We start from the raw sequence: 142,295 nt of genomic DNA, 5'->3' as shown, positions 1-142,295 counted from the left end.
CTCATGAACTTGAACTGGTGAGATGGCCCGGCTGGTAAAAGTGCCTGCTACCAAGCCAGACGATGTACGTTCAACACCCAGGACTTGCGTGGTGGAAGGAGGGGACGGACCCTTCCAAGTTGTCCTCTGGTTCAATATGGCATGGATGAACACATGTGTGTTATAGATATGTTAAAACAAAAACACAAGATTTCTTTAAAATTTTTTTAATGTGTCTGAGTGTTTGCCTGGATGTGTATCTGTGTACATGTGCATGCAGGTGCATGCAGAGTCCAGAAGGCGGCGTTAGATCCCCAGAGACCAGAGTTACAGATGGTTGTGAGCCACAATGTGGATGCTGCGAATTGAACCTGGGTTCTCAGCTTAACTAGACCCTGGTTTTGTGGTTTTTTTTTAACTATGTAGCTGGACAGGCTTGGAACTCAGTAGGATCCTCCTGCCTCAGCCTCTGGAGTGTTGAGATTACACAACACCCAGGAACAGCCAGCTCTTTAGACATGGAAAATACCTAGCTCTGCCACTGTCTTGCTGTTAAACTGGAAACTGAGAAGGCATCTTTGCCTCTTTGCAAAAGCCTCAGGGCCTCCCTCACCTGTGGAGCACGAGTTCCAGCAGCTTGGACCTGAGGTAATTACTAACTGATGATATCACCAAGGATGTTGCATTCCTAAGACCTGAGACCTTTTTTTTCTAGACTGGGCTTTGCAGTAAACCTGCCACAGGGCCTTACAGTAACACCCTTCAGGGATGAGCGCCCTGAGGACTAGGCAGGTCAGAGGCCGCGACTCACAGACGGGTCTGGGTTCTGGCTAGTAGCTCTATCCTGTGCGTTGGGAGCAGAGTTCTCAAAGACAACCCACGTAGCCTGGGGCTGGAGCCCAGCACCCAAGCCACACAGCCTCTGCGCCCCTGGGTGGGCCCAGTGTGCCCGCCGGTGGCCACCAGGTGGCGCTGCGAGGCCAGTGACTCCCTGGTGCAGTCCACGCCTCTTGCGCGGACCCAAGTCTCCCCACCTGGAGGCCCCGGTAGCTTGAGGTGGACCAGGCAGAGGCTTGGCAAGCAGTGGGAGGCCTCTGTCCCATTCCCTGCCGACCTCCTCCCTTGGCCCAGGCCGGCGCAGACCTCAGCCGCAGCTCCAGCCGTGGCTCCGGCAGGCCTCGCGGACCCCTGGTGGGCTGCGCCCCTGCTGGACCTCCTTCCTCTTTCCTAGCCGCAGCCTCCACGTGAGTTCGCTCGTAACTCTGCGTGGAGTTGCACAACCCCACGAAAGAAGAAACTCTGCCACAAGGACCGTTCCTATTGGAAACTCAGCCGTCCGCGTTCAAATAGGATGTTAGTAACGAGCAGGCTGAGGATTAGCCCTAGTGCACTTACCGAGCATGCATGGAGCCCTGGGTTCCCGCCCCCGTACCCCCAAACAAACAAGCAAATAGGAGTAAAGCTGTGAGCCTGCTGTCTTGTCTCCCGAAGTCCTTTCTTTCCCCTCCTGGCGCTTGGTCCTTAGATGGGCCAGAGTGGCTACCCACAAACCTCTCCAGCAATTCTGTTTTCATCTTGCACAGACCAGTGAGCGCAAGCGCTTGGTGCCACTCGCCCTGCTTCCGGGCTGACCGCAGTTCTGAACTGCTGTAACGTTTTGTTCCTCTCGCGCCCCTGTGGAGGGGGAGGAGGACATGGACTGAATGGGGAGGAGACAAGCATCGGATTCGGTTTCTATTCAGCACCAGAGAGAGTGCGCCCCTGCAAAGGCAGCTGGCACGGAGTAGAGCCCAGCTTACAGTGGTGTGGACCGCTCACGGCTGCTGTGCAGGGTCCCACAGGGAAACAAGCCCACATGTAGTTGTCGGCATCTGGGATGTTCTGAGGATTTTTTTTTTGCCTCCTGCTTTTTCTCTTGTGTGTGTTTGGTGTGTGTGTGTGTGTGGGGGGGTGCCTGCGTGTGCTATGTGAACGCAGATGCACGTGGGTGTGTGGGTGTGCATGTAGGGATGTGTATGTGTGTGTGTATGGTTGTACACGTGTGTTCGTGGGTGTTATGTGAGTGCAGATGCACGTGGGTGTGTGGGTGTGCAGGTGTGCATGTGTGTGTGCATGTGGGGGTGTGCATGTGTGTGTGGAGGGGGGGGCTACATGACTGCAGATGCATGTGGGTGTGGATGTGTGTGGAGGCCAGAAATCAAACTCTGCTGTCATCCCTCAGATACCGTCCAAATTTTATTTTATTTTATTTTATTTTATTTTATTTTATTTTTAAGACAGGGTCTAGCTGGTTGACAGGGTCCCAGTAGTTTGTGCTGACTGGCTGGCCGGCTAGCTCTGGGACCCACCTATCTCCACTTCCACTGAACCAGGATCGGAATCTCACCACAGCACCAGCACCTTTTCCACCTTGAGATCAAGTTGTCCCTCAACAACCCTGTGGCTTGCACCGCCCTGTGCCCAGCTGGATGGCCTGCACCGCCCTGTGCCCAGTTGGATGGCCTGCACTGCCCTGTGCCCAGCAGGATGGCTTGCCATGTACAATCATACTGTATGTGTTGACAAGTCAGCTGACACACTGGCTTTCAGGCTTTATCAAGTTGAACCTCAATCAGTTCTTGCTGTGTTTTGTTTGGGAGGGGATTGCTGTTTTGTTTGTTTTGGTTTTTGAGACAAAGTTTCTCTGTTGGCTATCCTGGAACTCTCTTTGTAGACCAGGCTGGCCTCAAACTCACAGAGGTCCACCTGCCTCTGCCTCCAGAGTGCTGGGGTCAAAGGCATGCACCACCATGCCCAGCTCTCAATCAGTTAGTTCTTAAAGGAAGCTGTCATCTGTCCACTGGACTCCGTCAGAGGGCCGTGCTGCAGCTACTCTCTTAAAAAGCTAACCACATATGCAAATGAGTGTTGGAGGTGTGAGGCCACCTTAGGGTAGAAAGTACCTCTGGTTTGTCTAGTAATGCTGGGGATAGGGTGAGGGGCTGAAGCCTTCACTGAAGCCAGGACTTTTGACAAAGTGGGGGAGAGTGTGGTCTCAGGCCATAGCTCATCCTTTACTGGTTCAGGTCTTCACTTGAGTCATCCCAGAGTTCCCCTGACCGTCACTGGGAACATTCCAGAGTGTGACATCTTTCAGGAAACAAGCTCAGTTCCTGGAAGCGTCCACAGAGAGCAAGCCTCACCCCCATGTGTCTTTCTTAGAACCCTACCTGCCAGCAGCTGGGATGAATGGCAGAAGTCAAGGGGTAATCCACCAGGGGCTGGAGAAGCCTGCCTCCTGTCTGCCTTTCACAAAGGTCCCTAGATGTCTCTGCTCCCTGGGGACTCATAGTCAAATGAGAAAGGAGTTGAGCCCAGGGATGGGCAGAGAGGTCACAGGACTCCTGGCCTCTCGCTGGCTGAGCCCACTGATCTCCAGGTCTCTCTAGCCTTTCTGCTTCCCTCCAGGGACCTGGAGAGGGGCACTGAAGCCAGTGAGTACTCTGACTCATTTACTGTGAACTCATCAAGATGAGGTTTGGCAAGAGTCCGTGGGCGTCTTGGGAGAACTCTTGGCTGCCTTCATTTCTTCTTGTAGTGTTTTTCTCTTGAAATAGAAAGTCTGGTTTTACCAAAAAGAGATGGAAAGACCAGAGTACTATTGCATCAGAGCATAAGAAGAAATTAAGAATTTGTCTTTTGTTCCCTACCTTTGTGTATATGTGTAATCATCTGTGTGCATGTTTGTGTTCCTGAGTGTGTGCATGTGTGTATGGAGGCCAGAGGGGGATGTAAGGTGTCTTCCTCAGCCACTTGCTACCTTATGGTCATTATTCTTTTGAGACAAAATCTCTCGCTGAACTCTGAGCTCAGCTATTCTCCTAGACTAGCAGGCCAGCAAGCCCAGGGATCCTGCCTCTGTCTACTGAGTGCTAGCTTTATGGCACACCTGGTTTTTTTTTTTTTTTTTCTTTTTTTAAAGCCTGTAGTCTGTGGGATCAAACTCAAGTGTTCCTGCTTGCTCAGGAAGCACCTTTCCAACAGAGCCATCTCCTCAGCCCTATTCTCCGCCAGGATTTGAGGAGAGGGGATTAAACACAAAAGGTGAGAGGTGAGAAAGAAGAATGGGGAATTCACAGCTTGGTGGGGAGAGGTTGAAAACCAATTTTAAAACTACCTTTAGGCAGGGTGTGGTGGTATATGCCTAATCATGGCACTTAGGCAGAGGCAGGTGGACCTCTGTGAGCTTGAGGCCAGCTTGGTCTACACAGATGTTCCAGATCAGCCAAAATAAAATAGTAAGACCCTGGGCAAGAAAACAAACAACAACAAACCCTACCATTAAGTTTAATTCCTTTCTATATTTCATACTGAAAGACTCACATTTTATCTGGTCCCTGTTTGCATTCCACCACTATCAGCTGAAGTCATGTAAATTCTTTGTTTCTTTTTCAAGACAGGGTTTCTCTGTGTAGTCCTGGCTGTCCTGGAACTCACTTTGTAGACCAGGCTGGCCTCAAACTCACAGAGATCTGCCTGCCTCTGTCTCCCGAGTGCTGGGATTAAAGGCGTGCACCACTGCCCTGGTCATGTAAACTCTTAAGTGAGTACCTTGCATCACAGGGTAAACAGGAGTTTGTTTTGTTTATTGTCCGTCCCATCAGTGACTAACTGGGGAGTTCATGTCTGCCAACAATAAGCTATCTGTCCAAAAAGCCACAAGAAAACCATCTCACTTCCTTAATTTGCATTTAAACAACATCAGGCATTGCAGTATGGTTTCCATGGAGCAGAACAGTGGTTTACAAACAGAGCTCAGAGCCAAGGCTAGGGAAAGATGGACAAAGAGACAAGCAGGACAGGGCTTCCTCTGGGGGGAAAAAAGCATACATATTTATATTTTTGGTTCTGAAAGTACCCAGAAAAGTAAACATGAACTTGAAGGACAAGTTTATTTATTTACTCTCTGCCTATTCCAGAACCCTCTAAAGGTTTCATACAACATGCACAATGTAGCAAGGTTCTTTTTTTAAGACAAGAAAGTAGCTGGTGTCAGGAGGGTCCCCAGTTTGGAGCCAGCCTGAGCTATATGAGATGTTGTCACACACAAAGAAAGTCAAGTGGAAAATGGAAAGAATGCGTTATGATTAACCTCCTTTGTCAGCGTCCCTGGATTTGAAATCTAGTAGACTCCCCTCTGGCCGTGTCTAAGGGAGCGTTTCCAGCGAACTTGACCTGGGGAGGAAAGAGCCTCCCTGGTCAGGCATTCCGCTGTGATGAGAAAAGCAACTGATAACAGAATGTAAAACAGTGGCTGGGAAATCCAGATGTGCTTGGATAAGATTCACAAGAAAAATTGGACTGAGAGCAGAGGTTGCAACTGGCAGACAAAGTTCACAGAAGGTCAAGAGGACATGTTGTTTCTCTTAGAATGCAATGGCGTCCTGGGCAGGGCCCTGAGGTCTTTGCAGATGCACCACGAGTCTTCTGGGAGATTTACTTGGCTTGCAGCGAGCAGGTGAGCAACCATCTTGCCACCACCGCTGTCCTCCAGAGTCAGCAGGAGGAGTCTGTGCCCCATGTGGCCACCTTCAGTCTTTGGCCACACATCCCTCCCACGTGAGCAGACACACTCCAGACACCCCCCTTTCAGCCTTTCACAGTAATTTTGTCAGCTTGACTAGATTGAGGCTTGCCTAGGAGATCAGGAGAGCACAACTGGGTACCGGTGGTGAGTTTTCAGAGATCATGAAGACTCTGAGCTAATAAGGGATTAATCGCAGATGGGTTCAATATACAGGGACTTTATTGGAGGTGATATAGAGTAGGAGGTGGGGCCTTACTGAAATAAGGTCACTGGGGGGACGGGGTTTGTCTTAAGGGCTGTATCTCGCCCTGGCTCCTACTGGTAACATTTTCCTTTGCTTCTTGTCTTCCAGGATGTCTAGTTGTTTTTCTATTGTGTGATGAAACACCATGACCAAAGCGACTTATTTGGACTCACGGTTCCAGAGGGATGAGAGTCTGTACTGTCACGGCAGGGCAGCACCAGGCAGGGATGTGAGTCCTTACTGGACCGTCACGGCAGGGCAGCACCAGGCAGGGATGTGAGTCCTTACTGTACCGTCACGGCAGGGCAGGGCAGGGCAGCACCAGGCAGGGATGAGTCCTTACTGTACCATCACAACAGGGCAGGGCAGCACCAGGCAGGGATGTGAGTCCTTACTGGACCGTCATGGCAGGGCAGCACCAGGCAGGGATGTGAGTCCTTACTGTACCGTCACGGCAGGGCAGGGCAGCACCAGGCAGGGATGAGTCCTTACTGTACCATCACGGCAGGGCAGGGCAGCACCAGGCAGGGATGTGAGTCCTTACTGGACCGTCACGGTAGGGCAGGGCAGCACCAGGCAGAGATAGTGGCAGCACAGCCAGAGAGCTCCCATCTCAAACTGCAAACCGAAGAGAGTGAGCGGTGATGGCGGCAGACTTTGAGCTGTCACAGCCCACCTTCGGAGACACACTTCCCACAGCAAGGTCATACTTCCAAGCCCCTCCAAGTGGCATCACCAACTAGGGCTAAAGACTCGAAATGCTCCCTCGAAGCACATGAGCAGTGTGAACTTTTCACACATGGTGTGATCTTTTCTTTGCCTAAGCCCTCACTGCTGTGAAGTCCTGCCTAAGCACCTTGGGTCAAGCCACCATGAATCAAACCTTTCAAACCGAGTCGAATACATCTTTCTTCCTTTTAGCTTTCCTCTCAGGTATTTTGCTCACAGCAATTGCAAGAGTAATGTGTCCACCCCTATCAAAAAAGATCAATGTAACCTAGCGGTAGAATTCTTGATATCATTAGGGCCCTGAACACTGCAAAAGATTACATATGTGTATGTGTGTGTGTGTGTGTGTGTGTGGGGTGTGGATAGATAGATGATAGATAAATAGATAGATAGATAGATAGATAGATAGATAGATAGATAGATAGATAGATGAATGACAAATAACAAAATTTCACATTCAAGGATCTCTGCTCTCTAGAAAGGCTAATGCATACCATGTGAACTCTGTGCTGGGCACTGGTAAGGTCCATGCTCTGATGCCAGGAAGGAGGAGGGTCAGGGGAGGCTGGGGATTGAGGGGATTTCTGTAGACAGACGCTTTTCTCTGTCCTGCCCGATCCCGAGGCAGCTTATAAAATAATCACTGAGGCTTCATATTAATTACAAGCTGTTTAGTCTATGGCTCGGGCTTATTAATAGTTTTTACATCTTAAATTTAAACCCATTTCTAATAATCTATGTATCACCACATGGCCAGTGGCTTACCGGCACTTTCACATCTTGCTTCTTGGGCGACTCGCTGGCTTCTCCTTGACTCCGCCCTCTTCTCCCTATATCTCTGCTTGGATTTCCCGCCTGGCTATATCCTGCCTTGCTATAGGCCAAAGCAGCTTCTTTATTAACCAATGGTAACAAGACATATTCACAGCGTACAGAAAGACATCCCACAGCGGATTTCGAAGATAAGAAATACTTTATTTGCCAGCAGGGAGGCCATCAGACAGACAGCAGATGGCAGGGACCCAGATGCAAGCCAGCACATACAGGCCACCCAGGCAGGCACAAGCACACATACACACAGGCCCCGTGGAGGTAGGCACACAGCCCCGCAGGCTGCCTCAGGCAGAGGCTCCTGACCTCAAAGCCATATTTGCATAGAATCACATAAAAGTAGCATTTTGCTAAAAAGTAGTTATATTACAGATTACATCACTGTTTACTTTTGGGGTCCCCAGACAACTGGTGTCAGTCATTTGGTGCCGACTCATAGCCCCCCATATGTCCAGTTAGTTTTAGATGATTTATTCTGGGTATCTATTATCAGTGCCATGTTGTCTAAATATGCTGACCCTCACAAACATGTGTATTGTGCATGCATGTGTGTTGCATGTGTATGTGTGTAATACATATGTGCATGCATGTGTATGTGCACACGTGCATGTGTGGTGTGTGTGCAGATGTGTGTCTGTGTATGTGAGCATGCATTCACACACATGTATATTTGAGACTGGGTCTTCTGTATTTTTTTATTTGTGTGTGTGTGTGTGAGAGAGAGAGGGGGGAGGGGGGAGGGAGAGAGAGAGAGAGAGAGAGAGAGAGAGAGAGAGAGAAAGAGAGAGAGAAAGAAAGAGAGAGATTTTGAGACAGGGTTTCTCTGTGTAACAGTCCTTGCTGTCTTGGAATTCATTCCAGGCTGGCCTCAGACTCAAATCCACCTGCCTCTACCTCCCGAGTGCTGGGATTACAGGCATGTGCCACCACACCTGTTTATGCAGAGCTGGGGATTGAACCATGCACTTTGTGCATGCTAGGCAAGTTTTCTACCCACTGAGCCATCTCCTTTCCAGTTCTTTACACATAAACTCCTTTTACCACTGTGGTGCGTAAATAAGAATGGCCCCCATAGGCTCGCATATTTGAGTGTTCAGTCACCGGGGTGTGGCACTATTTGAGAAGGATTAGGAGGTGTGGCCTTGTTGGAGGAGGTGCATCATTGGGGATGGGCGTTGAAGTTTCAAAAGCCTGTGCCAGGCCCTTTGTCTCTCTCGGCCTGTTGGTCGGGATGTAGCTCAGTCAAGGCTCCATGTCATTTGCATCACCAGGTTCCCACCATAATCATGATGAACTGACCCTCTGAAACTGTGATCCAACCCCCAAATACTTTCTTTTATAAGAGTTGCCTTGGTCATGGTGTCTCTTCACAGCAATGGAACAGTGACTAAGACACCCATCACGACAACTGTATAAGGCTAATATTGAATTTTTTTTTATACTTTTTTGGAGATAGGATCTCTCTGTGTATCCCTGGCTGTCCTGGAACTCACAGAGATCCACCCAGCTGTGCCTCCCGAGGGCTGGCATTAAAGATCTGCACTACCATGCCTGGCTTAGTACTTGAATTTAACAGATCAAGACATGGAAGCATAGAGAAATTAAGCCACCTGTTCAAGGTGTATGGAGCTGAGATTTGAGTGCAGTTTGGTTCCGTGCTCCGTCTGCCCTCCCATGCAGCCTCCCAGTTGCCAACACATGACAGCTTCTGGCCAAGGCTGGGAACTTTCACTGTTCCCGAAGCCAAAGCCCCTGTGTTGTACAGGAATGTCCTTCCAGGCAGACCACCACCATCTTCAGGAGTTCTGCTAAGCCGCTTGAAAAAGATCGTCACAGCTCGGCTTCTTGACTGCCTTCCCTCATAGGAGGAGGGGTGGCAGGTCATGGGACCCTCACCTGAGTATTCAGCACCCCCCCCCCCCAGTCGAATGCAGTCCTGCCCTAACTGCAGTGGTCTTTCGGGACGGAGCAGAACTATAGGTGGGAAGAATGATGGAGGGGAGTTCCATTTGTACAGCGTGGGGATGGCCTCGGTCAGGTGCAGACTTTCCAGTGTGGCTGCTTTGAGTTCGTCTACATATCTGCCCATAACCCCTCACCACTGCTCTGTAAGGAAGCCTAATGTTCCACGGTGAACTTGGTGGAATCGCATCTCAAGTTATTGTCGGGACTTTAGGAGGAAGAAGGGATTTTAGGAACACTCACATCCATAGCCACATCCTGGTTTCTTCTACTGGGAGGCCTCCAGTGACCCTCTGTGCTCGGTCCAGCCACTCACACAAGGAAGATAAGGAAGATCCCAAAGAAAACTCACGTCAGAGAGTGTAGCCAGGAAGTGAAATCTGGATCTGGTTGGTATAAAGTTCAGCTATTCACAACGATGATCATCTGGAGACAGGCACTGTGGGGACTGTCTTATTTAACCCTGACTCTGCCTGAGCAAGGAAGCTCTTGTAGGCCTCACTGTGCCAGGAGGAAGCTGAGGCCCCCAGTGCCCAGCTACTAATTCACCTTCGCTTCCATCTGGCCTGGCCCGTTTGCACAGAAGTTTCTCAGCAAGCGGTCTCTGAGTCTTCCCTCAGCCAGGGATGTCTGTTTCCCAGCTAACTTCCTACCTCTCTCCTCCAATGACAAACTCTTCACACAGAAATCTTTGTAAGCTGGAGCCTAGGTACACATTCTGACTTCGCAGCTAGGAGTGCATTAGTGACTGGTCTCTGCACTGAAAAGGTAAAAATGAGGAACCAGTCAAAAAGAAAGTCCCTGTTGGTCCTGGTGAACTTCAGAGGTCAACTTGTCACAGCCTAGAATTATCAGAGGGAGTCTCAAGTGAGGGATTGCCCTGGTCAGCTTGGCCTGTGGCCCCCTCTGGAGGGTTGTCTGGATTGTAGAATGATGGGGAAGGGCCCAGCCTAAGCAGGTGGATGTGGGCTGAGACATCAGCAGAGCGTGAGCCTGGGAGTCAACCAGCCAGCAGTTCCTCCATGCATTCCACTTCAAGCTACTGCCTAGAGCCTCTGCCTTGACTGGAGCTCATCAACTGAACGAACCCTTTCCTCCTCCCTAAGTTGCTTTTAGAATGTTGAATCACAGCCACAGGGGAACCAAACACTCCCCACTCCTAACTTTCCAGACTACACTCGCACAAAGCAGGACCTACCCAGAGACCACAGAGAAAAGTCTCCCGGAGAGTCTAAAAGCAGGCCAAGCACCTCCTCGTGCAAACGGAGCAGTGCTGTGCCGCCGGCTGCCGGGGTCACTTGTATTCTCTCCGACCCAAATGCAGGCAGGAAAACCTCTTGTTCCAACCTCCCCCATGACCCAGAGGAAACCGAAAAGCTATTTACAGCTTTCAAAGCAGTCTCTTCCCTCCCCCACCACCTTGCCTGTGCCTGCTCCCTTTCCAGGTCCAGGAGCAGTGGCCAGAAGCAGGTACCAAATACCCTTGGCAGGGCTGAGAGACCAGCTGCTCAACCCTGTGCAGAAATCACGTCCATCCTGGGGTATGACCACGTGTGGCCTTGGAAGGCATGATTCTGGGCTTGGATTATGAATGGGGGGAATGTCATTAGTCTAGACAGTGAAGAACATGACAGCTTAGCGAGGAGGCCAAAGTCTACCTTTGGGCACTCTAGGAGGGACTGGTGTATGAGCAAATGGACTTGCTCCCTTTCCCAGATGTGTAGATGAGAACACATTGAAGGAGAGATAGAAGGACAGAAATGGTGTGCAAGTGATTCACTTATTCAGAAATTCAAACTGCCAGTGACTGAGGCCTGGGGAAATGGCTCAACAGTAAGAGCGTTTGCTGCTCCAGCGTGAGGACCTGAGTTCAGATCTCAGCACCCAGGGAAAACGTCAGCTGTGTTCAATCCCGAGACCTACATGATGAGAAGAGAGAACCAGCTCCTGCAAATTGTCCTCTGATTCCACTTGCACACTGTGGCACAAATGCATGCCCCTGCCAAGAAACAAACAAGCAAATGAATAAATGTAATAGAGATTTTTAAAAACAAGGTGTTGGACTAGACAGATGGCTCAGCGGTTAAGAGCACTTACCGCTCTTACAGAGGGCCTGGCTTTGGTTCCCAGCACCCATATTACGGGGCTCACAACCACCTGTAACTCCAGTTCCAAGGGATTGGACCTCTTCTAGCCTCTGCAGTCACCGGCACACATGTGTTATGCATACATGCAGGCACTCACACATAATAAATCTTAAGCGCATGTCGCTACACATGCCTGTGACCCCAGCACTATGGGGTATGGGGACGAGGATCACTAGGTCTTGCTGGCCATCAGCTTAGCTCCAGTTTCAATGAAAGATCTTGTCACAAGAGAGTGAGATAGTGACAGAGCAGGGCACACATCACCCTCCTCTGGCTTCCACACACACATGATCTGCACACACATGTTCACATAAGTTACAAAATACATTTTGTTTTATTTTTTGAGACAGGGTCTCACTATGTCTCCCACTGACTGGAATCTTTCTCGGTCAACTGAGGACTGTTCTTATGGGACCGTCAGGGATACAGTCTCATGAGACTCTTGTGGGCTTCGTGGGTCCTGAGTTAGGTGGGCATTTCTGAGTGGCAGGCTCCTTTTCTGGCCTCTGGGCTCAGAGCCTCCATCTGCTTACATCCACCCCTCTCGTCTCCTACAGTCTGCTTTCCTCTCTATTTTCCAGATAGGCAGTTGGAAGAGAAGTTAGAATCAAACCAGACCTGAGGAGCTTTGCTTGGCCAGGCAATTTGGCTTTTATGACTGTAGTCATGAAGGAGAAGAAAGATGAGGGGGCTGGAGAGATGGCTCAGTGGTTAAGAGCATTGGCTGCTCTGGCAGAGGACCCGGGTTCAGTTCCCAGCACCTGCTTGGCAGCTCACAAGTGTCTGTAACTTCACTTTCAGGAGATCTGATGCCATCTCTGACTTCCATGAAGACCATGGAATACTCACATGCATGCAGGCAAAACACTCATACACGTAAGTTAAAAAATACATTTTGTTTTGTTTTCTGAGACAGGGTCTCACTATGTAGCTCTTGCTGTCCTGGAACTCACTGTGTAGGCCAGGCTGACCTTGCCCTGGCTCCCAAGTGCTGGGATTAAAGGTGTGCGCCACCTCCCCTGCCTTTAAAAAGTCTTTAAACACTAGGAGGAGACACTTCACAGCTGGAGGAACCCCTTTCAAACCTGGACTTCAGACAAGCTCTGCAGTGTGCCTCTATCTCATCCCCAGGCTGCCCAGCTGTGGTTGGTGGTCCCTGAAAACTCTGCCTACAGGTCACTGGCTGAGAAAATATAGAAACCTGTGTTTTAAGAACTGAAACTGTCTAGGGACCGGAGAAAGTGACAATCTGGGCTTTTAAGCAGACGGTTCTGAAGGTGGATGGAGGGACAGTGAAGGGCAGAGAAGAAGGTATCCTGCATTAGACATGATGAAGGTCTAAATCAGGAGTTGTCAACGAGCATGTGCAGTCTAGAGATGCTAATAAACGGAGGGCTGTGGAGGAGCCAGCAACCGTGAGGAGCTGTTACCGTATGAAAGCCATAGGTCTGAAGGAGCAGAGGATGTGCCGAAGTCAGTGGGAGCCCATCCGTGCTCCAGGAAAAGCTCATGGTCCTAAAAGAACTAAGCTGCGGTCACACCAATGGCTTGGGACAGAAATGCAAGAACAAAAAATGCCCAGACTCCACCCTCCAGTCTCACACTGCTGCCTCCCACAAAGCCAGTCTTTAGAAGTGTGGGTAGAAAAGTGTGGAAAGTGGATCTGGGCAGTGGGGACCTCAGGCAAGTGAGATCAGCCAGTTCACATGCAGAGCATGGGTAACTCGAGTGGTGAAAACACCAAGTCAAAGGTCCTGGGTCCTAAGAGTGTGCGCGCTGACTGAGCTGGACCAGGGAGCCCGTGGTTCCTTCCCACAGAGGGTCCCATGGCTGTGAGGTACTGGAGCTCACCCTCACTAGGTCCATACTGGGCTCCACCCATGCAGCCAGGGGTGTGTGGAACAAGGTCAGTCTGAGGGGGTCCTGGAACTGGCCAGCATCTGGGAGTTAGCCCTGGTGCTTGCCTCTTCCAGTGAATCCAAAGGATGCGCAGAGTCAACCAGGGACTTTCTCAAACGTTGTTTTCGCCACCATGAGGTACATTCAAAAAGAAAGAAGAATGTATTCATCTCCAGAGTGCAGAGTCTTCGCAGAGCTATGTGGCTGCAACTCACTGCCCTGCCCCCCCCCCACTCAGTTCCTGATAACCAGAAATGAAACTTGAACAGCAAAAAGGAAGTCTCCAGGCTCCTACGGGGCATCAAATCCTGTTTCTAGATGGTTTCAGTTCTTAAAGACACAGGAATCCATACTTTCTCACCTAATGAGCTGGAGACAGTCTTCAGTGACCGCCAAGCACATCAGCGTGGCCCAGAGGTGAGGTGGAGATATGTTGCAGGGGCTTTTCTTTTTCTGCATCTCCTGCCTTTTCTTTCCTAATCCTCTACAGGGTTCTGATGACTCGGGGGAACCCAAATACTAGTTTTCATTGGAGACAGGAAGGCCCAAGCAAGCACTCTGAGGGTCCCTTGCAGGGTGACTTCAGAACGATGCCAGCCTCTTCACAGCACCGGCGGATCCTGAGAGAATGGCCAGAGGTCTTGCTACCTTCAAAGCATTTGATCACAAATACAGATTCTGTTTGGTTTCTGTGGTTGGGATAGGACAGAGCAAAATCAGAAGATGAAGCAAAAAATAAGTGGGGGGAGATGGGCTAGGAGAAGCAAGGGGCCAAGCTTGAAAGAGGGCTCATAGCACCTGTCACAAAGGCATGAAGACCAGAGCTGGGGTCCCCAGAAACTCATGTAAAGTGCCAAGTGGGCTTGAGGGCTCACCTGTCATTCCAGCCCTCAAGTTGGAAATGGATTTACAGAGCAAGCAGGACTACTGTGACTCTCCATAGCGGTGAGCTCTGGGTTCGACTGAGTGTAGCACAAATCTTAAGAGGTCGTATTAATAAAAACAAACCTGAAGCCAGGTATTGGGGTGAATGCTGGAAGATCAGAGAAACAGAACAAGCCACAGCTACCTCGCCTCACCAGTTCCTCAGCTGATCCTGTTTCCTCAGACTGGAAGTCTCTGAGTCCTTATCCAGAATGAATCTCAGCTGAACTGCTTCTCGAAAGCCTGAAAGCTTAACCACCTAAAAGCTTCTAGTTTCTGGTCTTCATGTCTTATATACCTTTCTGCTTTCTGCCATCACTCCCTGGGATTAAAGACTCACTTCTTGGGATTAAAGGCATGTGTCACCATGCCTGGCTGTTTCCAATGTGGCCTTGAACTCACAGAGATCCAGAGGGATCTCTGCCTCTGGAATGCTAGGATTAAAGGCATGAGTGCCACCATTTTCTAGCCTTTGTATCTAGTGGCTGTTCTTTTCTCTGACCCCAGATAAGTTTATTAGGGTGCACAATATTTTGGGGAACACAATACCACCACAACTGAGAGGCCCTGCCTCAGTGAATAAGGTGGAAGAGCAGTGGAGGATAGTTCCAGGCATCAACTTTGGGTCGCCACACGTATGTGCACAAACATGCAAAAGCGTGCACACGTGCACACACCAGTGTGCTCGAAGAACGGAAAAAGGTATTGGGGACACCGGAAGGAAAGAGAGGAAACATTTCTTCAAGTATTTCCTCGAGGCCCGAGAGGTTCTCTCTCCTTGGGGAGACCCTGGAAGAGGAACCTTGAGGACAGTGAGATCTTGTACGTCAGGATCCCGACACATGTGCATTTGTTTATCTAATGAGCAATGACAGGCTGTGCCTGACCCACGGAGTCAAGGGTTGGGGAGAACATCTGGTCAGGTCTGTCAGGAACACAGAAGGCTCTGGAGAAAGCAGTAGCTGAGGCTGCCACAAGGATGCCCCCGTGTGTCGGGGAAACACAAAGGAGGAAGGAAGACGAGGGCCTGGATTTGCGTGGTGCTTCCAGGACAGCAGAACAGGAGAGGCCACCAGGGCCTCTCTGCCTCTCAGGGCTGTCACTCAAGCATCCACACTCTGCCTGGCTTTCTGGGTACTGCTGAGTTTGGGGAACTAAATTATCTTTCAGAGACACTGAGATCATTAGATACTAAAACAGTAACAAGAATGTTAAGGGGCTGAGAGCTTGTCAGGTAAGCGGGAGGGCCTGGGCTGGGTCACCAGAAGCCATGTTGGTTTGGTTTGTTTTTAAAGGCAGGCTTGGGACACATACCTGCAATCCCAACTATACAGAGTTGCAGACAAGTGGACTCCTGGGAGTTCACTGACCAACTGGCCTAGCTCCAGGCCAACGAGAGTCCCTGTTACACAAAACAAGGGGAATGGCTTTTGAGGGTATCCAAGGTTGACCCCTGGCTTCCATACACACACACACACACACACACACACACACACAATAATAATAATAACAATACATTTCAGTCCGATGTACTCAGTTTGCAGAGTGCTTGCCTAGCATGCTTTAAGCCAAGGGTTTTGTCTCCTGCCCAGCAATTCCAGCATTTGGGAGGTGAAGGCATAAGTATCAGAAGTTCAAGGTCATTGTCTCTTTTTTTCTTTTTTTTTTTTTTTTTTTTTTTTTTTTTTTGGTTTTTTCGAGACAGGGTTTCTCTGTGTAGCTTTGCGCCTTTCCTGGATCTCGCTCTGTAGACCAGGCTGGCCTCGAACTCACAGAGATCCGCCTGCCTCTGCCTCCCGAGTGCTGGGATTAAAGGCGTGCGCCACCACCGCCCGGCTCTTTTTTTCTTTTTTAAAAGCAGTATTTTTTTCTTTTTTAATTAAAAATGATTTATTTAGGGGCTGGAGAGATGGCTTAGTGGTTAAGAACACTGGCTGCTCTTCCAGAAGACCTGAGTTCAATTCCCAGCACCCACATGGCAGCTCATACCTGTCTGTAACTCCAGTTCCAGGGCTTCTGATACCCTCACACAGACATACTTGCAGACAAAACACCAATGAACAGAAGATAAAAATAAATTATATATTTTTAAAAAGATTTATTTATTTATTTATTTATTTATTTATTTATTTATTTAGTTTTTTCGAGACAGGGTTTCTCCGTGTAGCTTTGCGCCTCTCCTGGAACTCACTTGGTAGCCCAGGCTGGCCTCGAACTCACAGAGATCCGCCTGGCTCTGCCTCCCGAGTGCTGGGATTAAAGGCGTGCGCCACCACCGCCCGGCTAAGATTTATTTTTATTTGATGCCTATGGGTGTTTTTCCTGCCCCTATGTCATGAACAATGTAGTACATTGACTAATATTTAAAGGACAAACAAATCTTGGCTTTTTATTCTGACATGAAATGGCCAAGTTCTACAATTTGTATTGACTAGAGACAATTATGCAGTGAGGGTGTTAAGAAATTGTGGCCAGTTCTAAAGAGACCACAGAGAGAAGCAGTCTGGCAGAACTACAGAGCACGTTCACAGATTCGCCATGTGGAGATGAATGTGCAAATGGGGAGAGACTGCTCTGGAGAGGAGAGAGGAGGGCAGGACAGAGTTTGCAAGAATTACTTTCCTTTGTCTATAAATCTGGTACAATTGACAGAGTTCTCACCTAGGTCAAAGACACTGAGTGACTACAGTTGCCTGAGAAGTGTCCTCTAGGCAATGCTGCTTCAATTTCCCTCAGATATCTTCCTTAGATTCCTTAGGTCAACCCCTCACATTCTAATGTTTTGTCCCTTGGAGAGCAGGAGGAGAGAATGAGGGAGAAAAAGAACACACCCAGGACCAAAAGCCAGGCAGCTGCCAGCCAGCCAGACATGAGAAGCAGTGAAAGTAAGATATACAGAAGGAAAGAAAAGTAAAAAGTCCTGAGGCAAAACATAGACGACGATGAGAAACAGGTTAAGTTTTAAGAGCTAGCAAGAAACAAGCCTAAGCTAAGGCCGAGCATTCATAACTAATAATAAGTCTCTGTATCATGATTTGGGAGCTGGTTGGTGGTCCAAAAGAAAGCCTGCTACGAAGAAGCTCTAACAATAAGGGCTGAGACAGTGATGCTGTAAAACAGAACAGCTGTAAGATGAACAAACCACCATGACTATTTACAGCGCTTGCACAGCACTGAAGAGATGTGTGTGCTGTGTGATTGACGGCCGCATTTCTGCTTCTATCATCTACCTGCCACTTTCATCCTTGTCATCACATGCCTGTTCTTAAGCAATTTCATGGCTGACTTATAGGAATTCCTAATTTGCAACAGGAACACTTACCCAGAATTACAGGGACTCCACAGATAACTTGGTGGGTAAGATCACTTGCTGGGTAACCATGATGATGGGGGTTTGGATCTCAACATCACCTAGCTGGGCCTTCTGCATATGCTGGTGCCCAGAACCTCAGCTCCAAGGAGGACAGAGACAGAGCAATGCAGGAGCTTGCTGGCTGCTAGCCTAGGGGAGAAAATTTGAGCCCTGGGATCAGTGAGAGACTGTAGGAGGCCTCGGGAGTCCAGCTCCTATCTTTCCCACCTTTTCTAGGGTTCTTAGAAGGAGGAGAGAGGGACAAGAAAATATTAGAGAGACCTAGTTGACAAGCAGAAAGAAACACAGGATAGCTCCAGGAGGGCCTGGATCACTACCCAACGGCTCCTTCCATTTATTCAAAAGGACTTTTTATAATGATGCTAAGGGGTGGGGCAAAAAAACCTCCCCTTTGCAGGGTCAAAGCACGCCGTACAGCCAAGTGTAGACCCTTCCAAACACCTGGTAACCATTCCGGTGACCAAATCATCTCCTTATGCAGCCCTGCTGGGTAAAGCAAGCTCAGAGTCTCTGACCCTGAGTAATTTGGGCCTCCACGAGAGACCCTGCCTGGAAGTCATAGGCAGAGAGTGGTGGCTAGACTACTTTATGCTTTTTTGCAGGCGTCCACCTAAAGCACCACATCACACCCACCCACACTCACACCCACACCCAAACCCACACACACACACACACAATCTTAATAAAGAATTCCAGGAACAACAGGCTGAGTAAATCATCATCAGGAAGGCATGAGACCCCCTCTGGAAAGACTGAGACAGGTGTGAAGGTTTGGGAAGATGAAGGTAAGAGGGACCCTGCAAGGTGTGTGTGTCCTTCTCTTCCTGGTCTTGTTCCTCCTTGGCATTTGAACAATAATTCATAAATTATTATTAATAATTTTATGTTAGTTTTGTTTGTTTGAACTGAGTCTCACTATATAATCCTAGTTGACCTGGAACTCCCTATATAGACCAGGCTAGCCTGGTAAGTCACCGTGATTCATCCACTTCTGCCTCCCAAGTGCAGGGTTCAAAGGCGTGTGCTACCACACCCAGATTATTTTTGTTTTTTAAAATAATTGATTTTCATGAGAAATGGATTAGTAGAATTAAAAAAAATGTTAACAAAGATTAGTACTAGCTAACAGGTCATTCATAAGTCACTGCAGCCATTAAAGAACCATCTAGAACAGCGGTTCTCAACCTGTGGGTGCAACTCCTTTGGGGTCACATATCAGATATTTATATCATGATTCACAACAGTAGCAGAATTACAGTTATGAAGTAGCAACGAAAATAATTTTATGATGGAGGGTCACCACGACATGGGGAACTGTATTGAAGGGCCACAGAGCTAGGGAGGATGAGGACCACTGCTCTAGAGAACATTCACTGGCTTTCTCATTTGTCTTAATATTGTTTGTTTTTGTTTGAGACCTAGTGTCTAGGATCCCAGGCTAACCTCAATCTGCACAGCTGAGGATAACTTTGAGCTAACTCTGAACGACTGATCCTCCTACCTTTACCTCTTCGAGCTAGGATTACAAATGCTTCTGTGCCTGGTTCACGTGATGCTGGGGATTGAACCCATAGCTATGTTCCTGTGACATGAGCAATCTGCTAAATGAGCTACGTATCCCTTCTTCGTCATAATTTCAGACAGGGTCTCACTTTGGAGCCTGGTACTTTTCGTAGCCCAAGCTGGCCTCAAATTTGTGGTGATCTTCCTGACTTGGCTTCCCAAGTGCTGGGGTTGCAAGTGTGCACCTCCACACCGGGCTCTGCTTCTGTCCTTTAAGGGCACTGGCCACCACTGATGCTTCTCACACTGCTTTCTCTCTCCATTTCAAGAGGTACCACCTGGGAAATGGAGCCTGTGGTGTGTTTGTGAGTTTGTGACATTCTGAAAGGGACTTTTGGGCCCTGCTGCTGGTCTAGAGGAAGGATTTGGAGTAAGCTCCATGAAGTCTGGAGATGTTCAGAAGGCAGCTCTGCTTTCTAGACCTCACTGCTTAAGCACCTGGAGGGTTGGGCACAGAGCAGAGCATGAAGGCCCTGGACCTGCTCCAGGAGTCTTGACTAACAGAGAGGTAGACAAGTAGCTGGTTGTTAAGGGGAATCAGGGACATCCCGAGCACATCTTTGGCCTTTCAGGATGCAAACACTGGACTCTCCCTCACACTTTCCCTCAGGGCTGTGGTCAGAATTCTGAGCCAGTAGTCTTCGGTCTGATCTGTGGTGACATTTCTGGTCTTCTTAAGAATGCTGGACTAGAAAATGTCACGCTAGAACACCCAAAAATGCAGGTGAGTGGTCTCAAGGGACTCAGGCTAGGAGCCCATCAAGGAAGTCCCACTAAACTCACGATCACTGGCTGCAGACAGGCTTTTGGTCGGGGTCACTAATGATGATGGTGAGGGCAACAGGAGGCTGGTAGCCACACTCATCTCCCTTGCCCCAACTGACAGGGGGAACAATTTTAATTTATTTTCTAGTAGCTGTGACCAAGTACCTGGCAAGAAGCAACTCAGGGGAGAAAGGTTGACTTTGGCTCAGTTGAGGAAGGGACAGGGGCCTGTTAGACGGCTTAATGGCAAAGGTGTCTGCTGCCAAGCCAATGACCTGACTTTAATCCCCGGGGCCACGTGGTAGGAGAGACCTCGCAAGTTGTCTTCTGACTTCTGTGTGTGCACGGTGGCATGTATGTACCCTCCTTCCACAAATAAACTAATAAATGCAAGTTTTACATTTTAAAAACAATAAAAGAAAGGCGGTGGGCCACCATGTCGGGGAAGGGATGAGGAGGCGGAGCATCTAGTCACATTTCGTCTGCGTCAGGAAGCAGAGATGATCGCTGGTGCTCAGCCTTCTTTCTCTGTTTTCTTCAGCCCATGGGATCCTGCGGCCACATTTAAGATGGGTCCTCCCACCTCAATTAACCCAATGTAGAAAGCCCCTCACTGACAGGGACAGAGGTTGGTCTCCCGGATGATTCTAGGTCCTGTCAAACTGTCAATGTTAGTGTCGTGGTGTGGTTTCTGGATGGGCAGTCCTAAGAAGTGACTGCCTCTCTGCACCAGTGCAGTATTGAGGGTCTGGCCTTGACTGCTCACACTTCAAGGTGTGCTGCATTTCTGAGGGTCCCAGGGGGGCCTCCCCAGGTCCAGAACACTTGAATCACCACAACCTCCCCCACTCCCCTTCTTCCCTCCCCTCCCTCTCTTAAATGCCTTCTTGGGAGGCGTTGATGACCCCACCAGGACCTCCTGAGTGTGGCGGGAAGGCAGGCACGTTGGTGAGTATTGGGGCTGCCCCTTTTCTCTTAGCTGTAGCTGGGGCAAAGCCTACGGCCTCCTGTCGGTAAATATGCCCAGGGCGTATTTGAGAAAGACCCCATCATTGCGAAAGAGAAGGGGGTTCAAGTCTTTCATTTTCCTATCCAGTAGAGTCACTGTTCTTAACGAGGTTCCAGGTCAAAACTGGGTCCTAATTCAGCTCTGAAAACGCCGAGCTGTTCAGGGCTAAGCTGATGCAAAATGCAGCAGGATTTCGGACAGGAAGTTGTGTGGCTGTGTGGGTGTGAGGGGCCAGCTTCCTCCCTCTCTGACACTTTCTATGCTTTGGGGACCGTGCTCAGCAACCTCCCCTCCCCCCAAGCCCAGCCGACCCTCCTGAGGCATCCATCATGCAGATGCCTCTGCTGCAGCAGTGAAGAGGCTGGGTGATTCCCATCTTCAGCCGCTAGTGCTCTGTCCTTCATCTCTCCTAGACGCGAGATCTTGACACCACGCAGGACTTTCACTTCTTCAGAGTGGAGGTAGCTTGGCGAGTGTTTGGTTTTCAGAACATCTGTCCTCTCCTGCTTTCTCAGAGCGGGTTCGATTCCCAGCACCTTGGGCTATCCTTGTCTGGGTTCCCTGCCTACCAAAGCACTGCTTAGGGAGCAGGTGGAGGCCACCTGGGCCTCCTCAAATTCAAGCCCAACCTCAGTGAGTACACTGCAGCTAGGAAGGAAGTCTCCAGAGTTCAGAAGTTAACTTGAATACAGTTATTGATGGCAGATAGAGCAATTTACACACTGGAACCAAGTGGGTGGATCTGCGATGTTTATCAAACAATCAACAGAATTCGTAGATTGCTTCTGGGGCTATAAGTCCACCCCTCATAGATGGGCTATCCTCAACCACAGTCCCTGCCAGCATTCTGCTGCCAGAAGAGCATGTCACATTCAGACTCCAGGAATAGGAGCCTGCCCTGACCAGCTGCTGGGCGGGAACCTCGGCCTGACTGTAAGCACCCAAGAGGGAGCACTCTTGAACTCTATGCACCCAACAGGGAGCACTCTTGAACTAGTGACTTCTCTTCTTGTGCCCAAGACCCTCATCTGTAAACTGAAGGGTAGACAAGATGACTTTAACATCTCTTGCACTTAAAAACACACCATTCTGTGGTTCTCCCAGCAGACATAAACCCTGTCTTCTAGCACTAGCTTTATTAGGCCTCATAAAGGAATTGTTCAACTTTAGACCTCGCACTGGTTAGAGACCAGTGGGGTGGGGAGTGGGGGGGTGCCTTCCAGGACAGGGGAGATTGCAGGAGCAGCCAATATCAAGCCCTTTGCCTAGGAAGGGCCACAATCAATCTATTCTCTTTCCTCTTATTGCTTTTCCTCTTTCTCTCCTACTTTTATTGTTTTAGTGTGTGTATGGTACCTGTGTACATGTGCTTTCATGCATGTAGGGGGCAGAGGGCAGGACGGGATGTCTCCCTCCACTGCTCACCACTCTTCCCCCAGTTTTCTTCTTTCACTTTCTTCCCTGCCCCCCACACAGTGTTTTCCACTAAACCCGGGACTCACTGATTGAGCCAGACTGCTAGCCTGCTAACCACTGAGCTCCAGAGACCCAGCTGCCTCTCCTCAGCAGTGCTGGGGTCACAGGTGTGCTCCACAGGTACCTGGCTTTTCCCATTCACACAGATGCTGAGGATTGGAACTCAGGTCCCCGAGCTCACATGGCAAGCCCTTCCCTGGCTGCGTGATCTCCCCAGCACAGCCTCTCTTCCCTTTTTCCTTCTTTGGCATCCACACTTACAACCAAGTCCTTTCCTTTCTTCCCCACTTCTTGTTCCCATCCTTGCTGGGCAGTGGTGGTGCCCGCCTTGAATCCCAGCACTGAGAGGCAGAGGCAGAGGCAGGTGGATCTCTGTGAGTTCGAGGCCAGCCTGGTCTACAGGGTAAGTTCCAGGACATCCAGGACTATACAGAGAAACTCTGTCTCAAAAACAAAACAAAGAAAAAAGGAGTCCACCTTCCACAACTTGAAGGTCCAAGGAAGATGTAAGGGTGCAGAGACTGCTCTCCTGGGACCTTTCTCACAGCTTTCCTTGGCACTGTTCTGGCATCTCTGCGAGAAGAATAGGCACTTGTGGGGAGGCCATCTATCCATTGACCCTGTTCTGACTTACAGAATGTGCAAGCTGTTGGGTGGTGGTGGCGCACGCCTTTAATCCCAGCACTCGGGAGGCAGAGGCAGGCAGATCTCTATGAGTTCAAGGCCAGCCTGGGCTACAGAGTGAGTTCCAGGAAAGGCGCCAAAGCTACACAGAGAAACCCTGTCTCGAGAAAACAAAAAACAAAACAAAAATGTGCAAGCTGAGCAGTTGGGAGGCCCAACCAGGAAAATTCTCAGGGTTGGAGAGATGGCTTGGCAGTTAAAAGCACTGGCTATTCTTGCAGAGGACCCGTTTGGTTCCCAGAACTCACATAGTGGCTCGCAACTGCCTGTTACTCCCGTTCCAGGGATCCAACATCTTGCTCTGACCTCTGAGGATTCCTGCTATTAACATGTCACAGTGTTGGTTTCTGGATGTGCACAGACATGCACTCAGACATATACATAAAATAAAAATCATTATTTTCTGAAAAGAAGGAAAGAAAAAAAAAAAAAAAACATGCCACCATTGTGGTGTAATCCCAGAGCTTAAAAGGTTACAGCAGGGGGATTTCTGTGAGTTCTGAGCCAGCCTGGCAACAGAGTAAGATCTTGTCTCAAAAAAATAAAAACAATAACAGGATTCTACTGCTGAAATGAGGTAAGCTGGGCCAGATAGAAGGCTGGGTAACACATGAGACAGGTGTGAGTCACAGCCAGCTCACCCACTGGGACTAAACTGGGTCAGAGACTTATTGGAAGCCTTATGCTCTGCCATAGCCAAGGGTGCTTCCCCATCTGCCATGCATGTGGCTGCAGGGGAGCTGAACAGGAGAGGACCTACCTGCAGCAAGATGACCTTCCCAGAGAAGCGACTCTTTGTGCTCTCCATCCCAAGAAGCTGAACAAAGGAAACGTGGTAACTATCTTTATTATCCAAATTCTAGATGAAAGGTCCTGCCTAAGGACAGGACCGGCTAGCTGCCAAAGTGGGGTGAGGAGTGACTCCAAAGGGCAGCCTCCCTGTGGGCGGCCTTCTGGATCCACTGCTCTAGGGCAGATGCCCTCAGAGCACATGCTGAGCCCAGGCTGGCCCCAGAGCTCCTAGGAGGGGCACAGCCACAGGTACTCCTCGACACAGGTGTGCAGGGAAACTCTTGGGTGTGCAAACCAAGGTTCTGAGCTGGACAAAAGGGGAGCAAGCCGCGATGTCATCGTGGCAGACAGCTGGCCACAGGGTCTGGCCGAAGCTGCACAAAGTTCATAGGGCACAGCAGCGGGCACATCTTCTCATGCTCCTTCAGAGCCTCGCTCAGGTGCAGCAGCTCCTCCTTCAGCTTTGAAATCTCCCTGCGCAGCACGGCATTCTCCTGCTCCAGGCACTCATGCTCCTGTTCAAGAGAGAGGACAGGTAGACGGGTGTGGAGGTGCATGACAGCGGTCCCAGCATTTGGGCAGCAGAGGTAGGAGGCTCAAGAATGCAAGGCCAGCCTGGGCTATAGGAGAGTCTTCCCATTTGTTTTGAGACAGGTCTCATTATGTATCCCAGGCTAGCCTGGTACTTACCATGTGTCTCAGGCTAGCTTCAAGCTTGTGGTCTTCCTGTCTAGCTCCCGTGTACTAGGGTTTCAGATGTGTAGCAAGGTGTTGGGTCACCCTCATGTTTACTGGATTTAGATCTCTGTCTCCCCACAAGAATAAAGTGGTCCTAATAGTACAGCTTTCCTTTTTCAATCAATACTACTGGAGTATAATTTACATGAAACGTGTCTATATTAAGTGTCTGTAATTCGGGGAGTAGTAACAGAACTATACATACACACACCTGTGCTAAGACACAGGCCATCTCCATCACTCCAAAGTGGTCCCTCCTACCCATTTCCATCAGCTCTCATCCCCAACACTGACCTTCTTTTTGAAGGTCTCTGGTGGGTTCATGGCCACCCAATACCAAGAATAGTAGCTGACACAGCATGCCTTTGGCTGCATTAATAAATGCATGAATGCATGCCTTTGACTGCACTAATAAGTGCATGAATGCATGCCTTTGGCTGCACTAATAAGTGCATGAATGCATGCCTTTGACTGCACTAATACGTGCACGGACACATGCTGCCCCTTCCAGCACTCATCTGCTGTTTCTACTGCATTAGGGTGTAGAGGCTCAGAACTGGAGGGGATCAAAGAGCTCCTCATCGTCTCCCCCAAACTGTGGAGGAACTTCTCATACGCAGGGCTAGCTCACACATCCATCTTGGGCTGGGCACCACTTCAAGGGACAGTCCCTGCCATTTCTGAGATACTCTATCCTCTTTGTAGTGATCGAAAACTCCTCCACATCCGCCCACTGAGCGGGCTCTACCTAATGGAGCCACACAGAATGAATTCAGTACCTTGCAACCTCAGTTCTTGAAATGATAGGCGACAGCTCATCCCTCCCCCTTAGATGTTCTCTGAGCCTAAATGTCTCAAGTCCTCGAGTTCCTCGGGCAGGACTACTAGCCCCTCTGCCCTCCTGGCCGCCATCCCTGGCACACACTCCAAGCTGCCGGACTCGCTGAGTTGTTACTCTTAAAATGCAGCGTGTGGCTTAGGAGCACGCAGGAGCTGATGCACGGATTGTCCTTCTCCATGCTGGACCTAAGCCACTGGAGACTTCCTGAGTGTGCAGAGAGCCATGCTCCAGGTGCACGAGGTGAGTGACTGTGAGGGACTGAGGACAGGGCTTCCCCCGGCCACTGAATCCCACTCTTCACTCTGAATCTCCACGGTGTCACTTCATGGATACGTACTGTCACACAGCCTGTGTCATCCAGGAACCTGGCTCGCACTTCTCCCCCTTAAGCCAGGCCATTGATAAAGTCTACAGCCCCAGGTACTCTGTAGCTCACCATCAGCGGTCCCCTCCGGGCTGAGATGTCTTTGAATCTTGCTGAGCCGTCATTTCCACTCACGCCTCGCTTGATTTGTTGGTCAGACTGCGACTCAAGTATGCCGGGCACTTGCTGTGCTGCGGACCCCACCCCATTCCCCACCACACCTTCTCAATTACTAATCATTTTTAATAAACATCAGTTAAGAAGTCTGCCTTAGAGCCCCTAAGACACACGCACATCCTTGGCTGGGCCTGTGCGGCTCCCCTCAACCCGACTGCTTTCCTTTTCTCTGTGAGTCTAGCATGGGCTCACCACCTCCAGGAAGGCTTCCCTGATCACAGCACTTATAGGTCTCACATTTCTCATTCTGAGTTCCATTCAGACGTACACATTGGATCTCACTTACATTAAGTAATGTCTCTCCCTAAAGATCAGAGATGCCGAGCCCCAGGAGCTCTGGACATCGTCCTCTTCTGAGCTAGCGTGTGTGGTCCAACCTGTGTGCTAGCAACCACTCAGCCATGCCATCTGTTTTCTCCTCATCTCTAGAAACCTTTCTCCCTTCCAGGTTACTAAGAGGGACTGCAGGAAGGCCTCTCCAGAATTCTCTCCCCTTCCTGTAGGCTGTCCTGGGACAGTATGATGGCCCTCCTTGAGGAGGCTACCTCTAGTTTCTGTGACCTCTAACCAGCTGTGACCTCTAACCAGCTGTGACCTCTAACCAGCTGGAGTCTCGGCATCCAGATCCAATGCCTTGCACCTGTGCACAAGGCAGAAGGCAGAAATGAATAGTTCCAGTGAGCTATTTCACTGGACTTTCAGTTTTCACTGGATTCCATACTCCAAACTGCCTTTCTATAGTCCCTGAGGCTGCAACAAGATGCCCAGAGCTTCTGAGCTTTGTCTCTGGACTCAGGAGGGAGTCTAAGCCTGACTCTACCCTGAGGTGCCACTGTTTCCCCAGACCACTGCTCTGAAAGTCGCCAGAGTCCATCTGGCAAAGGCCCTGCACCTGCCACCTCCAGGGGGTCTGGTCTCAGAAAGCACCCCATTGTGTAAAACGATGGATTTCATCATCATGTGTGCCGTGTACTTTGCTCAAATCTATGCTCCACCCCCATTCTCCTCTGTGCCCCAAGCCACTCCACTGGTCCCTTCCTGTTACCCACAGGGACTTTCTTTCCTGGGATTTAAATTTTATTCTTAAGTCAGCTGAGGGACTTTTACTGATCTGGTGGAATAGGAGGGAAAAATAAAAAGAGAAGCAGTAAAAACATCCAGGCGGGACTAATCTTATAAGTAAGAGGCCCTGGGAGGGGAGGGGGCGGCCACAGAACACCAAGTGAGAGCAAAAAGCAAAGAATGTAACCATCTCTCGGTGAGGAGAGAGGACTAGACCTAACCTAGACCAAAAAGTAGGCAAGAGGGACTATAGTGGACTCAGTGGTGGAGCATTTGACTGAAGATCAAGAGGTCACCGGTTCAAATCCAGACACCGTCTGACATGCTTTCTAGTTCAAAGTCAGTGTGGCTAAGGGAGCATCAGAGGGCACTGTGCTACCCCTAACCCCCCAATTATTTAAGCCACACTCTCAAAGCAGAGCCCCCCAAAACATGTGTGAAGGAATGACTACCAACACCAGGTAGGCCTCAAAACTCAAGTGGCTTGAGCTGGGGAGGTGGCTCAGTTGGTAGAGAGCTTTCCTAGCCTGCAAAAGCTCTTGGTTCAGTCCCCTGTAATCCTAACACTCAGGAGGTAGAGGCAGGAGGGTCAGAAGTTCAAGGTCAACCTCAGCTATGTACTGAGTCTGATTCCAGTCTGGGTTACACAAGTCCCCGTCCCAGAAGAACTTGGTGGGTACCAGGTGCAAGGTAGGAGAGAACTGACTCCTGACGCCACGGCACCTACTCGGCACACGCTCACTCAAATGCACATAACGAACATAAAGATGTAATCAAGCAGTAGTCCTCAGCCAGGACATCGGAGTGGTAGGTGGTCTTGCATCCAGTGGGCAAAGCCAGGGATCTTGCTCAACATCCTTCAGGGCCCAGCCCAACCCCCACCCAACACTACACAATGAGGCCCAATGCCAATTGTGCTGAGGTTGAGGTTGGGATCCTGGGTCTCAGGGTCAGGGTCATTTGAGGCAGAGGACATACATGAATGGAATAAGTGACATGAAGGATAGGAGAGGCATCAGGAGGACACGGCCACACAGACAGCTAAGCTCTGAAACGCCCAGAGACTTGAGATCCCATCAGTGTCAAGGTCAACTCCAACACTCATGTGTCATCCAGATTTCCCCACAGTAGTTACCAGAACTGAGATCTCAGGACTCTACAGTTGGTCTGTCCCAACCCTTAAACAAAGAGAGTTCCCATCTGAAAAGCAGTGCCATTAGCAAGAACTGTACAAATTAGTGTCATAATCAGTTTCTAAACTGTGTGCGAACTGTCACCAGTAGTGTCTACGACAACCGCATGACAACACTCACCACATCACATTGCCCAACTCATCTGTCAATTTGTGACATTTAAGGCTCCCGCGGCTGGCATGGCTCCCACCCTCGTCTGACTCAAAATTCTCTCTCAGTCTGACGTCTTTGGGTGCCTGGCCAAACCTGGCCCACTTCTAAGCCACCTTTCAGTGTGGCACAGCTACCCTGTGGCTTCATCAGGGAATGTAGACTCAGCCTAATGCTGTCCAGAGAGAAATACAGATCAAAGTCCCAGAAGTGTGAACCACTGAGGGTCAGGGACACTTCTTGCTGCAAATATCAGCAACCATGACCTTGAGGGAAATTCTAGGAGTCCCTCAGTTTGGCCCAGTCTATCTTGGGGGGTAGGCCACAGGCTTTGATAATGAACAACCAGGAAGAGAGGGAAGTAGCCAAGAAATTCACAAAAGTGGAAGGCCAAGGTATCTTGGGCCCAGGGACAAGTGAAGTGAATGAGAGCCACAGAAGAGAGAAGTGGCCATTTTGAAGTCTTGTTCCAAACTCTCCCTTTTGTGGCATTCATAGAAGAGAAGCACACAACCACAGCTGCTGTAACATTCAGGGTTCTGCTCTGCACTTCAGAACTGGGAGAGGGGAGGATAAGGAAGCGCCTGCCCGGGTCAGGGGGTCACTCCCCACACAGTATCAGGCAGTTTCAGCTGCCAGGTGGCTGTTTTCCCAAGCCCACAGCAGGCTTCTCAGCAGGTGTGAAGTTTCCATGATCTACAGCGATGTGCTAACTGCTCTGCGCTCCATTCACTGAGTCTCAGAGACAATACTCTACTCCACTGTTCACCAGCACCTCACCTCCAGGATACGGAGTTAATCAATGTCCCACTCAACATAAAACACAGATCCCCCATGGCTACGGCATCCACAGAAGGAGGCTGGGAGGTGCCCACGAAGGGATTCCCCACAGAGTGTCTTCCTGACCATAGCTGAAAACAATCTTTTATTTTCATTTTCCTAAGGCAGTATCTTGCTCACTCATATCCCATGTGACCAGTGACCCTTCGGTGTAACTAATGAGGAAAAGCCAGGGCCACAGCTTTGTGGTCTTTTTACACGTGCAGCCACTGTCCTGACCTACTTGACAGAGTTTCTCACCAACGCGGGCCCTGCAGAGGTGATGCACAGAGGTGGTTTTCTTCACCTGTGTGTCTAGTCCCGGCGAGGAAGAGAATGATGAATTCTCCCGAGGGGACTGGCTTCAGATCAATTTACCTTGTTCTGGGAAGGGCATAGTGACCAGGCCACACAGACGTTGGGCAGAAGACCATCTCAGGGCCCTGTGCAAGGGCACACCACCCCTGGCTTTACGAGGGACACAGCAGGCGTAAAGGCAGCACTAGTCCCGAGCTCCCGGTTCACCTGGTTATCAAGGTCAGCTATGAGGTACCGAGAGAGGATGAATTGCCCTTTGCATGCCCTTTCCTGGCACTCATGAGGTGGTAAGGGCATTAGTTACCTTCAGTAGCAGGAAAAGCACTGACCCCTAAAGATGCTTCTGTTCTATTCTTTGGGACTCGTGAACAGGAACCTTATTTAACAAAAGGGACTTTGCAGGTGAGAGTATGGAGCACGAAATGGAGGGGATCATCCCAGTGGGTCCAGTGGAGTCGGGGAGAGGAGATGGGGCAGTATTGCTTTGAAGACGGAAGACCACGAACCAAGGAACATGGAACTCCCTAGAAGTTGACAAAAGCTAGGAAAGGGATCCTTCCCAGAGCCTGCAGAGTGAACACAGCGGTCAGCATTGTCACTGTAGCAGAGTGGAATGCATTTTGAACGGCTCTCTGCCACAATAGAGGGAAATGAATCCTATGCTTCCCAGAGACACACACGAGGTCTCTTCTCTCTGTGGCTCCACAGCAATGCTTCACTCAAGGAAGGGCTTAGTAAGTGTTTTTGGATTTACTATGTTTTGGTGCATGAAAAGCCTTGTCTAAGACACTTGGTCACCTCTGTACACATGATCACTCAGCACTTACAAAAGACAATACACCTCTGGTCTGGACTGGAACCTCCTTGAGGGGAGGGACCTGGGTATGGATGGATGTGCACAGGAGCCCAAACTTTTGTCAGTTGCTATGACTAGTTTACCCCTCCGTTTATACTTCAGTTATTGCAGGACTAGATGAGGTCCTGAGTCACCTCCCTTCTCCCACTTCATTCAGAACATGTATTAAACGTTTCCTTCGGGCATGTTCCAGACCTAGGCACAAGAGGAGGCAGCAGGCACACATGGTCTGAATACAGGGCTGGACACTAACGGGGAGCCCCTGGTCCCCTGAGGAGGCGACTTGGCAACACACACCCTTAGGACCTTAGGAACAAGAGGGAAGGAAGGAGGCAAAGGTACTGTCATTCTTCTGTGGGAGTTTTACAGATCTCCTGAAGGCAGGAAGACCTTCCCTGAAGCCCGTCTGGAGACCCTGGCCTCCAGGCCTCCCCTTCCTGCCTCCAGCAAAGACTCGGACACTTACAATGTATGCCATGCTGTGGGTTTCTATCAGTGAGTCTCAGCCCTGGAGTGTGTGCAGTCTAAACGTGTTCCGATTGTGGTGAGAGTTCTCAGATAGTCTTTCCTCTCTCCTAACAACTGAATATCTGAGCTGTCAAAGCCCTGACCGGCTTTGGAGAAACGCACATGGCAAGGGAGCAGGCGGGCGCTGCACGGCGGAGGGAGCAGGTGGATACTGCATGGCAGAGGGAGCTACACTAAATCTTAACTCTGTACCCCAATGGTGCACAGCTAAGGTTAGAAACATCACTCACCCCTCACCAGTCCTGAGGGGGAGCAGCTCCAAGCCCTGGCTGTGGAATTGTGTAGCTTTACACACTCAGGTCAAGGAAAGCAGAATCCTGGGGATAAATGGTGCTATGGTTCAACGTGCCCCCCAACTGGCTGGCCTGAAAAACTTGGCCCCCAAACAGCAATATTGGGAGGAAGGACTTCGGAGAAACGAGTCACAGGTGCTCTGCTCTCGTGAATAGATTAAGTCATTAAGTGATGGTTGGGCTATGATGGGAGTGGCTGTTTACGGAAGCAAGTTCTCTGATTTGTTTGCTGTCTGGCCTTCCTGTCCTGGATCCACCATATGACCATACGGCACAAAGCTCTCACTAGGCGCAGAGCAGACACCAAGTAGATGTGGCACCGTATTTTGAGACTTTTAAGCCTCCAGAACCCTGGGCGGAATAGTCTCTTCTTTGTCGATTACCCAATCTGTGGTATTTAGTAATAGAGAAAAGACTCAGATACAGGCTCCTGATTTGAGAGATAAGAAAGGTGGTTAAGCGCCATTAGCTAACCTATGGAGGTAGTGAGAAGAGAAAGTCTCAGGGTGAAGAGACCACATTCTGCCACGTAAGTGCATGCAAGGAACTTGCAGCAGAGCTCAAGGGGACGCCTAAGCAAAAGTGAAGACCTGCCTGTAAGTAATGAATTGATCGTTAGTGCTGATGGTAGGCCAAGTTAGTAGAGAAACATCCCACCACAAGAGACAGATGCTCAGTGGTGGCCTTTAATCCCAGCATTCTGGAGGCAGAGGCAGGCGGATCTCTGTGAGTTCAAGGCCAGCCTGGTCTACAGAGTGAGCTCCAGGACAGCCAGGACTGTTACACAGAGAAACCCTGTCTCAAAGAAAAAGAAAGAAAAGAAGAAAGAAAACAAACCGAGAAGGGGGGGGGGGGGGGAGGATGGGGAAGGGGGAGAAAGTGGTGGCACCCACCCGTCATCACAGTACTCAGCAGGCTGAGGCAAGACTGAGACGCCATAGCTGGGCTCCATAGTGAGACTGTCTCAAAAAGCAAACTATACCGAAACAAACAAAGACAAAAACCAGAGGTAGACGAGCTTGGCACCAGGCAGGCAGGCACTGGGGCGGGAACTGGGAGCTGACATCTGATCCACAGGCACAAGGCAGAGAGGGAGAGAGCTAACAGGAAAGCTGTGGGCTTTTGAAACTTCAAAGCCCCTTCCCAGTGACACACCTCCTCCAACGAGGCCACGCCTCCTAGTCCTTCCCAGACTGCTCCACCAACTTCCATACTGAGCAGTCTCATGGATGAGCTTATAGGGGCCATTTTCATTCAAACCATACACGCAGGATGAGGCAAGAATCTGAAAAGGAATTAAAAGCACAAAGAGCCATTTTATTTAGCTTTTTCAATTTTTATTTTCGATTGGGAGAGGGTCTCATGTAGCCTAGGCTGGCGTCAAACTTGCTAGGTAGCCAAAAATGGCCTTGAACTCCTGATCTGAACAAGTGCCACCTCACCCAGCTTCTTTTATTTATCTACTTTCTTTTTTTGAGACAAGGTTTCACTGTAAAGCTCTGGCTGGTCTGGAACTCGCTCTGTAGACCAGGCTGGCCTGGAACTCACAGAGACACCTGCCTCTGCCTCCAGAGTGCTGGGATTAAAGGTGTAAGTCATTAGTCCCAGTATTTTTTTCTTTTCTTTTCTTGTCAAAAATCACTATAAAGCCAAGGCTGACCTTGAACTTCCGATTCTCTGTCTCCACACCTGAGTGCTGAGATAAGAGGCATGCACCACTGTGCCTGACTTATGTGGTGCTGAGACTCAAACCCGGGACATCTTTCTGCACACGAGGCAAGCCCTCTGCGGAACTGCTTCCTCAGCACTTTAATGTTTACAACTATTATTGTCGTTTATTGAGACAGTCTTTCTGTTGTTCAAACCAGCCTCAAACTGGGTGTCCCCCTGCCTCCACCTCCCTGAGTGCTGAGTACAGGTGTATGCCACCACACTCGGCTTTTATTTGGTTCTATAGGGAGAGAAAATGGAGTGTGGGAAGCACCGAGGCTGAGGTGGAAGGGAAGAGGCCCATGAATCAAGAAGCAAAGCAAGAGGCTGGAAAGACCCGGCACCTCAGCTGTGTAGAACTGGTAATGAGCATCGTGATGTCATCACTGGCCCCCTCCCCAGGGCACAGGGTGGCTGTCCCTGTGGTGGCTGACCTGTGGTCCTGCCCTCACCACAGTCTCACCTCATGGAGCCTGTCAGCTTTCTGGGTCTGCTTCTTCCGGCTTCTCTGAGCAGCAACCCGGTTTTTCTCTCTCCTTCGAACCTTTCTGTCATCATCCTCTGGGCTCTGGGGAAGACATGTGGCCAAGTGACATGCTCAGTCCACTCGGCTTTGCTCACTGAGCTCCACCGGCTCAACTGCCACCATGGACAGCACCCCTGCGACCCCAGGGGGCTGCCGCTGGCCCTTGTTAAGGGGCACCCAATCCGTGCTGGGGTGTTGCTTTATGTGAATCTCCACACCCATCCTGAGAAATATACAGTGAGACTGCCACTTAAAAATGAGGAATAAGAGGCCTGGGTGCAGCCCAGTGGTGTCACGTTTGTGTGAGATACGTGAGGCCCTGCGTCCCATACCCAGGACCACAAGAAAACAAAAATACTAAGAGACGAGGAATAAGAAACTCAGGTTAGGGAAGTTCTCCAGGTATCATGGCCAGCATGAGGGCGAGTGGGAAGTGGAACTCAGGTCTGCTGGTCTCCAACCCAACGTTCACAAACCTCTGCCCCGCAGGGTGTTTGCCTGGAAGAGCTGTAGTGTCACTGCCCATCAGAGTGGGGAAGACCGGGTGTCTGCCCTCTAGAACTGGTTATGCAGAGCCTCTACACTACCACACACTGGCAGGTCCTTCTGAAACTGTGCAGACCATAACCATGCATTTATTACTAATTGCAACCACACAACTCTACCAGTGCGTTGAGTGTCTGGAACACCAATGATGACATGCTTGCTCTCTTGAACAATGCTTGGCTGACATTTTCTTTCAGAGGTCAGGGTTATTCCAAATGCAAATTTGTGATGCGTCTCGAAAGTTCTTAACCAAATATCCAAAAATTCTTCATGAGGTGGCATGAGGTGGGCAGGCAGAAAAATGCACCTACCACGGTGAGAGCTTATTCAATGGGAAGGGTTTGCTTTCCAGAAATGCACTGGAAACACCACGGGAGAAAAAAAAAATCCTTCAAGATGAAGTTCAAAAGGTGTCTAGATGGGAAGGGAACTTAGAGACAGATCTCTTGCCGACCTGTGTGAGGCCCAGGGTATACTCCCCAGCACAGGTACGAACAGACAGCACACACAGCAGCGGAGTGGCATGGAGACACGGTTCAGAACACAGACGTGTCAAATGTGTCTTCTAGAAGTAGTCTTTTTTTTTTTTCTTTTTCTTTTAACAGAATTTCAGGTAGCCCAGGTTGGCCCTGAATGCTCCACCTTCCTTCTCCCTCCCTAGCTCAGGGATTATAGGCCTGCATCAATCACCACACCCAGCAATCCAAGGAGCCTCGATATATACCCAGGGGGACAGGCCATATAAACAACAAAACTTCAGCTTTACACACTCACAGATCCCGTATAAAGACAATTCACCCATCCTTCCAATGTATGTATTAACTAGGAACCTGTCATGTACTCACACTCTGCTGGGCCCCGGGGATAGGGGCCCCCAACAGTGCTCGGTCAGTCATCTCTGCGGCTGAGGCTGGCCTGAGATACACAGATTTTCACCTCACTAGTGCTTGACAGGAAATAATGCCTCTTTATCTCAGGGCAAGGGACAGCAGGCCGCCTGTCCTCAGGATCTGTCACTGTAAACTGAATCTATCACCTGTCACAGATGATCATACCTGCCCACTCAGCAGATACCTTAACAGAGACACAAATCCTCCATAGCTCACACAATCTGTGCAAACACCACCAGGAGTTCAGGCTATAGGGTCCCTATTTATCGATAGGGAAACCAAGGCTCAGAGAGGCGAAACAAATGGTACAAGGCTATTTACTCTACCTATGTGGCTCACACTTCAGGGTCACCCTGGGACACTACGTGTCAAGCATATTATTGGGAATGTGGCGGAGGGAGGGGGGGGAGATAGGACCAGTTGTTGCTAAAGCAACTAGCTGGCCAACAAGTGTCCCAACAGCTGTCTCAATTTCTTGTGGTGCAGCTGTGAAAGTTGGGGACAGCCGAGGGGACTGATCGGATGGGGGCGAGGAGTTTCCACCCGCGTTGGGGGTGGAGTCTGCCCACTAGAGGCACAACCCCACACCCGCAGGCTGACCGGTCCGACGGTCCCACGTCCCCCATGCCGACCTTAGCGGGAGGGTTGGATGCAGGGACGAACCGCCCCTTTGGGCTGAATTCCCAGTATCGGAGGTCCGGCCCTCTCTCTCCAGCGCCGGCAGTGGACAAGGATGCAGTGGCCCCCAGCAGCGCGGACCCACGTGTCGGGCGCAGACTAGTCGGGATGGACAGCATCCTTCCCAGGCGCCCGACGCGCACGGCGGGGACGCGCGTCGAGCACTGCCTTTACCCCCCACTCCCCTCCCCGCACCCGGCCCCCGTGTCACTACCTGCGGCTGGTTCCCAGGCGCCGCCACACTCCTCTGCAGGACGCTGCCCGCCGGGGGCCCTTGCGACATGCCGCGCGCTCACCACACGGGGCGCCCTGAACGCGGGGCTCTGCTACCCGCGCTCCGCCCGCATCTCCGCACCTGCCGCCCCGCCCCGCCGCTTCCCGCTCTCCCGGCTCCTCCGCCGTGCCCGCCTCCCCACCCCGCGCGTCCCGTCCGGTCCCGTCCCCGCCCCCTGCTCCCACCCCGCCCCCGCTTCCTCCTCTCCCCGCCCTCTTGCCGCACCTCGGGGTCCAGGATCCCACCCAAGTCGTTGCTTTCCACTAGGGGCCTCGTGCTTCGTGGAAGTCACGTGGCAGCCACGAAGCCCACCCACGGGAGGAGACGCCGGGTGGGTGGGGACCGGGTACTGGCGCGGCACGGCCACTGGGGACCTCCGGCCGCTCTCGGGGAGCAGGAGTGAGAAGCGGGAGTGAGTGGCTTGGGTTGGTGGCTTCCCTGTCCCAGAGCGGGTCACCGGCGATGGGGGACTTTCTTCCAGGCGAGGCGGCACCTGGACCACTCCCTCCCTCCGCGACGCCAGGGGGCAGGGACCGGGTCCCTCCGCGCTCCCTGGGCAGCCGGCGCCCTAGGGCTTCCCTACTGCCGCGGCGCCGGGTCCAGTAGGAGGGAGGGGGCGGGGTGACTCCGAGGGTGAATTCTGATGGGGCTGGGGGGAAGAGGAGGTTGTGAGCTGAAACCAAGAAACGCTCCCAAGAATGTCTCTGCCAGGCTAGAGGTCCGTCGTCTCTCACTCGGGGATCTGGGCAGACCATGCTAAGGTTCCATGAACCAGCTACTTTGGCTTCTTCAAGATTAAGGTTCATGCCAGACCAGGTAGAGGCATAGCGCAGGCACCCCTATTCACCTGCCTGCCAGTTTTAAAAAATGCGAAGTCAAGATGACTGTGCCCAGAAAAGAAAAAAAAAACTAGCGGTTAAAGGTTTGTGGTCTGAGCATAGGGGAGGAAAGCTAACCGCGAGCTGGGGGGCGGGTGGGAACCAGACAAGAGGGGCCTTCCTAGGGTGTTCGTTTTGGCCTTCTGGTTTCTGGGCAGTAGGGGAGGTAGCCTTTCTGAGTCCCAGCCCAGGGTGCATGGCTCTCTGCTAGCATTTAAGAGAGGAGCTTGCTTGAGCTTGGCTGCCTGACTTCAGGCAGGAGAGGAGTGGAGAATGTTGTGTGCCTTAGTAGGTTGGAAGGTGGACAGTGTCCGCATACCTCTCCTAACCAGCAGAGCCTTTCCACACTGGGTGTTCTGCCTAGATTTCAGTTTTTGACCCCATTCCATCAACAACATAACGTGTGTGTGTGTGTGAGAGAGAGAGAGACAGAGACAGAGAGAGAGAGACACAGAGACTATCACATCTCACACAGTATATAGAAGGCACACACAGCACAGCACCCAGCACTCTGTGGGGCAGCCCAGGACCTCTGTTCTTGAAAATTAATGTGACTATTAATTGTGTGGTGGCGAAAGCCTACAGTTCCTCCACTCAGAAGGCTGAGGCAGGGTTTCCATGAGTTCAAAGCCAGCCTGGGCTAAACAATAAATTCCAGGCTAGCTAGAGATACATATCAAGACAAGATCTGAGAAACAGCAAAAGACTAACAAAATAAGCACCTTTTGGGGGCAAATGGTCATGGCTTTCAGGAGTTTCATTCACACATGTTTAAGAATGGAGGAAGAATTCCTGGACATATCAGTGTACTCCCAAGCTTTCATTCTTGCCAATGCCCCTTTCCTGTTTTGCTAAGCTATACCACATTCTAAGTCCTCTGGGGGTGCTTCCCACAGAGCCAGGGACTTGTATCAGCATAGTCTATTGATGTGATCACAGAACTCTCTGCAGACATGGCTGGCCTGGGATTCACAGAGATCCGCCTGCCTCTGCCTCCCAAGCACTGGGATTAAAGGCATGTGCCGCCTTGCCTGGCCTGGGATAGTTTCTCTCCCTTCATGTAGGTCTGTGCACCACATGAGTGTCTGGTGCCAGAAGAGGGTGTCAGACCCCCTGGAATGGAGTTATGGATAGATGTGAGCCACTACGTGGGTGCTGGGCATGGATCCTGGGTCTACTCTAAGAGCAGCACAAGCTCTCTTTACCCCTGAGCCATCCCTGAGCTCCTGGAATTACCATCTCTCTTTTGCTTTGTTTGTTTGTTTGTTTGTTTGTTTTGTTTTTTGTTTTTGGAGACAGGGTTTCTCTGCGTAGCTTTGGAGCCTGTGCTGGATCTCGCTCTGTAGACCAGGCTGGACTCGAACTCACAGAGATCCGCCTGGCTCCATTTGCTTTCTTAAACTTCTTGAAAAGGCTTCCTTACACACTCCACATTTATTACATAGCATATTGTATTATATGTATATAATGTATTATTGCCATGCGGTTATAGTGCTAAGCCCATTTGCCACCAGAACACCAACCCTTTTCTGACTGGGATACCAGCCTGGTCTATGTATCAAATCCCAGGCCAGTCAGTCAGAACTACACAGGGAGACAGTAAAAAAAAAAAAAAAAAAAAAATCTGGGCGTGGTAGCATAGGCCTTATTCCCCACACTCGAGAGGCAGAGGCAGACGGATCTCTGTGAGCTTGAGACTAGCCTGGTCTACAGAGTGAGTTCCGGGACAGCCAGGGCTACAAAATAGAGAGACCCTGTCTCAAAACAAAACAAAAATAAATAGGAGAGATATAAAAAAGCAAAGAAATACTTCAAATATCCTTTTTTTCGTTTTCTTTTCTTTTTTTATGTATTCCCTTGAACTAGGAAGATACATAGTATGATGTGTCAGCGACCTATTTATATCATGATGACCCTGATTCTGTCCCTGGGGTGGGGCAGGGATGCCACAGGTCAGAGCTGGGTGAGGGGGTGCAGTAGGTCAGAGCTGGGTGAGGGTACTGTAGGTCAGAGCTGGGTGAGGGGTGCAGTAGGTCAGAGCTGGGTGAGGGGTGCAGTAAGTCAGAGCTGGGTGAGGGTGCAGTAGGTCAGCTGGGTGAGGGGTGCCGTAGGTCAGAGCTGGGTGAGGGGGTGCCGTAGGTCAGAGCTGGGTGAGGGGGTGCCGTAGGTCAGAGCTGGGTGAGGGGGTGCCGTAGGTCAGAGCTGGGTGAGGGGGTGCCGTAGGTCAGCTGGGTGGGGGGTGCCGTAGGTCAGCTGGTTGAGGGGGTGCCGTAGGTCAGAGCTGGGTGAGGGGTGCCGTAGGTCAGAGCTGGGTGGGGGGTGCCGTAGGTCAGAGCTCAGTGCTCGGGTGATTCACTTCACCAGAAGATGGTTCTTTCCCAAAACAAGCTGCTTAGATGCTTGGAAGTCCCGTGAGCAGTTCACTGTTGCTGCTCTCTTCAGGAAATGCCTTCTGGTGAGTGTCCTCTCAGGGCTTTTCTCAGAAGACAGTCCTGTGGGCTTCTGGGGAGGCTAGGGAAGAGAAAGCCAGGGGTAGAGACCACTGCATTCACCAGAGACTGGCCACTGTGTCAGCCACACCTCAGGGAACTCGCTGTCCAGATAGTCCGACATAAACGCAATGGAGTACTTTGGATGTGTTCTGCTTCATGATGTCATATAAGAGCAAGGGCTGGAAGAGAGGGTGCACTGGTTGTGTGTGTGTGTGTGTGTGTGTGTGTGTGTGTGTGTGTGTGTGTGTGTGTTTAAACAGGGAGAGCAGACAAGCTCCTCTGCAGGGCTGTGGGGACACCTGGAGGACGTGGTCTGGGCTGCACCAATACAGAAGCAAAGGCCTTGTGGAAGTGCCCGGCCATTCAAGAAACTACAGGAGACTCCTGGGTCTGGAGTGGCCTGGGGAGGGGTGGACACCTAGAGATGAGGTCAGGGAGGCAGTGAAAACCCTTCATTCAGGGCTACCTTTTATTTGGAATATAGTGGAAAACTCAAGGCTTCTGAGCAGAGGTATGGCATGAGCTGACTTAAGTTGTTATGGGGTCATGTTGGTCACCTCACAAAATAGTGCCACCAAGTGGAGATCCAGCATCCAAAACGGGCCTGTGGGTGTCCTGAGCCATGGCGTAACATTTGCAACGGGATATTTAAATCTTAAGAACAAATTGGAAGCAACAAGGAGACACAGGAGGTGAGGGCCATGGTCCAGGAAAGCTGGGGTAGACCTGGGAAGCTGGTGGAGGCCAAGGCCAGGCTGCAGGGAGCGTGTTGAATGGAAGGTTCACTGCGCCTCAGTACCACAGGCCCATCCTGGCCCAGAGTGGGCCTTGCCTGTGCTCACCTGGTGATATGTGTTCATGAATGCATTGGTCATTTTTGCCACACAGTGAACAAAATGCCTGTCAGAACAACCTAAGGGGCCCGGGGAGACGGCTCAGTGGTTAGAGTGAAGTGAGAGACAAGCCATGGAACTGGAGTTCAGATTCCCAGAATGGCTGTGGTGGCCTACCTGGAGGTTCAGCTTTCTGAGGCAGAGACGGGGGATCCCCAGAGCAAGCTAGTGAGACTAGCCCTATCACTCAGTGGAAGAGTGATCAAGATTGATTCTCTACATCAACCTCAGGCCTTCACATGCACCCACACATGTGTGCTCCCACACATGCAAACATTGATACACACACACACACACACACACACACACACACACACACACACCACAAACACAGACCAGAAAATGGAATAAGGAAAGGGGGAAAAAAGTAAGGGAGAAAATACTTGTTTTAGTCTCCAAGCTTCCAAGTCATGCCACAGAAGATATAGAGCATTCATGGCAGCAGATTGTTCACGGCACTGCTGACCGACTGGACGGCAAACAGAGAACACCAACCTGAACGTAAGGCACCACAGCTTTCAAAGGCCTAGTCCTGGCGACTCAGTCCCACCACTGTGACCCTACCTTCCAAAAGTTCCGTAGCGTCTCAACATAGCGCCACCCACTGGGGAAGTCATTCCAAACAGGAGCCTGTGGGGACCATTTCCAGCGGTTAACATATTTGTAAAAAGGAGAGATTTAAACCACAAATGGGTAAGACCATTGTCTCTTTTCAACTCATCATTCCTTAACTCCCTGGATTCTATCAGTGTTGCGTGCAAGCATTTTGAGGAGCCCCAGAAGAGGAAGGCTTAGCCAGGGAAGTTTACACACGGAAATCTATGTATGTGGTTTACAGACACGTTTGTGTAGAGACAGGTTTTTTTGTATGACCTCCAGGAATATTTCCACTGTCCTCTGTGCTAAACTGTGCACCAGCATATGTTCTAGTAAGACAAAAACACCTCCCACACATCCCAGCACCAGAATTATGTGGGTGGTGGAGGGAAGTCAGATTTGAACCAAACATCCACTTTGAAAATTCTGTGTCATCAAACAGAAATTGGTTATCGTCAGAGTCCCTTCTTGTTTACAACTCTTCAAAACAGAGCTTGCTATTCCAGGACTTTAATACAAACAGCACACACGAGTGTAAAGTACCTCCTAGTCTTTTTGTGTGTTTCTTGTTAACGTGAGTGACACTTTTCAAAAAGCTTGACTATGACTTAACTTCTTGTTATTACTGTTTTAAGTGTATGAGTATTTTGTCTGCATGTATGTCTGTGCCTGGTGCTTGTGGAGGCCAGAACAGGCTGTTGGATCCTCTGGACCTGGAGTTACAGATGGTTGTGAGCCACCGTGCGGGTGCTGGGAATCAAACTTGCCCTCTAGAAAGTCAGCCAGCACTCCTGGCTGCTGAGCAGATGGTATTTTAACCATATTCTAGTGTACTTGGAAATACACTAGAATATTTCATTAAACAAGTTAACAGAGGTAGACTCCTGATTCATCTGCCCATTTGTGAAGGACATAGCATATATCCCTCTAAATTGTTTACATATTAAAGAACTGAAAAATTTAAATGTATGAAACCAAGGAAATATAAAAAGCGATAACCACAGGGATTAACAATCATACCCATAGACCAGTTACGAGAAACCTCAGATTATGCAAGAGAAAACAGTCCATTTAGAGAAGATCAGTGCTGATTGGACTGTTGGCTGGTCCAGTCACAAGGAAGAGGGGGCTGTAAAAACACAAGAACTGACAGTCCTTCCTGCTGTCACCTGGAACCCTCTCTCAAGAGTGAGGATGACACCAAGCTTGTGAGCCACTGTCCCGGGGACACCAGTGACTAATTAACTAAACATCAGTTCTAAGAACTTCAACATGAATCACAGGACAAGAAACCATGAATGTCCTGAAAATTACAACTGAGATATTTGAAAAAAAAAAAATTAACAGGGACTTTTCCAAGTCTGCCACCTCTTAAAAATTACATGATGTTACTCCACACACACGACATTACCATCACACACATTACCTCCCCACGTGACATTATCCAACACACACGACATTACCCTACACACATACATCACTCCCACACACAACATTACCCCTACACACACACACACACACACACACACACACACACACACACACACACACACACACGTCTTATGGAGTATAAAAAATTAGCTGATATTTCTTAAATTATCATGCAGTTACCTGGGCTGAATGATCTTTTTCATCTCTGTGGAATGAGGTATCCTAGGTCTGTTGTCAGTACAAACAAAGCAAGTTAGATATGGATAGGAAGTAATCACCATAGAAATACCAGGAAGTCATGAAGTACACAAGCTTTTCTTGATTTTAGGGATTTGTCATCTCTTTAAATTTATGATGAGCGCTGCCTTATTTTTATCTTCTGTGAAAAATGTTTAGACTTATTTTGCTTGCACACATGTGTGTGCACCACGTGCATGCCTGATGGTCAGAAGATGGCATCAGATTTCCTGGAACTGGAGTTACAGACATTTGTGAGCCGCCGCAATGTGGGTGCTGGGACTTGAACCCAGGTCCTCTGGAAGAGCAGTCAGTGCTCCTAGCCGCTGTGTCTCTCCATCAGTGCTGCCAGTTGAGTTCTACATCCTGGCTGATTTTGTTGTCCTGTCAATCATGTTTACTTTTCCTGTCTAGTAAACTCAAGCTTCCTTCACCCATCGTCTCAATTTGCTTTTCCATGCATTTGAGCAAGACTGGTCATGAAATTTATCATTCTCTTTCCTTCCCGATTGTACTTCTTCAAACATGTAGCTGAAAGTTTTCCCAGTATCCAATTCTATGTGAAATCGAGGAGCCGCCTGCAGTGACTTAGGGCGGGTTCTCTGAGCTGACTTCAGGCTCACCCTCTTGACCTGGCTTAGGATCATCTTGTGGCCAGTTCCTGCTAACCCTTACAGCCCGTGGCTGAAGCATGAACTTCCTAGTAAGAGCCACAGAGAACCACACAGGCAGTTCCCAGAACTGGCCAGCTTCTCAGTGAACGGAGGATCAAGAAGGAAAAATATAGATTTCCTGTTTCCAGCCAAGGCTCCTCCCAGACGTCCTGGAAAGCCTGGTTACAACGAATAGGCCAGGACCCAGGGGCTCCTGGAATGGGTGCCCTAGCAAAGGACGTGCCTGGGGACCATGTTCTTCGAGAGCTCTGGCCACCAGCTGGGGGCATAGCTCAGCTGGGAAAAGGCTTGCCTAGCATCCTGACAAAACACTGACCGAAGGCAACTCGGGGAGGAGAGCGTCTACTTCATCTTACATTCTGCAGGCCATCGTTGAGGGAAGCCAAGGCAAGAACCTGGGGCAGGAACTGAAGCAGAAACCACGAGGAGCACTGCTTACTGGCTTGCTCAGCCTGCTTTCTTATAGCACCCAGGACCACCTGCCCAGGGATGGCACCGCCCACAGTGAGCTGGGCCCTCCCCCATCAATCACTAATCAAGAAAATGCCCCCCCCCCCCCCCCCCCCCCCGGTTTGCCTACAGGCCAATCTGATGGAGGCAATTCCTCAGCTGAGGGTCCCTCTTCTCCAGTGACTCTAGTTTGTATCCGGTTGACAAGGACAGCTGGTGTGCTCGTCCCCAGGGTTCAGTCCCCGGCACAGCATAAGCCATCTGAGGTGCAGCCCTGCCTGCCAAGGACAGTCATGACAAGGACTTCAAGGGTAATTCTCAGCTACATAATGAGTCCCAGGCCAGCCAGGGATAAACGACTTAACTCTACCCCTACCTCCAGGACAGCCTGGGATACAGCCCCACCCTACCTCTCCCTACCCCTCCCCCCATCTCAAAGAAGCTCTGGTTTCTTAGGGGCAGCTTGAAAGCTCCAGGAAGCTGAAGTTTATCTGCTGCCTCCTGCTTCCTCATTCCTTTGCAAGCCACTTCTAAATGTAGTGCCCTGGGTACCAGAGAAGCTGAGAGCTAGCAGCCTTGGCTACTTGGGGCCTCAAACTGAATCCAGGCAGAGTAGCTGGGAGGTTGTGTGCTGTGGATGGGTCACTGGGAGCCCTGGCAGTGCTGACAGTGTGGCTGGGTCCCCTACTGGGAGCCCAGCCTTTGCTGAGGCACCTGATGCCATGAAACATTTGGAGAAAGTGACTGGACAGTTCTCAAAAATACTTGCCCCAAGTGGCCTTCCATTCTTGTGGGAAGGAGGTTCATTCATTATTTCCTATTGTTGTCTGGCTCTTGGCTCTCTGGATTTTATTTTACTTCATTATTTTACTCGGTCGAGCTCACACCTCCTTCCCCAAAGACCCACAGCGAGCGTTGTGTTCTCCCATTATTCAAGAGGATCTTGAAACCCGCTTCTAGGACGTCCTCCTTGACCAACTGGACAGGGGCCCCTCGAGGTGCTGTATGTGACCAGCCCCTCCTAGAGCATCCACAGAAGGTAAATTCTGCAGCCTATCCATTGGCTCATTGTGTGTTTCAAATGGATTACAGAAAGGCCCTAATCATAGATGACGGCCTCCCGAGAGGCGGGATGGCATGTAACTGGTTATGGGATGACCCCCAGCATATCAGACCAGCAAGGCTGCCCCTGCAGATGTGACTTCACAGAGAGCTGTGGACACTTTGCCCTTCAAACCTGAGCTGCTGTTTCCAGCGGGAAGCTGCTCACGTGTTCACGCGTGTTCATTCAACAGGTGACTGCGTAGGGATCCGTGGGGCTCATGCATTGAGTGCAGGGGATGGAGTCTCAGTGAGATTTGGGGGGCTTTGTTTGTCTTTTGCTATTGTGAGACAGAGTCTCACTAGGTAGCACAGGCTGGCCTCAAACTTCTGACCTCCCTGCCTTAGCCTCCCGAGTGCTGGCAGTCATACAACTGAGTGAAGGGACTGCGGGGGTTACGCTGACCTTCTCAAATTTTATTTCATTTTATGCACACAGGTGTTTTTCAGGCATGTATGTATGTGTACCACATGCACACCTGGTGCCTGAAGAGGCCAGAAGAAGGTGTTGGATCTCCTGGAACTGGAGTTTTGGACAGTTGTGAACCACCTTATAGGTGCTGGGAATTGAACCCAGGTCCTCTGAAAGAGCAGGCAATGCTTTAACCACTGAGCCATCTCTCTGGTCCTAGTCTCCAGGCGTCAGTTTTTGAGGCTGTTGTAAAGGACCATGAATCCGGTGGCCACAGTGAGCCACTCATCAGAATGGATGCCTTTGTGTGTTTCCCTGCCTGTTGTGGGATTTTAGTTGCAGATGTGTTACATTCGTTTATGCTGTGGAACATTTGTTTAATGATGCAAAGATGTGTTGCATTCTTTCATGTTACTTTTGTCTAACTCTGTGAAGCTGTGTTACTGTGCCTGTCTAAAACACTTGATTGGTCTAATAAAGAGCTGAATGTCCAATAGCAAGGCAGGAGAAAGGATGGGGGGAGGGCGCTGGCGGGCAAAAAGAGTAAGTAGAAGAAATTGAGAGCAGAGTCAGGAGAGAGTGGGAAGAGGAGAGGAGGAGGACAGCCGGGGGCCAGCCAGCCAGCCACCCAGCCACCCAGCCACCCAGCCAGCCAGCCACCCACCCACCCAGCCACCCAGCCAGCCAGCCACCCAGCCAGCCAGCCACCCACCCACCCAGCCACCCAGCCAGCCCTGGAATAAAAAGGAAAGATATATAGAATAAAGAAAGGTAAAAAGCCCAGAGGCCGCCGGGCGGTGGTGGCGCAGGCCTTTAATCCCAGCACTCAGGAGGCAGAGCCAGGCGGATCTCTGTGAGTTCGAGGCCAGCCTGGGCTACCAAGTGAGTTCCAGGACGGGCACAAAGCTACACAGAGAAACCCTGTCTCGAAAAAACCAAAAAAAAAAAAAAAAAGCCCAGAGGCCAAACATAATTAAAAAGAAACTGGATAATTTAAATTAGAAAAGCTGGCTAGAAACAAGCCAAGCTAAGACGGGGCATTCATAAGTAAGAATAAGTCTCCGTGTATTTTGGGGGGAACTGGGTGGTGGACCCCCAAAGAGTAAAAACACCCAATTACATCCGCCTGGCCCAATTTTGAGTCTGGGCTGGCCTGTGATCTCTTATGAACAGAATGGAGTGGAGCTGGAGAAATGGTCAGTGGTAAGCTGCTGTTGCACAGGGCCTGCGTTCAGTTCCCAGCACCCATATGGAAGCTCATAACCACCTGTAACTCCGGTTTCAGGGGTGGAACTGTGACCCCCCTCTTCTGGCCTCTGTGGACACTGCACACACATGGTGCACATACATACATACTTGCGGGAAAACCATGTAAAAATTAAATTTTACAAATAGACTTGACGTGAGGCATCATTAGAAGGCCACCAGGCCTGGGTCTTTGGTGTCAGATGGGGCTGATGGAGATGGAGGAGTCTGCTTCTGTAGATGTGGACGTGGGCTCACACTGCATCTTTCACAGGGCCTGTACCAGCCAGCCTTCACAGTTCCCGAGACTGCCCCAGGTAGGCTTGGGAGGGAGCAGGCTTAGCCCAGAAAGTGGATGGAAGTCAGCATGACGTTCTCAAAGTATATATACTGGGACGGCTCCACATGACAGTGGGGGTGATGCTGCCCCACCTCAGGGGGTGCTGAGGATGAGAGCAGATCTTAGCACACGGAGAAAAAAAACAAAACAAAACCCACCTAGTGTGTGGGAACCATGGACACCCTGCTGTCCCCTTCAGCGAATGCACTGGTAATACAGACTGGGCCTGAGCTCAGCGGCAGGCTTGCTCATTGTGCCCAAGGCCTTCTCTAGCCCCACAGAATTGAAAATAAGTTTTCAGGTGTAGTGGTGAGGGACTAAGGGTTGGACAGATCCCTCAGAGGAGTTATATAGAAAGGGGGGCCACAAATCCATAGTAAAGATGGCAAATTTCTGGCCCCTTCCTCACACTCACACTGTTGTTCCTGATCAACAGCCTGGTGGGCCTCCCCACCATCAGTGGACTGCTGTCATGGACTGGTTAAAGTTCAAGGCTGGATCAGGACATGTTTTCTTCAAAGTCATGGGTCATCAGCCTCCCTTTCTTCATCTAGGGGATGAAGGCCCCTCAAAGGCCCTTAAAATCCACAGCCTTCAAGGAAAGACTGGATCTAGGGCTCAGGAGTCCGCCTTCTGCAAAGCAGAGGGTCTTTCCCTGTGCGTCTTGCTGTGTGTCCTCACCTCTAATAAAGGCTTCCTCCGGTGACTATGCCTGCCGCGTCTGAGATCTCCCTGGTGCTGCCAGCTGTGTTCTAGAGTCCCTGCCTTTTAACTCTTTAACTGGCAGAGAAGACTACCCAATCTAGACCCCCAAACGTTAACAGTGGCACACACCTGTATTCGCAGACTCAGAGGACTAAATAAAAGGATCACCAATAGTCTGCAGCCAGCCTAAGCTACAGAGTGAGCTTTAGGCCAGCTCAGGCTACAGAATGAGACTTTGTCTCCTAAAAAAATTAACAAAACAAACAAAAACTCAAACTGAAATGGTTATAAAAATCTATTTTTGTACAATTCTGGGGTGTGGTGGATTTTAGCTAGATGCAGCGACCCATGTCTGTATTCCCAGCTACTTGGGAGGCTGAGACAGGAGAATTACTGGAGCCCAGGAGATTGAGATCATCCTTAGGCTAGAGTGGGGGGTGGCACATGCATGTAACCCCTCAGCAGGCTGAGACAGGAAGATGTCAAGTTTGAGGCCAGCCTGAGCTACACAGTGAGAGCCTGTCTCAAACATAAAAACACCAATAGATCAGCCTGGACAACATAGTAATCATTATTACCTATCCACTGCTTAAACAATGCTGTTAGCTGAATTCAGGGCCCTGAGCAGTCTAGGCAAGTGCTGTACCCCTTAGCTACATCCCCAGCCCAGTTCACACTGCCTGTTAACGACCTCCCCCACCTAACATCTCTCATTCTTTGAGCCATCTTTTATCTTGAACAAACAGAGGAGAAAGAACAGGAGACCCAGTGGCTGGAGCAAATCTGTCCATAGAACATTTTAATCAGATTTCAGGGAGGCATGAAAGAAAATGGGAATTTCATTAGGAAATTCGTATTTTTTGAGGATTCGGATACTGGGCTGCTATGTTAAGTGGTCTCACGCAGCACTGGGTGAGATCTCTAGGGGGGCGCCCCTTTCAAGGATGACACCAGGTGAAGCTGGTCACAGTCCCTTTGCTGCCGTACCTTGACATGCCTGTTTCACTCTATTGGGGACCCCAGCAAGGGCAAGCCTGGGGGTGCTGGGGTTGGGCTGAGGACTGGCTGGGGACACAGAGTCCATCACCCCAGGCAAGGGGCTGTGTTTGTTTATGACTTTCTTAATGCTCTCCTGCAGTTTCTGGAAACAGATGAAGCCATTTCTTGCAAACATCTGATTCCACAGAAATTGCTGAAGTCTGAGTTTCACTCCCACGTTCCCTCAGGAGGTCAAAGTGCAGGGAACTCTATCTCCCTCACATCCTACTTCCTCCCCAAGAGGTCCTCGGCTAGCACTGATGTCCTGGACAGGAACCCACTGGATTGGTGGGGAGATATTTGCACAGGTGGAGATCTTCACCCACCCCCTGAACCACGACTGTGGAGTCACTGAGTGTGGAGTAAAGGAACTCACTCACATGAAAAACTACTCAGCTGGGCGGTGGTGCCACACACCTTGAATCCTAGCACTCAGGAGGCAGAGGCAGGTGGATCTCAGTGAGTTTGAGGCCAGCCTGGGCTACAGATAGAGTTCCAGGACAGCCAGGACTGCTATACAGAAAAACCCTGTCTTGAAAAAAACAAAAAAGAAAAATGACTACTTAATTCAAACTTTTAGTATAAAACTTTCCAACGTAGAAAGATGTTCGAGACTCAACAGCTAACGCTGTCACGTTAGTCTTATCTATTTCGTATGTGTGTAAGGGGTGACACACACACAGAGTGCATTGCCAGGCAGCCCAGGCTGGCCTCAAACTCTCAATCCTCCTGCTTCAGTCTTCCAGGTGCTGGGATTATGGGCATGTGCCATGAAGCCTGTCTCCTTATTCATCGTACTTTTCAAATTTTCCTGCTGGGTCATCACATCTAAATACATATAAGCACTGTTACCTAGACCTGCATTCATATAACCACAATACCACCATCCAGCTGAAAAAGGAAATCTAGGGGTTGGGTAATGGCTCAGTGGGGAAAAGCACTGACAAGGCAAGACCTGACTGAGTTCAAATCCCCAGCACCCACGTAAAATGCCAGGCATGACTGTGGGTGCCTGTAACCCAGCTATAGGGCTGGAGACAGGTGGATCTGGGAGCTCACTGGTCACTTGGCCAGGCAACCTAAATAGAACTTCAGGTTTAGTGAGAGAGTCCAAGACAATTGGTAGAGTGACAGAGGAAGATATGGATGTTCTACTCCGGCCTCTACACGACTGCTCACTGACACCTGCACCCACACAGTCGGGGACATGCACGCACACGCGTGCACACACCGAGCAATCCTTGTAAAATATCTAATATCTTGCCTTTTAGAAACATGGCTTTTAAATACTGTTTGGATGTGGCTGGATTGGTCAAAGAGGTGGAAGCCAAGGTACACACAGGCAGGGTCCCTGTTGCGGCAACTCTCCAGTGGTTTGCTTCAGTCCTGTACACCTCCACCTCCTCTGTCCCTTGCAACTGACAAGTTCATCTTTTGTATTCTTGACATGGGGTCTCAACCTTGTATTCTTGTCTGTCCAGGAACCCACTAGGTAGACCAGGCTGGCTTCAACCTCGTGGAGATCTACCTACCTCTGCCTCCCAAGTGCTGGGATTAAAGGTGTGGGCCACTGAGCCCTGCCAATAAACCCATTATTTAAACTCAGTCCATGAACAGTCATGCCACAGTCATTAACGGCTGAGGCTGTGAGGATGGGGCACTGAGAAGTTGGACATTTCATTAGTACTGGGGGAGAAACCCCATAGGTATTAGCAACCCAGGGACAGCCATGACACAGATTGCTTCCTGAAGTTCCAGGTGAATATACCAATGTCGCCAAACCTCCAAATGTTAACGCCCAAGAACTCCCCAGTGGCTATCGAAAGGCTCCTCCCCAAACTGGAGTTTGAGGATAAAATCTATTACAAAACAAAGGGTCGGGGAGAGAAACAGAGCCCCATAAAAACCAAAACTAAAATTCACAGTCAAAAAAGCTAATACAGGGAGAGAGCTGGCTTGGCAGGTAAGAGCACTTGCTGCTCTTCCAGAGGACTCAGGGCAGGTTCCCAGCACCGGCCTGAGGGGGCTCACAGCAGCCTGTCACTCCAGCTCCAGGGGAAGCTGATCCCCTTTCCTGGTGTGTGCGAGCACTGCCCTCACAAGCACAAATCCAGACATACATAATTCCAGAGACGGCTTTCACAGAATTTATTGTTTCTTTTTGTGTGTGTGCTTGTGTGTACATGGAGACCAGAAGTCTATGTTGGGTGTCTTTTTTTTTTTTTTTTGAGACAGGGTTTCACTACACAGCCTTGACTGGCCTTTCTGTGTAAACTAGACTAGCCTTGAATTCACAGAGATCCACCTGCTTCTGTCTCCAGAATGCTGGGATTAAGGTGTGCACCACCTCTCAACCTATCATGCCAGGACTGGGCAACCCCACATTCACACCACAGCACTTGCTCTGGCCATATTTGTTTATGTTCCTCTGAGACACGCATTGCCTATTCCACTGCCTTTCAAGTGAACCACTCAGTGGCTTGACTATACACACCAAGAAGTCAACACAACCATTAATTTAAAAGACATTTTACGGCTGGTCATGGTTGGTACAAGCCTTTAATCCCAGCATGTGGGAGGCAAAAGCAGGTGGATCTCTGTGAGTTCAAGGATTTGAGGGCAGGCTGGGTTACAGAGTAAGTTCCAGGCCAAGACTACATAGTAAGACCATCTCAAAAATGAAGAAAGTGTGTGTGTGTGTGTGTGTGTGTGTGTGTGTGTGTGTGTGTGTGTGTAGGGGGCAGCACACGTGATACATAGCACACATGTGGAGGTCAGAGGATAATTTGTGGGAGTCAGTTCTCTCCTTCCACAATGTGGGTCCTGGAGATCAAAGTCAGGTCACCAGGCTTGGTGGCAGGTCCCCTCACCTGCTGAACCATCTCACCAGCCCTCAACTGTCGACATTAAGAATTTGCCTCTTCTGGAGGGCTCTCTTCCCAGGGCCTAGATCTGGCCTTCTGTTTAAATTTTGTTGGCAGAGAAATTCTTAAAAATGTGCATGAATCTTTTTCCTGTATGAAGGTCTGTGAACCACGTGTGTAGTGCCCAAGAAGGCCAGAAAAGGGCGTCAGATGCCCTGGACTGGAGTTACAGATGGTTGTGAGCCGTTGTGTGGGTTCTAGGAATCGAGCCTGGGTCCTCTAACAAGACCAGGCAATGCTCTTAACTGCTGAGCCATCTCTCCAGCCCTCACAAGGAATTTTAAGACCCTCTCCAATTCAGCCTCCCTTTTCCAACAGAGACAGAAAATTTTCAGTTTTCCCGTCGTTTTAGTTTCAATACTCTCATGTCGCTAACCCTTGGCCTAAAAAGCCGTAACTCCCCGTTACAGCCTAGGCCTACTCATCGCTGCTTCTACACTGCTGTGCCTGCAGGACAGAGCTGGGCTTCCGAAGACTCCAAGCTTCATCTGTGGGGCTGGCTGCTTCATAACAAAACAAATTAAAAATACATACATACATATATGTATATTTTATATACAAAATTTCCAAGCGCAAAGTAAATGTTGTATCACATAGGTCCAATGCCATCAACATTTCTTATACATTTGCTTAATCTATCCCTTCTCTTTGCTTAAATACTTAAGAGCAAATCCAAGATACAACATCATTTAACTCTATCAACATGCACCCCTTTAAACTCAATAAAAATGCAATTAGAATTAACATTTTTATTTGGGGCTTTTTTCATTACATATTTGACAGTCTAGTTTTATTTGAACTTCATACGTTACACTTTGTCTTACGAGGGCTGACAGTGGGATATTTTGACAAGAGTTAAGTACAACCAACACAAACAGCACTTCCTAGAGAGGTTGGAAAGCTGCAATAATCACACCCCCTCATGCTGTTGGACCACTCTCCCTCAGCAGGCTCCTCACCTCAGCATCACTGGACCACTCTCCCTCAGCAGGCTCCTCTACCTCAGCATCACTGGACCACTCTCCCTCAGCAGGCTCCTCACCTCAGCATCACTGGACCACTCTCCCTCAGCAGGCTCCTCACCTCAGTGTCACTAGACCACTATCCCCTCAGCAGGCTCCTCTACCTCAGCATCACTGGACCACTCTCCCCTCAGCAGGTTCCTCACCTCAGTGCCACTGGTCTTGGGGCAGATGGTTAGTTGTGCCAGCCATCCAGAGGATGTGCAGCCTCTATTCACTAGATGACAGTTACCCCCACTGCCACACACACAAACATCTTACCTTACAATAGGCAAAAACGTCTTCACCTCTACCAAAGGGCCCCTTAGAAGATGACTACCATTGATAAGAGGGCCCCAGTCTCCTTGGAGTTCCCCAGTCACTCGGCTTCTGCACTAGGACTGAACACCTCTCAAAGGTCACTACTAAGTAAGTGCTTTAGTCACAGGGTCAAGTCACATTCATGCCAGACCAAGTTCATCACTCCAAACTCCTCTTGGCACCATCTCACATCCAGAGTGTGGAAAGGGGCCTTTCAAAATGTGACTTTGTCAAGTCCAGCCAGAACCATCTAGTGGGACTCCTCCAAGCTCATTCTCCCATCTTGCCATACAGCATTTGCTCAATGGAAATCCACTGCCTCACCTCACAGCCTGGTGTGCAAGCCTAACACACTGCACCGCCTCACCTCACAGCCTGGTGTGCAAGCCTAACATACTGCACCGCCTCACCTCACAGCCTGGTGTGCAAGCCTAACACACTGCACCGCCTCACCTCACAGCCTGGTGTGCAAGCCTAACATACTGCACCGCCTCACCTCACAGCCTGGTGTCTTAGCCTTGCCTGCTTGGGCACTCCTGAAGTGAACTCAATCACAGAACGTAAATGCCACAAAAGGCACAGAACCAAAGCCACCTTCTGAAGTCACAAAGTGATTTTAAGGCAAAGGTCAGTTCACTCCAGAGTGCAGAGTGCCGGCCTGCTGTCCTACTAAAGTAGGTACCAAGAATGCCTTGTTAGCTGGAGAAAGCATGTGCCAAGATTTTGGTCTTTGTATATTATTTTTAAAAACAAAATAAAAATAAACATTGCTCTGTATGAATATACTGATCTCAATTTTTTTTATTTAAAAAAAAAAGATTTATTTTATTTATTATGTATAGTGTTCTGCCTGCATGTTTGCCTGCATGCCAGAAGAGGGCACCAGATCTCATTACAGATGGTTGTGAGCCACCATGTGGTTGCTGGGAATTGAACTCAGGACCTCTAGAAGAGCAGTCAATGCTCTTAACCTCTGAGCCATCTCTCCAGTGCCCTGATCTCAAATTTTAACAGTAAAACAGAATCTACAAGTCCCATAAAGTGGCCTCACCATAAGGCTTTTCCAATCGAGAAAACCAGACAAACCTAGATGTTTATGATCTTTAGGACATACCGAGCAAGAGCAATATAGATTTTCCAAGCCATGATTAGTAAATTTCTCTGAAAATGGATAAAAGTGTATAATCACCAAGAAAGGAAACAGGTGGCAAGCTACAGGCCCTATCTACAATGTACCATGTAAGAGACACAACGTAAGAGGCTGTGGAGGCTGTGGCCAAATCTCAGAGTGTAAGTTTGCTGAGACCCCTTTTAGGTCTGATGTTATATTGGATAACAAATGTCTTTAACTGGAGCATGCCAATCAACCCTAATTTATATACACTTTGAACTGGAAGGATCTATTTAGAAATGAGGACTTTAAAAGAAACTATCAGTTCCCAGACAAATTATGTTCAAAGACCTATGGAAATGAAAGCGTACGTAGGGAAGAAACAGAGGCTCCAGCCTCAGGTTTTCTTTTTAAGAATATTTCCTGCACAGTCGGGCGATGGTGGCACACACCTCTAATCCCAGCACTCAGGAGGCAGAGACAGGTGGAACCTGTTAAGTTCAAGGCCAGCCTGGTCTACAGAGTGAAGTCTGCACAGAGAGGCCCTGTCTTGAAAACAGGCAGACAAAAAAAATTAATTTCCTACACAAATAATAGCCTTCTCCTTTATCTTACAAAACAAAACCCTAAAATTGTGAATTAAGTGCCCATGGAACAAAGCCAAGGCCAGGCCCATCTTCTGTGCGCTCCTCTGATGAACTGGACTAGCAACGAGCAGGCTGCTGTGCAGAGCCAACACCAGTCCTCAAGCCTCCAAGAACTACCTCATGACCTCACACATAGAGAAAGCTGCACATCAAGAAAACCCCTCAGAGCATGTCCCCTGGGATGCCTCAAAGGCTGCAAGGCAGCTGGCACTGATAGCATCTGAGGCCACTGACAGGTCTGTGCAATACTCCACAGGCTTTTTCCCTACCGCAGAGGGAGACCCAGCCCAGGACAAGCAGAACGGTGCACTGCACCTGTACAGAGTCACAGTTACTTTCAATGAAGTCCCCCGGGCAGCAGACCGTGACCTGGATGCTGAGAGCACCAACTTCCAATTCCCAAACAAACAGAGCTCATACATCCAGATCAATTCTCTTCGGCCGCAGCGGGTAGCGCTGTCTCTGGGAGCAGTCTGGGACATGCTTTCTCTTCAGCACTATGTTCGAGGCTTTCCTGGCTGCAGTCTCAGTTGGTGTGGTTTCTACTTGTGTTACAGACTTGTCGGGCTTGGTATCTGCTCTCCTGGAACGGCTGGAAAAGACTTCCCGGTTGATCCTCTGCAGCTGGATGACAGGCTGCATCTTTAAGACCTGGGAAAAACCGTCTCCTTGTTCGATTAGCAGAGGCAAAGCCTTGGGAAGGAAAATCTCAGGTTGGAAGGTGAACACACAGACAAAGACACTATACACAGACCTGGACCTGCTGCCCTGCAATTCTTTAGATCAAGTCTATTACTGAGACCTGGTTTCTTGGGGTCATGGATACTTGACTTTATATTTTAAAATACTTACTTAAATGGAGGAATTTTAACTAAAAGCTAAGACTAAAAGATATGGCTCATTCCTACAATAACTGTTAGTGATATTCAATTTGACAGGGGTAAGAGAATTTCAGAGCTACGAATTTAAAGTCTGAAATCCCGCTTCTTTGAGGAGCATGCTTTAGGAATATTGGTCATCAAGAGTAGGGATCAGAACCTTCTGACTGTCATGAATGAAACAGTAAGCATTTTAGACTCTGGGGCTCTGCACCTAAGAACTCAACCTCAGGCAGCCACTGTAGATGATACACAAATGTAATCCCTGTGCTCAGGAGACTAAAACGAGTTTGAAGCTAGTCTGTGGAACACAGTGAGGCCCTGTCCCCAAAATAAAAGAACTCAACTCCACTATTAGAACATAGAAGAAACAACAGACAGGAAGGAAATGAATGATCCCATTTGTGTTCCAATAAAGCTTTGCTTACAAAAAAACGAGGTCAACTGAATACCTGGCCCACCAACTCTGGATCAAGGATAGGATAAAAACAATAGATGATCAATTATCAGAAAAACATGGAATCCATATAAACTAAAAAAAATGCCACAGAAAATGGACATCAAAACTGGAGATGTTCTGAAGGAGTTTAAAATCATTTCCATGTACTAGGAATTTATTTTCATGTTTAGGTAAAATAAATGTCCCAATTGAAACCATGTGATGATGACCTTGAGGCTCTCCGGCTGGAGTAGTGTAATAGAGTGATTAAGAGCAGAACTCCATGGCTAGCACACAGCTCAGGGTACAGGGTATGATGAGCACATGCCAGGCCTGGGTCCAGACCCAGCACAAAAGCAGAAACAACAACAAACAAGTTCCGAAGCCAGATATCCTGGTTCAGGAACTCGGTTGAGCAACAAACACATCTGGGCTCTCAGTGCCTCAGTCTTCTCTCCATAAATGGGGGTTAAGATACCCATCTTCTGGGTTAGTGTGAGAGTTAAAGTTAACTTAGTTAACTTAAGTTAGGACAGTTAAGCACGACAGCAAAGGCAAGGCAGACACCATACGCTCCATAAATGTCACCAAATTGTCCCAAAGTGCCCAACAAGCTGCCAGCTCAGCTCCTGAAGTATAACCTCACTGGAGAACCAGGGGAACACACAGCTCACAGAGGTACCTGCCAGGCAGAGTATGTGGCACACAGTAGGCACCTGATAAATGGAGCTCTGGGTGTTTCTGCTGCTTAACAAACACACTCTGAACCACTTAACAGTTCCTGAGATCCTCCTGCAGCCCAGACACACCTGGCACCGACAGCAAGCACCAGTCTTTTCCCTCTCGATACACTTAGCACAGCTTTTACCTTCATGGCGTCATTGATTTTCTTAGCTATGGCGTCCCCACGGCATTTCAAATTTTCCACATGAGAAGCTACAAGAAACCACCAAACAGTATTTTAGGTTCTTTATCTAGTTAGCCAACCATAAAGCCATTTAGATGCAATCCAGACAGAAATCTGTTAGGAACACTCACCTTCGTCTAATCTCCCTTAGACTACTGTGTAATCTACTAAAGCCAATGCCCTATTCAATTATCAAGATGAATAAGAGGGCCAGGAGAGCAGCAGAGTGCAATTCAAAGGTGTGCTCACAGGCTGCATGCTGAGCAGCCCCAGCTGTGCCCCAAGAGCACCAGGTATCTGTTGTATAAACACTCCTGCAGCTGACACCTCTATACATTATCAAGTTTTAAGACAAGTTCAGGCTAAGATTTATTTTTAAATGATTCTGAATTTTATAAAAGCAAAACACAGGCCAGTAAGATGACTAAGCAAAGTGGTTGCAAAAAGAGTTCAGTCCCAGAACCGAGGCCAGGTTGCAAGGATGCAGGAGAGAAAGAATCCACTTCACGAAGCTGTGTTCTGATCTTCACATGCATTGTGTGCTGCCTGCTGCTCAGGCATTCCTTCACTGTTATTAGAACCTACTTCTCTAGGACTTCAATGTAGACTGAAGACCAACAACTCAACAGGAATTCCCGGGACTCCAGCATCAGACTGGAAATTGACTGAACCTTGGCCTTTCCATCAGGACACAGACATAATTGAACCACCCGGACCATGGCCTGTAGGCCACTCTAATAACACTCTCTGTCTCTCTCAAATTCATTTCATTGGTTGTTCCTTTAGAGAGCCCAAACACAGCAACAAAACCTTAGCATCCTTGTGTGCATTAGCCATCCTCACAATGATCCAAAAGTCCCTCTTCAGTGTGCATGCTCGTGTGCATGCAGTCCTTCCCTCTTCAGTGTGCACGCTCCTGTGCATGCAGTCCTTCCTTCTTCAGTGTGCACGCTCCTGTGCATGTAGTCCTTCCTTCTTTAGTGTGCACGCTCCTGTGCATGCAGTCCTTCCTTCTTCAGTGTGCACACTCCTGTGCATGCAGTCCATCCCTCTTCAGTGTGCATGCTCATGTGCATGCAGTCCTTCCCTCTTCAGTGTGCACGCTCCTGTGCATGCAGTCCTTCCCTCTGTGTGACTAGTAACTTACAGCTCTGACAGCATGTCACTGCCAAGACTAGGGTGTTTTAGTACAACTCCGACATGAGTGGGCACTCTCTGTCACAACAGTAAGCTTAGAGCCCATGCTGGGAGGAACTAAAGTTCCTTCTACCAAGTTAACGACCTCAGAAACCACAAGGGATAGAACACGTGTTTAATGTTTTAGATGTTAAATTTTGAGATAGTTTAAGTAACAACAGATAACCAATCCAACATGAGAGCAGTATGTCTTCAAATTAACGCATTTAGTCGTAAGTGTAAATTAAAATTCTCAGTAAGTGACTATCTAGAACATTCCAGTGGATCCTGAATATGCAACAATGAATCTTACTTCTGTGTGTGAACAGGGCAGTCACAGTCTTTATTGTTGCTGCAGCTTTACTAGGAGCAGCAGCAGCCATAGTTCCTGGCTGTGACCTCTTCTCTAGGTCTCTTACAAATTAAGTTCTTTTTTTTGTTTTGTTTTTTTGTTTTTGGTTTTTCAAAACAGGGTTTCTCTGTGTAGCTTTGGAGCCTGTCCTGGAATTTGCTCTGTAGACCAGGCTGGTCTTGAACTCACAGAGATCTGCCTGCCTCTGCCTCCCCAGATAAAGTTCTATCAATGACTACTACAAACAATTCCTAAAATACCTCATGCCACCTTTTTTGGTTTTTATCTTCCGATTGCTGGACAATGCCTGTTTTTCATCTGCTGCACAAACAATGACAACATATAACCCCAAGAGTGGTTTGGGCTTGTGTGTAAAATGGAGCTAAGCTCTAGGCTTACATACTTACTGATTTTCACACCCAAGTGTGTGATGGGTATTCTACAATTGGGCTAGATACATAAGACATTTAATATTTCTGGCATGACTACAAATCCCTTTCACCAATTTTATAATTTTGTAACACCATCCCTTACCCCAAACATCCTCCAATTTTTTCAGAAGGGCCACTAGAGGGCAGTATGCACACCAATGAGAAGCCTGGAATCTCCTGGGAAGAGGACTAAGTTCTCCAACCCTGGGATCCTTAGTAGTGATCACAGTACCTGGGAGTACTCAAAGGCTAGGACAGGGCACAACACGATATCAGGCACTTCCTTAATCAAAGAGGGTGACGTCAACTCACAGGGGACGATATTATGGATAGTTTGCCTTAAACAGGGATCTGGTGCCAAATGGACTGAGAAGAACAGGGTCGGAGGCAGATGAATAGGATACACTCTCCCCAAATAAGGAAATATATCAAAAACAGGAGAAAACGGGAACCAGGAAACACGATCCACAGCGGGAGAGAAGTGAGGAAATTCCCAGGATAGTGACGAAAGGGTAGACAGGATGAAGGTTTGCAGCACTGGAGGGCAGCTGGTGAAGACTGGAATAAGAAGAAGGATAACCTCAAGTGTTCACCACACTTGGGATTTACAGTTCTGGGTGAAAACCAGAGACAGGACAGAAGGGCTGCAGTAACAGTGTTCACACTGAAGGGTATGCACTCAGTGTCAGACGTAAGGACCCAACAGACTGATGTTTTTCTACAGGAATGAGATTAAACGTGGTATGTGGACAGCTGGGCATGGCCCATTCCTTTAATCCCTGCACTTAGGAGGCAGAGGCAGGTGGATCTCTGTGAGTTCGAGGTCAGCCTGGTCTACATAGCAAGTTTCAGGAAAGCGGGGTCTACATAGAAATACCCTGTCTAAAAAAAAAACAAAAAAAAAACCCAAACCCAAACAAAACAAAACAAAAAGTGAAGCTGGTGAGTGCAACGAGTCTTCTGAGGAACTGGCCTGTGAAAGCAAGGACCACGAGGACAGGGACACACCCGAAGCCCGCTCTGCTGTGGCCATCACATCCTGTGATCCTCAGGCCATTTCAGAGCAGGGTTACAAATAACCCAAGACGGGAACTGCAACTGGACAGAATCAGACTCACATCTTCTAGAATCCAATGTTACACTCTAAAATATCACTTTGCCAGAAATCACATACTGTCTTCCTAAAAATGTAAATTCACAAATGGGAAAAACTTAGCTCCAGGATAAAGAAAGTTTCCTGATACCATTCTAAAATTAAATGTTCAACTATGAATTTACAGTACCTTTTCTTTTTGAATTAAGTAAATTGAATCCTCTGCATTCAAAACTAAAAGGTATCTGCAGTGCGTGGTAGTGCTCACCTTTAATCCAGCACTTGGGGGGCAGAGGAGGTGGATCTCTCTAAATTTGAGGCTGGCCTGGTCTACATAGTGAGTTCTAGGCCAGCCAGATATACACAGTGCTTCAAAAACAAACAAGATAAAACAAAAACCCAAGTTATCAATAATTCTAGGAATAGAATAAAAGACAAGTTTTCAAAAATAAAGACAAAAGGGGAGAAAGCGCACACACTTAAAAACAATCTCTAACCGTCAGACAAGGAGACAGACACTAAAAACAATCTCTAACAGTCAGGCAAGGAGACAGACACTAAAAACAATCTCTAACAGTCAGGCAAGGAGACAGATACCTGTGACCTCCGCACCCAGAAAGCAACAGCAAGAGGACCACACATTCCAGGCCATCCTGTGCTACACAGCAAGACCCTGTCTCAAAAACAAAACACAAAGCTACACAAAACTCATAAAACGTGTGGCTATACTGCATATACATAAAAATTATTTTCTGGGCGGGCAAGATGGTTCAGCAGGAAAAAGCACTTGCTGCCAATCCTGACTGATTCCTGGAATCCATGTGGTAGAAGGAGAGAACTGACTTCTGCAAGTTGTCCTCTGACCTCCACATGCTACTATAGCATTCACGTGTGTGTGGCACACACACACACAATAGATAAAAATTTTTAGGAAGTTAAAAACATCACTTCCCAACATGAATTCTTGAAGAAATTCCAAAGCAATAAGCTTTTTGCTCCTTTGCTCACAATGATTCTAAGTGACTCTGTCATGTTTTATGACTGAGAAGAACACATGAGCATCCAGTGCCAATGGCTGGCCCAGTCCATGTAAGAGACGGGGTGGGCTTCCTCAAGTGTCCTCTGTGCCTCCTTCTCCACAAGCTCCACAAGAACATCTTCATGATGCAATATGTATCATGCTTACCAATGTCAACAAAAGTTCCTAAGAGAAGCTCAGAACCTTCTAAGGCTGATTAACTTACTCAGCACAAGGGGGAAAGAATAAAATGTTTCAAGTCCAGAGCCAAATCACCTGAGCCATCTTTAGTGCCCTTTACAGTCACGTATGCCCTCCTTTGTAAGTGACCCAACATTAGAGAACTCCTTTGACATGCACAAACAGACCCCAGTTTCTGTCAACTAGAGAGACCTAACAGTGCTATCAGACAGCATCATAGGCCACAGCTTCTGTCACCGCCTACCCAACACTCCCAGAAATGCACTAAAAAGATCTCAGTTTATGATTGTCTCCATTGTTATTGTAAAACTCCACGAAACTGTTACCACACTGCAACTGCACTCCCCGGCCATGTTCACTCCTATTTATCTCCAAAATAAACTCTCTCTTTTCCTCTGTAAAGTACAAGTGCTGTAGCCCAGACTCAAAGCTGAACCCTGAAGTGTAAGTGTCTGTGAGCACTGCCCACAGACTGCTCAGCAGTGCCTGAAGCCAGACAGCATTACAGAAATCCAGAGGGGCCATCTGAGCACTGTGCTTGCAGGGCGGGCCTGGGATTCAGAGTGACTCCAGGAGAACGTTACACCTCCCTTCCAACACTACGTGTTTAATGCAGGGTAACGGGGAAAGAACCTCTTCATTTCAGGGGCTTTACACTGATGACTATTCAAGGTTGCTCCTGACAGACGAGAACCACGTCTTATTGGTAAATAGTTAATCAGTACATAGCTGGGGGAAAAAATTTGCCCTTACAAAATGTGGAAGTTCAGAACCTCTGAGAACGCTCTTCCCTAGCTGCTTGCTTTCTAAAACAGAGGGAAATGAAAAAGTGGAAATGAAAGATTGAGTAATGAGCCCAGTTTTGCTTCCGGGTCACTGCCTGACTAAACAAGGGAACATGAACCTCCAAGGCCTGCAAATTCAGCAGAAATGCACTAGCTGAGAGCTTCCCATTTACTTCCAATGTATTTCCTGAGCATGAACAAGCAAGCATGCTCCAAGAGGACACACGGATGCCGTAAGTCAGTGAGGATGGAAATCAGCACTCTTGCTGAAAACAGAAACAGGTTACACATGTGTGAGCGCACACACCTCACTCTTCAACAGCACTGTGGTGCCAGTCTTGTTGTGGAATATTAGTTGCAGATGTGTTACATTTGCGTATGCTGTGGAATATTCGTGTTAATGATGCAAAGATGTGTTGGATTCTTTTATGTTGCATTTGTTTAACTCTGTGAAGCTGTGTTACTGTGCCTGTCTAAAACACCTGATGGTCTAATAAAAAGCTGAGTGGCCAATAGCAAGGAGGAGAAAGGATAGGCGGGGCTGGCAGGCAGAGAATAAATAAAGGGGAAATCTGGGAGGAAAAGGAGAAAGAGCAAGAGAACAAAGAGAGGAGGATGCTAGGGGCCAGTCACACAACCACCCAGTCACACAACCACCCAGCCACACAGCCAGCCCTGGAGTAAGAGTGAAAGTAAAATATACAGAAGTATGAAAAGGAAAAAGCCCAGAGGCAAAAGGTAGACAGGATAATTTAATTTAAGGAAAGCTGGCTAGAAACAAGCTAAGCTGGGTAGTAATATTAATAATATAATAATTATAGGTAACAATATAATAATATTATAAGTAATAATAGGCCTCTGTGTGACTTATTTGGGGGTTCAGTGGTCGGCCCCCAAAGAGTCAAAGAGCCAAAAAAGTACTAAAAACAAAACAGAAACCCCAACAACTACAGTCTCTCTTGGGCCTGTCAAAACCTTCACCCAGGGGTTTTGATCTGGCCTCAGCCAGGTGTCTGATCTTATTCGTCAATTCTCTTGTTCCACAGACTCAGATTTCCTCCTTTTGATAGTAGCCATATGAATTGCTGTCTGCTATTGCACAGCGGCTTCCTTTCATCCAAGCACACCGTTCCAGGCTCATGCTACCCACTGTTTGAGCACCACGCTACTGCAGACTAGATGCTATTTCTGGGTCCTGAGGAGATGACTGAGCCCTCAGCCGAGGCAACAGCAGCAGGACTTCTTTACTACTCCAACCCACACAACCTGGCCAGGACTGTTTCATTATGCAGACCCTGGCTAGGGAACAGTAGCTACAAATTTGCCTCCCTGTAAAATGGAAGGAACCATGTGCTCCAGCAGGGTAGAAGTGGGACTCATCAACCAAGGCTGAGATGAGCCTTCCTACTCTGAAATGGAGACTGGAAGAAAACTTGCCACCCCACCAAGTGTACTTCAAGCTACACCCTAAGTGCTGGGGGACAGGCAACATCTCCAGGGGCCTGCACCGTGTGCCTACCCACCGACTATCTCACTATCACAAGTATGCAGAGCCTCTTAACCACGGCCCTCGCCTTGGACTGCACTGACTAGGTGAAAGCAGCACAAGCTGGTGGCAGGATGGAGAGACGCACAAGGGAAGTCCAGGGAGCTTTCACGAGAAAATTCTAAACACGTAAAGAACATACAGCCACAGCAGCCCCATAATGTACGCCCGACTGACTTTAGCTCTTGAGCATCCAGGCCATTTTGGTTTACCGAATCATCTCTGCAGTAAGTTCCTCCCTCTCAAATTAGCTGCCCTGACTCTGATTATCTTTAGAACCACAGTATGCCTCTTCCAAACTGGGAACGAAAGAAAGAGAGTGAAGAGCACCCCGTCCACACAACAGTGAACAACACCGTGTCCACACAACAGAGAGTGAACGACGCCGTGTCCACACAACGGAGTGAACGACGCCGTGTCCACACAACAGAGAGTGAACGACATTGTGTCCATACAACGGAGTGAACAACACCACGTCCGTGTCCACCCAACAGAGAGTGAATGACATTGTGTCCACACAACGGAGTGAACGACACCCTGTCCACACAACAGTGAACAACACTGTGTCCACACAACAGAGAGTGAACGACACCATGTCCACACAACAGAGTGAACGACGCCGTGTCCACACAACAGAGTGAACGACGCCGTGTCCACACAACAGAGTGAGCAACACCGTGTCTGTGTCCACACAACAGAGAGTGAACAACAGAAGGCAGCAAATGCAGGGCTTGGTGAGAGAGACCTGGAATTGGAAACTAAAAAATCTGAAAATCTGAATATAAGGCAGGACTCATCATCTGTGGCCTTCCCTGTGTTTATTAAAACTATGTCTGAACTAACTCAAGAAGTTAAATATAACAAAGAAATGAACAAAACCAGAAGGACCACATTCAAGATAAAATCTGAAATCCTGAAAACAAAAACTAAAGGAAAGAAACCTACGGCGGAAGTGAGAGGGACAGAGGAGCTCCTGGAGAAGCACAGACAGCGCTGTACAGTCACACTCAGGAGTGTCCGACATCTGGGTCAGTGACACTGGAGAGGAAGAACTTGCAGAACACAAGGAACATTATAAACTCTACAAACAAGTGCTCCATCAGTGTGGAGGGGAGGACTCACACAGCTGAGGACCATCACTGAGGACCCTTCATCGTCCACACATTCCTGGACTGGCTTACCTGGGTCAGGGTCACATTTCAGGTCCAAGGGAGGTACAACAGGGCGATACTGCTTCTAAACACAGCACAAATTGAAACATTAGTTTAGACATGTGATGCCTCAGATAAATAAGCATGTCTTTCAGCTAGTGTAAGCAAGTATACAGTCAATAGTGCTAGCTTCAAGGTCTTCTCTTTTTAGATCATGAACTCTGTAGGGAAAATGTCCTTAGGTTTGAATACCTTTTTGTTTGTTTGGTTGGTTTTTGAAACAGGGTTTCTTTGCATAATTGTCCTGGAACTCACTTTGTAGACCAGGCTGGCCTCAAACTCAGAGATCCACCTGCCTCTGCCACCGAGTGCTGGGATTAAAGGCGTGCGCCACCATGCCCAGGTTTGAATACCTTTTATGTACTGCCCTCTGCTGCATACAGTAGGAAATAGCCCTATGAAGATTATAGTAAAAAACAAAGTGAAGGCATAGTGATTTTTAAAATACAGGACAATGACCAAAGTGTGATGGAGTTCATTCAGGACAAATGTTTGAATTCCAATTTCCACAGGAACTTTTTAAAAAGTGGCTAGATTACCAGCCCAGCCCATTACTTTCCACACCGGCAGCAGCACACGGGACAGCTGGCCATCCCAGTCAGGCAAAAGGCAAAGAGAAATGTTCCTTCCTACTCTCACTCAATGCCCAGAGCCAAAGTGTGAAAAGGAAGGGCCAAGGGACAACTGAGCTCTCCAGTTTTCTCTCTGCACCTCGACCTCCCTGACGAGTTTCAGGGTTCTCTTTAGGGAAGTCAGGGAGGTGAGGAGGGAGGCACGGCACAGTCAATACACGTCAAGCATTTTTCCTGAAGTTTACAGAGGGCTTTCTTTAAGGATGAGTGCTGTGAGAAAGAGGAAGCGTTCGCGTGGATTTCTTTTTCTCTATCGTACCATGACTTGGGGTGCTTAGGGCAACTGCAGACCTTTAATGCCCAGAAACACTGCTGAAGGAGGGACTGCCGGAAGGTTCACACTGAAAAGCTGCTGATTTAAAAACTAAAGCCCGCATACAGTCAGGAGGAGGGCAATGCCACCCCGGCCAATCTCAACACCCAGAAGGAGACTTGGTCCAATCTGCCAGGGCTCGCCTCACTTCCATTTGTCCCAGTCGTAATAAACCTGAGAAGACGGTCTGTGACTGGCATGGTGACTGGTGCCTACAGGAGAACAGGCCTACGGCTCTGCCCATCTGAAAAGCAGAGCCAGCCAGCTGTGGTAGTACATACTGCAATCCCAGCACTTGAGGTGGAGGTTGGAAAATCAGGAGTTCAAGGCCAGCCTGCCCTACATGAAAGGTAATCTAACTTGTTATTGTGGTGAAACACTGTGAGAGGATTTAAATGTAAACATCTCACCAGAATCTCGTGCTGTGCTTTCAGGGTTTTGATGACACTCTCGAGGATCCTTCGGGGGTACTGTCTACGTTTTGTTGCCACATCTACTATGAGCTCATCAAATTCATCTTCAAGCACTTTGATGTCAGAATCTATTCCAGAAAAAGTCCATATTAGTATAGAAACATTATATATGCTCAATTCACAAAATCATTAAAGAAAACAAATGGCAAACTAATGGAACCCCTCATTTCTGTACTGATCAATTATCAAGTACCTCCAGGAAGTACAAAGACGAATGTGGCATGACCCACGAGACAGGCAACTGTAACCTGATAAAGGCAACAAGGGTATAAAGACAAAGGACACAGAACCACGGAACACCACCAGTGGGAGTTACTGACTGGAAAGAAACATTTAAGCTTGAAATCTACGTATAAACGAAGGCACCGAATGAAAAAAGGCCAGGGAAACAGCTTTGGGAAAGGAAACTGTGAGGATGTGGAGTCTTTGCAAACAGAAGCACTCTAAAAGGATAAACTACAGGGACAAGGACTGAGGTGTAGCCCAGCTGCAGAGCATGTGTTTAGATCTCCCAGGGCCCTGAGTCCAGTTCTGTACCCTCTCCCCCAATAGTTAGACTCTGACGGCATTTCATATCATGGACAAACTTTGACAACGGCAGTAAAAAGAATGCCCAGATGTGATACCTAACTCATGGCGGGGGCGGGGATATGAAAGGTACGGCGACCCGGGGGACATTCTCACTTCGTGGTGACTGCTTCATCAGCTCTTTCCTCTGTTGAAAGACAATCATTCTCAAGCTCAACAAGGAGGAATGATTACCTGGGGAGTATGTTACTAGTGTGTAACTCTGGACTCAGAAGGTCTAGGGTAGGACACAGAAACGAAGCACTCTGAAGAGAGTGCAGACAGATGCACTTGGCCTTGTTTAAAAAAATAACTTTAGAGTAAAAATGCTGGGTTGGGGAAGGCAGCTCAGTGGTCAGAACATCCGCCTAGCATGGGTAGGGATCTGCACTCAATCCCCGGTACTGAAAGAAAAAACGTAAGAAATACTAAGCGGTTACAAATGCTAAAGACCCAAGTCTTTGGTTAAATGACTTGCACCCTGAGCTCTGCCAGGCAGTCTATGCTATCTCACTAACTAAAGCTTTACTAGGAAGAAGTCTGACTGGCACATGTTTCTGAAACATTCTGAGAGCTGGCTGGTGTACGTCAGCATATGCATGTCACATCTAGACTGTGAAGAGCAGTAGGTACGGCCTCTCACTCCTGTGACAAACACTGAGTCCACTCAGTGGCTCCTTTGGAGGAAGTCTAAGGAATATGTCTCACTTGGAACACTTACTGAAATAAGCAACTTTAAATTTTATTATGTTCATTTGAAAAGCGAAGTCACTGGCCTGCAAGGAACAGCATACCATTTTATAAAAGTTCTTTTTAAAAATTATGTGTGTGTGATGGGGAAGGGCACACGTGCCACAGCATGCGTGGAGAGATCAAAGAACAACTCCTTGGAATCAGTTCTCTCCTTCCTCCTCTGCCCAGGTTTGCATAGCAAGCCCCTTTCTGGGCTCAGCCATCGTCTGTCAGTGAAATCTTCTATGTAGGAAAACGGTTTCTTAGCGCCACCAAGGGGTAGAATTTGTAAAAGCACAACGTATAAACAAATGGACAAATACTTGGTGAGCGTCGATTTCTGAAAACAGAGTTCTGCTTTCAATGAACAACCTTACAAATTTGTCTGACCAAACTTCCTGTGATCAGACCCATGCAGGGCAGCTACAACAGGAGGAGGGACGCTGCCTCACACACACGTCTGCTTTCTTTCCAGAGCGGTACTGTGTGCAGGAGCGTGGGAACGTCCATAAACAAAGCAGGTTAAACCTCTGTCCCCGTGAAGCCTCCGTTTTGCTTCTGTGTATCTGCCCAGAAGCAAAGCCTGTTAAATCTAGTCACGTAACTCTCCCTTAAATTTCTCACCTAAGACTGGGGTTTATAGCAGAGATAAAGTACTTGGCCTGACATATGTGAGTCTGTAGGCTCGTTCACCAGCACTAACACTAACACTAACACACACACACACACACACACACCACTCCCATGATTCCTCCAAGACCACACAATAAAGTACAAATCCCTTGTAACACTTTTGAGGCATGTGGTAATCTCTCCTCAACTTACCTTTCTAGGCACATTTGCTATTACTTTTCCCAGCTTAAGGCTGGCTTTCCAAACATATTACTCCCTTGTGCCTTTTTGTATAACGTTTTGTTTCAAATAAAGACCCACTGAAAAGCTATGTGGTGTAGAAAGGACTTCTGGCTAATTGTTTATATATTCCCTACTAATTAGCAATTATTGTGTTAATATTTTACAAAACAGATGCTGTTGGTTTTATCCTTTTATTTATTTTATTTATTTATTTTTTATTTTTCGAGACAAGGTTTCTCTGTGCAGCTTTGCATCTTTCCTGGAACTCACTTTGGAGACCAGGCTGGCCTCGAACTCACAGAGATCCGCCTGCCTCTGCCTCCCGAGTGCTGGGATTAAAGGCGTGCGCCACCACCGCCCGGCGGTTTTATCCTTTTAATACGTAAACCCAAACCCTGTTTTGATCATTTTAAAAGGACAACTAACACAGTCCTGAGTAATAGACAAGAAAATGTTCTGGGCAAAGCACTCCCTTACCGTTGAGAAGAAAAGTTATATCACAGTGAGTTGCTAGTAGGCCTGTGATCAGCTCAAATGACTGGACGACGTGAACACAAAGCAGTGACAGCAACGGTGCTCAGCCCTGAGTAAGTTACCAGAGGGATAGACGGCACACGCGGCTTCTTGTCGGGGGGCCCTTCTCTGGACAGTACTGCAGACACAGGGACGCCTGCCTCTTCTCAGAGATCACTCCCTTTCTGTTGACGGCTCCTCCCTACTCTGACCTTGCTTTCTCTTTCCATTAACACTTAGCCTTCTTCAGGCATGCCAGCACCAGTGAGGTACAGTCCAGTCTAAGCCAGGCGTGGTGGCGCACACCTTTAATTCCAGTACTCGGGAGGCAGAGGCAGGTGAATTGAGTTTGAGGCCAGCCTATTCTACGGAGTTCCAAGACAGTCAGGGCTACACAGAGAAGCCCTGTATCAAAAACCAAACAAACGGGGCTGGAGAGATGGCTCAGTGGTTAAGAGTGTGGACTGCTCTTCCAGAGGACCTGAGTTCAATTCCCAGCAACTACATGGTGGCTCACAACCATCTGTAATGAGATCTGGTGCCCTCTTCTGGCCTGCAGGGAATACTGTATACATAATAAATAAATCTTAAAAAAAAAAAAACCAAACAAGCAAACAAACAAAGGTACAATCAAGTCTTTGGAATAAGCTAAAGTCTTAAGAAGCCATCTACGAATGTTAACACCCTTCGCATGCTACTCCTGTGGTTTAACTTTACACCTAGGAACACTTCACTATCCATTCTAAGTATCATCTAAGCATTGCAAAAACATAAACCTGGCTTATGAGGAAACACAGGGATATTCTGGGCCTATTTCTTTAATTGGGGATAATTCTATAATATCTTCCAACAGTCTACTGACAGAAGCTTCTAAAGAACAGATGACATACATGTTCGGATACCAGATATCAGACAGGATAGATCAAGGTACCCACTGAGTTTCTCTTGGGCTATGACTTCAATGATCTACATTAGTTTCTTCTTTTTATCCCATAATAATTTAAATGTGCTTTAAAATAAATGATACTGAATGCAGTAAGATGGTTTAGCAGGTAAAAATGCTTGTCATCAAGCCTGAGTGAGGACCTGAGTTTGATCCCTGGAGCCCACATGGTAAAAAGAGAAAAACAACTCCTGAAAGCTGTCCTCTGACCTCCACAGTGTGCCATGACATGCACAACTCCATCCAATAAATAAAATGTTTATAAAAGAGAGAGTATGTCTTAGTTACTGTTCTATTGTGAAGAGAAACCATGACTAAGGCAACTCATAAAAGAAAGCATTTAATTGGGGGCTTGTTTACAGTTTCAAAGGCTTAGTCCATTATCATCATGGCAAGGAGCATGGTGGCCTGCAAGCAGGCACTGAAGAAGCTGAGAGTTACAAGCAGAGAGAGAGAGACAGAAAGACAGACAGACAGACAGACAGACAGACTGGGCTTGGCATGGGCTTTTGAAACCTCAAAGCCCACCCCCAGTGACATACTTCCTCCAACAAGGCCACACCTCCTACTCCTTCTCAAACAGTTCCATTCCCTGATGACTATGAATTCCAATATATATGCCTATGGAGGCCATTCTTATTCAAACCACCACAGAGAGACAATGAAAACAGAAATTGCAAAATAGCATTCAAAATAAAGTTAGCTGCAAAAACAATCTCAGAAATTAATGACAGAAGGAAGAGTTAAGCCACATACCCATAAGACAGTGATCTGCAGCTTCCTGCCAGGCTTGTCCATTGATGCTGACATTCTCCTGCACAGCCGACTCAAAAGTCTGCAATACATTTACAGCAGCCAAGTCAGCAAAAGCGATTCTAAATACTGAATTCAAACATTTTAGCAAAAACAATAATGGAATCTCTGTAGAGCAGAATGGAAATAATGAAAAATTGAGGAAAAAAATAGAATCCAAGTTAACTATTAGGAGAAGGCTAAATACCCTTACCACACAGTGGTGACTGCACTGGCTCTACCAGTGACATCTCATCAGCATGACCACATAAATGACAAACAAGAACACAGAGTGGGAAACTGTAAAGAAGGGCACAAGGGTTAGGCTCCACCACCTGCTCTCCAAAATCCTAAGTTATTTCCAGAGGGATTCAGACAGACAGGGAATTCAAAGATGGCTTAATAAATGCTATTGTTTGAAAATATTTTTAATGAGCATGTCTTTTGTATCACTTGCATAATTAAAAATAAGTATAAATAAATGACTGGTAACTATGAGTCATAGTACATTTTCTATACTAGTATCTTATAAAAGGGCTACAATATAGCTCAGTGGACAACGCTTTGCTAGCATGAGCAAAGCTCTGCATTCAATCCCAGGCACTAAAGGAGAAAAAAAAAGATTTTAAAGAGTAAGATTCTGCCGGGCGGTGGTGGCGCACGCCTTTAATCCCAGCACTCGGGAGGCAGAGCCAGGCGGATCTCTGTGAGTTCGAGGCCAGCCTGGTCTCCAAAGCGAGTTCCAGGAAAGGCGCAAAGCTACACAGAGAAACCCTGTCTCGAAAAACCAAAAAAAAAAAAAAAAAGAGTAAGATTCTTATGACGCTAAACTCTCGAAGATTAAATGTGAATGCAAACTGTCTTTGACATCCTCACTGCAGCTTCACCCATCATTTAAGAACATGCCACTACATTATTCAGTTTTACCCAGAGATTTATCAACATCGTCAAAACTTCTCTACAGACCATTACTTCTCATTGTCTTTAAGATCTCATTCAATAGGATATAAGAGGTTAAGCCACATTGGTCTTTTTCTGTGTGTCGATGTTCAAAGCATCTTAACAATTTTCTAGAATCAGACAAGCCCTCTTATTTACAGCTGTCTCCCAAAATAACTACTAAAAATGTTATGAGACGTTTCTCGCCTTGATTCCAAGGAGGGAATAAGCCATGGTACAAAAACTGGAATACAGAATTACAATCCCAGGAAGGTTTGTTCATTATTCCTTCACATAACCTCTGTCTCGTGCATGCTACAAGAACACTCACCACTAAGTACCTCTCCAGCCTCTCCTCATTTCTGTTTTTTGAGACTGATGATTTCTATGTTTACTCTGTACTGTTGTCATTTGGTCACAGAAGTGCTGCAGTACAAGCTTGGGACGTTCCCCTACATATAGACTGTTCAAGAGAGAGGCAGCAATCCCTCAACTTCTAGTGTCTTTCCTCAGAAACCATCAACTGCAGAGTTTTTGCAAAATATAGGTGAAAAGGGAAGTGGGTTATAAGGGCCAATGGGGTAGGGGGAATAGGGTCTCTTTATGTAGCCCTGGCTGGTCTGGAACTCACTGTGTGAACCAGACTGGTCTGGAATTCAATGAGATTTACCTGCCTCTGCCTTCCAAGTGCTGGGCGTACACTGTCATGTCCAGCTCAACTAGTGATCTTAGTAAAATTTAACAACAAGACAGCTTTTTCATCAGTAAAATGCTTTTGCTCCATTCACACAATGTTATAAAATAACAAGCAAAAGCAAAGATCAAAAAAAGTAGCCAGGTGACTGACTTCGAGGATTGCCGGTTCCTGGAGAATTCCTCGTACCAGACTGTAAACATGCGCTGGTCCATAGGAGAGCCACTTTGTACTTAACTGAGCACTTAAGCTACGGCAAGTAACAAACGAGATGTTTTGTAGACATAAGCCATCAGATTTGAAAGCCTTGAGAGAGAGAGAGAGAGAGAGAGAGAGAGAGAGAGAGAGAGAGAGAGAGAGAGAGAGAGAGAGAGAGAGAGAGAGAGAGAGAGAGAACTATATGTATTAAAATATATGAGTACACTAATGCCGCCTGTTTTTCAAGATTGCGTATGTGCTCGCTTGCCCTGTATGTCCAGCGGACAGGAAGCACCCAGGTGGCACTAGCATCTTAGTAGCCTTCCCCGGCATTTCCCAGGCTAGCCTCGGGCACCCTTTGGTCAGCGGAGCCGGGCAGAGTAGGGTGAGGGGCGGGAAGGAGGCGGGCCGGTCCGTACCCACTGCGCGTCCCGCAGCGCCAGCTCTCGGACGTCCTCCGGCAGCGCGGCCCCGAGCTCTTGCACGAAGCGACCGCACAGCTCCATCACTTCCACCACAGCCCTTTTCAAGGTGCAGCGCACTCGGAAGTCCTCTAGCGGAGAGGCGGGTGCCGAGGCCTGGGAGTCTGAGGAGGTCCGGGCATCCTGACCCTGCGAGGCGGAGACCTGCACCGTTTCAGGAACACCCGCCATCTCTCCGGTTTGAACTGAAGCGGTGACGTCGAGACCGGAAGGATGCTTCCCTCGGTGGAGCTCCTCTGTACGCGTCCGGCCGGAAACTCGATCCTCCGGTGCTCATGGTTCCGCCCGGACTTCCGTGGCCCCTGGCTTCCACTCCGGCTTCCGGTTGAGAAGTCTGCAGAAATGGCTATGGGTACCGTGGGCTTGGGGCTAGTGGACTGTCACTGCCATCTCTCCGCCCCGGACTTTAACAGCGTACGTGAGGGCGAGTTGGGGCCTGCGGGAGTCGGGAGGGCCGCGTCCCTTCCCGAAAGTTATCTTTTCTCCCCAAACCCTCTGGCCCTACCTAGTCTATGGCGACCTGACCAGTTTCCCTTTGAACCTCCGTCGTACTGGTGTTCTTTCTGATCTTAAATAGCGGTAAACTATCTCCACGAAGCTTGTGTTTGTCGCTTCAACAGTCCCTTCTCTTACCACTCCTGAGATGCGCTCCATCCTAGCCCTTAGCAGAGGTCCCAGTTCTGGACTGGGAGAGGGGCAAACGAGAGGAACACGGGATGGGGCGTGTGTAGGGGTGGGAATAGGTTTTACCTGCTACATTGGAAAGACTGAGGGTGGATTGTCTATTTCTTAGGAGGTGACGCTTATGTTGTGAGTGTGCGGTAGTAAGGAACACCGGCAGGTTGTAGACACCTATACAGTATGGAATTTGGCCTATTTTAGTTAACCAACAGCTGGAAGCGATAATAAAATAAAAATTTCAAAGACTAGGGAGATTTTCAGGGTATGGGAGAGGTAAGTCAGTAAGACATTTGGATTGCTTTAGATGCACACTTTTAACCCATTAGGGTTTTAAGATAACCCATTTTAAGAAAGAAAAACAGAATATTCTGAAGACAGATCTGCTGTGTGGCAAAAAGGTGAAGAAGAGAAAGCTAGAACATTTAAGAAGTCTCAGTATACAGACAGAAGATGGTAGGTAGAGGCTGTGCTGTGATGATATGAGAGTCAGAGTAAATGTACTCAACGTATTTTTAGAAATAACTCCAACAGTACATGCAGAGGACTTGGATGTGAAGAGCAAGGAGAAAGAAGGAATCGACATGGCTTAGATTTCTAGTTTGTGTTTTAAGGTGGTGATGCCCTTTGCTGAGACGAGGAAAGACCAAGGTTTGGGATGGGAGTGGAGAGGCAGGCAGATAGAATCCCTAGTGGGGACGTATTGGTATGTCTGATCACATCCAAATAGAATGATTATGTAGTGATTTAGAATGTGAGTCATGGGTTCAGGAGAGAGTAAAAACTGAGGTAAGTTGGAGATTATACATGCTATCTAACCCCACGAGAGGCTGAGGTTATAGCTCAGTGGTAGAGAACAGGCGTGGTGTACCTGAGGGCGCTAGATAAACAAGACAGATGAGATCTCTTACAAGTGCAGAGAGAACAGAAGAGCTTGTCATAAAGATGACAGTCGGTCCAGGAGATTGGAGAGTAACCACCAGTGAGAGTGATACTTTAAAAGCAGTGTGTGTGTGTGGGGGGGGGGTGAGGGTGTCTAGAAGCTGCTGAGGGGGAGAGTAAGGTAGGACAGAACTGTCCTTTGTATTTCTCAGCAGAGGTTTGTGTTGTACAATGCGCTTCACTGAGCATAAGAGTAACAGGAGGTGGGTCAGGGGAGGCCCTTCATTTTCTGCCACCCTGTGGGAGAAACACTATTGTCCTTTATGATGTCTCAGCTACATTTATATGGCCAAAGAGCAGTTAATTCCCTATGTAAAGTAAGTGTGGCTGCTTATGTTTGTTGTAGGATCTGGATGCTGTGTTGGAGAGAGCCAAGAAGGTAAGTTAGTGTCCATTACTGCCCCCCTTTTGCTCCCCTCCTGTTTTCTCTTGCCATACTATTTTTAGGAACTGTTTAGACATGGTCCGTGTTTCCATGGGCTATGCCAGCCACGGAGCTAACCCTTGCTAATGTCAGCTCTTCTAAAGTCTCCACACCTCCTAAGGAAGTTCCTCTTTCATATTCAGACATTCTCCATTTGACAGTTGAGGATTCTCCTGTCTAAAGGTCAGGAACAAGGCAGAGATGCATGCTAGGAAAGTGACTGACCTGCCACCATGAACGGCAGCACTGTAGAATAATGGATGGGTTGGTCAGCCTCTCACTTCCTAAACTCACGTTATTTTGGAGATCTAGGATACATTACAAAAGTCTTCTGAAACATTTTGGTTTGTTAGAAAAAAAGTTAGCAAGGACTGGAGAGATGGCGGAGTGGATAAAGTTCTGAGCTCAACCGCTGGTACCATGGTGGAAGGGCAGAACTGACTCCAGAAAGGTGTCTTCCGATTTCCACATGCTAACCGTGGCATACATGTGCCTGCACATGCTTGTGCACCCATGTTCGCTAAGAGAGAGAATAGGTAAAAATAAAATTGAAAAATAAAAAATTATAAAATCTTGGAAGTATTTATGAAATTAGTTGCACACTGTCGTATGGCAGCTTGATTGACACGTGGGCTGTAGAGTCACATGAGCCTAACGACCTTTATTCCCTCTAAAATGCTGTCTCTGTCCAGTGAATTAAAGCAGTGCCTACCTTTGGTCTGTGTAGGTTAATGAAGTGACATTTATAGTCATTGAACTGGGGCCTGAAATAATAAGTACTCAGTGGTAGTCACTTTGATTATATTACTGGGGCCTGGTAAAGAAGTATAGTGAAATGTATAAAAAACTTTAACATTTCTCTTAATTTATATTAAATGTGTGTAGTTAGAGTTTTTTTGTCTTGTCCACAGTCAGGACAAATCTCTGTCCGCCAGTCCCACAGCTGTTCAGACCCAACCAAGTAAACACAGAGATTTATTGTGGGAGCCCATTCTCGGGTTCCTCATGGCTTTACCCAGCAGGTCCGCATAGAGGATGATTAGGACCACAGGCCTGAGTGCAGGTGTCTGAGATGGTCTGCACTTGGCTCTGCTGGGGGAGAAGGTCTTTTGCTCCACCCCTTGGCGTCTCTATAAAAACCCTGGGGCAGAGACAGTCGGGGCCTGTTGGAATAGGTTCCAGGCCCTCTCGAGGCTATCCTTTATTTTCTATCTGTTTATCTCCGCAATAAGTCCTATCTAATATTTCCCGCTGCTCACACTCAAGAAAACTCTGGGGAACTGTGGGGGTGGTTGGGTAAACGCCCCACAGAATGGCGCCATGAACAGGGACTAAAGAAAAAAGAAAAAAAAAAAGGGACTAAAGAAAAAAAGGGGTAACTAAAAAAAGGGGGGACTAAAGACAAATGAACAGGGACTAAAGATAAAGGAAAATAGTTTTATTAGAGTTTTTAGCGAAAGTGCTGAGTTCAGCCCTGCCAGTGGATAAGGCATGCTGGTGTTATGGAAAATATATATTTTTTATGTATATTGAGAGGCAGGGGTTTTATCCTCGAGAGAAAAAGAAAGCGGACTGGAAGGATGTCCGATGCTGCAGCGAAATTCTCTTCTGTCAAAGTTTTCTATCTTCTATCCCTTTCTCAATTTCTATCTGTGAAAAATAAGTATAAGGCATAGGGTAGTAATATAGTGTAGGAAAAACTTAGAAGTGTAAGATTGTGTAGGGAAAAATAAGTAAGGCAACTAGACAGAAAAACTCTTCAATTTTCTAACTTTGGGGGCTCTGAATGCAAACTGGGGGGAAAAAATCTATCTTTGGGCTTTATGGGTAGTAAAAAAAAGCTCTTTGAGCTTATGGGGAAGAAAAAGTTTCCTATGGAAGCTTTTGACCTGGGGACAGCTGAAATGCTAAGTCTAAGCAGCAGGAGAAAGTGATTTCTCCCTGAGGCAAAAATGGGGGTGTAAAAAGCCAAAGTTTAAAGTTGGGAAGTTTTGGGAAAAGTTGGTCTTTCTCTTGGGAAAAAAAAAATCTTTCTCTTAAACTATAAAGCTTTTCTTGGAAAATTTGGGAAAATCTCTCTAAAAAAGCCTTAATCTTTCTCAAACTAAAAGCTCTCAAACTTAAAAACTAAAGCCTTTAACTTTCTCAGAAGGACAAAAATTAGAATCACCTGAAGATATTAGTATGGGGACCACCTGTGATTAGCTCTAAGGGAAAACGACAAACCTCTTAAGACAGCAAAACCTAAGTTCTTTCAAGCTTTAAAAATGCTCCCTGCAATGCAGGAGGCAGGGACAAGTTCCTAAAAACCTCTTCTAAGCTGTCTCTTCAAGCTAGTAAAAGACAGTGGGTCAGAGTACCCTGAGGGAAACGCTTGGGAGAGTGTGGGTAAAGAGCTACAGAGAGCCCAAAAGGGCGGGAAACTTTACCTGAGAAAAGTAAAAAAGCCAGGCTTTTCAGTTATGCCCAGCTGAGGCATCCAAGGGTTTTGTTTCTGAGTGAGCGTTTCAGAATGAAAAGGTGTTCCTAATCGTCCTAAATCAAGATCCCCTGAAGCAATGCAAACTGTTAGCACTGTATCCTCACTTCTGACCAAAAACCCAGAGGCGACTGGCCAGCATCTCTGAGTTGGGATGCATTTCGGGGATACTAGGGTTCTTGCAGTTGTAAACTTCCTGAAGCATAGAGCTGAGGCAGGAAGGTGCAGGACCCAGGGGAAGATTGCTAATGAACAAACAAAGCTAAAGTCGGTGGGAACGGCATAGTTGTCCACTTTCCTACAAGTCCCAGGTTAATAGGTCCACAGCTGCAAAAAGAAATCTGAGAAAAAGCTTTCCTATCAGAGTCAGGACCTTTCTGGGAAGACAGTAAAGCTGAACTGTGTCTGAAGCAGTTGTGCTGCTGAGTCTGGGGAAAGAGCCCAGCCAGGGCAGAACAGAACTATCCAGGAGTAAAGCTTTCTTTTCCGTCAGAGAAAACACCTTTATGAGAAAAGCTTTGTTTCAACTAACTCCCGGTGAGATGAGGGAGTGTGGCCCTAAGGGGTGACTGCCTCTGGCATATGCTCTGTCCTTGAGCACCCAGACAAGCAAACCCAACCCACTGGGGGACTGGGCCAGGTGAAGGCCTGATGAGGGAAAACACCTGTCCTAATGGGAGTTTAGAAATGGCAAAAACCTCCCTTGTTAGATTTTCAGTCTGTACGCAAACCACACAGATCCTGAAAACAGAAACGGACAAAAAAACCCTACCTTCAGTAGCAGGGAAAGCCGCCACTGTAGTGTAGGAAACTGTTTCTGGGGTAGAGGGGATAAACTGAGACCAAACTGAATACTGTCAGGGAGAAAGACTGTGAAGAAAGAGAAGGGGCATATTCCTCCCCAGAAAATGCATGACCTGGAAAAGCTGCTAGAATTTGAGGCAGTTTCGGGGGGAGAAAAAAAAGCCCCTACCTCCAAAAGCAGCTAGCAGAGGAACAGAGCTGCAGACAGATACCTGAAGCTCTGCATCTGGGGAAGGAAGGAACAAGCAAAATGAGACAGATCAGTGGGAGAAAATTTCTCCGAAGGAGCTATGGAAAAACTGTTGTGAATGTTTTTCACTGACTAAGACAAACACAAGCCCCTAGGAAAGTTGCTATCAGAAATGCCAGCCTCAATGCCGGCTAACGAGGCAGGTGCAGTTCTGATTTGGGGGCCAGTGTCAAATGAAAGAGAGACACCTGTTGAAGCCAGCTGAGAGACCAGAAACCTCCCAATGTCCCATAATTGAAAATGTAAAATGCTTGTTCAAATCTCCATTGCAAAAGCAAAAAACTTTGTTCAAACCTCCCGGGCAAGAATTTGTAAGCAAGTCTGGTAAAAAAGAACTTAGAAGTTGACTCTCAGACCCAAAAAGAACTATGGGAAACGACTGATATTATTATGGACTGATATAAGGGAAATACATTCTGGGAAAGGTAGTTTTTCCGCTAAAGATGGTGACATTGCCCTGAAACACTTTTGTCAGCTCAAAAATACGTTCATGGTAAACTTAAAATACAGCTTTTAAAAGAACAAGGAGGAAAATCATCTAAGAGTTTAAGTGTCAGTTCCAATGAAAAATTGAAAGGATACGGAACTAGGTGCTTCGCGGTTTGGGGCTCTATTGGTAAAATGCCTTATTTACCCTAATAGCTGTGCAAAGTTTTTATGGTAGTTGGATGACAAAAAGCTACCTACAAGAGCAAACAAGCCACTTTAAAATCCTTAAGAAAGCAAGAGAGCAGTTTATACACTGAACGTTGTCTTAGATATGAAGAAACTTATGTTGAAATTTAAAAAGTTCTTTGCGTTTTGAACAAACTGCCTGCAATGAGTAATTCCTTTGCAAATCTAATTAAGGGAATAAGAAACAGGCATTCAAAAAGAAATGACTGCTTTTTATAGATGGGAAACAAACTTCAGAAAATCTAGCTGTCTTACAAAAGAGTTGCTTCACCTGAAAGTTCCTTATAAGAAATCAATGCTAAATATTACAGCTGCTAATAACATCAGGAGTTAAAGCTAATGAAGTGAAAATACTAAATACAGTTCGGATCTGTGCCACTTGTGGCTTTACTAGCTCCTTTAGAAAAGTACTTTATATCACCTAATAGCTGTGCAGTATTTGGCGAAGAGCTTTACAGCAGCTAAATACGGTAATTTCACCCTCAGCATGAAGTGAAGTTTTTCAGTAGAACCAAAAGTACTGCTGTAATAGAAACGTTTGTCTGAATTGAAGCACTTAGGGGAACTATTATGAGTTTGGGTGAAGGGACAGCCTCTAGTTAAAAACTGTCTACCGCTGACAGTGTATCTCTGCCGGTTCCGGAACGGCTGAGAGAACTGGCAACTTTGGAGTGTGGCGTCATTCTAGGAAGGTTACAGTCCCCTAGCAACAACTATCACAATTCTATAACAACAACACTCACTAAATCCCAGTGCTTTATAACAAAGCTGACTATAAACTCTAAACTTTAGAAATGATGTACGTACTTCCTATCTAGTTAAGAGAATCTTTCTAATAGAGATAGTGATAATAATTAAGAGTAAGAAATAGGCCGGGCAGTGGTGGCGCACGCCTTTAATCCCAGCACTTGGGAGGCAGAGCCAGGCGGATCTCTGTGAGTTCGAGGCCAGCCTGGTCTCCAAAGCGAGTTCCAGGAAAGGCGCAAAGCTACACAGAGAAACCCTGTCTCGAAAAACCAAAAAAAAAAAAAAAAAAAAAAAAAAGTAAGAAATAGAAAAAGATGAAAATAAGATGTGAGTTTGTAAAAATTCTCTTGTTAGATCTGTGTTAAGAAATCTTTAGGTGTTTGCTAAGTTAAATATATGCTAATGGTAGCCCTGTATAAGTCTGTAAAATAGATCTATAGAGTTCCTTTAAGAATATAAGCTTGCAAGATAGATACTAGTTGTAAATGTAAGTTTAAATAAGAAATAAGATGGAATGAACATAATACATAAGAAGTAATAAGAAATATATTTGCTAAAGTAGTTCTATAGTTTCCTTAAGGAGTATAAATAAGTAGATATTAATACGTTATATGAGTTTGTAAAAAACGTGTAAATGTTGAATGTGAGTCTAAATGCTTTGCAAGGCAAAAGGTTATATGTGACTTTGTAAAAAAAAGTGTATATGTTAAGTGTGAATCTATGCTTAATGTATATGGTGAAAAAACCTGAGATACAGAAGTTAGTGTCCTAGCAGACTGCAAAGCAAGCAGTCTGAGTGGTTTTCAAAAGTTCCAGAAGCTGTTAAGAAGCAAAGAATGGTGGACGCCAGAGCCAGCACAAGGCATCCGCAGCTGAGATCCGTGGAAAATCGATGCAACACAGAAAAACCTGAGCTAACATCAAAAACGGTGCGGTTTAGAATACTACTGTACCTAAAAAGGTCTCTGGCTTGAGAATAAGTTCAGAGACACTTGTTTGAACAAAAATTGTTAACTGCAAAAAGTTTTGGTTGAAAAACGTCTCTTCATATTTTGAAGTGAAAGCCTAATACCAGAATTTATTTGTTTGAACTTTTTGAACTTAAAATGAGATAAAACTACAAAAAGATTTTGGTTATGGATTTCTTCATATTTGGAAGGCTAGTACCAGAATTTATCATTTGAATTTTGGTACTTAAGAAATGAAATGAATAGTAGAGATTTCATTGCAATGGGACAATTTTGAGTTTACTTATAGTAATGACCTAGGAACTGTTTTCTGGAATTGGGCTAAAAATGGGACTGTTTAAATGAAGAAATTTATTATTTCTACCTAGAATCAAGATGCAGTTTTGTGTATGCATATATGCTTTATTAATTGGTGATTCATGAATTGTTTTGTGGAACTGTTTATGTTAAAATGAAATTACTTACAGAACTGTTTTTGTGTTACAAACGGAACTGTTTAAATGGAAAAGTTTGGGTTTTCTAACTAGGCTTGAGATTTTGCTTAAATTATAAAGAAAAGGGGGAGAGTTAATATTCCTTAGTCTAATTTCAGAAGTTGTTTGGTGGATTAATGTCATGTTGTTAGTAAGAAATGCAAATGGGGTATACTAAGAGACTACTTTTAAAGTGTGTAAAGAGTTTTATTAAGAAACTGCTTTTGAATGTTTTGCTAAAAGTTTTCAAAGTGTTCATGGTTAGATTGAAAATATTGCTTTTCAATATGGGTTTGTAGGAATTATATAAGTTTGGGTTCTTCTAACTAGGTTTGAGATTTTGTTTAAAAAATTATAAAGAAAAGGAGGAGTTATGAGGTTGAATTATGTTTGAGAAATTGTTTAACCTATTGATATTAATGCACCCTGGTTTTGTGGAGTTAAGGAATATTTAAGTTTGATGTGAATACATCAAAGTTTTTCCTATGTTCTGTTAGCAAGAAAATTCAAATGATTGAGTTAAAGTTGTAAGACGGAGAAAATTGTTAACTATATTTAGCACCATATATGCTAATTCAAATGGTTCTGTTAAGAGTTTGCTTTGAGTTGTAAGATTGAGAGAATTGTGACTATGTATAGCAATATTTATGTTAACCTGTTAATGGTAATGATGAAGCTAAGGGATTCTTTAAGTTTGTAGTCGCCTTAAGAGGTTTTGGCTTAGAAAGGGCTTGAGGCAGCTAAGATTGCTGTAGTCACCTTGGACCTAATTCAAAAGAGAAATGCCATCTATATCATCCTCTACTCCCATACTGGGAGGTGTAACAGCTATGGAGATTGCTGTAAGCCATTAATAGTTATTTTTTATATATTAAGAAAGGGGGACCTGTGGGAGCCCGTTCTCGGGTTCCTCGTGGCTTTACCCAGCAGGTCCGCATAGAGGATGCTTAGGACCACGGGCCTGAGTGCAGGTGTCTGGGATGATCTGCACTTGGCTGTGCTGGGGGAGGAGGTCTTTTGCTCCACCCCTTGGCATCTCTATAAAAACCCTGGGGCAGAGACAGTCGGGGCCGTTGGAAAAGGTTCCAGGCCCTCTCGAGGCTATCCTTTATTTTCTATCTGTTTATCTCTGCAATGTTCTCCGCAATAAATCCTATCTAATGTTTCCTGCTGCTCACACTCAAGAAAACTCTGGGGAACTGTGGGGGTGGTGGGTAAATGCCCCACAACTTATATTGTTTACAAACTGTATGGCCGTGGCAGGCTTCTTGTTAACTGTTTTTATAGCTTAAATTAATCCATTCTTATAAATCTATACCTTGCCATGTGGCTCTTGGCTTGCCGGCATCTTTACATGTTCCTTGTCCTTGTGGCAGCTGGCAGTGACTCTTTTTGTCTTTTTTTTTTTTTCCTGTTAGTTTTGTCTATACTTTCTGCCTAGCCACCAGCCAATCAGTGTTTTATTTATTGACCAATCAGAGCAACATATTTGCCATAGAGAACATCTCACAGCAAATGTGCATATTGTTTGTAATTCTATTCTATTCTATTCTTTTTTTTTTTTTTAGGCTAATGTTATGGCCCTTGTAGCAGTTGCTGAACATGCAGGAGAATTTGAAAGGATTATGCAACTTTCAGAAAGGTGATTGTTGTTTCTCATCTTCTTTTGTGTGTGTGGTGTTCACATCTGTGTGTAGATGTGTGTGTGTATGGGCATGTGAACACCCAACGTTGACATTAGGTGTCTTCTTTGATCGCTGTCCTCTATTTATTGAGGCTTTAAGCTTCCTCACTAAACACAGAGCTCATGGATTCTGGCTAGTCTAGCTATCCTGGCTTACTCCTGGATCTCCTGCCTCCCAAGTGCTGAGTTATAGGAAGTCACCATGCCTGCCCGTCTGGGGAGCTGAACTCCTGACCACCATGTCTGCCCGTCTGGGGAACTGAGCTCCAGGCCACCATGCCTGCCTGTCTAGGGAGCTGAACTCCAGTCCGAGAGCTGCTGAGCCACCTCTCCACCTCTGGTGCTACTTCAATTAAGATTTGTAATTTAGGCTGCTGAAGCCAGTCTTGAACTCATGAACTCAAGCAGTTTTCCCACCTTAGTCTTCTTGGTGCTGAGACCAAAGCATAGACTCTACACTAGCTCTAGTGAAGATTGTAAAGAGTTGCTAAGAAAGATTGTTATGTCCGGTTTAAATAAAAATCAAATAATTGTTTTTAAAATAATGAGGAGAGCCAGCCATGATAGCACATGCTTTTAACCTGGCACTCAGAGACAGAGACAGGAGAATCTCTGTGAGTTTGAGGCCTGTCTGGTCTACACAGTGAGTTCCAGGCCAGCCAAGACTACTTAGTGAGACCGTCTCAAAGAAAATAAAAAGATCAAGGAGGAAAAGGCATGTTAACATAGCCCCCAAAGCAGAGTGTTCCCTTTCTGTTCTTTAGGGAGGCACTGTGATCTCCTGGCCTACTGTGGCTTTCTTAACTTGGTCTACATTTTTAGGTATACTGGATTCATCCTGCCATGTCTGGGAGTTCACCCAGTTCAAGAACTTTCACCAGAAAAACCAAGAAGTGTGACATTAAAGGTAAAAGTCATGTAAATGAGAGCCATACAAATTATAACTGTTGACTCAGTGATCACCCCCATAGTTTATATTCTTTGTGATGTAGGGTGGGAAAGCTGGGGATGAGACCTTGGGCCTCAGACATGCTAAGCAAGTATTCTACCACTGAGCTGTAACCTCGGCTATGTTTTTTATTCTGAAACAGGGTCTCACTGAATTGCCCAGGCTGGCCTTGAACTCATGATCCTCCTGGTTCAGCCTCCCAAATAGTTAGAATTGCAGCTGTGCCACAAACCCAGCTTCTGATTTGTGTTCTAAGTTAATAACCCCCAAACAAAGAAACAGCACCTTCCATCAAGTCAAGATTGTATAATATGGTGATATTTTATTTGTACTGAAATGTGATTTTATTTGTATGTTAATAAATAAAGTTGCCTGGGGGTCAGAGCTAATAGCAAGCCATAGCAGAGCTGGGCGTTCATGGTGCACGCCTTTAATCCCAGCACTTGGTAGGCAGAGCTAGGTAGATCTCTGTATGGTCAAGGATACAGCCAGCATTGGAGACACACGCCTTTAATCTCAATACTAACCATAGAAGATCTGGAGGTCTGTACAAACAGGCAGTGACGAGGAGGTCATGTGGTTGGGTTTACAACCAATGAGAAGGCAGAACAGAAAGTCTATATAAAGACAGATACACAGGAAGTAGGTCTCTCTTGGCTGAAGTGGCTAACTGCAGCAGACGGGTAAGGCTCTTAGCTCTGACCTCTTGGCTTTCTTCTTTGCACTGGTTCTGTGTTTCTTATTTTAATAAGACGGTTGGTTACCTCCACAGTATGACATGATGATATAGTGGAATTAGGATTTCTTTTTTCCATATTTTTTAACCATGTCATACTGCTTTGTCCACTAAAAGGAAGTGGTCAGGGGCTGGGGAGGTGGCTCAGTCAGCAGAGTGCTTGCTGCACAGGTGTGAGGACCTGAGTTTGACCCTAGAACTCGTGTAAAATAGCCATGGTGATGGTTCACACTTGTCTTCTCAGTGCTGGGGAGGTGGCGACAGGGGGATACTTGGGGCTCTGGCAAGTCAACCAATTAGACCCAGGTCCCACTGAGAGACTTTGTCTCAAGATGAGACTACCATAACAGTAAAAAAAACCACAGAGGGACGGGCTCTTGCTCAGTGGAAGAGTGCTTGCCTGCCATGTGTGAAGTCCTAGGTTCAATCCCCAGCTAAAACATTAAAGTCCAGGGGCTACAGAGACATCTCAGCGGTTAAGACTTAAATGGCTTCTGCAGAGGGCTCAAGTTTGAGTCCCATCACTCTCACTGGGCAGCTTATAACCACCTGTAACTCCACCCCCAGGAGATCCTGTGCCTCTGGCCTCTGAGGGCACCTATATACACATAGTTTAAAACAATAAAGACACATAAAATACATTTGTATGCATTACATAAGTGTGGTTGTTTGAAAGAAAACGGCCCCCAAAGGGAGTGGCACTCTTAGGACATGTGGCCTTGTTGGAGGAAGTGTGTCACTGTGGGGGCGGGCTTTGAGGTCTCTTTTGCTCAGGCTTCCCTCAGTGTGACTTTTAGTTAACTTCCTGTTGCCTCTGAGTCAAGATGTAGGACTGTCAGCTCTAACACCACATCTGCCTGCATGCCTCCATGCTCCCTGTCATGATGATAATGGACTGAACCTCTGAAACTGTAAGCCAGCTCCAATTAAATGCTTTCCTTTATAAGAGTTTCCGTGGTCCTGGTGTCTCTTCACAGCAATAGAAACCCTAACTAAGACAACAAGTAATGTGAATCAGGGCATAGTCTCTGTGTTTATCACCTGACTTGCCAGAAACCTTCTAGCTCTTTTGTTAGGGGTTTGAATGGCCCCCTGTAAACTGTTTGCTTTTCTCCTAACTAGAACACACTCTGGGAGCTGCAGGCCTCTGCATCTGAGCTTCATCCTTATCTTCAGCCTCTTTCTGAGGTTTTTTTTTTAAAGATTTATTTATTATTTTATGTATATATGAGTGCTCTAGCTGCATGTGCACCTTTACACCAGAAGAGGGCATCAGATACCACTATAGATGGTTCTGAGCCACCATGTGGTTGTTGGGAATTGAACTCAAGACCTCTGGAAGAGCAGCCAGTGCTCTTAACCTCTGAGCCATCTCTCCAGCCCCTGAACCAGACTTTCTAATGAGCTATTTCTCCCTCCTCTCCAGTGCCCCTGGTCCCAGAGGCAGATAGTGTGGATGTCCTTGAAGGAAGAGGCCTTGTCTGACAGTGTTGCCACGAGCGTATTGGATATGTGGGTCCAACACTTCTAGCTCTTCAGGGCAGTGTGCATTCTTTTAACCAAGCTGCTGTGATGCCTTTCTAGGGCCTTAATTTGCATCCCCTCTACCTCTGCCTCCCTGTCCCCACAAGCACACACCTCTTTTACCTCTAACATCTCCTGTCCTCCTTCCCTTGGTTCTCCTTGTTCTGGTTTTCTCCAGTAGAAGAGCTTTACAGTTTATATACTCTGAAAACAACCCACAGAGTGCTTTAAAGTGTTCCACAGGGAGCTGGAGAGATGGCTTAGCAGTGAGAGCACACACTGCTTTTGCAGAGATCACAGGTTGGGTTGCCAACACCCACATCAGGGTGACAGCCACCTGAGGTATCAAGTTCCAATGCCCTCTGACCTCACACACCGGCACACACGGTACAAGTAACTCACTGAGCAGTGCGCACGTGTGCGCGTGCGCGCGCGCGCACACACACACACACACACACACACACACACACACAAAATCTTTTGAAAATTATCTACAAGTGATTTCTAAATTTTGTCTTTGCCTTAGAAAGACGCCATCAAATTCTCTTAAATGAAATTAACAATCTACCACTACTTCAGTAGTTCTCAGACGAGATTATATATGAAATGCATTATTTATATTGTTGAACTCTTATTATAGATAGACCAAGCAGGTTATAAAGACAAATCAATGAAAAAGGAACAAAGGGAATATGGGACTACCACTATTATAAACTTACAAACCACTACTTAGGAGGAGACAGAGCCATGTGCATGATGACCACCCATGTCTTCTCACCCACTCCAGTGTGGGAGCCCACAAAGATTTTCTAGTTAGATCAGAGCTTTCTTTACACAGCAGGGCTGCATTAGGGGATAGCGTGACCGTGTGCATGGTCACCAGGTACCCTGGATGGTCTGCACTTGGCTGTGCTGGGGGAGATCTTTTGCTCCACCCCTTGGCATTCCTTTAAAAGCCCTTTAGTAGAGACAGAAGGGGCTGGTGGGTTTGGACCCAGGCCCTCCCGAGCTATCCTATGTTTTCTAACTGTCTTTCTCCTCTATACTTCTGTCTACATACTTCTCACTTCTCCCTCCTCAAGAGTACCCTGGGGGAAAAAGAGGGAGCATGTCTCCCTCAAATGGAACTGGAAACAGGGTCCAGGGACTTGGCAAAAGGAGGGTTTGAGGGCCCCGTGGGAAGTTAGGACATGTCCGGTTATGGAAATTAAAGCAGGGGTAATCTGTTTTTGGGAGTGAAAGGGGCTGGAAGATGCCCTAGTGAGGCTGAAGCATATCTTTTTCTCTATCTAGGTTTCTTTGTTTTTTTTCTCTCTTAAAATTCTATCTATGAAAAATAAGGAAGGTAGAGTGTAGTAATATAGTGTAGAAAAAACTTAGAAAAGTAGGATGTTCAAATATAGCATTAGTAAAACTTAGAATAAGATAAGCAGCAAGACAGAGGAACTATGTCCTTAATTTTCTAACCATGGGGCTATGTATGAAAACTGGGAAAAATCAGAGGAAGAAATGGGAGAAAAAGATTCCTGTGGGAAGCTTTTGGTCCCAAGTGGCAGGGAAAGGATTTTCCCTGAGGCAAATGCAGGTGAAATAAAACTTTTCACTCTGCAGATGATGGCACTGTCTAGAAACACTGTAGCATTAGAATTAGTTTCCTCTTGGCCATGAAGCCAAAGTTTAGAGAACAGAAGTTTGGGGAAAACTTGGCAGTCTTTCTCTCCAAAAACTACAAGCTTTCTTGGGAAAAACTTAATCTCTCTCTAAAAAAAAAAAAAGCCTTTAAGATCTTTGCTTCTCAGAGATTCCTTTTCTGTAAAGGCAAAATTAGATTCACCTGGAACTCTATGGGATAACCACCTGTGGTTTGCTTTAAGAAAAACAAAAAGACCTCTTGGAACTGGACAAATCTTCTCTACTAAGCCCTGTCTCTCTAAGCTAGAAATAAAAAACAGCAGCCAGAGTTCCCTGAGGTAAGGGCCTGTCAAGAAAGTGCAGGCAGAAGACCGAAGCAGGGACAGATTCCCCAAGGTGGAACCCCAACAGAGGTGGTGCAGGAATTGGGGAAGGGTTACTATAAAGGAGGAAGCAGTAAAGCTGAACCTTGGCTGCCTCAAGGACTCTGTGTTTGGGGAGGAGACAAGTGGGACAAGACAAAGATCTATCAGGGAAAATGTCTCTCAGAAAGGGCTGTGAAAAAGCTTTGTTTCAAGTTTCACTTTCTTTCACTGACCCAGTAACTCAGAAGAGCAAGCCCTGAGGGGATTTTGCTTTTGGCACAAAAGGACCTGCCCGAATATGCGTGCATGAGCAGGCAGGTATAATTCACTCCGGGGACAGTATCAGGAAGGAAAAACACCTAGCAATACCAGCTCCGGGAGAATAGACATCTCTCTGTGGGGTCTTGCCCCAACAGGAACTTAGGTCACCTCTGAAGAGGTGGCCTGGAATGGAGGAAAAGTAAGTGTGCTGCTCGACATTTCCCAGCCTTCCTCTTACCCGGAGACAACCAACACAGTGGGGAGTCAAGTCAAGCAAGAACTCGTTTATTTTTAGGCAGTAAGCCTCTTTTATAGCAAAAAAAACTCAGAACCCTAGGAGGGAGTAGGAGGAACCAACCAATTGTTTTAAAGGTCACCCTATACTCACTTCCTTGTTTACGAGCTATTTATGCACTGACATCATCTCCAGATCTTTGTATCTTAGCATGAACAACTTGGGCTAACTTCCTCTCAGTATCTTTTGTATCTAATCTCTGTGTAAACAACTTGGGCTAACTTCCTCTCGGCACCATTTATATCTAATCTCTGTGTAAACAACTTAGGCTAACTTCCTCTCAGTATCATTTGTATCTAATCTCTGTGTAAACAACTTGGGTTAACTTCCTCTCAGCACCATCTTTGTAGCTCATGTTTGCCCCACATCTCCCAATCTCCCCTGGTGAAAAAGCAAAAAGGTTGACTCAAACCTCCTGGGCTCAAGGCAGAAGCTTGACTTTGGCCATATAAAGGGAAACGGAAGTGGTGGGCTGGAAAGGAATTGTGCCAAACATAGTCCATAATGTCATTCACAACAGCAGGCCAATATAGAGAAATGCATTATGGGAAATGTAGTTTTTCAGATAAAATGGCTGCACTGCCTGTAAAACCTCTTTTTTTTTTAGCTGAAAGTGAAGTTTCTTTCCTAAGCACTGCTAGAAAGCTTAGATTTACTTCTCAAAAAGCTAAAAGCAAACAAACAGCTTGCCTCACAGGAGATAATTAAAACACTACTGTTTATCAACAAGTCATTTAAAAACCCCTTAGAAAGCAAGGGAAAATGGTCCTTATACTGGGAGATGGCTCAATAGGAACCTGGGCCAAAGCTAAGTTAAGCTCAGTATTCCCCCCTGCCAGAGGCTGAGAGTCAGTAATGGGCAACTTTCTCTTGATAGCTTCCAGCCTAAGACAGAGTATGCTTGATGGAAAGCATATCTCCATGATGGGTAATGGAAGAAATAATCAGGGAGAATGACCTAAGACAGATCTCATTCTATCTGATGGGGCCTGAGGGGGTCTTTAAAAAATTAAGAGGAGGGACCTGTGGGAGCCCACAAAGGTTTCCTAGTTAGATCTGAACTTGCTTTACACAGCAGAGCTGCATTAGGGGATGGCTTGACCATGTGCATGGTCACCAGGTGTCTGGGATGGTCTGCTTGGCTGTGCTGGGGGAAGGTCTTTTTCTCTACTTTTTGGCATTCCTGTAAAAGCCCTTTAGTAGAGACAGAAGGGGGTGGTACGTTTTGACCCAGGCCCTCCTGAGCTATCCTGTGTTTCTGTCTTTCTCCTCCATATTTCTATCCACATATTTCTCACTTCTCCCTCCTCAGGAGTACCCTGGGGGAAAAGAGTGAGCAGTTCCCTCACTCCAGGAACTTCAAATCACAGTTTCCACTCCAGGTTCCTCCAAATCTGTGAGGAAACACCTCCTAAGCAGAGGACCAAGTATAAGTGGGATCTTGGTGGGCCTGTAACCAGAACATGTGTGGGTGGATGTTCCTACTCATATTTCTAGTTAGAGTTGCTGACATGATAGAGATGATGATTCCTATGCCATAGGTTAGTTAAATGGATTCAGTGTGTGAAGTTCCAGTATGGCATAGGACCTGGACATAGTTCAAAATAAGGAACTATTATTCCTACTCTCAGCATTAATACATTTTTTTTCCTCGTAGGATCTGGATGTAGCTTTGCCTATTATTGAGAATTACAAGGATCGGTTGTTGGCAATTGGAGAGGTAAACCCATTTGCTGATCAGATGATGTCTAATCCAGATCTTCATGGGATATGTGTAGTAATCAGTACTAGTGATTATAAGCAACTTGGATAGTTTTTTCACCCGGTTCAGCCTGCTAATAACTTGATACTATTGGGAATGAAGCAATAGAAAGCCTTACTCTAGACTTTTATTAATGGGAGATGATGATGTAATATTTCTAAAGACTTTGCTTTTGCTCAAGTGTAGCCTTTGCTCTGAGAAGCTAAAACAGTCTGTAGAGGGAGGGCCAGTGAAATGGTTCAGCAGGTGGAAGCACTTGCCACCAAGCTTGAGAACCTGGACCCACATGGTGGAAGGAGAGAACTGACTCCTGAAAGTTGTCCTCTGACCTCACCATGTGCACTGTGGCATCCCTGTGTGTCCCTCCACCCAATAAATGTAACTGAAACAACATCAACAGTGCTGGCCGGTGGTGGCCCATCTCTTTAATCCCAGCACTTGGGAGGCAGAGACAGGCGGATCCTGTGAGTTTAGGGCTAGCTTGATCCACAGAGCAAGTTCCACTACTGCTGGGGTGGTTATACAGAAACCTTGTCTCAAAAAGCAAACAAACAAACAACCTTTATAAGTAACATAAAGGTATACTTTAATCTTGAGTTTGTGATTAAAGACCGTGTTACTTAAATTATTAATAATGGTAAAGAATTTTAATTAAAGTCTATTAAAAATTCTATTAAATTTTATTTAAAAAATTCTACTTCCACTAAATATAAAAGCTAAGAAAGTCATTCCGAATAGAGGTCATAGACTACATGCCCCAGTAGCATCAATGAGAATGGTCACCTGTAATCTGTGCTGCCCAGTGCAGTGACCATGTGTGACTTCTGAACACTTGCAATGTCACTGTGCCAAACTGAGATGTGTGACATACATGATGAGCTTTAGAGTTGGAGTACCCCACAAGAGGAAAGCAAAACAACTTAGAAGTTGGGGTGTATCCAATGGACTGTTAAAGTTACTTGTATCTACTTTGGCTAACATTTCCTGTGGCTGCTGTGTAGTGGTGCGTGTGGTCTGCGTGCTGACTCATGTCTCTTTGGGCTCATCACACATGGAGAGGCCATGATCTTTTGTCTTTCTGTTACAGGTGGGACTAGACTTCTCCCCCAGGGTTGCAGGCACTGATGAAGAGAAGGAAGAACAAAGACAGGTCCTGATCAGACAGGTCCAATTGGCCAAAAGACTAAATGTGCCTTTGTAGGTGAACTATCTTTCTGCTCAGAACTACAGAGCAAATTCTGTAACAGCTGGTCCTCTTGAAATGAGTTCTGTATCCCTTTTCCTCTGAGTTATTTTTTTTAATTCATTCTTTATGTGTCTGGGTGTTTGCCTGCATGTATGTCTGTGGACCATGTGTCTGCGGTGCCTGTGGAGGCCAGAAAAGGACATTGGGTCCCCTGGGACTGGAGTTAGAGCTGTTAACCAGCTGCTGCCGTGTGGGTGCTGGGAACCAAACCTTGTCCTCTGCAAGAGTAGCTGAGCCGTCTCTCCAGCCTCCTGAATTATTTTTAAAACAACAAAAACAGTCTATGTAAAAGGAATTCTGTTGTTGTTAAACAGAAATGTGCACTCGCGTTCAGCAGGAAGACCCACCATCAACCTCTTACGTGAACAAGGTACTTACGTTCCTAATATACAAGCTTCACAATTCCAGCTGAGGGTTGAAGGGGCAAGCGTGTTCCATTTGATTCCTTAAAGAGAAGGGAATGCAGCAAGAGGAAAGATAGAGACCCACTGGGATGAGTCTGTATGCCAGGCTAATATTTACAAGATTGTTTTTGTGCAGTTATGTGTTTATCAGGCTCCGCTAGAGCAAATGAAAACTTGAAGCTCCAATTTCTATTTTTCTTTAGATTTATTTGTTTTTGTTTTATGTGTATGAGTGTTTTGCCTGCATATATGTGTGTTCACTGTATGTGCGCCAGGTCTCCTCAGAGGCCTGAAGAGGGCATCAGGTCCCCTGGAACTAGAGGTATAGATAGTTGTGCCATGTGGGTTTTGGGAACTGAACCCGGGTCCTCTGCAAGAGCATCAAGTGCTCTTGACCACAGAGCCATCTCTCCAGCCCCTGGCTCTAATAAGAAAGAGAATAAGGCCAGAAGGACAGTCTCATTATGCACTGTGTTTTCCTGCATGTTTTCAGTCTGTTGCTTTGGGGCCAGGTAATAGAGGGGCTTGTACACAAGCCTGTTGACCAGATTTCAGTTCTCAGATCCCATCAGATAGCAAGAGAGGAACAAGTCTCTAGGGAGTTGTCCTCTGACTTCTGCCATGGCGCATGGGTGCTTGTACAAGCACATATATACAATAAATATATATGAAGAATAAGTAAATAACAGAGTTGTCCTCTGACTTCTGCCATGGCACATGGGTGCTTGTACAAGCACATATATACAATAAATATATATGAAGAATAAGTAAATAACACAACAGGATTAGGCAGATTGTGACCATCACGTGACTGAAAGAGCAGTCACATGCCCTGGACGTTCCTGATGTGAATATAACTTACAGCATTCTTTCCCAGAGTTTAAAATGCCATTCACCTTACTTTTAGACTCCTATTTGCATAAAAAATCCTGTCAGACATTTAGCAGTACATGTTTGTGTACAGGTGTGTTTTTAATTTACAGTTGTGTGTATAAAAAACACACATTGGTTGATTGTGACCTACTAAATAAATTTTACAAAAAAATGTATGATCATAGTGAAGATTCACAGTATTTGAAAAAACAGATGCTGCAGTTAGAGGTGTGGTCACTGATGAATTTGTCAGTAATCAGTACTGACACTGATTTTTATGCAGGTGCTGAACAGGTCCTGCTGCATGCATTCGATGGTCGGCCATCGGTAGCCATGGAAGGAGTAAGGGCGGGTTACTACTTCTCAATCCCACCGTCCATCGTGAGAAGTGGACAGGTAAAGCCTCTCATTAAGACTTACTGAACACTATGTGTGACACAGTTTAAAACCTAAGCTTTGTGACAAACTTGTGGTGCTTATGGTTACATTTCAAAAGTTAATCTTAAGTCTCTATTCAAACAGAGAAACAAAATAAGACAAAAGGACCCGAGAGGGGCTAGGGAGATGGCTCTGTAGTTAAGAGTGCCGCTCTGATGCTGGACGTGGTGCACACCTTTAATCCCAGCACTGATGAGGTAGAGGCAGGCTTATCTCAGAGTTCGAGGCCAGCCTAGTCTACATAGTGAGTTGAAGACCAGCCAGAGCTACATAGTGAGACCCTGTCTCAAAAACAAAAAAACAAAACAAAAACAGCAACAACAACCAAAAAGAGTCAGAGGACTTGAATTCTGTCCCCAGCACCCACGTCGGCGGTTCACAACCAGCTGTAACTCCAGCTTCAGATGAACTGACACCCTCTTCTGTGTACGCATGCACAAATCTCTCTCTCTCTCTACACACACACACACTATACATACAAATAAAATCAATCATTAAAAAAGAATGCATCGGGCTGGAGAAATGGCTTAGAGGTTAAGAGCACCGACTGCTCTTCCAGAGGTCCTGAGTTCAATTCCCAGCACCCACATGGTGGCTCACAACCATCTGTAATGAGATCTGGCGCCCTGTTCTGTATACATAATAAATCTTTAAAAAAAAAAAAAAAAGAATGCATCAAGGCCTAAATGTAAGAGCCAATATTGTTTGTTGTTGTTGTTTTTATTGTTGTTTTTCAAGACAGAGTTTCACTGTGTAACAGCCCTGGCTGTCCTGGAACTCACTCTGTAGACCAGGCTGGCCGCCTCCAGCTTGCATAGACCCACCTGGCTCTGCACCTCTACCCCACCCTCTACCCCCATGCTGGGATTAAAGCCGTGCGCCACCACCGCCGGGCTGCTGTTCTGTTTTAAAGTGGCCACTCGAAGAAGGCTGGTGAGAGCATGGTAGCTGTCTAGATAGCACGGTGATTTAGTTGTAAAGACGGGTGTTAGTCCTGCGAGCTAAGACTCATCCGCGGTAAGTTAATGCTGTTCCATTCCCACCTGTTTAAAGCTAACTCTCTTCTCTCTAAGAAGCAGAAGCTTGTGAAACAGCTGCCTTTAAGCTCTATCTGCTTAGAGACAGATTCACCTGCACTGGGACCAGAAAAACTGGTACGTGGATCGCTGGTTTATGGGGTACAGAGGCGTCTTCTGTCGGGGCTATTCTGGCTTGGCTGGGACTCGCTGCAGTACTCGGATCCTAAATTGAGGCCGTGTTTCCTGTAGAGTCCTCCTTTTCTTTCTGTTTTATTTTATTTTGGTTCGGTTTTGTTTTTCCAAGACAGGGTTTCTCAGTGTAACAGCCCTTGCTGTCCTGGAATTCACACTATAGTCCAGGCTGGCCCCAGACTCGCAGAGATCCATCTGCCTCTGCCTCCGGAGTTTTGGGCTTAAGGCGCACACCACCACACCGGGCGTCCAGTGCCGGTGTTAAAGCAACCATGCCCAGCTTCATTAGCTTTTTAGGATATCATCTTTCCTGCGAACAGGATACTGTCTCATAGGGGTGAAATGAGACATTCCAGGAAGGGAATGAAGCCTTATCTATGAAAAATCACTAGGTTTAAGGTCTCAGGTCCTTCCAGACCATTCTATCCATATACGTGTGTGTGTGTGTGTGTGTGTGTGTGTGTGTGTGTGTGTGTGTGTGTGTGTGTGTATGCCTTAAGATATATATATATATATATCCTTAAGATAGGGTCAGCCTGAACACACTATTTCATACCTTCTGTCAGAAATATATATTATAGCTGTACTTTTCCTCAGTGTTTAATAACCACGTAATGTTCCACTGTTAAAACTTGGTATTAGGAGGAATGGCTTTGGGGTTAAGAGCATTGGGTGTTCTTCCAGAGGACCTGGCTTCTATTCCCAGTACCCACATCATGGCTCACAACCATTTGCAATTCCAGTTCCAGAGAACCCAATGCCTTCCTCTGGCCTCCACAGACAACAGGCAGGCATGTGGTTTGCACACATTCATGTAGGCAAAATGCTCATACACATAAAATAATAAAGGCATAATTTTAAAAAAACCTTTGTATTAGTCATACACACACACACACACACACACACACACACACACACACACACACAAGTGTGTGTGTTAATTTTCTAAGACAGGGTCTCATGTAGCCAGACTGACCTCAAAGTCAGTGTGTAGCCAGGTTAGGCTTTAAACTCCTGATCCTCCTGCTTCTGCCTCCCAGGTGCCGGGGATCTAGATGTGTGCCACCACGTTCAGCCAGTCTGTAATTTAAGTACTATGATGAACAGCTTTGAATGTGAATCTTTGACATAGTTCTTACTTTTTTAGTCTGTATTATCAAGTATTTTTTACTTAACAATTTTATTCCTCGAATTATTATCCCAAATATCCACTTATTAATAATTACAGGAATATTTTTCACTAAATCTAAATGCTATTGATTAAAGAAATACTGTTTTGTTTTTTTTTTTTGGTTAAGACATACCACTGAGTGTAAGCAAAATGCTTATTTATTTCACAGGTATTAAAAGTCAGTGATATGGCAGAGCCTAATTGAGCAGTCTTTCCAGTCCCCGGGGCATTTTAAGTCACACTGGGCAGGTGGCCTGTGAGGTGAGAGGCCAAGGAGAGTGCAATGACCTTTCCTAGCACTCATGCGTGCAAAAAAGCAAAGATGGCTAGCCCTCAGACAAGCTGCTCTCCTGGGTTCAGGTGTAGACTGCTTCATATGCTGGTGCTCAGGGCTTCAACTGCACATGCCTCTAGGTTCTTTTCTGGGCAGCAGGGACATAGTCAGTGTTGTAGCCACACCCTGTCAAGTTCATCCCCTCACTTAAAAAAGCATTAGTAAAGAAATGTCAATTCCTTCAGAGTAGAAAAGTAGCTCATCGGGGGTTGTACCGCTCATTCTTGTGTGTGTGTCTTAGCTGCCGTCTCCAAGGATCTGTATAGACTTTGAGTGTTCAGCTTTGTTCTCTTTCAGACACGGAATGAGCCCTGCAACATTTCCATTTCAGCAGAATTCATTGCCCAAGTGAAAGGGATCTCAGTGGAAGAAGTCCAAGAAGTGACAACACAGAATGCATTAAAACTGTTTCCCAGGCTTCGGTACCTGCTCCAGAAATAGCTTCAAAACCACCCACTGCCCGGCCAAGTCAGCTCAGGGCCGCACTGGGGAAAGCAAGCGTTGGCTTTAATGGTCTGACATGAGGAAGCCGGTTTATATGGAGAGCAGTCATAGTTTTACAGAAATGTTTCTCTTTAAAACAAATTCTGGGCTGGAGAGACGGCCCAGCCACTAAGAGCACTCATTTGCTGCTCTTCCAGAGGACTCATGCAGTTCCCAGCACCCACGGTGGGTGGGTTGCAACTGCCTGCGGCTCCCTCCAACTCCAGAAGATGCAGCCCCTCTCTGGCCTCCTCTGGCACTAGCACACACGCGGCATACCCTACACAGACACACGTAAACATGAATATAAATAATAATCATTTCTTAAAACTTTATAAAAAGAAATTTGGCTTGGCTGCTGAAACCCTGGGTTCCAACTTTCAATTAGCCAAGTCCTGGAGCAGACTGGGAAAACACCACAGACACGCTAGCTTCCAGAGTTATTGCCCACTTGAGGGAGGAAAGCCTCAAGGGACCCCTCCCCCGCCGCCGCCCCAACCCTGCTTTCCCCCACTTAACCACAGGCTTATGGAAGATGCTCCATGGAGTGGGAGAGCAGTGGAAGAGATATCTAGATAGAGGGAGACGTCATGGGGTAGGGAGAAACCTGGTGCTAGGGAAGCTCCCAGGAATCCACAAGGATGACCCCAGCTTAGATCATTAGCAATGGTGGAGAGGGTGCCTGAGCCGGCTCACCCCAACTACTACCTACTGTCATCAGAGAGCCTTCATCCAGTAACTGATGGAAGCAGATCCAGAGATCCACAGCCAAGCACTGGGCTGAGCTCTGGGAGTCCAGTCGAAGAGAGAAGAGGGGTTATATGAGCAAGGGGCATCAAGATCATGATGGGGAAATCTACAGAGACAACTGAACCAAGCTTGTGGGAATTCACCAACTCTAGACCGACAGCTGTGGAGCCTGCATGGAACCGCACTAGGCCCTCTGCATATGAAAGATAGTTGTGTAGCTTGGTCTGTTTGAAGGGCACCTGGCAGTGGGATCAGAATCTATTCCTGGTGCATGAGCAGACTTTTTGGAGCCCATTACCTGTGGGGCTTAGTCCTGCCTCAACTGAATGTACCAGGCTTTGCTGACTCCCCAGGGGAGGCCTTACCCTTTTGGAGGAAGGAATGGGAGGTGGGTCAGGAGGGGGGAAGGCTGGGGAGGGGAGCAGGGGGAATGATGAGGGGGGATCTGTGGTTGGTATGTAAAATGAATTAAAAAATTCTTAATAAAAAAGATGCTCCATGGATTTTCGTCTTTGAATACTTAATAATGAGTGTGTGCATGGCAGAGTTCGATATACTTCAGATGTGGCAGTCAGTGTGCCTCTGGGCACAATGGCCTAGCTGAGGTGTGCCGGTAAGAAGGAACCAGATCTGAGTTGTACAGGGAAAGGGCCTTTTCCAGAAGAAACAGCAGTTGTGAGAGCACTGAGATATTCCTCCCCCACACCTTAAAGAGACACATTTCACTGTGTGGCTCAGCCATGCTGTCTCAGCTTCCTAAGCAGTTGTACCTGGCAAATAAGGAAGTGAGCAGGCCTCTGTGAGGCAGGGTGGAGATGTTTGCTGGTTTCACTGATGGGGAAGATAACAGGACAGAGACTGGCCCAGCTTGGCCATGCACCTGTTAATTGGTTCTTGAAATTAGGAAGCCTGTCACCTTGTACTTAAGCATAGAAGTTAGGGCACAATGAAGTGTGACAGGCTTCAATGGGGTGATGGCAGCCATTGAGATACTGTACTAGTCCTGGCATCTTGGCGAAGGTATTTTTAAGACTGTAATGTTAGAATCCATCTGCTGCTTGGGTCACGGTGCCTACAGCAGTCCTTCCTCTCACAGATACCACAGCCCCTGCAGAGAACACCATGAACCTCTAGCTAACAGACTTCTGGGGGAGTGATTTACATCCAAGGGGTATTGGTAGTCACTCATCCTGCTCCCCACCCTGTCCAGCCTCCTGCCTGGGAATCAGAGTCTGGCTAAAGGCTTGTGCTGTGAAACCTCCACTGTCCTCAGAGATAAGCAGAGACCTCCACTTCCACCATGGGGGGCCTATTCCTCTCTTTAGCAACCCAGCATGTTATCAAGCTTTCCTCAGAACCCCTGCTATGCTGTTGTTGGTCCGTGACATTAATAACCCTTTATTAATGACACAATAGTCTGTCCCATTGTCCCCTTGGACCCCCATACAAGACTTGCATTATTATAAAGAGACAACTGTACCCATCCTTTTAGCTGGCTATCAGAATATTAAAACAGTGAACCTCAAGGAACTGGAATTTCCCCAGAAATCACAACCTTTAATCTGGTGCCAGCTAGAGGAGGAACTTGTCTCCCAAGAAGAGATTATACAGGTCTGACAACTTGTCAGACCACCTTACAGGACAGACCAGAGCCTAGACAGTGATGTGTCAACGGTGGGTGAGAATACATCTTGATCAGGACTACTTACTTATACATACGTTTCCACTGTTTAACTCTAATCCCCATGCACAGACCCTAATGATGGCCTCTTGACTTCCTCCCAATGTGGCTGCAGTGAATTGTTTTTCCATTCCTGCCCCCCCCCCCCCAACTCCCTGTAAGCCTGGCTGGCCTGAAACTCACTAGGTACACCAACTAGGCTGGCCTTGAACACTCGTCTGCCTCTGCCTGCTGAGTGCCAAGGTTAAAGGTATGTGCCACCGCCCCAGCCTAGGAACAGTGTCTGAGGTCCAGCTGCTCTGTAACCAGTCTCACATTCTCATAGAGGAGGAAGAGCCTACAAAGGAGGTCATAATATGAAGAGTGTTTTCAGCAAAATCTCTGAGAGAAATGTGCAGATTCTCTGCTCCTAAGTGGAGTCTCTTCTACTCAAGGAAAAATACAAACTTGAGTAAGGGCCTTTATGTCTGTGTATCCTCACACAGCCCATCCATACTGAGGAATCAACCCAGCCCTTATATTGACCCAGGCCCTTCTCGTTCAGAAGCCCGTATAGATGGTCATGGTCTAGTTGGCTTTGATTGGCCTCTAGCTTTGCCATCCCATCTCTCTGGGCATACTGCAGTTCTGGGAAAGGACATGAAGTCGGTCGGAGCTTAGAGAGGAAGTACCAGCTGTCTGTGACAACCATGACAATGCTACACCACCAATGTCCTTCCCAGAGTAGTGGGGAAGCAGCGAGAATCCCATGGACTCAACTGCCCCCCCCACCTTGCAGGAAGCCAGGGCATTATCACATGTCACTGACCGATAGGAAGCGCTCCCAGGAGGTGAGAGGATGTCTGCTGTCTCAGGAAGGGTCAGAGTCCAAAGACAACTGTACTTTTGAGTTTCTGGCTTTGCTTAAGACTGCTATAGGGTACACAGGGCAAAGTAGAACTATTTAATGGGAAGGGCCAAAGGAAGGAATTATGAACCACAGGAGGAGAGGGAGCTCAGAGACAGAGGCAAGTTCAGAGAACTGCAACCAGTTCTACGAAGGCAGAGACATCCCTACAGGAGGGGGGATGGGGTCAGGGACAGGAGGTGGAGGGGTGCAACGACTGTGTATAACCTGGCATTCGCTGCTCTGTGCTCATCCCTAGAGAACAGTGTGCCTTGTTATCTCTAATTGGACTGCTTAGGGCACAAGCTCAGTAGATCTGGTCTCTTGTTTCTGTCCAGGCAGGGGGCAGAGGCTCTGATAGCCTTGATACCAGGTGATCGCCCCAGAAGACAGAGATAAGGTCTCCCCCTGGAGCAGAGAGAGGCCTGGTCACCTCACACAATAAAGATAAAGTCTCCTTACAGGCAAAGGCTGGGTTGTTTATGTTCAGCAGAGGCCCTCTGCCGTGCAGCCAAAACCTGTGTCTATCATCTACCTGGCAGCCAAAACCTGTGTCTGTCTACCTGGCAGCTTTGCCTAGCCCTGAGGGTTCTGAGGCAGTGGGCTGGGGGAAGAGAATCAGCGAGAGCCAGAGTTCTCGGCTGTGAACCAAGGGTTTCATTTCTTCTTCTAGTGCCCAAGCTCATGAAAGTAGGAGGCCACCCTTCAGGCTACTCTAAACTAGCTATCTACTGCTGGGAAGTGAAAACGTAGGGACAAGGGCCTGAAATATAGCCCAGGCTGGCCTGGAGTTCACTGTCCTCCTGAGTGCTGAGGTTACAGGTGCTCACCATGACACCAGGCCAGTTTCGTTCATAGTATTTCTAAATAATTCACAGACATTGAAGACTGATGGAAGAGAATTTATTTGTGTGGTCTCTGGACATGTACTTTATCCAAATATGGCATTATCTGAAAGATAAAAAATACATTGGGCTGGTGAGATGATGAAAGGCTAGACTCACAAGCAAAACATCACAAAGAAATACATCTCAGTCTCCAATCTATTGCACGGTTCTTGGGATAACCTGAAGGGCAGAGAGGGTCATTAACTTCATTTCTTTGTTCTTGTGCTGGGATTACCTGTGGGGACTGCATATTTGAGACAGACAGGCAGGCAGGCAGACACACACACACACACACACACACACACACACAAAGGGGCGGGGGGGGGGGGGGGGGGAGGGAGAAGAGCGTGTGCCAAGTTCCTGAAGTGGGAGCCGGCTCAGCACGTCCCAGAAGAGGAATAAAGTGAAGCAGAGAGGCCGGGGTGAGAAAAGGAGGTCTGCACCTGGACTGTTCATGGAGAACCGTGCAGCACAGGGTGGGATATGGATTTTACCCTCAGCGTGTGCAGCACAGGGTGGGATGTGGATTTTACCCTCAGCGTGTGCAGCACAGGGTGGGATATGGATTTTACCCTCAGCGTGTGCAGCACAGGGTGGGATGTGGATTTTACCCTCAGCGTGTGCAGCACAGGGTGGGATGTGGATTTTACCCTCAGCGTGTGCAGCACAGGGTGGGATGTGGATTTTTGTCTTCAGCGTGGTAGGAAACCACAGATGAGTTTTGTGCAGCGGGTAACATGTTCTGAACCGTTCACTCAGGCTGTCCTGTGAAGTAAATGTGGGAGCAGAAAGGGTGCAAACTAGGCAGCCAGAGGCCCCTGACACACTTCTTTGATTATAGGTTGGGCCAGTGTAGTGGCGGGTTCAGATTCAGGACTGATTTTGGAGGAGGAATTGATAGGACTCGTTCACACACTGAGTGTGGAGTGTGAGGGCCAGAGTTCCACTTTGGCTACTTTCCCAGATGAGGAAGGTAAGGCTGGTGACAAGTGATGTGTTTGGTAAGAGGAATTTTGTCTCAGCGATACTAAACTGTAGGTGACTTCAAGTAGAGTGGCAATGTGATAGATAGTATTCATGGCTGAAGGGCAGAAGAGGGGTCAGAAATTAAAAAGGGGGTCATCAGAAAAGAGATGAAATGTAAGTCCTCTGGCAGTTGTCTGAATGGCAATGTCCCCACAGGCTCAGGCATTTGAACACTTGGTCCCCAGTTCATGGTGCTGTTTGGGGAAGTTTAGGGGACGTAGTCTTGCCAGAAGTATGTCACTGGGATTGAGCTTTGAGAGGTTAGGGCTTCACTCTCCTCACAGATATCTCTCTGCTTTGTGCACCAGGTCCAAGATGTGAGCTCTCAGCCTCCTGCTCCACCCGCCATGCCTGCCTGCTCCCTCCACCCTGACATTATGGACACTAACCCTCTGGAGCTGTAACTCAAAATGTCCTATCACAGTAACAGAAAGTAACTGTACAGTCTACCAGCTGCCTGCATGAGGTTCCCGGAGAGGACCACAAGGCCGGTGTTGGACCTCCTCACCCTTCAACATTCAGGATAGGAGAGCACTGTCTTCCCAAGAGAGGCTGTTACTTTGTAGCAACTGATATGTATAACTTAATTTGTTGAAACCTACCAAATTAATGCCTTTATCAAACCATAATGTCCCAGCTCCTAACTTAACAAATGATCTTCTCTGCACCTGCTGGCCTCCAGGGCTCTCTCTGTCATTTGTTCTCAGCCGAGAGCAGCAGACCTCAAGTTCTGCTCTGGGAATGGCTGGTTGACCTCTTTTTAGTGAGTTTCTCCAGTGAAGGTCTGTTTTTTCAATAAGCCAGCATTTTTATCTTCATCCTATTTCTCAACAAAACTCAAATCAAAGGCAAGGGGCTTTCTAAATATGAAAGACGTAATGTTTAGGGGTTATTGGTTTACAGTTTTGACAGTATGAAAGCTAGTTGTGGGATTAGACATGCTAGACTCTGAACTGTATGAAACCATGCATGGTCCTGCTCTGTATTGTATGAAACCACGCATGGTCCTGCTCTGTATTGTATGAAACCATGCATGGTCCTGCTCTGTATTATATGAAACCACGCATGTTCCTCTAAGGGGGACGTTCTCACTACCATCAAAGTGCTGAGAACTGACATATTGCTGTTCTGAATAGTTCCAGTAAAGAACTGTACTTTTTTCTTTTAGAATTAGGAATGGCAAAGCATTCTTTTTTATAAAGATAGTTGAGTTTTGTTTGTTTGGGTTTTTTTTGTTTTGTTTTTTTTTTGTTTTGTTTTGTTTTTTTTCGAGACAGGGTTTCTCTGTGTAGCTTTGCACCTTTCCTGGGACTCACTTGGTAGCCCAGGCTGGCCTCGAACTCACAGAGATCCGCCTGGCTCTGCCTCCCGAGTGCTGGGATGTTTTTTTTTTTAAAAAAAGAAATACAATTGTTACAGACTAACCTCAAATCACAATACAGTGTCTGGGTTTTCCATGCCACACTGTACCACCACTCCCTAAGGACACTGGCCAAACGCAAAGTCATGGCCACTAATGGTCAATGTGAGCCAGTCTTTGTGAACTAAATTAGTAATGCATTGGCTATGTTGAATATGATTACATATGCACACTTTCTCTAAATAAATGAGAAGATATTGTCAGTTGCCTGACTTGACTGCAAGATAGATAGTCACAATCCATATTTGTAACAATACCAAAACACCGCCCCTCACCCAACTTCTCTCCATAGTTTTATTACTGTTTCTTTTGGCATTACATGTCACATTTGTTACTAAAAACCCATTTTACTTCAATTTTGAACATCAAATTCTGTAGACAACGAAATTGGTGACACAGGAGGTCTCTGAAGGAAATGCAGTTTTTCTCAAAATGTGGTTGTCAGGCAGTTAAGAACCACCTTAGTCTGCTGGGAATGCAGACTGCAGGGCCCAAACACCAGTCCACTGAACGAACTGGCCTGTGGTGGGGCCTGGGGTCCTACAGACACAAGAAAGTGAGTCTCTGGTCTGTAGTGGGGCTTATACCAAATAATCTATTTTTGCCTTCAGAGACCCCCAGGGCAATGTCTTCGAACCCCTTTCAACCCAGAAATTCTGCTGAGTCTCCATATTTATCCCTCCTGCAGGTTGGTAGGAGTCCTACCATATTATCTTACTTTTCGGTGGAAAGTGCCTTCTCTCCTTGCGAACAAAGAGGCCCCGACCGACCCAGGAGGTCCTGTCACTTTCAGGAACAGACTCTTTGACATTCACAGAAGCTAAAGACTGGTAGGCCTGGCTGAAGTGCCTCTTCTGAACTCGCAGGAAGCTAACTTGATTGCTTCTCTCCACCAGACAGTAGGACTCACGCTTTTCATTTATCTCTTCCAGAAGCTGCTTTCTGCTCGGTCTGTCTCTTTTCACATCAATGCTCTTGTTCACAGATGCCATTTTGTTAGCACACCAGTTATCAGCTGACTCTTGCCGTCCTGCAAACACATTGCTTATTAGTTTCCTGTCCAATTCAGAAGCCAGATTCACCATCATATCCACATTTACCAGTACTTTCTTCTTCTGCAAGACCATGTTTCGAAACATGCTACAGAACCGACTCGGGTCATTATTGTCCCCCAAATACTGCAAAATTCAGCAGCACCCAACAACTAATGTTGTATTTTCCTGCCACAATAGCCTGTGACTGATCTAAGATGGGCCAGCAGTTTATGTTTCCATCTCTGACTTATGAACCTTTTCTGTTTTATCTTTCTGCTTTGGGAAATCTGTGAGCTTAGAGCTGTATCTTTTACAATATCTGCTGCAGTTTGAACAAAGTATAATTATAATGGAGGAGCCCGTTAAGAAGCAGTTAAACCTGGGTGCCTTAGCACTCATACCTGTAACCTCAGCATTCAGGAGGTTGAGGTAGAATGATTGTATTGAGTTCAAGGCCAGCCAGGGTTACAGAGTAAGCTCTGGGTCAGCCTGGGATAGAGTGAACTCCTGCTTCAGAAAACAAAACAACAATAAAACACATACAAAAGATAATGTATAAACTACCTAAAATAGTCTGCTGGTATTTAAGTGATTTAAATAGATCTCTTTAGATATCTATTGCCGAAGGAAGAAAAAAATCCTCTCAAAAATTGCTGATCCAATCCTCTCAAAAAACCTCTGAAGAACCACCTTAGGCTGCTGGGAATGCAGACTGCAGGGCCTGGCATTTGGATCTGGCAATTTTTAATTAAAGGAATTAAAAATGCTTTGTAGAACAATTAACATCAAATAATTTGAGTTGTTTTAGTAACACTAACCATTCTAAGTACCAATTGATAATGTGACAATAAAAATTATCAAGAATAATTTGCCTGGGTGTGATGGTGCATACCTTTAATCCCAGTACTAAGGAGGCAGAGGCAGGTGCATCTCTGTGAGTTCAAGGCCAGCCTGGTCTACATAGTAAGTTTCAGGACAGTCAGGGCTATGTATAGATACCGTAATCAAAAAAACAAAAACACAAAACTAAACAAACAATGGATAAACCTAGTTGGCTCAAATACCTCATTTAATCATTAAATATCTCTTACTAAAGATACAAATTTATCAGAACTTAAACTCTAAATTCTATCTCCTTTAATACTTTTGGACGATACTAGGAACTGCATATTTGAGACAAGAACTCTACCACTGACATTCTCAGCCTGGCTTTGATAGTATTGTTATCCTCTGGATGATGTACATATGAAAAACAAATAGATGTAGGATTCATATTTTGTTGAAAGCCCATTTTATGGATCTACTGCAAAAGATATACAGACATGCAAGGTTCACTGGGATCACAAAATTACCACTTTATATCACTTACAAATTTGAGCCCAACACTCATCTGTGGAACGCAGAGGTAAAACAATGGACTTGTGGTCATTTGGGTCTATGTGCTACCTGCGCTACCTACTACACACACACTTTAAGTTACTCACCTTCTCCGGCCTTCAGCTTCCTGACAAGTCAGTGAAGACAACCAGCTCAGAGTATCACATAGACTAGATGAACTAGTACCTATCAGAGTCTATTGCCCATCCTCCACAAACAGTCATGCAATTTATCACGTAATTCGGCGCTTTGAAAAGAAAAAGGTGTAGTCTACCTGACAAGTAAACAGTATATCTTGGTCTCCCTAATCACTAATCTGTTTACATGTATTGTGATGAAAATTGGTGAGCTCCAGTGAAGCTGAAACTACCGAATTCTTGTTTTAAAAATCAATTGAGACATTCAGGAGGTCAAAAGCAGAACGCCTGCCAAGACTGAGGCCTGGTGAGCACCAGCCTGCACAGGCTGCAAGCCTAGAAGAGTGGCCCTTTGGGTGATTGGCACAGGAACAGGTCAGTCTGCACAGCTCGTTCTCCTAATTTTACAATCTTCTAGACGGAGACAAGCTGTGTGTGTAACCTATGACACTGAAGATATTTGAAAATGTGAAGCATGAACACAGCAGACTTTATTTGTAGAGTTCATGTTAAGCTTTCCTGTCACTAAAATCTGTAGCCCAGGTCAGTACTTATGGCTTTCACAGTCCATGGAAGACGGCACAGAGCAGCAAGAAGTCTGTTTCCCGCTGCCCCTCCCTGGTGAGGGGTGTGGCCACTCTACCTTCTTTTCTCCACTCTCAGACTTTACTCTCTGTGGTCTATTTAGCATCATATTCTTCATGTCTGTGAGGTTTTGTTTCTTCCAATGTTTAAGATGACCCAAGTGTAGTACTGGAATGCTATCAAGTATTCTTATGCACCCAAAGGTAGAAGAATGTGTTAGATCTGAGATGTTGGCTGTGAATTCAATGGATCAAATTTGAGTTCTCAATATAGATCAAATAAGGTAGCTTTTAAACAGAAGCAAGGTACACTATAGTCCCAGTTACCAGGAGGCTGAGGCAGGAGGATCATTTGAGCCCAGCAGTGTAAGAACAGACTAGGCAATATAGTATGATCCCATATCAAAATAACAACAAACTACAAGCATACGCAAAATAAAGTTATACATTGACTGGTTTACCAAAGCTTATAGGAACTTGATCATCTAGGAAAGTGGTATTTGCTAGTTCAGTGTTTACAGTGATTTTATGAATACAATTACAAGAATAATGAGAATAGACTACATACAGAAAGAAATAGTATTATTATTCCTACGGGCACATCAACTGTGAATTACCTTGAACAACACCAGCCCGAAGCCTATGAAGTACACAGTGGGAATCAGCCCACTGGACTACCCCGGTGATAGAACTTTCTGAGCTCTGTCACCTCAGCTCTGTTCTGTTCTCGGAACCCTGCTTAACAGAGGAAGTCTCTTCAGCGACCACTTCTTTCCTAACTAGGTGTCCTTGGCTAACCTGACTTGTGTTTATTGTCAGTGAGACACTAAATCACCTGTCAAATGGGAACAAAGATACTCATTGAGTTGTGTGGCAGACGACAGGGAAGAAGCTGGGATTACGTAAGGCACACATGGAAAGCTGTGCTGTGTGTGCTTTTGTTTGCTGTGTGCTGAATTTGAGTGCCCACTCTGTGCCTGGTGCCAATCAAGAGCGTGCTTCCGTGAAGAGAAGTACTAGGAGCTCACTTGGGTGTTGGCATGAGCCTGAAATTCCAGCTACATGGAGGCTGAGGAACAAGGATCACTTGAGGCCAAAAATTTGGGGGCAGCTTGAATAATATCACACAATCTCATCTCCAAAAGAAAAAAATACCTTCATGTTTTGCACAAAGGACTATTCAGATATCTTTTTTTTTGTTTGTTTTTGCCTTTTTAGACAGTCTCACTATGTAGCCCTGGCTGTCCTGGAACTCACTATGGAGACCAGGCTGGCTTCCAACTCGCTGAGATCCACCTGCCTCTGAGTCCTGGGACTGAGGGAGTGTGTCATACACTGGCTCAGATATCTTTCTTCAGAAGAGATCTCCTCCTGCTTTTAAAGAAATTCTTAAGAAATAAATTTCAGAAATATAAAAGTCAGAATTTCTTATATTTCCTTGCAGGAATTAGTGATGGGGAAAGACTGGTAGTGAAAGTTTACACACCAGTTCACTGAATAAGTGTGTAACAGTCAGCAAACGAACGTTAGATCAGCCAAGTCTAGTGAGCCTGGGGTGGGGGGACTATGGAGACCAATGCAGAGTGGTTGGAGGGATGAGAACAGCTTTGTTTTGTTTTGAATGCCACAGATACTGCAAAGGGTTATCAAAAGAACACAAATCCATTGAACATAATCTTGACATTTTTAAACTCAAGGATGCTGGATTCTCTCACTTCCAGGGCAGCTGGAGGAAGGTTTTTACCCTGTGAGCTTTGGCTTACTTAGAGATGGGGCTAACCATAATAGAGCTTTGGGATTTGATAACAAATTAAAGTGTCTGCTGGAATTAAAAAGGCTAAAAAAGATGGTCAACATTAGTTTTTCTAAAATATATTTGAGGTTATTAATTTAGAAAGTTATGCATGCTGTGCCCAAATACCATTATTTTACAATGTGATAATTTGTCATGTAAGTAACCTACCCTGGTTATTCTCAAGCAACAGATTTTCCTTGCTCAGAGATTATTTTCCCTGCGGGCTGCACTTTAAGACTACAGTGATCCTCATCCTCCCAATACTTTGGTTTACCAACCACCCTACACATCACTAAAGGCTTACTTCATTCTGTTCTAACACTGAGCCACACCAGCTTTCACTCATCTGACCAAAGGGATGGTGTGTTACCATCATCATGTTCTCAGGTCTAGACCCGAGGAATCTGTTTGCTATGATAGTGTCTTAGGGTTACTATTGCTATGGTGGAACACCATGACCAAACCAACTTGAGGAGGAAAGGGTTTATTTCACTCATAGTTCCATATAACAGTTCATCATCAAAAGCAGTGAGGACAGGAACTCATGCAGGGCAGGAACCTGGAAACAGGAGCTGATGCAGGGGCTATGGAGGAGTGCTGCTTACTGGCTTGCTCAGCCTGCTTTCTTAAAGAATCCAGGACCACCAGCCCAGGGGTGGCACCACCCACAATGGACTGGGCCCTCCCCATCAATGACTAATTAATTAAATGCTCTAGAGACTGGAGAGATGGCTCAGAGGTTAAGAGCACTGGCTGTTCTTCCAGAGGTCCTGAGTTAGTTCCCAGCAACCACATGGTGGCTCACAATCATCTATAATGAGATCTGGTACCCTCTTCTGTATACATAATAAATAAATAAATCTTTAAAAAGAAAGAGAGAGAGAGAGAGAGAGAGAGAGAGAGAGAGAGAAGAAAGGAAGGAAGGAAGGAAGGAAGGAAGGAAGGAAGGAAGGAAGGAAGGAAGGAAATGCCCTACAGGTTTGCCTACAGCCAGATCTTATGGAGGTATTTTCTCCATTCAGGATCCCTCCTCTCAGATGACTCTAGCTTGCGTTAAGTTGACATAAAACTAGCCAGGTAGCTAATGCATATCTACTGCTGTGCTAAGGATACTCATTCACTGAATTCCTACTGAGCATTTCTGTCTAGAACAATGCTAGGGGAAGGAGATTCAAAGATGACTTAAGAGAGTTGTGTGTGGTGCTGCACACCTGTGATCCCAGCACGCGGGAGGTTGAGACAAGAGGCAGGAGTTTGAGGCCAGCCTGGACCACACAGTAAGACTTTGTTTCAAAAAAACAATGAAAAAACTTTAAGCAGTATAAAAAAAAGTTTTAAAAATATGATTGTAGATGGTTTCTGCCTCAAACAGCTAATAGTTATTTGAGATACTAATATGCATTATTTGTGCTAAAACAGTATTGTATATATAATGATGGAATAGGACCATGAAGGGGCATGTATGACTTTTTTGTGTGTTTCCTCAAGTCATTCTGCAGACAAGTGAGCTTATAAACACATAGGCTGTCTTGTAATAACTATACATGCTTCTCCAGATACTTCGGGGAGCAACATGGAGCCTTCAGGAAACCACAAGCCCAAATTGTGTCATGTGTTTTATTGCCTACTAGGCATCTTCATCTGCTCTTCTACCTCCGTTTCATCTTGTAGACCACGGTGTGTTTTGATTCTGCTGCTCTGGTCAAGAATGTCAGTGGTTCTTTAGTGTAGAGAGTGAGGCTGACTGAAGTTCAAGGTCTTCCCCAGTTTGGCCCCAGACCATATTCTTTACCTTGTAGCCATCCCAGTCTTCCTGAGATGCCCTTTCTCTTCTTCCTAGCTGGCATTGCTCACTCTCTGGAGAGCTCTCCAGAGCCAAGCTATAGGGATGTCTCCAAGTCCCCTCTGCTGTAGGCCACTCCTCACCGCTCCCCCGCCACATTCCTTCCTGAGGCTACGGAGGCCTTATCACCCTTTCTTCATAATCTTCCTCATGGAAAAAATGTGTGCAGGTGCACACTTGTGTGTGCACGCACACCCATGGCTTGTCAAGGCTTGTTCATCTCCTAGGAGTTGTTCCATTCTCCTGTCTTCCTCTCAGAACTGCTGGCTCACTCAGCTGATCTCTGGCTTCAGCCTTGTTCTCTCCTTTACTAGGCCTCTTTAGATTAGGTGACTGACTTCTTGTGGCCAAGCTCATCTGGCACTTCCTCTAAATACAGCTTTCAGGGAATACTTATTCTCCAACTCTATGCAAATAGAAGCCTTAGGATTCCTCTGGTGTACATGCTTTGGACTGGCCAGGGATAGGGAAGGAGATAGAAAGTCTATTTTTGTCTGTCCAATCCCTTCTTCAAGGTTTTACCAGATTAATTCCAAAGTAGTGAACTCTAAAGAGAAGAATAAAGAGGTTGCCCAGTTGTTTTAGCACAAACTTGGCAATGAAGACACCAGCTGCCACGGGTAGGAGGGTGAACAGTAGATTGACTGTAAAATTCGGGATGTCTTTGAATGCCATGTATGTCATTCTGTATTTTAACTCCTCCCCGAAAGACAAGCTTCAAGCAATAAAATCAACAATAAAGTCCTGAATAAGGCTGTAGAAATGGCTCAGGGGTTAAGAGGAAATATTGCTCTTGCAGAGGACCTGAGTTCAGTTCCCAGCACCTATGTTAGATGGTTGATGACTACGTGAAACTCCAGCTCCAGGGCCTCTAACACCCTGGTCTGGCATCCTTGGGTACCTGCACCCATATACAAAAATCCATACAGAGACATAAATAAAGATAAATACTTTTTAAAATACCTGCACTAATGGGGAAGGGTGCTGAGGAAAGACAATGCAAGTTTCAACCAATTCAAATGAAGCAATTAAAAATGGTGAAAGAGCTGGGTGGTGGTGGCGCACGCCTTTAATCCCAGCACTCAGGAGGCAGAGGCAGGCGGATCTCTGTGAGTTTGAGGCTAGCCTGGTCTACAAAGCAGATGCCAGGACAGCCAGGACTGTTACACAGAGAAACCCTGTCTTCATAACGCCCCCCCCCCAACACACACACACAAATGTGAAAGAACATTTTGAGATATTTTAAATTTATTTACATTTATTATTATTACCATCATCATTTGTATGCTTATGCTTTGGTGATCATCATTATTATTTCTGTGTGTGTGTGTGTGTGTGTGTTTGTGCTTTGATGCACATATGGAGGTCAAAGGACAACTCGTGTGAGTCAGTTCTCTTTCTTTCACTGTGTGGATTCCAAGGATGGAACTCAGATCATCAGGCTTGGTAACAAGGGCCCTTACCTTGCTGAGCCAGGTCCCTGGCCCTCAAGAAGCACTTGTTATATTGATATTTATTTATTTGTTTAATAATGATTTATTTTTATTTGTATTTTATGTGTATTGGTGTTTTGTCTGCATGTGTGAGGGTGTCGAATCCCTCAGAGCTGGAGTTACAGACAGTTGTGAGCTGCCACGTGGTTGCTGGGAATTGAACCCAGGTCCTCTGGAAGAGCAGCCAGTGCTCTTAACTGCTGAGCCATCTCTCCAATCTCTATTTTGTTGTTTAAAAGAATACACCACCAGGCAGTGGTGGCTCACGCCTTTAATCTCAGCACCCAGGAGGCAAAGGCAAGTGGATTTCTGGTTCAGGGCCAGCCTGGTCTACAGAGTGAGTTCCAGGACAGCCAAGGCTACACAGAGAAACCCTGTATTAAACCCTGCCCCCCTGAAAAATAATACATTTTGATCTAAGTTTAAACATACTAAATCTGTAAATATTATTTTAAATATTTTAGATGGTATGATAGGTTTTCCATGACTGTGGCAAAATACCTGAGAAAATTGGCTGAACGGGGAAGGGTTTAGCTTGAGGTTTCAGAGATTCAGGCCATGTGTTGGCTCCATTACTTCGGAACGGTGAAGGGGTAGGATATCATGGTAGGGAGCATGAGGCAAGGCAAAGCTGTTCACTTCATGGTAACAGAGGAGAAAAGACAAAGAAAGGGGCTGGGCTCCCTAAAGGTTCCACCACTCCCCAACACAACCAGCATCTGAGGACCATGTCTTTAACACACTAGACTTGAGGGAATAGTTATGATTCAAACCATAACAGATTATTTGTTTTCTTAGACTTTTAGTAGGGTTCAACAGTTAAATGTAGCATTCTCCCATTTCCATTATATAAATACTCCCATTATGAACAATTAAAAACTATTTTAGATTTACTTTATTTTGCCATATGCTTGCCTGGTGCCTACATAAGCCAGAAGAGGACTTCAGATCCCATGGAACCAGAATTACAGATGGTTGTGAGACACCATGTGAGTGCTTGGACTCGAACCTAGGTCCTCTTCAAGAGCACGTGCTTTTAACTGCTGAGCCATCTCTCTAGCCCAAGATGGACAGTTTTAATCTACCAGCAGTGATCTCACTAGAGGCAAAATCAATCAGTTCTCCCAAGCCTGTGCAAGCTGGCTACAGTATAGCATTGCTTAAGTTTATCTCGTTATAAATTAGACATTATATTTAAGAATCTCTAGGGGAATATAGATCACATGCTTAACCTTAAATAGAATTAAAATGTTTAAAGGAATTTGAAGTTGATAATCACAGAGCTTGAACAATTCTTGTCACCTTCACGGTGAGGTTAAGCAAGTGTGGAATGGCTGACCCTAGATGTGATGTACAACTAAAAGATCTAGAAGAACGATGTGTTCTCATCCACCAATGTGGTTTCATTTTACTGACAACTTCAACTGCTGTAAAGGACAAAGAGAAGAAAAACAAAAGCACGGGAGGCCAATCCTAAGATTTATATTCTAGGAATTCAATATATGCACACAGCTGAAATGTCTCAGTGGGGTGGGGGAGTGCGCCCACAGGGTTTCAAGTTCTGGACTTCCCCACTTCTCTCCACTTCTGTTTTCTCCCCGCAGAGTAGAATGGCACAGTGACTGCTGCTCAGGCAGACGGAACATGGTTACAGTCGTGTAGAAGTGAATCTATCCACTCCCATGAAGCGTGTAATGGACTGTTTGTCTGTTAGCAGTGTTCTGGCTTGTACCCTGCCCTCTGAGTTTCTTGGACTATAGGAAACCTTTGCTCAAGAACAGCCACATCACATCACTTCTAATGGTGTCTTGGACCTTGACTCCCAGGTGCTGGTCAGGTTCCATATTACTAAACTGTTACTACTCAAATCTCTACAAGCTTGGTATTTAACACTAATGATACAGCTCAATCTGACCTCGACTCCTGGCCAAGTGATGCTCCCAGTGGTGCCCTTTCCAGCAGAAGATTAAGGTTCATGTCATGTTCTACACCCTCACATATAGCAGAGAGGATGACTCATGCCTACACTGGTTAATAAGTAACTCTCTCAAGACAGAAAATTCAAGGTTAAGGGAGTTGAACAAAACTACAGAGAGACATTGCTGCCTTTTCCTCTTTTGCTGCATTCCATCCTTTAGGGAGCTTTGTTGAAACAGGCATATGAATTTTATCTAATCCTTCCATTAGAAGCCTCTTACTTTACTTTGTGTATAGCAACAACGTCAGAAGAATCTCAGACATCACATAGCTCAGTTTTCTGAGAATTCTGTGAAATTCAGGAATCATATCCATGACATACCCGCCCAGACAAGTTTTTAAGGCTTGTGTGGGATGATGTCAGTAATCATGTAGTTGTCCAGGTAAGGAAAATGGTGGTTCACCCAACTGTTGATTGCCCCCGATGAAAGAAAAGTCACTGAAAGGATAAATGGCGCTGATGGGTCAGCGGAAGAGTCACGGCCACGGCAGAACCCAATATTAGTTTTCAGAGCTTTAATGGAGGGGAGGGGCGGGGGCAGACCTGGCGCGGGAGGGAAGTGGGGCAGAGCAGACAGCAGAGTGGAAACAGAAAGAGAGATTGGGGGGGCGCTGTGCAGCTTTTTAGGGCGGAGATTGCTGCCGCCCCCCTGGTGATGGAAAACCTGGAAGAGTGACAGCAGGATCCTAACAGGTTCCCCTTGTTAGGCAATGAGCTTCTTAGATAAGCCACTGAGTGCTTCACTTCAGGAGTACCCTGAAAACGCCCACTAGGAAGGGGCCCTACCACTGCAAATTCAGTTTGAAAGTGCTTGGTGTGAACAACTGCATGACAATCCAAGCAGGCTTAGACAAGCTGGGGTCAAACCCAAATTAATAAAAAGAATAAGATATGAGTAGATAATAATGGTGATAACATTTACCAAATATCAATATAGGAAGAGGTCAGGCTCTCCTAGAATGTGTGGTATTTACTAATCATTGATTTTTCACAACAATGTCATCAACGCTGACCTCATTTTATAGCTGCATATACATGCACATGTACACACACACACACACATACACACACACACACACACACACACACACACACACACACACACACACACGGGAAAAGAGACAGAGAGACAGACACAGAGAGGAGACTATTCCAAGGCCATGTAGCCAAAAAATGAAACAACTAGGGTTTGAACCCTAGCCTTTTGAAGCTTGATGTTTTACCACTATACTAGATTTCTTACTAACTAATCAGAGAAAGCCTACCACATACCAAGTATTGTTCAACCCTTTAATCATCATAATAGTCCCACAAAGGATTCTGCCATCTTAGTACAAAACAGCTCTGTAAAGTGCCCAAGGTCACACATCTAGTGAAAACTAAAGGTGGAATTTGGATGTCCATAGTCAGCTGTGGTGTCCCACACCTTTAATTCCAGCACTTGGGAGGCAGAGGCAGGAGAATCTCTGTGAGTTCCAGGCCAGCCTCATCTACATAGTGAGTTTTAGGACAGTCAGGACTATGTAGAGAGACCCTGCCTCAAAAGTATATATATGTGTGTGTGTGTGTGTGTGTGTGTGTGTGTGTGTGTGTGTGTATACATATATATCCCTAACCCCAACCACACATATATATATGTGTATATTGTGTGTGTGTCTTGTGTGTGTGTGTGTGTGTACCTATGTAGCCTGTCCTCAGTTATAATGCCCTTCCCCACTTCTACAGACTCCCCTAGGTAGTAGGCTCCATGTATGGTTACAGTGTTATAAACATAACTTTATCATGTGCAGGGACGGCACATGAGAAGGAGAACAGGAGTAACATAAACATCTGTGGAAGAAAATTAAAACTGATTGGCTATGCCCGAAACCTGGGCAACTGTCAGCCAATCCTTGTTAACAATGGAGATGACGGATGTAAGAACAAGGAGCCTAAACAACCAAGAGACCCCAACTTCATGCAGAGAGAAGAGGCTGTCTATCAGTCCTGGTAAGAGAGGATCTCCAAGTCCCACCACGTTAGGGGAAATTACATCTAATCTAGCTTGCCAGTCTGGGGCCTTTGAAAGGGAGAGAGTTTACAAATAATCTGAATGTTTACTATGACTGGGCAACTGAAGAAAGGTACACAGCATTCAATCCCTTTTGCTTTCTTAAGAACAGGTCGGGCTGGTAGAGTGGCGGCCTGGTATGCACAAAGCCCTGGGTTGGCTCCTCAGCACTGCATAAAACTGAACATGGAGGACATGCCTACACTCTCAGTACTTGAGAGGCTGAGGCTGCGAATTCAAGGCCTGTCTAGGTTCTATGAGGCTCCCTATCAAAGACAAAACAAAAAACCCAAATGGTCCTGTTGTGTTGTCTAGGCTGCCAGGGTACCCTCAAGTCTGTAGAGTCGGGTGGGTGACCCTTCTGCCTGTGTGGAGGTCAGAGGACTACTAGCTCTCAGGAGCCTCTTCTCTCATTCACCGTGTGGGTGCTGAGGAATCAAACTCAGGTTGGCACGCTTGGTTGGCAGCAAGACACCTTACCCACTGAGCAGTCTTGCCCTACACACGCTTGATTTTTCTGAAATGAATTCACTTACAAAGTACTTTGTGGAACTATTCCCTGGAGCATGGGTAACTTCCCAGTAACTGCATAACGATATATACGACGACTTCGCCCTCTGCAGCCCTGCTGTTATTCATCCCCGCTATCTCCCAAGGACTGGAGGCTTAAGGTCTCAGTCTTGCTCAGGTCCCAGGCAGGCAACCGCAGCCTCTGTGACTTCTTTAGTGCCTTGCTCATCAAACAGATTTCAGCCAGGCGTGGTGGCGCCCATCTTTAATGCCAACAGGTGGATCTCTATGAATTCCTGGTCAACCTGTCTCCACAGTCCCGGGCCAGCCAGGGCAACAAAGTGAGACCCTGTCTAAGAAAGAGAGGAAAGGAGGGAGGGAGAGTACTTCTTGTAACGCCTGGTACCCCATGTTTTCACACACAGCTTTCCAAAGGGTAGCAGGCTGACTTTGTCAGTGGTCCAGGAAGACCCCAAGACTTCCGGAGCTCTGTCTTCATCCGGTCCTGGCATGAGCTAGTGTTTGTACAGCCTATGGACAGCCTTAGGTCACTAGAGGGGAACAAGAGGCAGGCAGGGACTGCGCCTTGTCCCATCACCTTCAGTCCGCTCGGTGGACGGAGACGGGCGGAGACGGGCGGCTTCGGACCGCACAAAGGGCCTGCTGCTGAGGAAACCTTTCTCCGGCTGGACTGAAGCCCTTTCCGGCACTCTCCTTCCCAGATAACCCGAGGATACCCGCGGTCGAGAGAGCGCAGGCAGAGGCCTAGCGCATCCAGCATCTAAAGTGGGGAGCACGCCTGCCCCGGGCTCCCCGAACAGTCTCACATTTGACCCCGCCCCTCTTCCCGGCAACTCCCTGATTGGCTCCCCAGCCTCCGAAGGCGCCCAATGATTGGCTGAAGGCCCGTGGCCAGGCGATACGCGGCGCTCTGGGGGCGGGGCCTGCCGGCGGGAGCCGCGCCGCCAGGCGCCGCGCGCGCAGCTTCACTTAGTCTGCGGGCGGCGCCGGCGAGCGTTCCGCTCCAGGGTAGGAGAGTGGAAGGGCGGCGGGGCGGGGAGCCGGGAGGCATGGCGCGGCCCGACGAGGAGGAGGAGGGGCCGGCCGTGGCGCCCGGGCACCCGTTAGCAAAGGGATACCTTCCGGTGCTGAGGGGCGCCCCGGATGGGGAGGCGCGCACGGAGCCGCCTGATGGGCCCGAGGCGGAGAACGGAGGCCCGGGTCACGGCTCCGTGGTCGCGGGAGCTCCGGACGGGCCGCAAGGCCTGCTGGCGGCGGCGGAGGAGGAGACCCAGGCCCGGCTGCTGCCCGCGGGCGGTGGGGAGGACGGCCCGGGCCCCACGAGCTCCCCGCGCACGGCGCTGTCGCCGCGCCGCTTCGTGGTGCTGCTCATCTTCAGCTCGTACTCACTGGTGAACGCCTTCCATTGGATCCAGTACAGCATCATCAGCAACGTGTTCGAGGGCTTCTACGGGGTGTCGGCGCTGCACATCAACTGGCTGTCCATGGTGTACATGCTGGCCTACGTGCCCCTCATTTTCCCGGCCACCTGGCTGCTGGACACGCGAGGACTGCGGCTCACGGCGCTGCTGGGCTCCGGCCTCAACGGCCTGGGCGCCTGGGTCAAGTGCGGCAGCGTGCAGCGGCACCTCTTCTGGGTCACCATGCTGGGGCAGAGCCTGTGCTCCGTGGCCCAGGTCTTCATTCTAGGCTTGCCCTCTCGCATCGCCTCGGTGTGGTTTGGACCCAAGGAGGTGTCGACGGCTTGTGCCACCGCGGTGCTGGGCAACCAGGTAAAGACTGGAACGAATAGATACTAGGATCCTCTTAAGGACGGTAGGAAAGCCATAGGTGGGGCTGGGTCCACGGTTGGTGGGTAAAGTGCCTACCGTAGAAGCGTTAAGACTGAGCTCCAGCACCACGTGGCATGGTGGCTCCAGGTTGTATTTCCAGCCAGCACTGACAGGTGAGGAGGACAGCTCCTGAAGAAGGACGTCCGAGGTTGCCCTCTGACTTACTCACACACAGGCACGCCTGGACGCTCTGACAGTGAAGGAGATCTCATAGGTATTTTTGTCCCCACTGCAGAAGGAAAGTGTTGAGTTCTGTGAAGTTTGTTTCCATATGGAATGTCCTTGGAACAGTCCCGATTTAAGTGTATTAGTAGTGAGCCCAGCCTGGTACGCACTGAACAGGTGTAAGTGAATGTTCAATAAATGTCCTGGTGATAAAGACTTGGCAATATTACTGAGTCCAGTTATTAGTTCTTAATAAGTCAGGCAATGCTGCAAATCACTGACCCTGGAATGGCTAGTGGTTTAATTAGCCGAGGCTCCCTTAAGAAATGGCCTTGTTTCCCCTACCATGACAAATTCAAATGCCACCAGAATTCCAGACGCAATACTAGGCAAAAGGGAGGGGTGTGTGTGTGTGTGTGTGTGTGTGTGTGTGTGTGTGTGTGTGTGTGTGTGCCCCCGCTGCTTACTTTTTTTTTATTTGTTTTGAAACAGTGTTTCTTTCACTCTGGCAGGCTGGCCTGGAATTCACTGTGTATCCCCGCAGACTTCAAACTCTTGAGAATCCTGCTTCAGCCTCCCAAATGCAGGAGTGAGCCACCCCGCTATGATGTTTGCATTTGTTAATTTCAGGGTTGTCCCCTTATTGTAACTTAAATTCTTAGTACAGGGCACCTGTGACACCGGGTACTTTGTCACCACTGTAAATGTCACCATTGTAAGGATAGTTAGTATTCATTCAATTGAAGGAAATCTAGTTCAAATCATCCATACCCCTTTTATACATATATTGCTACATGCAGCTATGTAACCAGAAAATGTTTCTTTTTCTTTTCTTCCCTGCTTTCTCTGTGTAACAGCTCTGGCTGTCCTGGAACTCACTCTGTAGCCCAGGCTGGCCTCGAAGTTTCAGAGATCCTCCCACCTCTGCCTCCTGAGTGCTGGGATTAAAGGTGTGCACCACCACTGCTGAGCGAAAATGTTAGTTTCTTACTTCCAAGCCTCACTGGGATCAAGATCATGGTTTAAAGTACCCCAAAAGACTAACTGTGTGTGCTTATTTTGTTAGACTTACTTGCTTTCTCTAAGACGGTAGAAGGGCCACTTAAACTGTAATTGTTGTGCATTCAAAATAATTTATTACTGATATTTTAGTTGTTTCTTTATATTTGGATAGCAGATGTTTTCTTAAGTTTTTTTGTTTCTAAATTATATTTAAGATTATGCTTCATTGACCATAATAAAAATATTATCAACTCTATATCTTTGAAGCATCAATTCTTATGGATAATAAAGGGAACACTTACTTATAGGTGGCCTTCCCTCCTCTTAGCAGCACATTTCTGGCTCTTCCTATAGCCTCCTCAGTGTTCCCATTCCTTCCTTGGCTCCTATAACTGTACAGTTAGGACCAAATAAGCATTTTTCAGTCTCATTTATGGAGTGATCATGCATAATAATATTCAGAAGCATTATGCAGTCACTAAGAGCTTGGTAACATTAAAGTGATTTATGTGCATATGCCATTCAACTTAATAGAATAGGTTTGGAACTATTAGTTTTCCCACTTGTTAGATAGGGAAATTGAAACTTAAGGAATGAAATCATTTTCCAAAGGTAATACTGCTTGTTCACATATAAGTGTGTCTGGTTCCTGAATGGTAGCTTTTAACTTTTTAGGTCTCCAGAGAGAACCTTCCAAAATACAGGTGCTTTAAACTCACCAGTGGTTTTCCAGAGTACTTAAAAAAATATGAAGTGTTTACTATACATTACAAAACCTTTATCACGTGTCTTTGGCTTCTTAAACAATGTCGGACTTGCACAAGGACCTTTGCAGAAACATTCCTTCCCCATGCTTAGAATAGTCTTCCTGTTCAGTTACGTGATTACATACTTACAGCCACTCAGCTCTCCAGTCAATTTAAATAGCCAGTCGCTTTCCTGATTCCATGTGGAGTTAGTCACTTTCTTACTACATCATTACATTTTATCTCTCCTTGTAGCATTTATCACTGTCTCATGTTTATTGCTCGTATTGACAAATATACATGTTTTATGCTCATTACTGTCCATTTTTCATTTCATTTCCCGAGTGACTTTCCATCTCTCTTTGTAATGTAATTTTTTTTTTTTAAATTTTTATATGCATTGGTGTTTGACCTGCATGTCTTTGTGAGGGAGTTGGATCCACTGGAACTTGAATCACAGACAGTTGTGAGCTGCCATGTGGGTGCTGAGAATTGAACTCAGGTCCTCTGGAAGAGCAGCCAGTGCTCTTAACCCCTGAGCCATCTCTCCAGCCCCCCCCCCCATCCCTTTGTAATTACTTGTTTGCCTTCTTTCTTTGAATTTCTTCGTGTGTGTGTGTGTGTGTGTGTGTGTGTGTGTGTGTGTGTGTGTCTCCATGTATGTGTACAGGTGTGCAGTAGGAGGGAGATGGTTTGGGTGAGTGCACACTTGGAAACCAGAGGGGGATTTTGGATGCCCGCTGTCACCCTGTGCCTTATTCTGTTGAGGAAGAGTCTCTCATAAGCCTGGAGCTGAGGTTTTTCAGCTAGGCTGTCAGCCATCGGGCTCTAGAGAGCACCCTGTCCTCACCCCCCCACCCCCCCACCCCCGTGCTGTGGGTACAGGAGTGCACAGGACCGTGCCAGCTCATTGTGTGGGTGCTGGGATTAGAACTCTGGTCCTCCTGCTTGTGCAGCAAGTACTCTTCACCGCTGAGCCAGCTTGCTAGTCCAGAATTGCTTTCGATATGGATTTGTCTATGCTGAATATTTTATATAGATGAAATTATATACTGTGTGTCTTTTTGTGTCTGACTTAGTTCTCTATCATGTTTTCAAAGTACATGGGATAGTACTACATCAGTACTTCATTCCTTCTTACAGGTGAAGATACTTCATTGTGTGATTTAGGTTATTATCATGTTTGGGTCTGTGAATGGGGTTGCTGTATTTGTGTATAGTTTATTTGACTATCTGTTTTTAGTTTGGGGGGCGTGGACCTACAAGTGGAATGGAAACATCATATTTCAGTTCTGTTTTAAATTTATGAAGAAATTGCCAAACTATCCATAGTGGCTACTGTATCATTTTACATTTGTGCCACAAGGGTTCCAGTTTCTCCCATTCTTAGGAACACTTACTTTCTGTTCTTATAATCACACTCATTCTAGTGGATGTAAGATGGAGTCTCGTGGCAATTTTAATTTGTGTTCCCCTTTACAGCATGATATTGACCTTTTTTTCATATTCTTCTTCGCTATGTATCTTCTTTGGAAAAATGTCTTTTCAAGTCTTTGGCCCATTTAACATTGGGATTCTTATCTCTTTGTTGTTAGGTTGTAAAAGTTCTTTACTCTGATGCTAGTTCCTTCTTAGATATGATTTGGAAATATTTTCCCCATGTTGTAAGAATTTTTTAATCCCTTATCAGATATAGGAGAGAAGTTTGCCAACAGTTTTCTTTTAACAAAGACATGAGAACAGATTTTTTAGGCTTTACAGTACATCTTTATATGTACTACTGTTTCTCTTTATATTCTGTTAAATGCCAGCATTTAGTCTTTGTTTCCTATTAATAGCTGTTAACAGGACTGTTTATTTTACAGCTTGGAACTGCAATTGGCTTCTTGTTGCCACCTGTTTTAGTGCCCAACACACAGAATAACACAGACCTTCTGGCTTATAACATCAACACCATGTTTTACGGAACAGCATTCATCTCCACACTTTTATTTTTTTTAACAGTAATTGGTAAGTGACTTGTTCGTCCTAAGCTTAGATAAGTGCATGACAGATATATGAGGATAATTAATCCTGGAAGTTTGCTGATGGTGTGTCCAATGCTGTTTATCTGTTCTCATCATGCAATGTCTTGCTCGAGTACTGAATGGAACAGCTCTAGGGGTACGTTATGGTCCACTGTATGTTGTCCTCAACATTCTAAAGGGTTTGGAGACTAATCAATCCCATTTACCTTCCTACTAACTCAGCTTGGTAAGTGTTCATCTCAGACATGCTGCCTGGCTTCCCTTCCCATATTCATCTGTGTGGTATGCATCTTGTACCTGCCTAGCCTGCAGCCGGTTCTTGTCATGCTTTGAAATGACGCAAACAGGCTGCCACCTCCCCTCTCACAGGAGATTCCCCCAGGGGTCCCCAGTTTAAGATTAACTGGCTCTATAATGTTGACCTGTAAATGATCCTGGGCAGCATCGAGCTGTTCAGAATTTCAAACTGTGGCAACTGTCTGCTTGTTAGGCCACTTCAGCAAAGCCCGGCTGCCATCATCCGTCCCCGAGTCCTCGTCTGGGCCTGTCTTTTGAAGGAGTCAGTCAGAGTCAGCTGCAAGCAGCCATCACCAGCTTGGAAGAAGCTTTGGGAAGGTCTGCTTTTTTTTTTTTTTTTTTTTTAAGTTCATTTTTAAGGGGAAACAATTTTGATTTTAGGGAGAAGATAGGCAAGGGGTATCTAAGATATACTACTGCTGCCATAACTAGACTGCCTGCTAGACACTCAGCATCTCTTCGATGAATTTTATGAGGAAAGGAACTGTGAAGTTCACAGACCATCTTTTAATTAACACTTATCATTAAACCATGTTGTGGTTGGAGGTTTTAGACTTACATATTAAACTTCTACCTTGCTATGATATCAATGAAAACTTCATATTTTGTGGTCTCCAGATGTGAAGTTGAGTTTTCAGAGAAATATCTTCTGGTAACCTGGGTAGGTGAGTGGCAGGACCAGGTATAGGAAGCTCAGCCCACATCTGCAGTTTCCCTTGAGGTGATGAACGGAATGTTCTCTTAGTAGCATCTGAAGTATGCCAGTATGTGCAGTTGGCTTCTCATTTTTTATCTTTGCAGTTAGTCAGGGAGTGGCATATTTGTACTGTGCACATTGCTGAAAAATTTGTCTTGTACTCTTAGTATTTAACAAAGTTTTAAAAGAAATCTGTATTGGTGAGGGAACCTCTTAAATCGGCTTTTCTGGTTGGTGCATTTGGCTTGCTTGACCAAGTACGAAATATTGCTTCTATACATTTTTAGAGAAATGGATCTTGCACTTACAGTAGTTTAAGTATAAAATGTCTTTCAATCATTTATGTGTAATCACATAAATCTTGGACTTCTGTCTTCTTGAATCTTAAGTTGAGCTTCTCTTCACAAGAAATGAATAATTAATTATAGAAGACATCTTTATAAAAAGAACCGGCTGGAGAGATGGCTCAGCAGCTAGGAGCACTTGCTGCTGTTGCAGAGGACCCGGGTTGTGTCCCAGCACCCATGTCACTGGTGGCTCACAGCCTCCTGTAATTACAGCAACAGGGGACCTGACTTCTTTCTCTGACCTCTGTGTGCGCTGCAGTCCCGTGCATGAAACCCAACAGACACACACACACATAATGAAAAGTTAAAATATTTCTAGTTAATTAATTAGTGGAAAGGTAGCTCAGTGGTTAAGAGCACTTGTGCACTTGTTACTGTTGTAGAGGACTTAGTTTAGTTCCCAGCATGCACATGTAGCTAGCTCACGACCATTTGTAACTCCAGTTCCAGAGACTCTGATGCCCTCTTCTGAGCTCTGTGGACACCAGACACTAATGGTGCACATATAGACATGCAGGCAAATCACTCATACACAGAAAATAAATCTAAAATAAAAATAAAATTTTAAAAATAATTCTGTAGTTGAACTTTTTTACATGATATATATATATATATATATGTATGTATGTATGTATGTATAAACTATTACAAATAGGTTTTTAAGTTTCCAAAGGCAGATGAAAAACAATGAAATGAGTATGACTATTAGTTTATTATCTTTTGTAGTCTGAGAAATTAAAGAGTGAACTATTAATGTATCTAATTAGTTATTGATGTACTTGTGGCTTACGGGTTGAGAGTGGAAATAGAACTGGAAGTGTAGAAGCAATGGAATGAAAAAGGCTTGTTTTCAAGTCTGTTTTAGTGTCCTACATTTTTAGTATTATGACTCTAAACATAGTATAAAAGCAAAGTAAGAATTAGTCACGAAGGCATATACTATAATCCCAGTACTTGGGAGGTGGAGACAGGAGGATCAGGAGCCCAGGGTTGTCCTTGGCTACATGAAACCCTGTGTCAAAAAACAAAAAAAGCTAATATACCATTATTGTGTGAAAACTATGACAGTAAATAGAAAGGCAACTTGAGTCATTGTACTCAATATGTTTGCTGAGGAAGAAAACTGAATTTGGAAACTCTTAAAGCGCCTTATTTACTAGAAGAGATAAGGTTATATCCTTCTAAATTCTACTGATAATTACTTAAAAATTCAACCAAATCCTTTTAATTTATGGCTATAAATTACAGTTTTTAGTAACATGACACATATTGAACTAATATTCATCAGCCTCCCTCAAAGACTTCCTTAAAGGCTCACTTTGTGTGACCTTTCTTGTCCTCGTGGATTGTGTATGTGGATTTATGTGGGAATCTTAGGAACTCACCTTACCTTCCACTGAGTCCACACTAATTCCTCATTCTTGAGGAATTCTGGCCTCTCACATTTGGATGGTAGATGTGCACCAAAACATGGTTGAATGCACACCACATGTTGGTTCTTATTAAGCCTCAAGATTCTTTACCAGCACCTGGGAGGCAGAGACAGGTGGATCTCTGTGAGTTGGAGACCAGCCTGGTCTACAGAGTGAGTTCCAGGATAACTAAGGCTACACAGAGAAAACCTGTCTCAAACTGCCACCCTCCAAAAAAGAAAAATCATTTAATTCAATATTAGTCTTACATAAACACAAGAATGTATAGGCTAGATGTGTAATTGTACTTTTGATTCTTCTATTCAAGATGGCTGTACATGGCTGTAAACTTTTTACTAGAGATGCCTTTTACTTACTTAGTCTATAAATATTTCAAGCTTTTGAGGCAAAGTCTGATTTTTTAAGTGAATATTGTATTTATTTATTTTTTATTTTTGGTCTCTCTATGTAGCTCTGACTGTCCTTGAACTTACTATGAAGACCAGGCTGGCTTTGAACTCACAGAGATCTACCTGCCTCTGCCTCCCAAGTTCTGGGATTAAAGACGTGCACTACTGAGTTCCACTCTAAGTGAATATTTTTCAAATGATACAATACATTTTATATAACACTTGATAAGTTAAAATTTCACATATTTTGTGTGATCTTTATAGCAGCTTGTCACTGTCATTTCCATTTAAAGAATGAGAACCTAAAACTGAGACATACGTAAGACAGGGCAAAGGCAGAATTCACAAGTGTATTTACTGCCTGTCTGCATCTCCCACAGTGACAAAAGGTCACTGAGCAGCCCTGGTTTACTCTTTCTTCATCCCAGGAGGAGCTGTGTGAACTCAGTGCTCTGCAAGCTTTTGACGACTTTGTGTGCCTAATGCCAGGTGGAGAGTAGCTGCTATTTGAGGTTAATAAACAGTTCTTTTATTGGCACAGATTTTTTAGTGGAAAAAAAGAGCTCCCCATTTCAAAGGAAAAAAGAAAGGCCTTATTTCCTGCTTTGAGATAGCTACACAGCATAAAAAGGTCATAGACAGATGACCTTTTGTTCCTCCTTTTCTTCATGTAGCACTGAGTCTGACTTTTCAGCGGTGTGTGGCTGGGAGGTACAGGTTACATTTGCCAAGAGATAAGTTCATCTCTCCGAAACTAGAGAATGATACTTGTATTCAGAAAATAAATCTGAGTGGAGCTAAAGACCGATGAGGATTGTTTTTAATTTATGTGAGTTTTTTAATCCATATTTGGTTCATTTTGATTTGTTTTGCTATAGTAAATTAAAACGTAGATATTTAGGACTTGCTAGAAACTTGTGACTACAATTATTTATAGTCTGAAACCTTGATTTACTACTATGAAAGTTTTGTATTACCAATGCTAATAAAAAGAAATATTTCCTATCCAACTAGGACACAGAGAGACTTGCAGGACAGATTCGAGGCCTCCTAACAGTGCAAGGATCAGATAGGGAGGAAGGAAGAGGAAGAATTGCAGCAGCTAAAGGTTTTGTGTTCACCAGGCTCCAATGTAAGGATGCTACGAATAAGTAACGATGAGTTTTGTCCCTCTTGAACTAGTTCTGAGCTCTGAAATAGAAGTATACTTAGCTTGGTTTTAGTTACATCATAATTTTTTTCCAACAAAAACTTTAACTTTTTATTTTTATTAGCAAATAGAGAAATGACTCATAATAATTTGTGGGAGTTGCAAGGATTGTTTCTTCCCCAATAACTCTCAAATATGTCTGTGTATTGGGAATGACAGAATTTTTGTGTTTAGTGTAGAGTCTCATATTCTATCCTGCAGATTCTGCTTGTTAAACTTTGTATAGAGTCTCAAACCAGTATTAATTTTAAATTTTTAAATGAGTCCACCTGACAACCAGAGACACCAGACCTAATACCCTTCAAACTGATAATAAAATGGGCCTCTTCCAACCAAGAAGAAATTGTTTTGAAAGGAAGAAGGAAAAAGAGGAAATGGAAAAATGATGAGAGGCAGGGAGTGGGGGGACTCTGCTGTGTAAAGGTTAGTTCTCCGAGAGGAGAGAAGGGAGGAGGTGGGCAGAAGTTATAGTCTTAGAAAACATGACTTTCCCCGTGTGCTTCCGTTTTGCTTTTTGAATTTACTTGTTAACTCTAAAGCGCATTTTCATGAATTGTCTGATCAGTGACATGTACATCTGGGATCTATGATAATAGAGACATGACTGTGTGACTCTTGATACCTGGGAAGGTCACTGAATCCAGGCATTTATCTCTTCCAAGGGACTGAATTTAAAATCAAATCCTTGATGTAGTAAATATTGGTCTTGATTATTGAAAATGGAGTAATCAGTGGGCAAAGGTGGTCTCATTGCCAGTGATTTTTCAGCTCCAATGAATTGGCCAAATCTCTTGAGTTTTAGTTCAGAGAGCTAAAAGGATAATATCAAATTATTCTTCACTTAGAAGTCAGTAAAGCTAAAAAACAACCTTGCTATACAAAACTTTGACTGCCTCTTTAGTCCTAAACTAAATTCTGTTCTCTCACTGAGAAAGATGCCATATATTTAATCACATGTGGTGTGTGGGTATAATATACGTGAATTAGTCATATGTGATCCTTCTCACTCATGTTCCCAGTGTTCAAGGAAAAGCCTCTGTTACCACCAAGTCAGGCTCAGGCAGCTCTGAGAGACAGCCCCCCTGCGGAGTACTCCTATAGGACTTCTATCTGGAACCTCTTCAGAAACATCCCCTTTGTTCTCCTGCTGATCAGTTATGGTAAGTGGCACAGTGTTCACTGGTGGCCATGAACACCTTTAAGCACTGTGGATTCTTTTTATTGAAACTAGTGGCTTGAATATTAATGAGTTTGGTCCATGAACTTCATAGCTTAATTATGAACTTAAGTTTTGAGCTAAAAGCAAAAGTACCTAAAGGGATTTTTTTTTTTTTTTTTTTTTTTTTTTTTTTTTTTTGGTTTTTCGAGACAGGGTTTCTCTGTGTAGCTTTGTGCCTTTCCTGGGACTCACTTGGTAGCCCAGGCTGGCCTTGAACTCACAGAGATCCGCCTGGCTCTGCCTCCCGAGTGCTGGGATTAAAGGCGTGCGCCACCACCGCCCGGCTGGATTTTTTGTTTTTTAATGTTTTTAAATAGAAAAAAAAAAAAGCAGATCTCAGAAGTACTGTATGCTTTTTTGAGTCCTGGTGGAGTGTTACATTGAGAATGTAGATGTTCTGCTTGCAGATATATTTAGAGAAACCCACTCTTGTGTTTAGGAGTAAAATCTTAATATCAACTGCAGTCTTATTTTAAATATTGAAAACCTGGGGGGAGGAGTGTTAAATGTCTACTGATAACAGGTAACTGAATTGAAATAGATTAACTCTATGGACTGTTACACAGTAGAGAAAAATTAATGAACTAGAATGAAAGTGTCACCATGAACCACAAAACAAACAATTGAGCGGTAAGACCAAGTTATAGATGATACTATTTATAAAGTTTATATGTGGAATAATTCTGGTTATTCATGAATACACACATGAAATTAAAAACTCCCAAGATCAAGATAGGAGTGCTTTTGGAAAAGAAAGTATAGAAGTGGGAAAATTAATCCAAAGCAAAGATCAGTGATGAGAGAGGGTATGTTATTAACTGTGGTCTGTAGCCAGAAATTTCTCCAGTCCTGCCTTGCCCAGCAGTCCTGACGAATCTCTTCTCCCCGGGTCCCGCAGCTGTTTATGAAATAATCACTCAGAGACTTATATTAATTACAAACTGTATGGCCTATAGCTTCAGCTTCTTGCTAGCTAGCTCTTTCATCTTAAATTAACCCATTTCTATAAATCTATATGCATATATACATACATGGCTGTGCTGTTATGGGTCTGCTGACATCTTGTTGCTCCTTCAGCAGCAGGCTCGAATCTCTCCTGACTTCGACCTTCTTTCTCTGTCTCTGCTTGGATTTCCCACCAGGCTGTAAGCTTTCTTACCGTAGGCCAAAAACAGCTTTATTTATTATCCAATGGGAGCCACACATATTCACAGCATATAGAAAAACACCTCACAGCAGTGGTCTTTGTGTGCTTGAATATTTAATAGTAAAAGAGAATGAATAGTAAATTAAATCTCAGTTATGTTACCAATCCCATGTCTTTGAGGAAGTGCACACGAGGGTTTGAGACTGCACATGTGATTCCTGATAACAATCTATTTAGAGTTTTTCCTGTGTTCTTTTATTCTCGTATGAATTGCCTTGTAAGTCTTTGATTCAAGTGTCAGGTCTCTGAAACAAGCATTCTGTTATGCTGTTAATGATGAAGGGTTTCTTTTTCTTAAGATTTGGTTGGTTGGTTGGTTGGGTTTTGTTTAGTGGGGTGTAGTGCCGTGATGCTAGGAATCAAACCAAGGGTCTTGTGTATACTGGGCAAACGCTCTGTCATTGAGCCCTAGCTCACTTTTCAGCACCACTGACTATGGCTCATGGTACATGCACAGGAAATGTTGCTTGAATGTTTGCCATATGCAGAGTTGCATGTGGAGATAGGATTTGTGATCTACATGCCTGAATCAAAATAATATGTTGTAACAAAATCCATTTTGTTTCCATTTCTGTTGCTACAACAAAATGCCCAGTGCTGGATATTTTATAAAGAAAAGAGGTGTATTTATCTCATATCTTTGGAAAGGTCAAGACCAGGTAGCCCCATCTGCTTAGTCTTTGGCAAGGAACGTGGGAGCATCATGATAGGGATAAAATATGACTTTGTGCCAAGTAGACCAAGGTGTTTGGTGGCCTTATTTTATAACAGCCCTCTTCACTAATAACTGACTCACTCCATGAGACCTAAATGAATCTTTCTGAGGAGCCCCTGTGCCTCATCTCATTGTTCTAGGTCCCACCTCTTAAAGGTTCCATCACCTTTGACCCACCCGTGGTGGAGACCAAGATTCCAGTGCAGATCTCTAATAAACCTAGTATTAAATCCATCCACCTTCTAAAAGGCAACAGTGATGGTGTTTAGTCTTCTTGACTGTCTGAGAACATTACATTTTACAAATATTGCATAGCATTCCACGTTATTTCATAGAATGATGAACTTTTTTTCTTTATAGGTATTATGACTGGAGCATTTTATTCAGTTTCAACATTATTAAATCAAATGATATTGACACATTATGAGGTAAGCTTTGTTTTGTTTTCTGAAACAGAGTCTTGCAATGGAACATTGGCTGGTCTAGAACTCGTTATGTAGACCAGGCTAGCCTGGAACTTGAGATGGTTTTCCTGTTTCTGTCTCCCCAATGCTGGGATTACAGGCATGTGCCACCATCTGTTTTTATATTGTATGCTTGACAAAGACTTTTCCTTTAACAATATAATTTGTATTAGCATGGTTTTAAAATGAAGGATTATGGCCTTGTTGATGCAAAAGATTTATACCTGATTTTTTTTTTTTTTTAAAGCAGCATTCCATCTACAACTGAGAGGTGGAAAAAACTGAATAAAGCTGTTCAGGAAATAGAAGGCAGATGGGTCTCACACTTAGAGCAGAGAGGCCAGATTCCTGAGTTGTCGATATGATACTTGGTGTATCACACCATTCTAGTGACTCCAATCTAGTTTGTTCTGGTCCCCTGGACTTAGTATGTAAACTCAGTCCAAAATCACTAGCTCCCATACTTTTATTAAGCGTATTTAACCTAATTTGCAAAACACACATTGAAAGTAAATATTATTAGCATTGTGACAAAACCTTAATTTGGTTATATGGAAAAACACAAAACCTTGTAAAGGATGTAAGCTTAGACATTGAGGTCAGACTGGCCTCTCTCTTAAAAAGGAGCTGGCACTTTTACTATGTAAAAGTGTTGTCCTTAACTTTCTCTATGCACATGTATAAATAAGTGATTTCAGAGTCTTAACAAAAAGTAAATACAACTATGGAGTACCCAGGAAATGTCTCCTTTTTACTTCTTTCATTATTTTATATTCACTTTTATTGATTCTGTTGTTTTAAAATAGAATGCCTTCAATAAACCATCCTCTCCAAAAACACACCTCTATCCCATGTAATGAATCTTCCTATTGTATGCTTAATTTTAATGATTATTTCTGCTAACTATGTAAGTGTATGGGATTATGAACCACCTGTTTGATTCGAAATATCTGATTATTAAATTGTTTTAGAGAGAAGAGGTGAATGCTGGAAGAATTGGGCTAACGCTGGTGGTAGCTGGAATGGTGGGCTCTATTCTTTGTGGCTTATGGCTGGATTACACCAAAACCTACAAGTAAGTTACAGTAGATATGTGCATGGTACGTGAGTAAAAATATACTGATTTTAAAGAACAGGGTTTCGCTAGGTAGCTTGAGCTGGCTTGGAGTTCCATCCTGCCATAGCTGCCCGACTGCCAGGATGCCAGCATGACCCACCATGTGTAACTAAGACTTAGAGCATTTCAGTGATATGCCTCTATGAATGTTTTACAGATCTTCCCACCCCTTTGTAACTTGTTTCTATCTGAAAAGAGCCCTCCCAGGGAAGCACCAGGTTCCCAACAAACTTTATCTTGTCTTTTTTATGTTGTAAACTTTTTTTTAAAAAAAAAAAGTTCTTTTCTATGGGAAGATTATTGTTGAGCTAGCCACATTATCCACTGATGAGAAGGGGTGATTTGCGATAGCCAGCCACATTTTTCTCTGTGCCCTAGGGAAATTAGAAGGGAACCATTAATTATCTTGTCTTTGTTTTAGGCAGACGACTCTGATCGTGTACATCCTGTCTTTCATTGGGATGCTTATATTTACTTTCACGCTGGACCTTGGGTACATCATTGTGGTGTTTGTCACTGGGGGCTTCCTTGGGTAAGTGTCAAGTGTGTAAAAGGCCCTCCAAAGGTTTTTTTTATATTTAAATTAAACTCTAAAAGTTCCATTATGTACATATAAATGTACAATTCCTATAACAAAAAAGTTTAAGCTATTTTGGTATGCTGTTGGTGAAAAGTCGATGAGCCTCGTCTGGCCAGGTGGCTGCCCTCGCCTAACCCACCTGTCTGGTGGTCTTGCTCCCCTAGTTTCTTCATGACCGGTTACCTCCCTCTGGGCTTTGAGTTTGCTGTTGAGATCACTTATCCTGAGTCTGAGGGCACATCCTCTGGACTCCTCAACGCTGCTGCACAGGTAATCCTGCTTTTTCCTAACCCAAGACAGTTAACTAGGTGTGGTGATAGTGATCCCAAGCACTTGATAGGCAGAGGCAGGGGGATCAGGAGGTCAAGGCCAGTGTTAGCTCCATAGTGTGTTTGAGGCCAGCCTGGCTACATGAGCCTCTTGTCTCAAAAAACAGAACAAACAAAACCACAAAAAACAAGGTGATTCCTATGGCCAGTGAGCAGTGAGCTTGGCCTGTCTTTGTGGTTTAATTATCCTGACTTTGAGTGGTTATTTCTAGAAGCCAGATCATAAGGAAAGTCAGTTAAGGCAGGCTCTATGGGGAATGTGTACTTGTTTAAAAGAGCAAATTTAATAAAACTTATTTCACAAATTTTATTTTAGATATTTGGAATTTTATTCACATTGGCTCAAGGAAAGCTCATGACAGACTATAAACCTCAAGCAGGAAACATTTTTCTCTGTGCCTGGATGTTCTTAGGCATCATTTTGACAGGTAAGGCTGAGAGCATGCACCGTGCTGTCTGTGTTCAGTTTTGTGCATTGCTGCTTCATGGCTTTGCAGAACTCTGAGGTTAAGAATGAAATAAGAAGCGGAGTTTTCTTCTTAGGATGTGAGTCTGTCCTTTCAATTTGGTGGTTCCAAATTTAATACCATTACTGTGCATAAAAGACAGTACCGGGGCTGGAGAGGTGGCTCACCGTACCCAGGGTTAATTCCCAGCACCCACATGGTTGCTCACAATAGTCTAACTCTGGTTCCAGAGGATCTGATGTCCTCTTCTGGCCGCCTCTGGCACTGCTCAGACATAAATGCAGGCCACACGCCCATATACATGAAATAAAAAGAACCCTTTTTCAAAAATTATAAAAATTGTATAAATTATTTATCTTGTGTGTCTTTATCACCTTCCACTTGGACATGTGGGCATCTTAGACCTCCCTGTGCAGAACCAAATTCACTGTGTTGCCACTGTACATACCTATTTCTCTTATATTTTCTATTTCAGTTAGCTAGTGCTGTTACCCATTCACCTGCCTAAACAAGGAAATTCTGAAGTCACCATTTTTCCTCCATTACTACATCCCCATTATCCCACCCTGTGTTTGTTAGCTGAGGGGTGACTGGTAATTAAGCTCAACGCCGAGGTGTCTTTTCAGCTGCAGCGGTGCTATTGGCTATCACAGCATTATACACTGTGTGTTACATGTTACATAGAAAAGGAGAAGTGACCAGTCTGTAACTCTTGGTGTTTCTGTTTTAGCATTGATCAAGTCTGATCTGAGAAGACACAACATAAACATGGGGCTTACAAACGGTGACATTAAAGCTGTAAGTGGCATTTTTATGGCTGGACTCTGAGTGTGCAGAGGGTAAATGGGAAACCATTCTTGTTTAGTCAGCAACTTTTTTTTTTTTTTGTCAGTTCAACAGTTGACTGTTAAATAGCATGTGTCAGATGTGGTACATCCTTCAAATGCCAGTTATTTTCGCAGGTGCCAGTTGATAGTCCGATAGATGAGAAGCCAAAAGTGGTGATGTCTAAGCAGTCAGAATCTTCACTCTGAAGAGGGGAAGGCACCCGCCCTCAGTGTGGGGATATGGCATCGTCCTTGGGGAGCTGTGTGAGTGGTGAGGACACTTACTTGGAAAGTATTGGGTGAACTCTGGACTCTGAATATCATTTTGGTTTATTGTTATTAAGCAACATTTTGCTTACATCTCAACACTACCATTTATCTAATATTGTCCATTTTCAGCTATGTATTGTGTCTATGAAAGTAACATTCTTGACATTTTTCTCAGGATGGTGTTTTTTTTTGGGGGGGGGGGGCGGAAATCTAGAACCATAAGGCATGTGAGAGTGTATGCAATTCACATGTAAACATGTCCAGTGCATTTCCAGTTAGCTGTCATCTCACTGGAATGGCCATGTCAGGAAACTGACCCACTCAAGGACAGGATGGGATCAGGATCCCAGAGCAGTCCTCAGATGTTTCCCATCCTTTATACTCTTGTTATACAGTATGTTGTTGGTTCTGTGCCACACACACACACACACACAAAAAAAAAAAAAAAAAAACACCAAAAAAACAAAAACAGTTGTGTGCACAGACTAAATTCGTTACACTCTGGTTAGCTAAAGCACATGTAGATCGTCTGGAGTTCCTCTCTGTGCTGCCTTTATACAAATACTGTATTTTTCAGTGCAACTTGAAATAGAATACTTTTATTTTTACTCTCTTGCAAGAAAATTTCATCATCTGTGTTACAAGCTAGCTCATGATTTCTTTTCTTTTTTTTTTTTTTTTTTTTTTTTTGAGACAGGGTTTCTCTGTGTAGCCCTGGCTGTCCTGGAACTCGCTCTGTAGACCAGGCTGGCCTTGAACTCACAGAGACCCACATGCCTCTGCCTCCCTGAGTACTGGGATTAAAGTCGATGATTTCTTATATCACATCTGTATTTGCCTTGGAGATGCCTAAGATAGGGAGTCTGTGATAACTTCAGAGAACCCATGTCTCTCTATTCTGCAGAGAGCCCTCGAAATACTAAGTGCTGTATTTCCAGGATCATTTCTCTGACCATCATCCTCTGAGGAATGCCAGCCTTTGCACATGTTCTGTGAGTGCTGGGAACAGGTTCTCCTCCACTACAGAGTGTATGTAGTCACTCTGTGGACATTGTATCTCTTTTACATGCTCAGGGCAAGGAGAATGGGACCAAGTGAGTTTTCACAGTGCCTACCACTGTGTCTTGTTTACAGTGAGAATTAAATGTCATTGATGTTCTGACTCTAAGCATATAGTCATGACATTTGAGCAACAATAATATTTAAATAGTGTAATTTTATAAATTTTATTAAAAATTTATGTAATATCAAAATGCATGAAGAAAAGCCAATTATATAATGAATATGTTTGAAGCAAATGCAAGTTTGATTTAGACAAAATATGCATTGATTTATTTTGATATTATTCTCTTTCATCAAATTACTATAAATTATTTGGAATCTGACACTGGAAAATGTATTAGAAGAACATAATATCACTTAGCATCAGGAATTCTGGTTTTGTGTCCTTGGTGTTTCTAGCATGGTAACTCTGGACACTTCATTTAACCTCTCTGGCAGCATTTTCATGATCCGTGAAATGAATGCTTTCACTTTGATCTAAAACAGTGGTTCTCAACCTGAGTTGAGACCCCTCTGGGAGTTGAATGACCCTTTCACAGGGATTGCATGTCAGATATTCTGCATATCAGATGTTTATATTACGATTCATAACAGTAGCAAAATTACAGTTATGAAGTAGCAATGAAATAATTTTATGGTTGAGGGGTCACCACAACATAAGGAACTGAATTAAAAGGTTACAGCATTAGGAAGGTTGAGAGTCACTAATCTAAAAGATCTTTTAAAAATATTATCATTCATCATGGAGTAGACCACAGGAACTTAGAAATTTAGCTAGAGAAACACTCCATGGACAATTGAATAAACAATGTGATTGCTCCTGTGTAGAGACAGGGGACTTTCAAGTAGCCTTTTAACTTTTTTAGTCAGTCTGTAGTAGTTCAGGCAGAATCTGTGTAATCAATAACTTCTTGTGATATTCATGTCACAGGTTAAAAATGACCAAAAATAGTCTCCCCCATCCGTTTCTGTTTTTAAATTGACAGTGCTGTTTACAACAATCATGTACTTTTTTGAGTCCTGAAGCTTTGAACAAGTCACAGATGGAAGTTATTACTCAATGTCTGAAAGCATATGTGTGCTTTGTGTGTCACTGTTTGGAAAAGAGATAAAGTATGATGTAGTAATGCAAAATGAGTTAATGATGTTTTCAGTATTTTAAGTGAATGTTATGGATAATATATCAGGTGAGAATTTGATATAATTCTGTGTCATGGTTTTAGAAATAGTGATTATCACCTGTGTCAATTTTAGCCAGATGATTTTAGGAACAAAATTAGATGTTCTCAGAAGCTGTTGCATTTGTAAATGCTGTGAACATAGCTTTTGTCTTTTGAGAATGTTGGAGAAACATCTTGTGTGAAAAGGTTTGTGTTAGTACCTGGAACAGTGCCTGTGTCTGATGTCTTCATTCCTATTCTTATTTTTGCTATTTTTATAATTTCATTATGTGCTTGTTCTTCATTATTTCATACTTGAAATAAATTTATTTTTGTAATGCTACTCTCATATGTCTTTTAGAAACAAGTTCTGGTGCCTGGTATGTGTGGCAAGTTAGAAAGCGATTCTAGGATTTTAGAGTGAACCACGGAGGGAAACACGTCCACTGTGATCAGCACTCAACAGAAAATAAAATATTTTATTTACTTAAAAATAATGTGGAAGTAAACTGGGAAAGTGGGTCAGCATTTAGGATGTGTACTGCCCTTGCAGAGGACCTGAGTTTTGTTCCTAACACCCAAATCAGGCAGCTCACAACAGTCCCAGGGATCCAACACCCTCTTGTGGCTTCCATCGGCAGCTGCATTCATGTGTACGTGCCCCACACGTGTGCATAATTTAAAATCAAATCTATAAGCTGGTGGTGGTGGCCCACACCTTTAATCCCAGCACTCGGGAGGCAGAGGCAGGAGGATCTCTGTGAGTTCGAGGCCAGCCTGGTCTACAAAGTGAGTTCCAGGACAGGCACCAAAACTACACAGAGAAACCCTGTCTGGGGTGGGGGTGGGGGGGATCTAAAAAACTTAGGTTGATATCAGCAAGACAGCATTATTCCCAGAAGTATCGCTTCTCACACTCCTCGTGGACAGCACTTTTGTTGGGGATCCAGAAGTCCAGTGTAGAGGCTGCAGCATAGTTCAAGCGGACACTGAAGAAGGTAAGACAAGTTGACTTTAACCACATCGCCCTCACCCTTAGTGGCAAATCACAGTGCCGAGAAAAATCCCAGCAGAGAGCATGGAGCAAACACTCCATCAGCTGTACAGATGCTTTCTCCCTGGCCCAACCCTAATAATGAGGTGATTGATAGAACCGAATGTTGGAAAAGGCTGGAAGCAGAGGAGGACCAGGGAGCCTGTGGCCCCTCCAGGTTCCCATCACTCTGCCATGTCCTTCCTGACTGTCGACTTTCAGGCCGTGATAGACTCTATACCTCGGGACTGGGAGCCTTGAATACTCTACGCCCAGTTTACTGCGCTGTGCTAATAGAAGCTTGGAAAATAGTAAAGCTGAGAAATGCAAGCATTGGAGGCTCAGCTCCTGAGATTCCAGAGGGAATAAGAAGTTTTTAGGACTTAGGCTAGAGGCTAATCATGGGATATTTAATAGAATCTGGCTGCATTCTGCCTGTAATCTGAGAATTTGCATAAGTCTAATAATAGACCTTAAAAAAAAAAGAGGACATGAAGTTGGGAGGGGTCAGGTGTAGGAGAATCTGGAAGGAGTTGGGGGAGGAATGAAAGAGTGAGTATGATATATTTCATATACTATATGAAATTCTCCACTAATAAAATATATTAAAAATAAAAATGTAATGCACTTTCTTTGGCAGAGGTAATTTCAAAGGAGCATAGCATTGAATCTTTGTCATGGTTATTACTAGTTATTCTTATGCAATGAAAAAGGAAAAGGGAGACAGAGGAAAATGAAAACATACAGTTGGAAGAGTGAAAGCTAAGACTCTTAATATGATTTCAGTCTTGTCACACACTGAAAGGGAGCCTATAATTGTGAAAGGGATTAACATTAGAGAATGTCTTCTGTTCTGCTCAGGACAATAGCAAAGGTGCCCTGAGGTCAAGACCGCACCCAGCTAAATTCCCACCTTGTAAAAGAGAGCCTTAGGAGTTGCTTACTCCCAGAAAGCAGATGCCTAAGCAGTTTTTCACCAACTTCAGTGTACAGAAGCTGCTGCAGCTGTGGTCCAAGGGGGTCAGAAATAGAACAAAATTAATCCATTCCAAAAATGAAATTAAAAGCAAAACTGCCTAGGTCAGGATTTTCCGAGGGTCAGCACACAGAACATGATGCAACTGTGGTCCAGTGGAACCAGACAACATCCTTGGCTGGCAGGAGGATTGTGTAGTGCTGTTCATGTGCTACTGGTTTGATAGGTATGAAAAATGGTAGATCAAAGGGGGATCACGGAGTCACATGTCAAGGTTCCAGAGAGCCACTCAAGCAGGACAGTGAGTGGCACAGTTGGAGGCCATCCTGAGATGCCATGGCATGAAACTCTGAAGCCACCGGTGGAGACACCAGAACCATGGGATTTTTGCCAAGAAAAGCTGTAGGCAGAATCGAGTCAGTCCAAGAGAAAGGTGGGGTTTCCCAAGCCCTTTGGAGCCCAGATGATTCCATTACTAGCCCCAGATACCAAGCATAGAGCCTCAGGATTTGGTGTTTTCCCTCTGGGTTGTGAATGAAAACAAGAATTAAAAAGGAAAGGAAAGGACATGACTGCTCCCCGGTATGGTGGAGGAGAAAGTTTATTGTAGATAAAAGGGGCAGGGGTATCTGGGAGAGTCCAGAGTGGACATGACCAGACTAAGCTGGGTCATGTGGGGAGAAGAGGGGACAAAGAGGAGCCAGGTACAGCAGTCAGAAAGCCCAAGGTACAAAAAGGGCAGGTAACCAGAATGGCTGGATTATGTAAAGAAGAGTCTGGGGGAAGGACAGCCTGGCCCCTGGGCTCCAGTTCAGGGTAGAGAGAGGGTGGGGTGACAGGTAGGGACTGAGGTGTGACAAGATATCCAAGGAAGTCTGATTAAGGGGTATATGGAGTTTATTAGGACTTAAATTGGAGAGAACAACTCACTAAACAGAATAAGGCAAAATCATTGCACAGTCCTGGAAGGCTGATGTCCTGTTCATCACTGCTCCTGCTGCCTGAATCAGTCCACACCATCCAAGCCCATGAGGGAGAGAAGAGAGCCAGCTTATGTGCCCCTCAGGTCTTAAGCTAGCCCTGAGGCCACGCCCTAGGAGCTGATACCTCAAGGTCATAGGTGGAATAGGCACCCACTTCACTGAGGGATGCTAGGAAAATCTGGCAGCCAAGTCCACTTTGATGTGTTAAATATGCACCTCAGCCATTTGTCCCAGGATCTGAGACTTAACAGGTGGTAGTCTTGTAATGTCCTCATTCCTCTTTTTCGGAATGAAGGTGTTTGTTCTGTGCCATTGTGACTTGGAAATATATAGCCTGTTTGCGATTTTATAGAAGCACATAGTTAAAAGATAGCATTAAATCTCAGAAAAGAGTTTAGACTTTTGAGTAGTGTTGAGACCGTTAAGAACTATGGAGATGGTTTTAGAGATGGATTAAATGCATTTTTCATTATGAGATGATAGAGTGCAATGTAGAATGTTATTATTTAAAGTGATATATTTGGGGTGGGGCTGTAACTAAATTGGTAGATTGCTCATGTACCATGTACTAAAACCTGGCTCAGTCTACAGACTAACTGGGTTTGGTGGTGTATGCCTGTAACCCCAACACTAGGCAGGTATAGGTAGGAGGAGGTTCAGAAGTTTAAGGTCATCCTCTGCTACAGAGCAAATTAAAGGACCAGGCTGGGCTGTTGTGGTAGTTTGAAAGAAAATGGCCCCCAAATGTAGTGGCACTATTAGGAGGTGTGGCTTTGTTGGGGTAGGTGTGGCCTTGTTGGAGGAAGTGTGTCACTCTGGGGATGGGCTTTGAGGTCTCAGTTGCTCAAGCTTCGCTCATTTTGACTCTCAGTTACTTCCTGTTGTGTGCAAGATGTAGAACTCTCAGCTTTCTACAGCACCGTATCTGCCTGCACACCACCATGTCCCACCATAATAATAATGGATTGACCCTCTGAACTGTAAGTCTCCACCCCCAATTCAATGTTTTCCTTAATAAGAGTTGCTGTGGTCATGGAGTCTCTTCACAGCAGTAGAAACTCTAAGATATAGATATAGATATAGATATATCCCACACTCAAAAATAAATAAGTAAAGTGATGTGTTTGAGGGTCAAGTTGTAAGGAGTGCCGTTGTGATGGTAACCTTTTGTTGACTTGAATGGACTGACAGTCACTGAGGACATACACTTCTGGGTATATCTTTGATGCTGTTTCAAGAAAAGTTAACTGAAGATGGAAGAATCACCCAAATGTGGATAGAACCATTGATGGGATGGATTCCAGATTGATTTAAAGGAGAAACTGGGCTGAATATCAGCATTTATATCCCTCTGCTCTGTGGATGCAGTGTGATCAGCTGCCTCATGATCCTCCTGCCATGACTTTGCTGCTCATTAATTTATATTGATTATTAAGCTGACAGGCTCTATAATATAATCACCAAAGAGACAAACATCTGGAGATGCCAATGAAGGGTTACCTTAATCAGGCTAATTGAGGTGGGAAGACCCATTCTAAATAGATGAGTGTCCACATTCCCTGGCCTGTGGTCTTGGGCTACATAAATAAGAGAAAGCTAGCTGAGGGTAAGTATTCACCACTATCTGCTTCTTGATTGCTGATACAATGTGACCAGTTACCTTATGCTCTTGCTACCTGGACTGCCATGATGGCCTGTACCCTCAAACTGAGCCAAAATAAACCCTCTGTCCTTTTTTTTTTTTGGTTTTTCGAGACAGGGTTTCTCTGTGTAGCTTTGCGCCTTTCCTGGGACTCACTTGGTAGCCCAGGCTGGCCTCGAACTCACAGAGATCCGCCTGGCTCTGCCTCCCGAGTGCTGGGATTAAAGGCGTGCGCCACCACCGCCTGGCTCTTCTGTCCTTTAAGTTGCTTTTGTCAGGGTATTTTGTCACAGCAACAGGAAAAGTAACTAAGATGTAAAAGCAGTACCAGGAGTGGGGTTACTGTGATGAATCTGACAATGTGATTCTTAGGCTTTTGGAACTGGTTTATGGGGGGAATATAGAAAAGTTTGGGATTTTGGGCTAAAAAAAAATCCCTTGAATGCTGAAAGCATAACTTAGGGTGTCATTCTGGTGGGGGTTTGGAAGACTAGAAGGCCAAGAGAAAAGCAGATGGTGGTTCATGAGAGTTCAAAGAGGGATAAAGTGCCAACAGCCATGGCATAGCACAGCAAATGGCAAATAATACTCACGGTGTCACCATACCAGATGAATGAGAGAACCTCGTTAAGGAAGGCTGTGGGGCCACAGACCCTGGAATATCGTTTACTTCTGTCTGTAATTTCTCATGTGCTATTACAGTTTTTCCCTAACAGCCATGGGAATTTCCCCACAGCCTCTATTGTAATGTGTTCATCTCATGAGTATGTATATTCCATCTACTGGACACATTTGTATCTGTGGATGGTCAGGAAGATGATTTCTTCTTAAGCTGTATAATTTTGATGGATAGAAATAATACTAGGATATTTTTCATAACTAGGTGTGGGGGACCCACCCCCATTTTTTTCTCCCAGGGTACTCTTGAGCAGGGAGAAGTGGGAAATATTTAGCTAGAAATATAGAGGAGAGAGACAGATAGAAACACAGGATAGTCTTGGGAGGGCCTGGGTCAAAACCCACCAGTCCCTTCTGTCTCTGCTAAAGGGCTTTTAAAGGAATGCCAAGGAGTGGAGCAAAAGATCTCCCCCTTGCTAGATCAAAGCATGCCACATGGCACAGCCAAGTGCAGACCCTTCCAAACACCTGATAACCACGCACAGGGCCAATCCATCCCCTTATGCAGCCCTGCTGTGTAAAGCAAGCTCAGATCTCACTAGGAAACCTCTGTGGACCCCAACAACTAGAGCTATTGTTTCACGAGGACTGTGAGATACTTAGGGCCTGTTTTATATCATAACTCAGGCTGACATAGGAAAATAGCTGTATTTCCAGCTCTAAGACAACTGTATACCATTAGCTTATTTAAAGCTTCACAGTAACTTCAGATTAGACCAGGTGCTTTGCCAATGGTTTTTAAGATAAACTGTTCCCAGGAAAAGCAGTCCAGTTCATAAGGACATACTGAGCTATCTGGCTAGGTCATAAATACAAAAAACCCAATTATTACTAGCTGACAAATGATGTAGTCCTTGCACACACTCCTCAATTTGTGAAAATATATTCTGACTAGTCAAAGCTACAGAAAATAACTTGACTTTAGCCCCTAATGAGAGCTACAGATGTTTTTGATAATTGGAAGTTACACGCAGGACAGAAAAATATATTTTAAGATTTAAAATGCTTTTATTGTCACTGTGCCTTGGAAAGTGCCAAGTGAGCTTAGATTAGGAGACTTAAGGTAAACCTGAGTTCCAACCAAAGCATTTATGACCCAGCTCTCTGTAAACACTCCCAGTCAGAGAGACAACTAATCACAAAATGTTAGTTTAAAATGTTACAACACTTAGAAATATAGGATATATGCACAAAATACCTTGTTTTTTCTTAGACTCCTCAGTAGTTTCGTTTTATAAAGCTCTCTCTCTAAATAGATAGCAATGACTGGTTCTCTCGTTGAAGCTGCAGCTGTGGGATTAGAGCCCACCAGTTAAGAAGTTCAGATTTATTACATGTGTGTTGTCAGGACCACTCGCCTCTTATCATTTACTTAAGAAATGACATGTGACCTTCAAATGTAACTTTCATATTGCCTGAGGGATTTCTGTTGGGTATAGATAGCTACATATGACAAATAAAAGAGCCAATGTGAGAAAATAAAGACAAATAAACACCTAGCATATGTGTGAGTTTTTTCCCTATTTCCTAAAAATCTCTCAGATAAAACATTCTTAGCTTCGAGACGC

At 45.9% G+C, this 142,295-nt stretch overlaps 4 protein-coding genes across 17 annotated transcripts; 2 read left to right on the top strand and 2 right to left on the bottom strand.

Annotated features, from left to right (window-relative positions):
- Nucleotides 1–23,980: 23,980 nt before the first annotated feature.
- Nucleotides 23,981–72,744, bottom strand: LOC128110151 (basic leucine zipper transcriptional factor ATF-like 3). Of its 7 annotated transcripts, XM_052738005.1 has the most exons (7): nt 72,511–72,744; nt 70,225–70,303; nt 65,796–65,926; nt 64,411–64,465; nt 56,589–56,656; nt 33,456–33,560; nt 23,981–24,458 (listed from the first exon to the last, which is right to left on the bottom strand). In XM_052738005.1, exons 1-7 carry the CDS (start codon nt 72,742–72,744, stop codon nt 24,279–24,281), a joined length of 852 nt encoding a protein of 283 aa, XP_052593965.1. In that variant the 3' UTR covers nt 23,981–24,278. The 7 variants fall into 7 exon arrangements, 6 of the variants coding, with proteins under 6 accessions (XP_052593965.1, XP_052593970.1, XP_052593969.1 ...); XR_008218091.1 differs by lacking the exon at nt 56,589–56,656 and having other exon boundaries at nt 24,347–24,458; XM_052738006.1 differs by lacking the exons at nt 23,981–24,458; nt 33,456–33,560 and adding an exon at nt 51,851–55,096.
- A 42-nt stretch (nt 72,745–72,786) lies between these two features.
- On the top strand, nt 72,787–97,543 carry Tatdn3 (TatD DNase domain containing 3). Of its 5 annotated transcripts, none has more exons than XM_052738002.1 (10): nt 72,787–72,987; nt 74,540–74,572; nt 82,582–82,655; nt 83,520–83,604; nt 90,117–90,179; nt 91,309–91,418; nt 91,782–91,837; nt 93,028–93,140; nt 94,262–94,336; nt 96,196–97,543. In XM_052738002.1, exons 1-10 carry the CDS (start codon nt 72,787–72,789, stop codon nt 96,337–96,339), a joined length of 954 nt encoding a protein of 317 aa, XP_052593962.1. In that variant the 3' UTR covers nt 96,340–97,543. The 5 variants fall into 5 exon arrangements, with proteins under 5 accessions (XP_052593962.1, XP_052593961.1, XP_052593960.1 ...); XM_052738001.1 differs by having other exon boundaries at nt 94,259–94,336; nt 96,196–97,542; XM_052738000.1 differs by having other exon boundaries at nt 94,256–94,336; nt 96,196–97,542.
- A 3,041-nt stretch (nt 97,544–100,584) lies between these two features.
- On the bottom strand, nt 100,585–115,969 carry Spata45 (spermatogenesis associated 45). 2 transcript variants are annotated; one of them, XM_052738012.1, is made up of 3 exons: nt 115,859–115,969; nt 103,750–104,061; nt 100,585–100,649 (listed from the first exon to the last, which is right to left on the bottom strand). In XM_052738012.1, exons 2-3 carry the CDS (start codon nt 104,021–104,023, stop codon nt 100,630–100,632), a joined length of 294 nt encoding a protein of 97 aa, XP_052593972.1. In that variant the 5' UTR covers nt 104,024–104,061; nt 115,859–115,969; the 3' UTR covers nt 100,585–100,629. The 2 variants fall into 2 exon arrangements, with proteins under 2 accessions (XP_052593972.1, XP_052593971.1); XM_052738011.1 differs by lacking the exon at nt 115,859–115,969 and having other exon boundaries at nt 103,750–104,789.
- Nucleotides 115,970–116,788: 819 nt separating this feature from the next.
- Flvcr1 (FLVCR heme transporter 1) lies at nt 116,789–135,758 on the top strand. 3 transcript variants are annotated; one of them, XM_052737999.1, is made up of 10 exons: nt 116,789–117,625; nt 121,464–121,608; nt 127,018–127,158; nt 129,500–129,567; nt 130,575–130,678; nt 131,142–131,252; nt 131,465–131,570; nt 131,946–132,057; nt 132,827–132,894; nt 133,059–135,758. In XM_052737999.1, the coding sequence occupies exons 1-10, from the start codon at nt 116,903–116,905 to the stop codon at nt 133,128–133,130; spliced, it is 1,650 nt and encodes a 549-aa protein (XP_052593959.1). In that variant the 5' UTR covers nt 116,789–116,902; the 3' UTR covers nt 133,131–135,758. The 3 variants fall into 3 exon arrangements, 1 of the variants encoding a protein (XP_052593959.1); XR_008218087.1 differs by lacking the exons at nt 129,500–129,567; nt 130,575–130,678; nt 131,142–131,252; ... (2 more) ...; nt 132,827–132,894; nt 133,059–135,758 and adding an exon at nt 122,116–122,240 and having other exon boundaries at nt 127,018–127,128; XR_008218088.1 differs by lacking the exons at nt 127,018–127,158; nt 129,500–129,567; nt 130,575–130,678; ... (3 more) ...; nt 132,827–132,894; nt 133,059–135,758 and adding exons at nt 122,116–122,240; nt 125,803–125,912.
- The last annotated feature ends 6,537 nt before the right edge of the window (nt 135,759–142,295 follow it).

Source organism: Peromyscus californicus, unplaced genomic scaffold (assembly GCF_007827085.1).
Source record: "Peromyscus californicus insignis strain IS unplaced genomic scaffold, ASM782708v3 Scaffold_14__1_contigs__length_90479793_seg_2, whole genome shotgun sequence".
NCBI lineage: Eukaryota > Metazoa > Chordata > Mammalia > Rodentia > Cricetidae > Peromyscus > Peromyscus californicus.
The sequence above is the reverse complement of the archived record's forward strand: the minus strand, read 5'-3'. Positions and strand labels throughout refer to the sequence as shown.

Bases quoted from the DNA above. Each gene is read 5' to 3' on its own strand.
- LOC128110151 (XM_052738005.1), bottom strand. From the start codon at position 72,744: ATGGCGGGTGTTCCTGAAACGGTGCAGGTCTCCGCCTCGCAGGGTCAG. The intron at 70,304-72,510 runs GTACGGACCGGC...AATGTATTGCAG, and splicing joins CGCTGCGGGACGCGCAGTGG to ACTTTTGAGTCGGCTGTGCA. The intron at 64,466-65,795 runs GTGAGATGTTTA...TGCTGTGTTTAG, and splicing joins AAGCACAGCACGAGATTCTG to AAGCAGTATCGCCCTGTTGT.
- Tatdn3 (XM_052738000.1), top strand. From the start codon at position 72,787: ATGCTTCCCTCGGTGGAGCTCCTCTGTACGCGTCCGGCCGGAAACTCG. The intron at 83,605-90,116 runs GTAAAAGTCATG...TTTTCCTCGTAG, and splicing joins CAAGAAGTGTGACATTAAAG to GATCTGGATGTAGCTTTGCC. The intron at 91,838-93,027 runs GTACTTACGTTC...ATTTTTATGCAG, and splicing joins CAACCTCTTACGTGAACAAG to GTGCTGAACAGGTCCTGCTG.
- Spata45 (XM_052738011.1), bottom strand. From the start codon at position 104,170: ATGTTTCGAAACATGGTCTTGCAGAAGAAGAAAGTACTGGTAAATGTG. The intron at 100,650-103,749 runs GTAAGATAATAT...TTTATCTTTCAG, and splicing joins AAGGCACTTTCCACCGAAAA to ATAATGCCATATTTGGATAA.
- Flvcr1 (XM_052737999.1), top strand. From the start codon at position 116,903: ATGGCGCGGCCCGACGAGGAGGAGGAGGGGCCGGCCGTGGCGCCCGGG. The intron at 121,609-127,017 runs GTAAGTGACTTG...TCATGTTCCCAG, and splicing joins ATTTTTTTTAACAGTAATTG to TGTTCAAGGAAAAGCCTCTG. The intron at 131,571-131,945 runs GTAATCCTGCTT...ATTTTATTTTAG, and splicing joins TCCTCAACGCTGCTGCACAG to ATATTTGGAATTTTATTCAC.